Source organism: Esox lucius, chromosome 7 (genome assembly GCF_011004845.1).
Source record: "Esox lucius isolate fEsoLuc1 chromosome 7, fEsoLuc1.pri, whole genome shotgun sequence".
Lineage (NCBI taxonomy): Eukaryota > Metazoa > Chordata > Actinopteri > Esociformes > Esocidae > Esox > Esox lucius.
The window spans coordinates 3,917,803-4,049,983 of NC_047575.1; the positions used below are offsets into that span (position 1 = coordinate 3,917,803).

Here is a 132,181-nt window from a genome sequence, read left to right on the forward strand (position 1 = left end):
TCATCATCTCAATGAGTGGAACTCAAAACCAATCATTTATGTTCAACAGTGACAGTTTAGTCAGCACTTACTTGAATTGTAATGATGGGAATCATTTACAGGGTGTCCTGGTTTCTTATCAGTAAGAAGCATCATCAGGGCTCAATAAGAAACACCAGGAAGAAAACTGTTTGCATGCTGTAGGTCACACAGTTAATGAACACTGAGTTTATGTTGCAATTTGCAGACATTTGGATTAAAAAAGAACACCAATTTCTATAATGCATACCGTATGCAATTAATAGAATTGTAAAAGTATATCATTTATTTGGACTGAAATCCATACGAGTCCATCATCATGCAGGCGTGATTGAATCTGGTAATGTCGTGTTCTCTGACAGCTGAGTCTTGCGAAAGTTGTCACTTGCAGTGGTGTTGTCACAGAAAATTGCCATGACCAAATGAGCTACAATCAAATAGGTTACTCCATTCGAATATGGGATTCTCTAATGTGTTTAGTTTTGCTGCAAGACGCCCACAAGCCATAGCCTGGCACTGCTGCCTGGTCATGATGAGTTATACTTTAAACTTAGGAGGACATGAGGTCTTGGCCCACACCTCCGGAGTACCAGGCTTGAAAGACTCGTTGCTGTCCCTGTCCAAAGTCCTCCTGGTTGTGTTGCAGATCAAGACAATGCCTGACGATTCCAGCTGCCACTCTGCCCCCCCCCCCCCCCGCCCAGGTTGTGCCTGTCCATCTGGTCATGCTTCTGACCTGGACTAGGTTTAATATTTTAATAGAGTCTGGACTTAATTTATAGAGCCCACATTAATGTATTAATTATTACAACTTATACTCTTAAAATGTTCACCCGGCACAGCCAGAAGAGGACTGATCACTCCTCTAAGCCTGGTTCCTCTCTAGGTTTCTTCCAAAATGTTGGCCTTCTTAGGGAGTTTTTCCTAGCCACTGAAATTCAACGCTGTTGTTGTTTGCTCCTTGGGGTTTCAGGCTGGGTGTTTAGTAAAAGCACTTTGTGATAACTGCTGATGTAAAAAGGGCTTTATAAATACATTTGATTGATCAGTGCACCTTCATGAATTATGGGTGTGGTATAGGTGATGACGTAAAGCTCTGTGCTCCCAGCATGCAGAAATGACAACAATGGGCGTCTTTGAAGGCGTAGGCTCCCAGTCCTGTTTATCTGTTGTTAATAAAGCTACTTGGACAAACATGCTTTCCTTTTCTGCTCGTTACAAATTTGTAAAAATGTTTGTTATTTGCTGTTGTTGTTTTTTTCAATAATTTTCATGGTACTCGCTAAGGTGCCATTGGTGGCAAAAATAATCGTTTTCAGTCATGTTAATTAGCTACAATTACTGATATGCTTGATTGCTTTTTGTTAAGAATTTTGCAGCTTTGGTACCCTTTAAAATGACCAGAAGGAGCTAAACATTCTTTATTCTCTATATTCAGTAGAGTCTCTGGAAGAAGGAGGTGATTTTAATTAAGGACACCCACAGGCTGATCTACAATGGTAAGGGTTATAGTATCAAATACTTTTCTTCTCTACAAATAATAAAATATTCTCTACATGCCAGGGTAATGTTTCAGAGGAGGGCAACCACATTTCAACCTAGAGTGAAGTTTCAGAGTCGACCACATTTCAATCGAAAGTTTAATCACAAGCAGAGAGTGACAATGTTTGAATCTGCCTGTTGCCCATCGATTGCCCCAGATTGCAGCCAGCTTCCTACGTGCAGCTGAATATTGAATATGTCTATCGCGGGAGGGATGTGTGCTGAGATTACTAAAATTGCTCTGATGTCTGTCCACATCTCATAAATCCCCATCATGCCCATCATACCTTAATGCAGGGTGCTCCTTGCTGCCTGTCTGCCTCCCGCTGGGACCATATGGATCATCCTCTACCTCCTCCCTATAACCAGCTCCTCCATACGGTTAGGTTTCACAGGCATCACTGTCACAAAGCTGATGGTGGAAATTGTTTGTGTTTTATGGGTAGAGAGATCACTGAAAATAAGCTCCTTCCATCGCCTCCCACTCCCGGCTAAATAATAATTAGTATACTAAGAAGCCCTGGACTGTCACTGCACTCATTGCTGTTAGCACACAACTGCAGATTATGGAGGCACCTTGACTGTTATGCAATACTGTTGGTGTATATTAGCATGCATGTGTGGGGTGGTTGTCCAGAAGGGAGCCAAGCTCTCTTTTCTCCTGCGGCATGCATCAATCTATTTTCTCTCCCTCTTACCCCCCTAAGAGTCTATATACTGCATTATACAGTATACAGCTCCGGAAAAATTAAGAGGCCACTGCACCTTTTTCTTTCCTTTCCAAAAAAGTGAAAAGGGAAGATTTTGGGTGAGGAACAGAAGGGTTAAAATGAAGACATTGCAAATTGAACACTTGTTCCTCACTCAAAATTTTCCTTTTCGGCTGTATATTGTTTATACAATGCCTTGCAAAAAGTAGTCAAACCAAAGTATGCAAAAAGTGATCAATTCTCAAATTTTACTAATTCAGAAATTTACATTTCGGTGATTGATTCGGTAAGTTTTATGTTGGGGAATGTTTGTAAGAAAATATATAAATAAAAAAATGTTTTGCCAACATAACGACCTTGTGCTATTTTGGCAGTTTTTGAGTACTTTTGATTTTGCCTTTATATGCTAATTTTTTTTTTTAATAATACCAATATTTGGTATCTTTTTGTTCGGCACAACATCGCCTATATGACCTGACAGTTAGTTTTTAACTTGGACATACTGTATCAACATACTGGACCCAAAAAACACAAAATCCTATTTGGAGATTATTAATTTTTCTATTTTTTTAAATAAATGCAACGACTGTCCCATCCCATCTTGCATTCTTTTACGCACGCGTAAATACGATTTTTATATCAAATTTAAATGATTCTCTCTACGTTTTTACTTGGTCTATCAACATAAAACCAAAACTAGAATGGAGTTTCAACCCAGCACTTTCGACACAAGTGGACAGCAGCGCTCAACGTGACTTCTTAAACCGGTCATGTGATAAAGCGACAGCATGATCGGCGACTCCTAAGGTTTTTAATACCCTAGACATTAAAATTAGTAAAGCCAACTTTTACTACACTAATGGCTTTGGTATGTACCAGCTTTTCAAATGTTTGAGTGATTCTAGCCCATTCTTAGCAGATTTGTGCTAGGTTGTTCAGGTTGGTTGGACAACACATTTCCAATAGTGCCACAGGTTCCCAATAGGACTGAGATCAAGACTTTCACTGGTCTACTGTAGAGCATTAAATGTTTTATGCCACACCAATGTTGCTTTGGCCTAGTGCTTGTGATTATTGTCCTTCTGAAATATTTTTTTTTCTTTCTGATTAAATCAGTTTCTCTGGCTGTATTTCCAGTATTCTTTAAATTCTAACATGACCAGTCCTTGCTGATAAATAACATCCCCACAGCATGATGCCGCCACCACCATACTTCATTGGAGAGGTGGTGTCTTAATGCAATGGCAGTGATATGTTTCCACCACAAATAGCACTTGGAGCATTGGCCAAAACACTCCTATTCTCATCTGACCACAAAGCCTTTTTCCACATTGCTGCTGGGTCTCTCATGCTGTCAGATTATCCTTACATAATTGCAAAATAGTTTTCTAATGATCAATTAGCCTTTTAAAATTATAAACTTGGATTAGCAAACACAACGTGCCATTGGAACACGAGACTGATTGTTGCTGATAGTGGGCCTCTGTACGCCTATATAGAAAGAACTATGTCATTTGCAACATTAACACACTGTCTTTCTGATCAATTTAATGTTATTTTAATGGAATTTAAAAATAATGTATATCAAAAACAAGAAAATTACTTAATAACCTCAAACTTTTGAACGGTAGTGTATATAAACAGCTCTGGAAAAAATTAAGAGACCACTCCTAATTTTTCTAAAATCAGCATCTCTATATGAATGGCAGCCAATCCATTCCAGTGTCTGTGAAATTCCAACACAGGCACACCTCATTTTACTTTATGAGGTACTGATTAGGTGATTACCTGAACCAAATCTAATTTAACAAGGAAAAGTATAAAACCACTTTTAATAAAGAAATAACTATTCAGCATGACAAAAGAGTTTGAAAGAAAAGCTTTGAGTGAGGAAAAGAAGGGTTCATTTCTGGCTTTACTGGCAGAGGGATACAGTGAGCATCAGGTTGCTTCCATCCTAAAAATGTAAAAGATGGCAGTTCATAAGAACAAGGTCATGCGACAGACATTGTGGACAACAAAGCTACAGACTGGCAGAGGGCGAAAACGACTGTCCACTGACCGAGATTACGTTGACTCATTCAAATGTCACACAACGACTGTAGGATGATATCAAGTGACCTCCAAAAAGAATGGCAAACAGCAGCTAGGGTGAAGTGCACGAGGAGGACGGTTCAAAACAGGCTCCTAGGGGCAGGGCTGAAGTTGTGCAAAGCTAGAAAAAAAAGGAAGCAAAGAGAAGCAAAGAAGAGCCAGGCTGAAGTTTTCAAAAGATCATAAGGATTGAACCGTAGAGGAATACAAATACATATCACCTGAAAATTATTCAATCCATTCAAGTGTATATGGTTTGGAGTTTTGTTTTCCTCTCTTCACATCCCCACGGCCTTTTCCCTGACTGCAACATGACAAGTTTGATGAGATGAGATGGAAAAGGAATAGAAAATCAATTAATGATTTAGAACTGCAATTAGGGAGTACAGAACGGAGCAATAACAATGGATAAATATGTACACAAGTTGAATGCTTCTGCAGGTTCTTGCTGAACTGCTACTTAACCTTCTGATCCCTCTGGTCCTGTTTTTCCCCCAGACAATGTTGGTCCTAATTGGGTTCCTGACTTGCTATGTTTAGCCCAGGCCAGACCCAGGAAAGCAGTCGGAACCCACTACCTGCCAACAACCCAATTTCAGGTGTGAACTAAAAATTTTAACTGTGGCTCACCACCTAAATATTTGCTTTGCAGAGGGCTGAATGTTGTTATCACTGGAGCGAAAGCTTTATTTTTATCTAGGAAAGCAAACAATACCTAACAGTACCAAAGATGTGCCTCAGTGTTCATTTGTGGGATTTTATCTCTTTCTGTTAGGGATTGAGAAATGTTTGTATCTCAGCTCCACACAGATGAAAAAAAAAAAAGGTTTAATTGCAGTGTCTGAGCAAGCAAAGGCAGCGCATTGAGGCAATCTCTGTTGAAATAGCCAGTTGAAGTATAATATATTGACTGATCTCTCCTCCTCACACAGGTCATTGGGAGGGATCAGTCAGTGACACTGGAATTCAACTACATTACAATGTTGAATGCCTTCAAAGGCTACTACAAGGCTAGAATTAGTTTTTCTTCCATATTATGTCCTCTAATCAAAACAACCAATGGTCTAAAATATAATTCAGTATTATTTACATAAGAAATGACAGTGGTAAGACACTTTAATTATCAGCTAAAACACACAACACCTGGACTATTGTTTTTACACCGGCTAATGCACCTTTTGGGAGTATAATGGCTTTCCATTGATAAGTAACAATTTTAATAATGTTTGCTTATGGGGTATTATGGTGTCTTTTTGACATGCTAAGCCAATCTTACACATCCTTAGGACACCTGGGCTTCGATCAAAAGGAAAAAGAGGGCATATGGTCGGATTAACATCAAACACCCGAGAGTTGCATTAGAAGACAGATGAGAGAAACAATCCCCCAGTCAGATCTATTTCTCTCGTGTTATCGTTCATCTCTCATTGATCCTCATGGCCCCACACCTGTACTTAAGAACATTCTTCTCCCTTCTGATATCTTAGAACGTTGCAAAGACATGTTCAGCTTACAGATTACCTACTGTACCAAATTTGAAATAATCAAGGTTATTTTATTAGTAGGAGTCGATCCAACGAATAAAATATAACTACAGTATGTATTATGTATCTATACTGTACATACTGTACTGTAAATAGTGTATTGTTGAAGGCTTGACGGCGAATATACAGTGAATAGTTAAATAAGAAGAAAAATACAATGAAAAAATGTCATTGTTAATCAGCTTGATTTTATAGTCAAATCATATGAATCTATCTATCTATATCAATAAATATATATTTGTTCAAAAATATGCCACAATTTTTGGCAATCATTTGAACAAAGTCAAATGAATTTATATTCCAAGAAATTTCTTTTTATAGGCAATCTGTGTCTTTTGGAAATCTTAACTGGTAATCCATAGCGTCCTGTTGAACTGGGGTGCAAATATAAGTTGACACCAGTGGCGGCTGCTGGTTTTTCAAAGAGGAAAAGCTCATTTTCGGCCTACATTACAACCCTCTGAAGGTCTTCATTTGTAGTGACACTCAGGGTCTTTGGGATCTTTTGGACCCCAGACAATAACATTTAATTTTGTAACATAATTAATTCTTTCCTTTTTTTTTTTTACACAAATATAATTATACTTTGTTTATTAATGGCTTCGCTAAAATCGTACACAGTTTCACCCGCGTACGATGCTAGCCTAGCCTACTACTGTATATGAATGAATTAACTATCTAAAAAAATATATATTCAACTTTGTAAAACTGAAACAAGGATTGTGGTGTAGCCTATAATTGTGTGAAATGTATGATGCAAATCGGCTAGCAATTTCGCCAAACAAATATAAAGAAATATTGCAACAGTTTGTCTTTCGAATACACTTGAGAAATCCGCGATGGGACTGAGCGCGAAATAGCTTCAGTGACTTCTTATAGTACAGACCGCTGTCAGTCAAAAGGAGATGCAGTTTGACAGATCGTCAGATCCTCCAATCATCACGCGGAAGCCCAGAGTCCGGGCCAGCCACTCCTCATTCACCCCAAGAGACACTGAGCGTCCGTGGGCGGAACATAATCGCAGCATCTATCCAATCACCGTCTACTTTTGGAGCACTGAAAAAAACTGTTCTAAGCAGCCCCATTGAAGTCAATGGATGCTCGGCTTCAACAAGGAAATGCACTGTGACGCTGCGGGATTGTATGAGAAGAAAATCGAGTCAGCCGACCTGTACTAATCCTTCTTCTTCCTCCAAACACGGTGAGTGGAGTTTAGACCAAAAAACTCTATTTTTGTCTCATCAGACCACATGACCTTCTCCCATTCCTCCTCTGGATCATCCAGATGGTCATTGGCAAACTTCAGACGGGCCTGGACATGCGCTGGCTTGAGCAGGGGGACCTTGCGTGCGCTGCAGGATTTTAATCCATGACGGTGCAGTGTGTTACTAATGGTTTTCTTTGAGACTGCGGTCCCAGCTCTCTTCAGGTCATTGACCAGGTCCTGCCATGTAGTTCTGGGCTGATCCCTCACCTTCCTCATGATCATTGATGCCCCATGAGGTGAGATCTTGTATGGAGCCCCAGACCGAGGGAGATTGACCATCATCTTGAACTTCTTCCATTTTCTAATAATTGCACCAACAGTTGTTGCCTTCTCACTAAGCTGCTTGCCTATTCTCCTGTAGCCCATCCCAGCCTTGTGCAGGTCTACAATTTTATCCCTGATGTCCTTACACAGCTCTCTGGTCTTGGCCATTGTGGAGAGGTTGGAGTCTGTTTGATTGAGTGTGTGGACAGGTGTCTTTCATACAGGTAACAAGTTCAAACAGGTGCAGTTAATACAGGTAATGAGTGGAGAACAGGAGGGCTTCTTAAAGAAAAACTAACAGGTCTGTGAGAGACGGAATTCTTACTGGTTGGTAGGTGATCAAATACTTATGTCATGCAATAAAATGCTAATTAATTATTTAAAAATCATACAATGTGATTTTCTTCACAGTTGAAGTGTATCTATGATAAAAATTACAGACCTCTACATGCTTTGTAAGTAGGAAAACCTGCAAAATCGGCAGTGTATCACCACAGCTTGACATCCCCACAGGTGCGGAGGTTGCTAAATTAAAGGAAGTGTGACCTTATCCAGCTACTTTAGGTGTATCTAGTAGTACTACTGATGCACAGGATTTAAAAAAATATAATTGTATGAAAATTGTATTTCTTATCATCCTACTGTATATCCTTATGAGTTTAAGGTTGTGTGGCTTTTTGAAGTAAAACTCTTATCCGCTATGGACCCCTGGGTTACAAGTGTTCAAAAACACCCTAATTCATTATGACACAGCTTGTTGTGCTGATTTTGGATCTCCATTGCCCTGGCCTCTTTTCACCTCTGTCATGTTCTGGGGAGATGGTCCCTGTGGTTCTGGTCCTATGGCTAGTGTTATTAATAATCCTTTTTGACAAGACGCTCTGACTTCTCCCCATTTCTGTTCTGCAAGACTCATGACAATCCACTGAGGATGAACTCAGTCATTGCTAGGAACAAATAGTCAAAAGTTGGCAAGGAAATGGCTGTTCTCTTGGCAGGAAGGGCTGTTGATAATGGTCAAAATCTAATTCACAAGGGGGATCAGTAATGTATTTTTGTTAACATATTGCCCCCAATTCAACCTGTGTGGAGCCTGCAGGCACCACCTGTCTTGTATCTTCTCCCTCCCTTACCTCAGATTCCAGCAGAGCACACGCAACCAAGGCGATGACAACAGACCACAGTGTTTAAAAATGGAGGCCATGGGAGGTCTTACTCAGTATTGAAACACAGGTTATTGGTCCCTCTGTCACGCAGCACTCTTAAACCCTAAACTAAGTGGGCTCTGGGCTGGTCTTTACGATGAGTTACTGAATGATTTCCATTAGTTAAATGTGTTTCACCCAGGATCAATTGTGTAAATCAATGTATTTATTTATTGATTACATTTATGGATAGAAACATTTTCAACATCAATGGGAAATTAGTTGGCTAATTGGTTGGTTGAATATTTTTTCATTGCTAGGAGCTGACAATAGATACACAACCTGACTCAACTCCCTACCTCCTGTGCTATAAAACAGCATCTCTACAGTCATATCTCCCCACCATTTTAAAAACAAACAGCCATTGCCCAGGTTTGCTGGTTTAAAGTTACACTTTTTAAAAGGTTTAAAAGTACCCATGCATTACAACACAATATGCATCTCAGCGTGAGTGGGAGAAAAGAACAGAGAGACATCCCGCAGTCACGAGGAGCCCAGTGTGATTGTGTTGCTCTTCTAAAGCGGATGACACTCAGTTCTACTACACCATCCCAGTAGGATAACATTATCCAATCAGTGTTACTGCTGCTTTACACCATGATGCTCACCTCACACTATTCCCAGAGCCTGGTCCCAGATCTGTTAACGTTGTAACCAGCCTCATTTTCAGGCAACAGTTGTGTTAGTAAAGATATCTCAGTGACAGTGGATTGTTTTTTGGAGGTGAGGGTAATCTTGTACCAGAGGGTGCTGGTACCTTCCGTATACGTTTATCATTCCACTGGGAGCAACACACATCTTATTAACATTGAATGTTTCCTGGTTCTAATAAATTCTGTCAGGTTTGATCCTCCAAATGAGGACAATTGGCTTTCTATTGTAAGGAGAAGTCTGTCTCCTGTGTGAACTGTGTAACTTGTAAAAATCTAACTCTCAAGAAACATCTCTCTTACTATTGCTGTCTGTTGTAGACCACCCTCTGCTCCTGCCTGTGTCCCGACTGCGATAACTGAACGTATTGTCCCTCTGCTCAGTTCTTCTTAATATTCATGTAATCATGGGCTCAACTGGTTATGCAAGGAGATGTTAAGAGAGTTAAGCCATCCTTGTCTTCACTGCACCCAGTTCATGTTAAAAAGGATTGCTTAGTGTCATCATATTGTAGTCAGTGCAATTTGTGGTTTTCTCGTCTTGCTGCCTTAAAGGAGAATTTCAGCTGGATGGTTCCTCAGTCACAATGTCTACCAGGCCAGGAGGTAATTTAATTTACCTTCAGCAGTTTTATTAGCTGTTTAAATATGCAGAATATAGTTACTGTAAGTCTGTAAATATCAGTGCTAGAACTACTACAATGTAAATATTACATTGATTGCTTGGGTGGTGGTGAATTGAGAGATTTGTACAGGGTAAAAGGGATCTTGAAGAAGGAAGGCTATCACTCCATTTTGCAACGCCATGCCATACCCTGTGGACTGTGCTTGATTGGAGCCAATTTCCTCCTATAACTGGACAATGAACAAGAGCACAGCTCCAAACTATGCATTAACTAATTAGGGAAGAAGCAGTCAGCTAGTATTATGTCTATAATAGTGGCCAGCACAGTCACTGGATCTCAACCCTAATGAGCTGTTGTGGGAGCAGCTTGAGTAAAAAGTGCCCGTCAAGCCAGTCCTACTTGTGGGAGGAGTAAGGAGCAAAATTGAGCTCAAATGTATTGTCCGTAAGAATTTTTTTATTTTTTTTGAAAAGGTTAACAAAAAATATTTAATGAAAAAACAAAATTCTACTGTATGAAAAAAAAAATAATTAACATGGTCAAATGTATGCTTAACACAATAAATTGATTTTCGCATCCAACCCAAAAATTTCTTCGTTTACACACGTTTTTTCATTTTCACTTCTTCTTGGGATTACAATTTCTTCCCATCATCGTTCGAGTCATCTTTTCTTAAAACCAAGTTTTGAGCCTATATCAGCGTGGAGGCAGGACTTTATGTGGGCTTTGAATTCTCGATTTTAGCCTTTCCATGAACTGTATTCCCGCTAAATGTGTACATTTAAACAGAATTGACTCTTATTCCCAGGTTGCACCGACGTCACTGTTGCCATGGTCACACACACACACACACACACACACACACACACACACACACACACACACACATATATATATATATATATATATATATATATACATACAGTGGGGAGAACAAGTATTTGATACACTGCCGATTTTGCAGGTTTTCCTACTTACAAAGCATGTAGAGGTCTGTAATTTTTATCATAGGTACACTTCAACTGTGAGAGACGGAATCTAAAACAAAAATCTAGAAAAATCACATTGTATGATTTTTAAATAATTAATTAGCATTTTATTGCATGACATAAGTATTGGATCACCTACCAACCAGTAAGAATTAGTTTTTCTTTAAGAAGCCCTCTTGTTCTCCACTCATTACCTGTATTAACTGCACCTGTTTGAACTCAGTATCTGTATGAAAGACACCTGTCCACACACTCAATCAAACAGACTCCAACCTCTCCACAATGGCCAAGACCAGAGAGCTGGGTAAGGACATCAGGGATAAAATTGTAGACCTGCACAAGGCTGGGATGGGCTACAGGACAATAGGCAAGCAGCTTGGTGAGAAGACAAAAACTGTTGGCGCAATTACACGGCAGGACCTGGTCAATGACCTGAAGAGAGCTGGGACCGCAGTCTCAAAGAAAACCATTAGTAACACACTCTACGCCGTCATGGATTAAAATCCTGCAGCGCACGCAAGGTCCCCCTGCTCAAGCCAGAGCAGGTCCAGGCCCGTCTGAAGTTTGCCAATGACCATCTGGATGATCCAGAGGAGGAATGGGAGAAGGTCATGTGGTCTGATTAAACAAAATTTAGCTTTTTGGTCTAAACTCGACTCACTGTGTTTGGAGGAAGAAGAAGGATGAGTACAACCCCAAAAACACCATCCCAACCGTGAAGCATGGAGGTGGAAACATCATTCTTTGGGGATGCTTTTCAGCAAAGGGGACAGGACGACTGTACCGTATTGAGGGGAGGATGTATGAGGCCATGTATCATGAGATCTTCCTTCCTTCAGTAAGAGCATTGAAGATGGGTTGTGGCTGGGTCTTCCAGCATGACAACGACCCAAAACACACAGCCGGGGCAACTAAGGAGTGGCTCCGTATGAAGCATCTCAAGGTCCTGGAGTGGCCTAGTCTCCAGACCTGAACCCAATAAAAAATCTTTGGAGGGAGCTGAAAATCTGTATTGCCTAGCGACAGCCCTGAAACCTGAAGGATCTGGAGAAGGTCTGTATGGAGGAGAGGACCAAAATCCCTGCTGCAGTGTGTGCAAACCTGGTCAAGAACTACAGGAAACGTATGATCTCTGTAATTGCAAACAAAGGTTTCTGTACCAAATATTAAGTTCTTTTTTCTGATCTATCAAATACTTATGTCATGCACTAAAATGCAAATTAATTACTTAAAAATCATACAATGTGATTTTTTTGATTTTTGTTTTAGATTCCGTCACTCACAGTTGAAGATCACCTATGATAAAAAATGACAGACTTCTACATACTTTGTAAGTGGGAAAACCTGCAAAATCGGCAGTGTGTCAAGTACTTGTTCTCCCCACTGTATTTACGGCATTTTAATATAGTTTTAGGCCTGATAGGCTGACGAGCCGTGAGTTTGCCATGCTTTTATCTACTCCTGTCACCTTGGTCTGTCCATAGCTAATTAATCCATCTCCACCCAGGTTGTGTTAATGGAGTATACATTGCCGCCCTAATGGAAAGGCTAATATTGATAATTCAATATCCAAGCTAATTGATGCTCAAAACTGGGTTTTAAAAAGATGACTCGAACGAAGTTAGGCAGAAATTGTAATCGCAAGAAGAAACAAACGTGAAAAAAAGCGTGTTTGAACAAAGACATTTTAAGATGGGACGCAATATCCATTTATTAAGTTCAAGGAAATGTTCGTTATTCTGGGGCCTTTTTTTGGATTATCTAGCCTAATCCTGGACTTTGGAGACATTGTTTTTGGAAAGGAAGCCTTTCCTGGCTAAAATGAAAGTGAACGGGGCAACGGATATAGATTTAGAAATTATATGATATATTAGGTTTTTTTCGAAAACGGGAAGGCCAGGGTACATTGATATAGGTCTGCGTATGTTCTCCGAAAACAATTAGTGTCAAAATGAGCATTGTATCAATGGTTATTGCTGTTTATTCTTTCTGGATGTATAAGCAGCTGCCGTGCAGATGAGTCTGTATCCATAACCGGCTTTGTTTACAGAACTATAGCTCACGTTAGCTAGTATACACTACATTTTCGTTAACCTTGCTTTCTTGGGATACAAAGAAAAACTCACAGGTAACCTCAGTGGCTGATGCCTTGTGTAAACAGGGAGGAGCGGGCACTTAGGAACAGGGGGATTACTGATGTGAATGCTCTGTTTGTGTTTGTGTGTGTATGTGTGTGGGCATGCATGCATCTGTTATCCTGACAAAGGGACACAGAGGTCTCCTTTGATGGTAATTCAATCCTGCTCCTTGTCAGGAGCAGTGCTCTTTCCACCTGCCCTTCCCCACCTCAAGTTAGTTGGCCTTTTATTTCCTCACACAATCATAACAGAAAAATGCTTTCTTGATTTGGATTTGTTCGAAATCCAAATGTACAGTAAATATACAGTACATTTGTCAGATTTACAAAGACGTTTTAATTATATTTATCACAGCATGAAAAGACAGATCTAAAAATCTAATCCTTCAATATTTGTTTCACTATGTTGCATGTGAATTTCATACAAAGTGGAAGGTGAGGAGAATGAGATGTATATGCCAGGTGTGTAAACTCTAAAATTCAGCTTAATAATAATGACTCCACAGTGTTAACAGTGTCTAACAGTTGGAAGCGGACAAGAGCTGTGTTGTCTTTCACAGAAGGGGGAAGTTAGAAGTTTCTCTGGGAGTTTGCTGCCATGGAAAGAATGAGGGTGTTTTTTTAAAGCTGTTACTGTAATAGCTACATATATTTCTATTGAGGCCCATATGACAGGTATAAAGCAGCTTCCCACTTCCAATTTGGGTCATACCAGGCTGAAACCTGCTTCACAAACACATTTCTGACAGTTCTACTCTATCCATTGCCCCACTCAAAAGCAAGCAGTTGAGTGGCGGAACTAACCCAGATGCTTAAGAATAAGAATAATGTTTCACACACAGTCCATGTGCTACACAAAAAACTGTGAGACCTTGTCAAAGTAACTTGCTGTGACAGTCAGAATCTACAGATGGGAGTCACAAGATGAATAATGAGGACATAATGAGAAATGCAGATGACAGGATAAGTACCCTTCGGAATTCTGGTATAATTTGAAATAACATTTATTTGGGCTCCATTTGTGCATAATATCTTGTGTCTGACAACTGACTGCATGCTGATAAAATGGGAAAGAGGGTCTAATTTGGACATAAACCATCACAGCTTTGTTTTGTATATCTGCTTAACCTTTGTAAATTTAACTTACAATATACATTTTTTGCATTATCTCTAATCTCTTTGCTTCATTTAAAACCTTTTTTTTAACCCACCACATGTTTTCATGTTTTTTTTAATTTTATTATTATTTTCTTCTAATATTATTTCCCTTTCCGTCCCACCCTACCTAATTGGTGGAAAAAAATGTCAGGTTCATTAACAGTATATTAAAATGTTCTATACAATAATCAAGCATTATTCCTTACTGAGTCAGGATTTTGGGGGAGGGACCTCGGGATGTGATGCCGGATAACTTCACAGCCTGCTGGTGCTTCAGTGGTCATTGAATTCAGCTTCAGTGCCTTGACATGGCCTGTGTGCATGTGCTTTTCTGAGCAGAGGGCACTTGTGTCCGTCTGTATGGTAGCACCTCGCAGTCGTGTGTCTCCGCGCGGGCGTGTTCTCAAAGCCCGAGGCATGTGTCAGTGGGAGGGCCTAGCATGGCTTTGTGAATGAGTCGTTGCTTCTGACACGACGCAGTGCAGTGTGGTGCATTGGATGTGGGGCTGAGAGAAGGCGGAAGGGCGAAGAGGAGATGTGGTGGTAATGAATGGAGCGTCTTAGTGAATGAATAGAGGCAGAGTACTCACCCGTGAACACACACCCACACACAAAGGCATGCACCACCTCACACTGTGATGGAAAAGCCTGGCTAATTATGAAGATTGTTATCCGCAGCTAAGAGGCCACGGCACATGCACACACCCAGTCCATACTAATTATCTAAATGTAGGATCATTTTTCTTATATTACACCTAGGAGCCTAAACATGGCAACAGGGGGCCAGCCAACCAATAGAATACCCTCCCTCCAGAGTGCAGCAAGAGTTCATTCAACCTCGATGTTCTAGAGTTCAAGGTCACGACATTCATTCATCCATCCATCGATGCTGCACAACAATGAACTGAAAGCAGCGTAGAACCGAAAGCAATGTTGTTAATACTGTTAATCCGCTGTGTCAGCATAAATCAGGCCCATTTGTCAAGTGTGCAAACCTCATTAAACCACAGCCCTGTCTCAAAATGGCTCCTCTGACTTGACACAGCCCATCCTCATTGTGTGCTGTGGAGGAATATCAGTGCTCCAGGCAGTGGAGGGATGGTCTTACCATAGAACCTTAGACAAATATAGGATATGACATAATGTCTGTGCCAATAGTCAAGAGGAGGTCAAGAAGGATCAGGCTCCATCCACATCAAGGCCGTAAACTTCTCTCCCTCTCACAATCGCATTATTCTCGTTCTTTTGTTGGTTCATTCTGAGGGATAAGCATCATTGTTTACATTAACAGCAGTAATTTCTTCCACATGGGTAGACGCACAGCACGTGCAGGGGAGGGACTGAAACAAGACGCATGTCAATGCCACATACTGTAAGGTGGTTGGTTAGGAGCGCTCATTCACACCAGGCTTGTGTAAAAAGGTCATGACATCAGCTACGGAATGTGTGTGTGTTTATGGCTCTGTTTACTGATGCATGGTGAATAAACTCTTACCAGCAATAGATCTCAGTTTACTCTATGTAATTTATTGGAAAAAGAGGAGTAGGAAGAATCTTACTTTCTGCTGACGATGTATGATGTAACTAGGCTGTTGTAAACCATTGTAAACGTGACTTGAATAGCCTGTAGTAGTAAAGCGGCTCATCTGCATCCAACTATCCATCTTAAATCATCATAATCTGAAGGAATCTATCTCCTCCAAAGAATAACATCTATCAAGACATGCATTATGTCAAGGCTTTGCATGGCCTTACACAGATTTTATGTGGAAAATTCAATGCTAAAACCCTGAAACACAATGAGGATTTGATTCAAACCTAAAGCAAATGTGTGGAATAATCATGTTTTTCTCTTTTCAGCTCATCTGGTTTATCAACCTTTTGGGAACTGTTATGACATTGCCTTAATGAAAAATACCTGATTTGTCTATCTTTTTGAATGGGAGCACCTGGAACCAGCCACCATAAACATCCCCTCATCCTCCACCAATCTCTTTGCCGAATGAAACTCTAGTAGTTACAATAAAGCTTTTTCTGGCATTTTTTTTAAAGACACAATTAAGAGCAACAGTCTCCCCTCCATTCTTGTTTTCCTATAAATTTAGACCTGACACTATAATTAGCGCAGCTTGTGAAGAGGGAGAGGGGACATGTCTGCATAGAGATTACTTTTCAGCTTGCTAATTCTGTATACTGTGAGTAGACAGTGGACTTTCAAGCATTTCACTGAGTTCCAGTTTCCTATTGTTGGTATTGAGCTGTTACTTGCGGACCTTATTGAATATGCCAAGTCCAAGAGCTGTCTCTCAGCAGTGTCTTTCTTAACAGAGCATGATGTTAAATCTTTAAAAGATTCAATGCACCTCTCAATAAATCAATGATGAAATCGGTGGTTAAGATAACACTACAACACTCTTCCAAATACCCAATGGAATAAAAAAAACAAAATCACACAAAGCTCCTGAGAGAAACTGCACTTGGGCAAACTCATATGTCTAGGTTCATTCAGTGAAGATGTATACAGTTGAGAAGGGGTGTATATCATTTGGAGTCATTTAGCTGACACTTCCAGAATGACTTACAATAGCAATGAGGGTAATTTCCATGCTCAAAGGCACTGCAAAAGATTTTTGACCTTTTCCAATAAGGAACTTGAGCTATCAAAACTTTCTGTTACTGGCCTTACACTCTAACCCCTTATTTGCTGTATCTATCTATAGGGTATCCCTTTGCATTTCAGCTCTCCAATGTCCTGTATAACTGGATTAATTAACTTAGAGGCTCAGCAGGCTGAGAGGAGCCAAGCAGCAGCAGGGAAGTGAGACATTCACCGTGGAGGTGAGATGGTGACAGGGCGTGGACATTACACTGCTTCACAGTGTTTGCCTGTCTGTACCCTATATGGAAGGAGTTGGTCAGCAGATACACTACTCCCCTGGGAAAGAAGACATAGCAATGCTCAGCAATACAGTTCTAGTCCTTTTCTCAGATCTTGTTTAATATCTCCTTGTAATTATTTTAATCCTTGTTGCAGTGTCAGACCCTCAGCTGTTCTTCATCGAGGTTGACAGGACGCCCTGGAACAGAGCTATTGCTAATCTTAAAGCTTGTTTTATTCGACCATGGTCACATAATAATGAGTGGGAGGGACTGCATGCTGGATTACGGGACTTGAGAGCTGTCACTTCAACTCTTCCCCAAGGTTTTGTCCAATTTATCAGGGCTATCCATCCAGTAAATGGTTGTAGCAACTTCAATTCGTTAAGGCATGGGCTTTGCGAATAGGTTTCGGAAATGTTTCAGAGGGATCTGGGTCCATGCTCACACAATGGCATCATGCAGTTGCTGCTGGTTGGATGGCAGTAAATTCACAATAGAAAAAGCCAATTCCACTCATCATAAAGATTCTGGATTGAGTGTTGGTCTGGGGACTGCACAGACTGAGCCAGTCCTGCCATTATGGTCAGAATGCTGTGACCAGGATTCTAACCTGGGTCTTTATTGTCCCTTTAGTGTGATGCTGTGACTTAGACTGCCACTGAACTACGAATGTAGTGTTTGTTCCCTTCCCTACATTTGCATAATTCCATTCCATTGATTCAGTCAAGCTTGATTTGTTTTCCTTGTAAACATTGCCACATTCTTGTGAATGTCGCAAAGGATGAAGGAATTTACTTAATGAACAAATTTGAGTACATTAAGTTTGGAGCGTTATGTAGCCACAAAAAGTGTCTTAATTCAACCACTGAGAAGTGCATAAAAAAAGTATGTAGGAAACAAATACATATCTGACTTGCCCGCTGGGTCAAACATGTGGAGCCAAATTGAGCTCAAATGTATTGACTGTAAGAAAAGAAAAACGTAACTGAAGTATTTTTTGAAAATAAAAGCAAAGTTAACAAAATATATTTAAAAGTAAATGAAAAAACTAAATTCAATCGTATGACAAAAATAGATTCAAATGTGGTAAAAGTGTTGCTTAACTTAATAAATTGATTGTGTCTTAAAATTTTAATGTTTTTTTCACATCAACTTCTTCTTGCAATAACAATTTCTTTCCACCTTCGTTCAAGTAATCTTTTCTTAAAACCCAGTTTTGAGCCTCTAGTTTTGGCGTTGATGCGGGGCTTTATCTGGGCACTGAATGATTGATATTAGCCTTTCCATGCACTGCTTCCAATGCAAGTTGTGGAGAGAAGTTTAAGAATTTTATAAGCTAGGCTAAATGTGTACATTTAAACAGAATAATAAATTGTTATTCGCAAGTTGCATCAATGTCACTGTTGCCATGGTCAAAGACACAGATATTGAGGAAAGTTTAACGTATTCTGCTTAGGGCAGCACTGTGTACCCCATTAACATAATCTTCACCCAGGTTAAGGGTGACAGAAGTAGATAAAAACAGGGCAGACTCATGGCTCGTCAGGCCTATAAGCGTGCAGTCTAAGGGGTGAACTATGGTTTATTTAACTAATTAATTACTACCGATTTTCATTTAATATACAGTTGTTCTTAATATAAAAAAGGTGCCGTTATTAGTGTGGCAAAAAAACTAAATTCAAATGCGGTAGAAGTTTACACTTTTACAGCATTTGAACTGGATTTTTTTGCTGTGATGTTTCCAAGTCCGTAGGCTCAGAGCAAATGATAATAAGCCCATGTCTAACTTCTGTCACCATATATATATGTGTGTGTGTGTGTGTGTGTGTGACCATGGCAACAGTGACGTTGGTGCAACCGAGGATTAACAGTTTATTATTCTTTTTAAAATGTACCCATTTAGCCTAATTTATACAATTCTTAAACTCAAGGGTGTAGGTTTGAGTTCAGCTTTGGTAGAGACATTTACAATTAATGCGAGTGTGCTAAAGTTAACACTCCTTATAATCTCACCTGTATCCCTGATGCATCCTCTTCCTCCTACCTCTCTGCAGCTGGCACCTTCCCCTGCCTCTCTACTGCTTCTGCTAAAATAACATGTGATATCCATTCTCACCACCTAAAGTAAACGTGAAATGATTGACAATATAAAACTACTTGCAGACATGAAACAGTTTCTGTGTATTTTATGTAATATAAACATTACGTTTGACTTATATTGTTTTTCTGTGCAGTCAGACATCAATTGGTAAGTTCGTTACATGTCTGGTTTGTTTACTATGCGTGGAAGTTAGCCTCGTCATGGTTCAAAACCTACTACCACCTAGCCACCTTTGCAATGGTTAGCTAGCTAGCAAGCAAGCTAGCTTAGACTAAAACACCAGAGCAGTTTACACTTAAAGTTAGGCATTTAACGTTAGCCGACCCTAACTATGATCATTTATAAAACGAGTACAGAAAAATAACAGTCGGTAAACATATTTTATTCCCTACAGTTCGAGAAAATTCTATCTTACTTGTCCGTCATCGCAACAGGGTGTTTGTACGTTTACAGATTTACTTTCACGCTTACGTTTCATGTTTTACGTCGGACCTTTTCACGATCATACCAATTTACGAATGTATTTTCTTACTACCCTAACGATACGTACGCCTAACCTTTTGGCAAATATCCAACTTCATATTAGCCCACACTCCCGCCCCGCCAAGAAAGTACAGGGTTTTAAATGTACATGTGGAAAATGTCGATGTACACGCAAGCGGCCTACACGTCTACATTGTCCTAATGCGCGATCGGAATTATAGATGAATAGATCAGGGGCTATTTTTTAAATTATTTTTGGTCGTTTAGAGATATGGGGTTAATCATAAAAGATTCGGTGCGATGGCTCAATTAATTTCAATAAAGAGAAGCGGGGCGACGCGGGTGTTATGCAAATCACCCGCGCCTAACGCTGGGGACTGACCAATCATGGGAATTTGTGTAGGTGGTTGTGAAATGGTCTCCAAACGATTACAATTATTTAAACAGAATTAAACAAACATGCTTTTGCGGCCCTTTATAAACAGATGAAGAACTAATGCACACTATTTGCATAGAGAGACTCAAACAAAAAATAAATAAACGTGGAGACAGGTGGCCGAGTTAGTTTGTGCTTCTTTTATCAAATTAGACATGTTAGTAGACTGGTTGCTACCTAATTCTAGCAAGCTGGTTTGCTAGCTAGTTAGCATTGCAGGTTATAAGAATTACATCAATGAGCACAAAATTCGTTTCTATTCCAATTTTAACCACTGTAGTAATCTGACGTTCCTTCATACAAATGTGCTATTCTCAAACCTTAATACACAGTTTACCTGCTGTTATGACGCTAGTTCGCCCACCGACACACCTACAAGTATGCTACAGGTGAATATGCTAGCGTTGGCTATCCAACATTTCGCGAATAGTTTGAATGCTCCGTAACGTTGGATGTCCAACTAGGGCAATTCATTTTCAATTGAGTCACATGGCCATGTGCTCAGGGCAGTGTGGGATACCGAGCGGCATGAAGCAAGCGTAGGGGGCGATGACAAATAGATCCATGGGCTATATTATTTTTACTCACTTTTTGTCTCTCCTATGACGTTATTCCTCTCCTACAGGCAGCGTCCATCACGTGCAGTTCTCTTAATCCATGACCATGATGATATCTCATCTTGTGTGTCGCTCTAAATGTTTATTTTATTTCTAGCCTTTTGATTTTGACTTAAATAGCGCCCCCTTTTTTGATTTGTTCTTAGTTTATTTGCTCAGGTGATTATTTCTTGTACATGGACAGCATTTGTAAATACGCATGTATATTATTTTCCCCAACGAGAGTTTTGTATGTAAAAAATAAAATAAATATCCATTCATGATTCTGATGGGAAATTATGCAAATTAGGCGATGACGTCATTTAGCGAGTTCTAGCGACTTTTAGGACAGCCAATAGCGACTTTCCTTACTGAGGAGTTGGAAACACTGCTAGAGCTATTTCAGGTATAATCGGGTATCCTACATTTGTGGATTGACATACTACTACTAGCTAGCTGTACAGGAGCTAGTAAATGTGAACTCCCGACATTAATACGAAACAAGTGGCTAGCGATGAGAGAATCAAGCGAAAAGCCAAAAAGCAGGTGGACATCCACCATTAGGCAAAGGCAGCGGCTCTGTCCTTGTTTTCATCTTTTTTTTTTTTTAAATAGCATCAGTAATCAACTAACTATATTAATTATTATAGTCTGCATTCAATTATCAGTTATAAACATGTCTTCATGATGTTCCTGCCTTGATCTATTTTTCTCTGCGAATGCACATAGAAGTTGATAGGAGAACTGAGCTGGAGGTATAAAGCAAGTGATCATGTTCTAGTAATCCCCTGTCAAATGTTCGAATGAACGATATAATTGAACGAGTCACTAGAAAAAATGACTTAAAAACAAACGAATCGTTCGCGAACTGCACATCACTAATAGCCTAACACTCTGTTTTGCTTACGCAAGTTATGAATTATATTTCTAAAACTAAAATTTTTGGTAGGGACAATTTGTACTTCTGTGACTTTGGTAGGGACATGTCCCTAGCGTCCCTGTATAAACTAAATCTATGCTTAAATAAACTAAATCTATGCTGGTCCTTTCTGAGGACCAGGCTTGCTGAGGACCAGGTCAACTACACTCTGTCCCTTACCAAGGCTGATGTGAGGAGAGTTAAAAAAATTATTAACCCTCGGATGTTACCAGGGCCAGTGTCCTCAGGGGGTGCGCTGACCAAACAGCTCCATATTCAATCTCTCCCTGTCTCTGTCTACAGTCCCTTATGCTTCAAACAAACCACCATCGTACCGTACCGAAGAAACCTTCCACCACCTGCCTGAACGACTACCACCCTGTAGCACTGAAGTGCTTCAAGGGGCAGGTCAGAACTCACATCTGCTCCACCCTTCCTGAAACCTTGGACCCCTTTCATTCGCATACCGCCCCAATAGATCTACAGACGATGCCATCACCCTGATGATACACACCGCCCTCTCCCACCTGGAAAAAGTCAACACATATGTGAGGATGCTGTTCGTGGACTACAGCTCAGCATTCAACACTATTGTGTCCGTCAAGATTGTTCCTAAGCTCAGGACCCTGGGACTTAACACCTCCCTCTGCTATTGGATCCTGGACTTCCTTACGGGCCGACCCCAGGTGGTGAGAATGGGCAACCTTTGTTTACATTTGTTTGTTTACATTGACCATCTGGCATGGGGGTTATCGTCTTGGAAACATTGTCTGTTCTAGGTAGACACCCCCTTCAATATATATATCAGCTAGTAACCAGCTTTACAGTAAGAACATTTTGGAGCGTTCACTGAAACAGGACAACTCTTCTGCATTATTCTAATGATTACTGAATGCATTTTCTCCCTTGATTTGTGCGGGTTCTCTATTATTTAATCACTATACGTAATCTATACTATACGTTATCACCCCCATGCACAGTGGAATCGCCAAATTCAAGTTTCTCTGTGTTCATTAAGGATGACCTCAATTGGTCCAGACAAGGGAACTCGGCACTGAAAACTCCCCAAAAACGACTATACTTCTTGAAGTGACTCAATAAATTTGGCATGTCTGCAAAAATTTTGCCAACTTCTACAGGTGCACTATTGAAAGCATCCTGTCAGCCTGTATTACTGCCTGGTATGGCACCTGCTCCACTGCAAACCGCAAGTCCCTCCCGAGGGTGGTAAAGCCTGTGGAGCACAGCATCAGCTGCCATCCTCCCTCCGTGCAAGGTATCTACCATACACGATGCATGAGGAAAGCACGGAATATCATCAAAGATTACAGCTGTGGTCTATTTACACTTCTGTCATTTGGTAGTCACTACTGGAGCATCAGAGCACACACTTCCAGACTCAAAAACAGTTCTTTCCCTCAGGCCATAAGGCTCCTGAACCAGTAAAACTGATCCATTATCATAATAATCACACACGATCATTCAAGTTGCTCTGATGTCCTTTCAGGTACTTAATAATGGGCATTAGAATATTCCTTTGCATGTACAATTCATACGTAAGCATATTATACTCATATGTATCTATAATACTCAATGCTTTTATCATACTGTTTATATTCCCCCATCCTACTCTTTCAAAATGTATGCTAATTTAAATTTTTTATGATTATTACTGCCATACTTGCCTTATCTATAATATTCAATACTACTACCAATATTGCTGCTAGTTTGCAGCACTCTTTTTAAACTGCTGCTATGTACAGTGTTTATGTACACTCACCTAAAGGATTATTAGGAACACCATACTAATACTGTGTTTGACCCCATTTCACCTTCAGAACTGCCTTAATTCTAAGTGGCATTGATTCAACAAGGTGCTGAAAGCATTCTTTAGAAATGTTGGCCCATATTGATAGGATAGCATCTTGCAGTTGATGGAGATTTGTGGGATGCACATCCAGGGCACGAAGCTCCCGTTCCACCACATCCCAAAGATGCTCTATTGGATTGAGATCTGGTGACTGTGGGGGCCATTTCAGTACAGTGAACTCATTGTCATGTTCAAGAAACCAATTTGAAATGATTCAAGCTTTGTGACATGGTGCATTATCCTGCTGGAAGCAGCCATCAGAGGATGGGTACATGGTGGTCATAAAGGGATGGACATGGTCAGAAACAAGGCTCAGGTAGGCCGTGGCATTTAAACAATGCCCAATTGGCACTAAGGGGCCTAAAGTGTGCCAAGAAAACATCCCCCACACCATTACACCACCACCACCAGCCTGCACAGTGCTAACAAGGCATGATGGATCCATGTTCTCATTCTGTTTACGCCAAATTCTGACTCTACCATCTGAATGTCTCAACAGAAATCGAGACTCATCAGACCAGGCAACATTCTTCCAGTCTTCAACTGTCCAATTTTGGTGTGCTCGTGCAAACTGTAGCCTCTTTTTCCTATTTGTAGTGGAGATTTTGCGTGTTGTGGCTTCACAAATGCTTTGCTGCATACCTCGGTTGTAACGAGTGGTTATTTCAGTCAAAGTTGCTCTTCTATCAGCTTGAATCAGTCGGCCCATTCTCCTCTGACCTCTAGCATCAACAAGGCATTTTCGCCCACAGGACTGCCGCATACTGGATGTTTTTCCCTTTTCACACCATTCTTTGTAAACCCTAGAAATGGTTGTGTGTGAAAATCCCAGTAACTGAGCAGATTGTGAAATACTCAGACCGGCCCGTCTGGCACCAACAACCATGCCACACTCAAAATTGCTTAAATCACCTTTCTTTCCCATTCTGACATTCAGTTTGGAGTTTAGGAGATTGTCTTGACCAGGACCACACCCCTAAATGCATTGAAGCAACTGCCATGTGATTGGTTGATTAGATAATTGCATTAATGAGAAATTGAACAATCTAATAATACTTTAGGTGAGTGTATATTATTGCTTTATTCTCTTGATTTATTTTTTGCTGTGTGTACATTTCTTATATTATTCTCACTATGCAGTTGTAATGTGCTATGCCACTATTTATAAGCTTATTTCACTCTTATGTATCCATAATGTTCAATAACTCTACCAATTGCTGCTAGTTCACATTGTTATGTATATTTCTGCCATGATTGATATATCTAAATGTTCAATAATACTACCCAGATGGCTGCTATATCAATAATTCTACCCAGATTGCTGCTAGTTTACAGTTCTCTTTCTTAAACTGCTGCTAGTGGATAGTGTTATGTATATTGTTGCTTTATTTTATTATTATTTTCTGTCTAGCTATATTTTTGTTTATATTCTCTTCTTCTTAACTGTCACTACGTAGTTGTCAGGTGCCATGTCACAAGAATTTCATTGTGCAGGATGATGCTGTGTTGTTCGATGCATTTGACTAATAAACCTTGAAATCCATTTATTGAGTTAAGCATACTTTTTTACCATGTTATACAATTGAATGTAGTTTTTTCATATGATTAAATATTTTTGTTAACCTTAATTAATTAATATTTTGTAAACAACAGATAAAAAGGCCATTGAGGTCGATCAAAACAACAATTGTCATTGACGGGTCCGCAAATCCTCTTACCCATCCCAATCCAGCACCATGTCTCTTGTAAATACTTTGAATGGAGGGCAAGCTGAGCCTGTTCAGAACAACAACAATTGTCGTGACAACAACTTAATTTAAATCAGATTCACATAATGTATGAATACTATTGACTAGCAACAAGAAACTCTTGTTTTGCCAGAGGTACGCTGTAAAATGCAACACTGGCCCCCACTTTTGTTAGCCCCCTTACTCAGAAAGCATATAAACTCACTAACTATGTTGTTACTTGGTAACTAACTTGTGGCTTTCTGTCAAACTGGTAATATTGCAGTTTTTTTGAGGTGACAGAGTGAGATGTTTTAGGCAGCTTACCCAACATGTTTATACATTGAGCTGGAAGGCCTGCTTCACATCTCACTGATCAGTACGCCTAAACCACAATTGGAGTGTACTTTGTTGTGTTTATGAAGCCTTTAATAGACAACCAGTCAAAGACATCTATTATCAGCTATTATCATAATTAAACTTGGAAACTGCCTTGTCCATTTGCCATGCTACAACAACACAGATGTTACTGCAAACAACATAGTTATTTCTCCCTCTAACAATGTCAGATGAGTGATAAAAAAGCAGCATATTTACTGCATATATTCTTTCCTTCAACACTCCCACAACGTGCAGTGCTCCCACAGGGTTCACCACCTCCACTGTGTCAAGAAAAATACAATAGAAATTGGCTGAGGCCGACAGGCAGACGCACCTGCAGTTCCGTTGTTAAGAAAACAGAAAAAAACGTATTTTCTTTTCCCTTCGGTTGAATATGGTTGAACATGGGGACATAGTTCCTTTTAAGATATTTCTTCAGGCATTTTTTATGTTTAATAAAGTATGGGTAGACAGAGAAGAGCTTTGGCTGAAAGTGCAGTGGGCCTGACTGGAACCCACTCTGTATTGTATGTGTATGCCGGAGGCAGTGGCTATGAGCACTGGACCAACCGAGGCTACAACATCTGGACATAATTCTAATAAGATGCTTCGGAAAATAATGCAACACTGAAAGCCTTTAGGGTTTGTTTTTTAACTTCCTCCCTCCGTTTTCCATGCAAATATTGTGTTTTCGCACTGTATGTGCTGTACGATCTCAGAGTTGTGTCGTATTGTGACGCATTGGCATGTGGGTAATGTGCCGGTTATCCGACGCCCCAGTCAATACATTTAATTCTGTTTTCTTACTAAACTCGGAATTTGTCCACTTGATTATGTAGGCCTATGCCGTTATTTAACACAATTATTTATTCTTATTTACAGTATTCACATTTATTAAAAGCAACAACATTTTCTTTGTCATTCTTGAAACATATCCTAGCGAGGATGAATGATTTAGAACACAGTAGATGTATGCTGCTATAGTAACCTTAGTACGGAAGTTCTATTTTTCAATCACAAAATGTCATATATACAAGAGGGTGAATTTGTTTTGGTCAGGGTCGTGGGTCTTGCTCAGGTCTGCACCAGCAGTGCCCCCTCCAAGTCCAGGCTAGCAGTGTCAAAAATGTGTTGACTAATGCGTTCACGTATTGATGCGTAGGTGGTATGCGTTTGCATGCGTATGGGATGCAGATCTTAAAGAGATTGTGCTGGTATGTGTATGCAAATCTGAAAATGGTCTATTCTCATGTCAGTAGAGGACACATCCCTCTATTTGGGATATCATGTCCTGCCTATAAACCACGCTGCCCAGAAACCTTAGGATTTTACCAACCCAAAGTCTGTGAGGGCTTTGCTTGAATTTACAGCAATTAGGCTGCCTTGCTCAATAATACAGCTGCAAATTGCTTAGATTTCCTACTCTGGGATTTGAACTGGCAACCTTTGGGTGCTGGCCCAACACATCTAACTACTGGTCTGTAGGCAGTTTGTTGTTATGTCGTTGGTACAACCATGGTGAGCCAGACAGAGCTTCATTGATTCAAATATTTACGTTCTCTTACCTAGCTAGGCATGATAAAAATCAAGCCTTTGTGAGTCAGTCTCCAGGGGAAAAGACCCCCCATTGCAAGAAAGATTCCCTGGGCCATTCCCTCTTCCTGGGGTCCTTTCTAAATAGGCCTATACATTACCTCTCAGATACACTAGCGTCTCACTTGCCTTTTTGTGCAGTTTTTCTAGAGGGAGCCTTTAAAGTGGACTGGCTGCTTGTTTCAAAATGTTGAACAAAGGTACAATAGTAAAAAGGCCCCATGCTATCAAATTGGATAGATGGACTTCTGGGACTGATTAATATGTAATGATTCATATTAATATGCTGATTCTTGCTTGTTAGTAATTTCCCCTTTTCTGCATAATAATTTCTGAAAGACAAAGCTTCAAATACAAAAAAAGAAAAACTAGAAAACACAGAAACTAAACACAAATGATGACGATGTGATATCCTTTGATTAAATACGTTTATTTGATCATTTACATACATATATATATATAGGTATGTGTACATTTCATATCACCCCTTGAAGAAGTGTCACAGTTAAGTTCTAGAAGAATGACGTTGATCGCTTGAATTTATTTTGTTTTACACAGTTCCTCTGAAAAATAAAAGTTTTCTGCTCAACATCAGAAATAGGTCTCTTTATACATTATTCTTGTATGACAAGAAAGAGCACATTCTCAATACATCACTCCTGTGATTATTCAAATAGAATTACTCCATTGTAAGGACGTTTTTACTTCTAAAGGATATTTTCACTAAATTATCTAAATTTGGCATTGTGTGAACCCCCATTCATATCACAGATTCAAACAGAACCACAAACCCCTCCAATGTTGTTCTAAGAAAGAATGTCAGCAGCACTTACTGTGAGCATGAAAAGTAGGCTACGGTGATGCTTTTTTTGGGGGGGGTGGGGTGTTCTATAGTGCTCTATTAGTGTGAAGACTCTAGAACATAATGCCGGTTCCGAGTAAAAAAGTTATCACTGGACATCCCCATCTTAGTCAAATCAAAATCAATGTGCAACATATTGTGATTTGTTGTTTTGGAAAAAAGAGCAACACTTTTAATTATTCAAAGTTAGAAGTATTAAGTAATAAATGTGCAGAGCAATACTTTGTATGAAACAATTTATAGTGGAGTTTCCTGGTTGAGTTTTGGTGCATGTGCATGCGCTCTCTATGTCATCCGATTCATGATCACAGTAAACACAAGGATTCCCAGTGATGTAAGAAGGGATTGTGTTGTTTCAATGCAATACAACATGATGAACCCAAACGTGGGAGTCTTTCTTAACCCAAAGTTACAATAAATTCTATACTTAGGAGAATATTCAGAACATCAACTTCCCTTTACAGATTCGTCTTCAATCTTCATTAACAAACAAATAAATACATTGCATACAAGCCATCATTTATAATATATTAAAATCGCTGCATAATATAGCTATATTTATATATCTATTATAGTTATATATAAAAGTCATTTGTATAAAAAAGTCCCTAAAAGAAAGAAAAGAAATAGTCTTTAATAAGATGACATTGCTGTGTAAACACATTAGCTTGAACAAAATCAATCACATTCAGAAATCACCTTCAGTTTTTGTATCTGATTCCCTATATGAGCCCTTAGGGATGGTCAAACGTAGGGCACTGCATGGGGAATAGGGTACCATTTGGGGAGACTAATTCATTGGCAAAGGAGACATCATCCCATGACTGCCTCCTATATATTAGTGATGCACTGGTCAGCTGTTTGTTCACTTGCCCGCAACTACTAGTAACTCATCCTCAACCGCCCGACTATTGGCAATGAAGTGAAAATCTGAGGCCCAAACCCAACAATAACTCCTAAATAATACACAGACGGACGACGCGTGCCTGTCTGCTAATAATCGATGGGCAAAAACGGCACTTGTTGATTCTCAGAGGAAAAGGGCTCAAGCCACGCCACGCCAGTATAGTAGAAGTCCAGAACATTTGGGTAAGATTTAACCGAATATTATCTTTTAAGGGGCAGTAACTTTAATTTGAATGCAGAACCATCTGTTAAAAGGTGAAAACAATAAGACTGGTAATAGGAGTTGCTTGCGGCTTTCCCTATGCTACATTTCACTTTTAAGAGGAGCATTAAGTTGCTCGCCTGGCACAAGACTAGCCTATGCCACAACATTTGCAAAAAAAGATGAACTATTTACATTTGCATGTTATTTTCTTAGGACTTGTCGCTAAACGCTTCACAGCATAACGACAGACTGGAATAAGCTAGCTGAGGAACGCTCAACAATGTTCATGTCAAGGTGGATATATTGGACAGAAGCAGCCAAGCTTGTGTCTAAGGAATTGCGAGGGGAGGGAAAGCAACTCTAATCCTATTGTGGCAGCAGGCTCAACCTATACCCCACCTACTTTTAACAGGTTTTTGCAATGTATGTGCTGGTAGTCAAACATTACACCAAACACAGATAATTTAAAATAATATCTCCCGTCAGCCATTAACATGCCCTTCATCCATAAAATATTTCATAGATGAGTCAGACCCATATACATCTACACAATAACAATTGCAAATATCTTTCCACTGAATTCAATATATAATTTCTAAAAATCCAATCGCATCAGGTTCTGCAAGGTACTTTCATTCCAATGCACAAAAGAAAAACACATTCTTATTAAATTGTGTCTTGGTGGAACGTTTTTGTTTTCGTTATACAGTACAGAATTATTTTTAAACGTGATTATTGCCTTCATCATAAACATAATGATATATGTGTGAAAGATTGCATAAACTTTAAATAATGATGCCGTAGCTGATGCATAGAATGGCCTGCTCATATATGACAGAGGCAATAGAGCATATTCTATATCTTGTAAATCTGAAATCAGTGAAAAATTGATGCAATAAAATAGGTTAATTTCATTCCTCATGGAAGGACAAAGCAAAGTCCTTGTTGACCAAATGAAACACTCGGGGTATGAATTCATGCTTTTGGTACATTATTACATACTTGGTGTTGTCAGTGAGCTTGTAATTTGTGTAGATGGCTAGTTTTTAGGCATGGGATGGATTCCTCATTGTTAATCCTTTATCATAAATATTAGCCTGCCATTCCATTTTAACCCCAAGGTTATGTGATTCTCTTTCCAAAGGTTTCTTGTCTGTGGTTAATTAACTTCTACCAACTGAGGCTAATATCCATTCAAGGAGTGATTTTTCCCCCAACTGTCAGGAATGGGATATCTTAAAAATGAAGGGGTAAAACAATCCCTGTGTCTGCACAAAGACTGCTATTGTAACTAGTTGGGGAGAGTGAATCGTATTCACTGTTAAAAGGTAACTCTGACAATGTCTCTCCTTCTCTCTGTCTCTCAATGTGGGTGGTGTGTCCCATCTGGAAACTAAAAACCAACCAGCTGAGATCCTCCAACTGGACTGAATGCCTCGCTTTCTTCAGCAGGGTAAAAACAAGTATATGGTAACCCCTTCAAAACCGCTCCTATAGATTAATATGGAGCATTTGAACATTTTGGAAATAAAAACATTTACATCAGAATAACTATAACATATGTACTAGTCCAGTGTCCTTTATGTCAATGAGCTGGGGTTCTCTTACCTTCAGCCTAGTGAAACAATCATAGGCAATCAAGAATGACCTCCAGTTTCATTTTCAAAATCACATAGTAGAATTAAAAAAACATCACAAACAGAACGATTACAGCAGCGAGAAACAGAAAAAGGGTCCTGTATGATCACTTACTGATCATATTTTGCTGACTCAATGGAGACCATGGAATGAGGGATGAAAAGAAAGCTGTCTGCGCTGTGTCCGTGATGTACAAGTTCAAGGCTGGACGGTTGGATCCCTGGGCTTGTCCATCATTGCGGATGTAGAAAGTTGGGAACTGAAGATATTCACTCTGTATTCATTTTTTGGCCTTAGAGGGACTTCCTGATTATGAGGGTTGCTATGGTGACAGTGGTCAATGCAGAACCTCTATGAAACGGAATGTAATGATATGGCACTTGGTGCAGATTGACAGACAGACAGATTGACAGACAGATAGATTGACAGACAGACAGACAGACAGGCAGGTACAAGTTCAGCATTCAGTAGTATGGCACTGGGGGAGGGTCCAGACGAGATCTTCTCCCCTCCCATTGGCTCCTGATGGTTCCGTGGCTCACTCTTATTAGACGATCCAGGGAAAAAGGTCTGAATCTGTCAGCAGCCGAGCTGATTGGCTGGCTTCAGCACACAGAGTGACAGAGGCATCTATGGGGTTAAGCAAGACGCTTCCCTCTTTCCAGTCATAAACAGTAACAGCCTCCACGTTGTATGTTGAAAACGAACTAAAGATGAGGGCCGTGATGAAGAGGATAGAGACAAAATTTAAGGTGGATGGCTCGGTTATAAAAGATGTGGATCAGCTGGACTCATCTTTTCTCATTCAGCACAGCGTTCAGAGCCTCTGCTTCCCTCCTGAGGATGGCCCCTCCCTCAGGAGACCTGGAGAGAGATTGAGAAAGAAACAGAAAATAGAGAGAGGAGAGAAAATTGTGTGGTTAGGTTTTGGCCTCCTAACAGGATCTTCCCATGAAATTAGTGCTCTGATGCTACTCGGTTCGGCTAAGCCATCTGTCTAGTGACTTTGCCCTGGCACTGGCTGATACACCAAACCATGCTGGGAGAAGATGGAACCACACTTCCCCTACCCACAGTGTCTGGTGGGTGGCAAAGGCCTGGCCCAGCACTGATTCAACCAGCTATTATACAGACCTCTCCTTCACGCCAAAAAATTGCCACAACTGGGACCATCTTACCAGCTGTGGAGCACCTCAACATACTATGTTAAAACATGGCCAGAAATTGTGTGTTGACTCACCCAAACTGTGGTACACAGACTCCTTCAATCCTCCAACAGATGCACAGACACCTGTTTTGCTAACATATTTTTTAAGTATTTGTTACTGTACTGATTTTACACTCCCTCCCTGATGATTTAATTATGGCGGAGTGTGTGTTTGTTCCACAGTAAGATTAGAGAAGGGTAGTCGAGGGCTTGGCTGTTTACTATCCCACAGTTCATCCCTCATTGTGAAGCACGCAGACACAATGGCCATGTTGCACCCACTGAAACACCAGCCTCCCATCCACATCAGAGTAATTAGCATAAACGCAACAAGATTATGGGATTTTGGAGTGTGTGTTTGTGTGTGTATGTGTTTGTGTGTGAATGTGTTTGTCACAAAGCCCAAACGATTTGATTAGTCACAATTGCGGCTTTCTTTAGGTAATTACTACTAATGATCACCTAGCTCAATCATGCGTTGGCAATAACATTCCACCAAGTTTTGAACCTGATACTGACAGGTACAAGATGTGTTCGAAACAACCCCGGCCCTACTAAAGCGTGTGTGGAGTGTTGGAATGCTGATGGAATTCTACAGAATCACTCCAGAGCAAGCACCTCCTCCAACATAATTCCAGTCAACATTAGATGAAAGTCAGGGGCCAGGAAAACTGTGCAGCTGGGGACGCATGCTGATCATCCTGAGTGCTGCCCAAAAGATAGCAATTAAACAGATTGGAAGGGGTTGTTGATGAGGAGGCAGGCTGCAAAGGGAGATGGGCTTGGGACAAATGGACCCAAAATGCATTTACCCAGCATGGTTCAGCTAGGCTTGACTGGATGCAATACCAGGTTTGGCTAGGCTGGGCGGAATGGATAGTCTTTAGCAAAATAAAAAAATTGGTAGTCATGATATCTGTTTAACAAAATACTCCTGAAAGTTCTCTGAAGAACCCTTTGAAAGGTACTTCAATGAATGTCTTCACTTCAGGGAAAATGTTCTTCAAAGTCTTCTTTGAGGAAACATTCAAATTAATTTAATATATCTCTTCACATTTTCCCTTTTAATTATAAGGTGTTCCCTCACAGGTTCAATGAAGAACCCTAAAAGGATTCAAATATAAAAAAAATATTTTTAGTGTAACAGGGTCAAAGAATGGATCCTATTCACCCATCCACACTTTGACCCCATCATTTGCCTGAAGGAAGAGCACCTTCCCAGGCCTCAGGTCTGGACTGGTGCCCTATGTAGGGTAGACTACACTGTAGCCGGGGGGCGGGCAGTGTGGACTACTAGAACTATGGGTCTGTGTGGTCTGTGGTTAGGTACACCTCTCTCTTTACTCCCTGGACCATAAATGGAACCAGCAGAACCCTGTTGAGTGCTCAAGGCATTTGTTGAATGGACGAAAAAAGAGAGTCTGGATTCCTGGTCTACAGCTGCAAAAACAGGTCTTCTAGCAGGTCATGTAGGGGTAACGTTCTGGCTGTATTGAATAATGGAAACTTTCACCATCTGAATGAATGGTCTACCCCAAGACAACCTGGGAGGATTCTGTGGGTTAACAAGCAGTAGCTGTCTAGTGAATCCAAAGCCCTGCGCGTTTATGGCCGTCTACACTGCTTTACCCCCCACCCCCCTGGAGAGAGTTAATTGGATCCAACATTATCCTATCTCCATCGAGGAGGATTGCATCACAACAGATTAATGGCTGTTGATCCATTACAGATCCCTTCCCCCTTCCTTCTTCCCTCACTCCCTCCCTCCCTCGTCTCTCTTTACCTCTCTCTCCCCTCCATTTCTCTTTCCCGCTCACCTTCCGCCCTGCTAAACAGCCACATGAACATAACACTCTTGCCACAATTCATTCATATTTTCCCTGGATTAACACAACCCAATGTCATAACGAGACCATTTCAGCTGCCTCTGCCCCCTCGCTGCACCGTACTGGCGCTGGGATAAAAGGCCTGTCTGTACTGCAGGAGATTATGTCAGGTCATGGTTGTTGTTGGTTGTGTGTGTGACGTAGCCCCAATGGGGATCTCTGACCCCCATGGACTGTATTGATTGTGTGTGTGTGTGTATGTGTGTGTCTGGAATAAACCAGCTCCTGGAATAGCATACAAATTGCATACTCATACAGTCATGCGTCTAAAGTGCACGGTTTTGATTGGTTTACCCGCCCAAGGCCATTGTTGACCATCTATCAATGTGGAAACTCATCGATTTCTCCTAATATCATCGTCACGGTTCTCCTCTTTGGAAGGGCAATAGACAGGCCGTTAAATGCACACCGTAAATCGTGTGCCAATTGTTGTTCAGTTTATTTGCACAGCTGCCGGCAGCACTGCCTCGTGTGGGATTAATAACATCTTTTTTTAATTGAATCGATAAAACTCTACAAACCATGATCTACTCTCTTAATTTGAGTTAGTCTGAAAAGCAGGAAAATTGCTTAGCCTTTTCAGGAGAGGACAACGTTAAAGAGATGAGTAGGATTATAACCTGAGGCTAGTTACGAAGCGGTAATTGTGGACTAGAATGCTTTCACACCTCCTCTGTCTCGCGTGTCATTTTATTTGCCCACACCAAAAATTCACCCCATCCGGTGGTGGCCTTGTTGGTGCTGATATCATCCCTTAATTAAATGAAGTAAATCTACTGTAACTTCACTATTGAGTCACAACATTTAACAAACTGTTCTTTTACAGCACTGGCCTAGGAGATTGAGTTTTATACTTGTTTCGGGGAGGATGTTGATGTGATTCGGATCCAGTAATAAAAAGGCTCATCACTTGTTGTATATACTGGCCCTACAACTAAGGGAGGGTGATAAGAATTTTGAAATGTATTTTTGAAATTCTTTAATTGATAGGACAGCTAAATGCACAGATTTGAACTAATGCTGCAGCAGTACATGTGCACTGCTAGGCCACTTTATAATTATTCCAAAACAGTGAGAACTCCACCTCTTATATCACGTCTAATGGCTGATATAGTGGCCTAGGATAGTCCAGTGGTCTAAACTGCAGCATCAGTTCCAAATCTTGCTCAGCAGAAACTCTCGATCCAATACATTCCACCATCTTTAACCAATGAACCACAAAAATATATATCTTTAAAAATAAATGTCTGATATAGGCCATGAGGGATATCGAATGCATTGGAGAGAAACCAGTATGAATTAAGCCTAAATGCCATTGAGCCCAGACAATAGCATATAAGTACGGGCACAGTTAGGACCTCAATCTTCAAAATCAAGCTAAGAAAACATGAAGCATATTGTTGCCCTGCAATCAGTGGGTCATAACCATCATTTAAATCTCCCCAAGATCCCCATTGTTGGTGAGCTGGCTTGGCACCTCAGACCTTGTGTTTTCCTATTTGGGTTTGATCATTAGTGGGAGAAGCTGAAGTGTGTCTAAGTGCGATAGGGGTCGGGAGGGGTGGACGTGTGTGTGTGTCTGATAAGGGGAGGAAGGGAGGGCAGCAAGACCTTGACAAGGTGCCAGAGATACAAAGTCAAGTCGACAAAACTGCCACGCCTAAGAATGGCCCAACAACTCCTTGACGACCAGTGTAACAGAATCGGGAAGTGGATCCGAAATCGAAGCCACGCCATCATCATTACAATGTTAACGTTGTTATTGCCATTTGAAAGGAACATGGAAGCTAGGGAGAAGCACATTTTTCTTATCATTAAAGTCTTCAATATCATGTATCCCCCAGTGATTACAAATGCCATTGAATCAAAGTGCATTTTCCTACTTGAATAGGAAGAAGATTGTAGGATTAAGGCGGTTTCTTATGAGCTTAACAGCTTGCACAGAAATACGTTTTCTTTTCAGAGGAACCTTTTTTTGAAAGAATAAACCTTCATGCATCTTAAAATGGGTGTTGGAATGTTTTAAGACCTACACTGATACAAAGATGATGAACCCAATTAACATCTAACATTTCAAGTGGTAGATAATAAGAATGATACAAATGTACTTGATCATACCTTTACAGAGTTAGGCGGTCGAGTCAATGCTGCCAATCTGAAAACAGAACAGAACAGTTAGGAACAATCCACAGATTCCAGACACATTCACTTCAGTTCAACACTCAGGCACAAACGTGTGTGTGTGTGTGTGTAGATGAAACATAGAACTTGTGTTAACACCCTTGACCCACTGTCCCAACCTATACAGTACTGTCCACACTGGGAGACGGTGAACTGATAAGATATGGCAGTTCTCACAATGGAAGAGGACACAGATTAGCTGTGTATGTTCGTGTTGCACACGTGTGTACGTTGTAAGTGCGCATGTGTGTCGGGGAACCCTGTGCACTGAGCTATTATTTGTCTTTTGCCAGCCAAAAAAAGCTAACAACCTAAAAATAATAAAACTCTTCGCTGTTCAAGACTGAATGCAGACTGAACATCACTCCAGTGAATATTCTAGTCCTGCGTCTCAGCTTTTAAAAATAGCCCCAGAATATCCAGACAGGAGAAAAAAGGGGTCTGCAATTGTCAAGTCAGGAAAAGACATGTTAATCTGCGCCGTTCAAGCGTGAACACAAGGCTATGAATAGTCTACACGTTCTAGTAGATGTCGTTTTTCTGGATGCTACTGTTGTCATCTGTGCCGTGCTATTTAAAGAGCATTACATAAGAATGCTGCTGCTGATGCTTAGCAATCAGACCCTCTCAGCATGTTATTGATATATATATACTCAATATAGATACCTATATACACTCAATATAGATATATATATATATATATATATATATATACACTCAATATAGATAGATATATACACTCAATATAGATAGATATATACACTCAATAGAGATAGATATATACACTCAATAGAGATGGATATATGTACTAAATTTATAACCTGAATGATGTAGGAAGAGGCTTCTGGGATTTGTGGTAACCTGTATGAGTAGAGCTCTGATGCACGCTGGACAGTAGTCTACCCACAACGTTGCGAGCTATGTCCTGGACACAATTGGATCTAGCTCATCTGCAACAGTGTATTAATGTTTTGTTTAACAAGATCGAGGTCTGTCCAAGAAAGGAGAGAAAAACTGGAAATCATTTTTAGTGGACTTCCGAAACAAACTGAATTGGCTGTATTGATGTGTTCTTGTTTAAACTAGAATTCCTAGAAAAGCCCCTTTCCATTGTACTCTATCTTTTCCGCCCTGTTGTCAGTGTGTGGTTAGATATGGCTGTAGCGAATATGTGCCACCCACCCACATAATACTGTGGTTGAGTAGGAACCACAAAGTGCTATCTAATACTGACATTAAAACACCATGAACGTGTGACTTTTCATCATTGTTCTGCAATTTTTCCCATGCCTGGATCCGTGCCTAAAAACAGCTATGTATTTTTTTTGATATTTTTTTCCAGTTTTTTTCTGCTTATTTGGACAGAAGAGTGGGGAACATGATTGTGAGTTTTTACAGTGGGCCGGATTTGAATGACTGAACAGAAGCACAAGTGCGCTCGAGGCAATGACGTAGAACATAGGACCACCCCACGAGTTACATTCAGACATTCTGTGCATCTATGGCCAAGAGTCTGTGCTTTGTCTATGACCTTCCTGAAATTTGTCTTTTCCACTAAACTGGAAATTTTAAATTAAAATTGTGTTTAAAGGCAATGCATTATCTGCCCTAGTTTGTTAAAAGTCAAACTGTCACTGGTATGACTGGTTCTGATAATAACAGGTCCTAGAAAATCAACCTCATCCATGTTTAGAGCAAATGCCAATGTCTGTTGAGACTAAACCAATTAAACTAATAAGGGTCCTGATGATCCTGGTCTCCAACAGTCACCTCTGTAACTGAAAAGCATCGTGGGAACTATCAGTGACCTACCACACAGTTTGGAGGGAGTGGCATCAGACTGATATCCTGACTAAACTATTCCCCGTGGCATTCTCCAAAAAGGAAGGAAGTAATTTCATAGAAGCGCTGCAAAAACATCAACTGAATATAACTTTCTTACCAAAAAGAAAATTGAAAAAGAAAAAGGGCAGGAAAAAGGAAGAACAGCACTATAAAATAATGGATGACCGTGTTTATCTTGACTTTATATGGGCATTAGATACCACAATGCTTTGCTTTCGTGGTATTTGTGCGTGCTTTCTGTGTTTGGATTTATAAAGAGGGAGTAGGAATGTTCGGCTGAGTGTTAAATGCAATATGGGTGGTAGCTCATAAAAGAGAATGTAAGCAGACTTTAATAATGTGACGGCTTGTTGGAACAGCGTGGGTCAGCTCTGCCTTGGATGACCGGAGCACTTTGCTCTTTTAGCTGACTAAGTGGAGCGGAGGCCGCTATAGCGACTTTGATTGGCCCAAGGGACCCTTAAGGGGAGACCTCAGAAGAACTCTCATGCTTTGCTATTTGAATTTGTATTTCTCTGCATCAGGCCCAGCACGGCCCCATGCTCATGGTAGCATCCCCCCACTACACCTCTGACCCATGGACTGACATCCTCCTCATACTCCTATTTTGTTATCAATTGTAAAGCCTGGAATCTGTTCTCTCTCTCTCTGATTACGTTTACGCTGTAGTCATTTAGCAGAAGCTCTTATCCAAAATGACTGACAGACCGGCATTTATGATGAAGTACCTTGCTCAAGGACACAGCAGTATACTTTATCAGCTCTGGGATTTGAACCAGCAATCTGTTAGTTATTGGTCCAACTCTGTATCCACAAGGCTTTCTATTAACCTCTCTGTTTCAATAATATTCTACTCTCTGTTTACTGCTACGAAAGGACAGTTTTTTATATGTTAGAATGAGGTCAAGTATAATGTAAATTCTGTTATTGTGTTATTATCAAATGCTGTAATGATCAAATAATAAGGATGTGGATCTCACTGAGAAGCAGACAAGATCAGTTCTGTTTGAATTCAGTGTCAACTTACTAACTCACGATGACTGTAACTTATTTTGTCTCTTTTTTTTGTCTGGACAAGAGTTCCTACTAAATGACAAAAATGTAGATGTAAAATGTCGACACAAACAAAGTGGGGTAGAAACAAGACTCACTGTTTTTCTGCCTTGTCCCTGTCATCAAGGAAGAAGAGAGCGGTCGCCAGGAAGAACATGCCGCCCAGGACGATGACAAAGGGGCAGAGCATCAGTGCGTAACCTAGACTAAGGAACTGCCATAGCACTGATGTAGCATAGCTCTCCTGGAGGGCGTCTGATATCTGTACACAAATGCAGAAAATAAACATTTCAGCGTTAGACATTATTGTAAACTATTCTAGATAATACTGTGTCCTTTCTACTCACCAATGATTATTACTAATATAACTACTCTGGCCAGTTACTGGAAAAGCATCCTCAATAGAGATCTTTATACTTTTTAGAAAGCTAATCTGTGCCCAATGAATCTTTGTATAAACATACACTATATATGTATTTAGTATTATTGCATCACTTTGCTGACACAAATTCCCACTAAAATGTCCAATAAAGGTGATCCTGATCCCCAGTGTTCATACTGTAGCATGTGATTCATTCAGCAAGAGATTAATTTAGCAAATGCCTATTTTAACTCTTAAGCAAAGTTATCACAGCAGTAAATAGCTAATCTCTAGAGAGCAAGCTCAGATTCCACAGAAAGCACTAAACTTTGTATAGATTCTGAATGCTGCAGTACTGTGTTACATGAGTTCTTCTTGAATGCTGCGTGGTAGTGCTAATCCAAACACACAGTATCATCCTCCATCCATTAGCAAATCAATAATGTAAAGTGACTCACTTAATGGATTAATATTTCACAACCTGAAAGGCATGTTATAAAATGCATATAGACAGACACATGCACATGCACACATTCAACTATCCTTGCTTGGACCCGTAATTTCATTACAGCTAAAACCTAATCCTAAAACGATCCTTAACCATATCCCCAAAAACATAGCATAATTCCTCCCCTAAGCATGAATGTCCGCATGAGAAAATACAAAAAATTCCAAGCAGCACATTGACTTGTTTCATACAAGGTTAGTAAAGTAGTGTTGCCCAGAGCTTAGCATACGCCCTAGCCTGTCATGCAATGTGCTAGAGGAAACACCAGCAAGGGGACATACTAAAGGGCTGACACACATAGACACACGGCCAAACTGGCAGGTTGTGTTCCTAAAAAGACAGAACAAGTAACACTCCAGCCTTTATAGCCCAGGTAACCCATTTGCCTTTCCTAATTTCCTCTGAGGAGATCAATAGTTGGATTGAATTGAGCTGAACTGAGAGAGATATATATGTAGGCTAGATAGACAATCTTAAAAAAGATATGATTATTGCAGCTGACAGTGCTGATGTATTCCCTGTGATGATGACTGACAGCAACTTCCGGCTGCAGATCTCTTTTCACTTTCGCTCCTCTCACATTCTTGCTTGTTGAAACCCACAAACTCACTCTCTATTTGTATTTCTCCATCTCTCTTCGTGGGTTTAGGGGGACATGGGTCACCCTGAGTGAAGAGCATTGGTTATCTGTTGGCATCTGCATTGTCAGACACTCCCTGGGGATGGTGGGGTGCGGTGCTAAGAGTGTGTCCGTGTGGGGTAATAAAGAGGGAGAGAGTGTCTGGGATTGTGAAGAGATTGTGTGTGTTTGTGAGAGAGCGTATGACTGATGAATGCATAAATGTGTGGCCGTTAAAAAACAACAGCTGAATCCTCGCCAGCCACTCAGGTGTGTTCAGAATCCGACGACCGCACGGCCTCAGCGGCTGTTTCCCCCTACAACCTTGCTGATGTCAAAAACGTCCCAGCTAAAAATACGAGATGCATGTTTGATTATCCATTACAAGGCATTTCTCGCTAGATTGCAGGGAGATTGCGGGCACTAAGTCACCACCCACATCGTCTCTGCCCATTCGCAGACACACACAAAAATGTGTTGTTTCATTTCTTTTCTAAACCTCAGCCTTACATGACCACAGAGGGAAGCATTTACACACTCACGTACGTCTTTTGCAATAACGTGTGAAGACGCCCCAAGCCACTGTTTCCACTTGTCAGCCGCTCTGGCCTACATGCTGGTGCAAGGGGGGACTGGGCTTACACGGGTTATTCACTCAGAAGGGCCGGTACCGCAGAAGACAGCGGGGAACCCAGGTTTGTTTTGACACAACCTCTATTAATCTACACTGAACCGGGGCCGCTTCAGATCGCGGTCCTCTGAGCTCATGTCTCAAATGCCAGTGTGATATTTGGGGCTTGGGCAGCACAAACACTTGTTAAAAGCTACGTCTGTAACCGAGTGGGTGCCTCAAAGCTTCTCTGTTCTGCGGTTGCCAAGCGAGGCTGTGGGGTGAAATGAAAGGATATGGATTGGGGGAGGCTTTTTTTTTTGTTATGTTGAGGGGTGGGCGTTGAAGTGAGTGTGGTTGTGGGGTTGGGCCCAATGCGTCACACTGAGGCCTGTCACACCGGCTTGCTAAACCCCCAGGTTACCGATTGGGTCAGCGCATAGTGAAGCATTCAGGGCATTCTGGGTCTGGGGGTCACGAATAGTAGGGAAAGAAATGATCCACCCGCTGGGATACTGGGTGCATCATTCCTTACCCACCGCGGTCAAAACTGAATGAATCTAGTTAAAAGGACATCGTAATTATGTAGGTCATGTACTCTTATGATTTCGACCCTCCACAACCAGAAGAGGACTGGCCTGGAGCCCCGCTCCTCTCACGATTCCATCCTAAGTTCTGATCTTTCCCTAGTCACTTCCTTCAACAAGTTTTATGACATTAAGGCTGGGTGTCTGTACAAGCACTTGGTGTCAACTGCTGATGTCTAAAGAGCTTTATAAAATAAATATAATCAATTGATTGACTGTACTGAACTGCATCATCTTTCCACTGTCACATGCCATATATAATTAACTGACAGCTCCCTAAATAGTTTTTTTTGGAGCTGCTTTGGAGATTCTGAAAGCAATTATTGTTATTACCAACAGGTAAATGCCTCAAACTTCTCTTGTCAGTTGGAAATGGAATGGAACAAGTATACTGTAGATCTCATTCTCTCAATCAACTGTGAGCGCATTGTGAGACCTGCGTTAAACACACAGTTACTCAGGTCGGACAAACGCGCTGAGTCATGATGCTTAAGATTGTGGCAGTGTTGAGACAATGTCCATACGAGACTTTAACAGAAATTCCTGTCTATTATGTAACTTAGGCTAGATTGTTAGTCAAGAGGAAAATAAAAGGTCTTATTTCCTACTTTTCTTAGTAGTTTGATGTTTCATATCTATTTCTAGTTCCACAGAACCATTTGTCAGTATTCTGCCAATCCCCAGTGAATCCATGATCTTGATTCTCTTATCAAAGACCAACTTTACTGTCTAGAGCGCTTTTGGCTACAACTGTAGTCTGAGGTCCCGAGAGAGTGCAGTAAAGAAATTGTTTTACATCTAATGCTCCAGACTCAACCAAACAAGTTGTATGTGTTTTCTCTTAACCAGTAGTTAACACCTAATCATTGATTAAAATATTAACAACCATTTTGGGTTCAAAAGAATTCTATAGGAATATTAAGAACTCAGTCATACTCACTTGAAACCACCTCACTTTAACCAGTACAGCGAGTTTACAGTTAAGCACAGTTTAGGCTAATACTAATGTACAGTGTATTGAAAATTTAAAATAGATAACTCAATCTTCCACAGTAGCCACTAGGCCCTCTCTCAACATCCAATTTACTCAAGTTAAACCACATCGCCCTTTGGTCCACACAGTGAGTTTCTGTAACAAGCAGCCCCAGTTCTAGACTTACCATATCAACCAAAGAGCAGAGTGCCACTCAGAGCAAAGACCAGAGGTAACCCAAGTGGGTACACTTACAAACAAACAACCAGGGTTGGGGAGTAAACAGTATAATCTTATTTATTTTGTAATGTAACTGTGATCTGTTACTTTAAAAATAATCTGTTACTTCAAAAATAATGTAATCGGATTACAGATACTTTTGAAATAATATATGATTACTTCTTGGGTTACGTTTAGATTTAAAAAGAATAGCCTTAGTACACTAAATAGTTGTGACTCTTTGCATGTTTTTTTTTGTTATACATTTTTCATTGGAAACAAAAATAACAGTGCACAGACAAAAGAGCATATAGTGACTCATTGCATGCTTGATTATTTTCATTATATTGTCTTAAAAACATTGTTGTTGAGACCATGTTGGCTATTCACGCCCAAAAGTTGTAGTTGTTGCGCCTCAGTCATGCTTGTTCTGTATGCACACCAAGATGGCCGCGCATAACCAGATAAAAGAGATTATTGACCGAAGCACTTGTTTAATTATCTCGGGCTTTGGCTGGTAAAACCTGAGTTCTATGTCTACATTAACATTAGCCTACCAACATAAAATGTGGTTTAGTAATCGACTACCGATGGATATTTCGCGAAACAGTAATAGGCTATACCTGGTATTTTACTTTTCAATTTCAGGTAGGACTTGTTTAGGGGAGTAGGCTACTATTTGTCTACAAATGGTTGTAACATGGCGATGCCTTCAAGATTTTAGGGAATTCATCATGATATTTGAGGAGTAAAGGTGTGTTGACAAGCAATCGGCCCAGGGATAACCAGTCATGATTTCCATTTGATGCCGACATGTTAACTGTGAACAGGTAGGCCATATGTTTTTTCTGGATTTCCCGAAAAGTGAGATCATTGGTTAATATCGGACGATGATGACACGGACTATAAGTTAAGAATGCAGGTGTTAATTCCAGTTTATTTATGAATATGGCATTTAGAAAAATGAATCGCTGTTGGTCCTAATAATTGCAGGTTCTGTTTTCGTTTGTGAACGTGCAAGCGTATCCCAGGGATTTCTGCAAGCCTTTTACAATGTTGGTGGTTCGGGGTCAAAACGTCAGATGACTCAAAATGTACTCTTGAAAAGCTAAGGATATCTTGGTCTTTATGTACAAAGATGTGAATAGCTTTTTCACAAAATACCATTTATTTAGCCTTTCTAAATCGTGTCCAATCGATTGAGTTTGCCACAGTTCTAGAGAAATCTCAAGGACAATAAAAGGACTCAGGATTCATCTGAGCTCAATTTGGAGTGTCGCAACAAAGGGACTGAAAACGTATTTATGATTTTTCATTTTCATATAAACAGGCACACATTTCTTTTTCGCTTTGTCATTTTGGGGTATTGCTTGTAGATAGAGGCAATCCATATGTATGCCCAGGTATGGAAACTCTAAAGTTGATTGATTCGGCTATAGGCATTGTTCGGTTGGCTATAATCCTATTTATTTTGTAATGTCTCTTAATATGAGAAGTAATCAGTAATCCAAAAGTTACTTTACTGAACACAGTTTTAGACAGATAACTTGTAACTGTAACAAATTACATTTAAAAGTAACCAACCCAACCCTGCAAAAAAGCATGCATCCACAGATGTGCATCCACACACCCTAGAGACAGTGGAATAGTCTTACCAGGCCTATGAGGTACGGACTTCCAGCATCCCCCAGGAGATGAGACGTAAAGCCTTGGAAGGCAACCGCTGTGGCCCTCCGAGTCGGGATGACAACATACTGCAGACAAATGATTATATTAGATTCATTAGAACTGGCTGCTTGAGGAGAAATGTATTTGGCTTCACATTCTTCATCATCATCATGAGTACAAAATATGTGATGGTACATATTAAATAACAAGACAGTCCGGAATCACAGTACACAACGAAAAGCAATGACAGGGATTATCTCTTGCCTTTCCCAATATGGAAATATATGTTTTTAAAACGTTTTGATTCTGCCTTATGTTTTGAAACATAGGAAGTTTTAGTAATATTCAGTGAGACTGACCTGGAAAAATACCGGTACTTTTTATATATACCTCATCTATTGCTAATTTTGAAAAAAATAAACATCTGCACACCCACCCATTCCAAAACCCATCCATCCATTATAAAACAACTCCATTCAGGTGAACGCCAATGATGCAAGTTTAGCTTGGTCAAAGGCATAATTACGACTATGCACACTGCCAGTTCTATGCCAGCTCAGTGTCCTTGATAAAGTCAACCATTTTACAACTCAAAATAGGCAACTCAAATTACATCCGAAGAGATGACTGCCCTTTGTTACAGTTTCCAGTGGTAGCTAGGCTACAGAGGATAAATATATGTTCCTGTCAGTACATACCATTAAAATGTCTGCTGTGATGGCCCAGTTCAGAAAGAGCAGCGTTTCTCCAATGAAGATACAGACCTAAATGAAAAGGGGGAAAAATATTTATTGCCAATTTTAATGACTGAGTTTCTTCCTCACTTTGCCACAGGCTGTGAGAGTGAAAGAAATAGCAGTCAAAACGTTTCTCTTGTCTTGCTGTTGTTGCTAAGCTAGCCTGCTAAAGTCTGTGGAGAAACAGAGGAGGAAAAATGCTTCAGTTGCTGTCTGTCTGGAAACATGTTATTACCCTGTGGTCTCAGTACAAGGATGGACAGCTTCCCTGCATGTGAAATGGCACCCTATTCCCTATCTAGTGCCCTACTTTTAAACATAACAGTGCATTACTAAAGGGAACTGGGTGACATTTATAATGCACCCTAGATGTTTAACCTCTAAACAGGGAAGAGAAAGTTTTCCCGTCTCAAATGGCAATATATTCTCGGTCTAGTGCGCAACCTTTGACCAAGGTATTACAGGCCTAAAGGTACTGCCCTACATAGAGAATATGGTACCAATTTGAATGCACCCAATCTCTTTAGATGTCTGTCAGAGAGTTTGTTGTAAATGTCTCCAGTGGGCCAAATGTTCACAGTCTTCTGGCCTCACAACAAAAGATTAACTCAACAAGGTTCCCACCAAATGAACGAGCATCGAGTCCATACTCCTGGCCCCTTTGTAACGGCAAATTAACACCCAGATATTAAATAACATGGAAGAAGCTGACATTTAGAGGAATGTGTATATAGTCTCTCGACATCTCTACCCAAAACAAGACGCAAGCAGCTGGCAAGGCTGTGTGGCAACACATATGCTTTCTAGTAATGGATCCAGGGCGATTTGGTTGCGATGGAATCCAACGTATCCCGGTTGGCAGTGGAGACCTGTCTGGTCGACGGATTGGATGATAGTGAGAGAGATCTGCTGCATGTCCGCACGCACACACACACCCACATAAACAGTCTCCTACACACACCCACAGCCGCACACACCAGTGGGGTTTAGATTGACAGAGTGAGGCTGGAAGTGGTGCAGACTGCAAACTGCCTTCCAGACACTGTGACTGACACATGGCCCCCTGGGAAACAGACCCCTCCATAACTGACTCTCCGCAGCACAGTTGGACAGTCTGCCTGAGAGACAACAGCAGCTGTCTCTCAAGCCTCCACATTAGACAGGGAGACAAGATGGCCGCCACCGAGTCACTATCTTCAGCTACACATCTGTCAGTGCTCGGCAGTGTAACTAGAGTTGTCACAGTAACAATTTGTTACTGCCTGCATGAAATGAGAAGATATCTGTTATGCACATTTACCAGGGATACATCCTCTATGAATAGTGCTCTGACCTCACTACTGTTTGTCTGTCTGGCTACGCTGCTGTCAAGGTGTCCTCGTATCTCCCTGAAATAGTCTCTCTCTATGGAAATGATAGCGCCTCATCTAACATTTAAGGCGGACCTGCTTCTGAACCTGGAAAAGTTGACTCCTGTAGGGCTTGTCGACTTCATGTGAACCCCAGTGGGATAAATGTACAGGTGGTGTGTAGCCATGCAGAGACTGGTCCACAGGACTGTGAATAATGAACAGTCAAGCTGGCGTGGCGGTCCTCAGAAAGTAGCCATCACTTAGCCTGGTCCTCTATCTGATTGCGCTGTCATACTAACTTCTATTGACAACTAAGACCACAAAGGGGTACAGATGTCTGACCAGGTTAACCATCTTTGGTGTCACTCCAAAATCTTTTTGATGAATGTTTAAGCTTTTCTGATGAAAAGAATGAGGGAATAACAGAGAAAGTTTTGGATGAAATAGCAGTGGTCCAAATTTGAAGGCACACAGCGGCAGTACTCAGACCGCTGGACTCACCTAGGCTGGAAGACCACTGTTTTATCTTGAATATAAAATGAGAGTGTCAGAGAGACCCAGACGCAGCCATGCTGCCGTCGGAATGTGCAGGGTGTTTGCTCGTTTAATTGCCATGTAAAGCAGGAAAGGGTGTAGCTGTTAACAATCGCTGCCTCGGGTAGGAACAATGCACTGTGGCATTTTATTTGTGACTCACAGAGAACAAATTTGACGTATTTATCAGAAACAAAAGAGTAGGAACTGACTTTCAACAACCTGAGCAATAATAATGACTGATATCTCCATAAATATGTTTGTTCGGGAAACACCTTTTTCCAGTATATACCCTGTATATACCCTGTAACCCTATTGATCTTAGAAAGTCGGGCTGCATATTCATCGAGCAACATAGTAGAGGTGCCCTGATCTGTGGTCAGTTTAACACCTAGGGGAAAAGTGATATTAAATCAGCACTGCTAGTTTAGGATGCCCTGTAACTTTGCACAATACAGTACATTCAAGACGTCTCAAACTCCATCACTTACATAAGCCCCTACGATGCTCTTCTTAGCCACTACGAAGATGAGGCAGATGAAGATGGCCGAGCCCAGCATGCTGACAGCACACACCAGGGGGTCGGCCCGCTCCGTCCTCTGACGGCACAGGCGCGTGGTGGCTGCTCCAATCACCACACCCAGCAGCCCTGTCACACATGTGATCGCCCCGAAGATCAAACTGCACCCGATGTAGGGAAAGGTAGAACAAGTGGAAGTGGTTATTATAGATGTACAAATGCAACATCTTAATTTGAACGTCCTGCTGTTGCTCGAGTTTTCCGTCTTAGGAAAAGACGCTAACTGGTAGTGAAGTGCAAGAAATGTTTTTGAAAATATCCACTCTAACATTTCAGACTTGATTCTTTCAAGAAACATATCAACCCCTACAAAAAAGTCTTCATTTGTTAAAAGCCTCATAATAATTTCCATTTACTATTTTGCAGACATGAGAAACTTGGTCCAATTAGCATACAACACCTGTGACATGGATTGGTAAAACATTTCAGATTTATGGCGTTAGTCAAACAGTAGTGATTGAATTCTGACCTGTCCTTGCTGCTGCAAACATCTTTTGTGCAGGCCTCTGCTGTCTTCTGGACCACTTGAGCCCTAAACAGGTACTGAGGGATCCACATGCCAAACCCACCCGTGGCAAATGAGACTGCAGCAGATGCCAAGCTGGAAAACACATAGCTCCGGCTAGCAGGGAAACACAGACAAACCCACACACAACACTATATTAGATATGAATCTCTATATCTGCAGTAGCAATCTCTGTCACATGATACAGGACAAAAAGTATAAAAACATCTGTGTCTGATCTAGCGCTTATACAATCTCTGACGCTTATAAAACTCCCAGTTATCTGTGTGTGTGTGTGTGTGTGTGTGTGTCTCTCTCTCTCTCTCTTTATCTATCATGCCAAGCCACTTAGATATGTCAAGGTACATCTGAAGTAAGTAGTAATAAACTGAGGTCTTACTTCTTGGCCAGTGCTTTCATGTCACACAGCCAGGAGGTGCGGTGTTTGATGCGTCGTCCCAGCTGGTCAGCATGGCCTCTCTTGGGCTCAGGCACAAAGAACAGGATCAGGGTGCCGGCTGTCATTCCCAGCACCGGGGAAACCTATTGACACAAGACAGTAGCACATTAAGACCAGGGCCCAGTCTCAAATGGCATACTATATGGAAGGGAATGGACACTATAGCCACGTCACAAATCTGCGTAGCCCCAATTAAGCCCCCTCAAGCATTTTATTATTTTATTATTTTTAAATAAAGAAATATGTAGAAGTTAATAACCAGCCCCCACATATTGGTCAAGCTCCCTGCCACATAACCTGCCACGCCTGATTCCAGATCAGGTGGTCTACTATTTCCGGTGGATTTTCCAAGTATGCAACTGTACACGCTTTTTGGGGTAATATATACCAAAACACCTTGAGCAGTAAAAGAGTCGTTTTTTTTTGTCAAATGTTGTCACCTATATTGATATATATTACATCAATCTCATTCATGTATGAAAGATATTTTTTTTATTGTGCCATGAAATGTACCACGCTAGCTATGTTAACATTATTAGCTATTTTTGGCGCAATCCCTTTTTTACAAATCATTAATTGGAATTTTCTGTTTACCCCTTGTGAACTTACTGACTTCAATCCAAACTGAACTCGACCCTAATGTTCACAGATCAGCCCCTTTAGGTTTGGCAATAGGTAAGGCTCTGAACGAGCCTTAGTGTTCACATAGTGTTTTTTCAGTGCAACTCTTTTCTGAGGCTCTTTGACAGTGCAATTCTTTGTGGGAGTTCTCTCTTATCTCCTTCATAATCTTTTTATGAGATGCGCTGCAGTGAGCACGCACAGCAAGAAAAGAGAGGCTAGATAGATATTGTGTGTGTGGGAATTGTTTGTCATTAAGCTGGGTTGCCCACGGGAAAGCGTTGAGAACACAAACAGTCCTCATGAAAGCGCAGTCAGTTCTCTCCGTCAAATAAAAATCATGCAGCCTTTTTTATTTTCTCACAACCCCTTGTTGTATAGAGGCACATGCGTATTCGCAATCAAGAGGCTGAAGCAATGTGTTGGTTGTGCACAAGTAGGCTTTCACATTTGTGCAAGGGCATGCTTACATACAACTGTTCAGTGTTATCAGAATTTATAATATCTACTGCAGTGTTGCCTCCTAATTCCATACAATCTACAGTAAAGTATCACTACCTACTAAGGCGATAGGTATGACAAAATATGTTTTCTTCTGTTATGCCAGAATACTACCGGTCAGTCGCGGTAGCACCTAAGCAGAAAGAACAAAGCTTGACAATGTCAAGCACAAGACTATGGACAGACATAAATCTGTGCTCAAATAATAGGTTGTTTTTCACAAGTCCACTTCCCCATTCTTGTCATATTATCAAGCGATAATTCAGCAAGTACAAAGTGGCACCGTTCGACCCACCGCGACCTCCGACCGCGGTGCCATGTCTGTGGAATACCTCGAAGCAATCATGAGGTTGAGGGTTAAGTTGCAGGTCCCAGTGGGTTCTTCTTGCCCAGCATTGGTTAGAAAGCTTGCTGTTGAGGAACTCCCTCCATCGCTGTTTTCTGCCCATTGTGTAGAACCGTTTAGGAGGGTTTTGTTATCCAATGTTATTTTATAGTATTTTTCCCTCACCACTACTCCTAAATACTCTCCCTCTATCCTCCAAGCTTTCCGTTCGTCCTTCCTGAGTTGTGTAAGTGTAAGAGTTACACTTTGACTGTCAAGCAGCTACACTGCACTACTCCTTTCCCGTAGCTTAGTCGGTAGAACATGCTTTTAAGAGCAGGGTTGTGGATTGGATTCCCATGGCGAGGCCATTGTCAATGTATGCACTCACTACTGTAAGTCACTCCGGTTAATAGCATCTGTAAGATGTGCTGTTCTTAATTGCCTTCACTGTACTCCCCTTTCCTGCACAATATGTGAAGAATGGGCGTTAACTTTCAAGAGACACCGCAATCTCAAAGTCCCAAGCTCCTTCTCCACTTTCCCACCTTCCTTACCTCCTTCCATCCTTCATTCTATATTCCTAGGTAAAAAAGGAATGCAGCCAGTCCCGGGTACCTCTGGGGAGTGGAAAATCTGAGGAAAGCGACGCAAAGTGTTTTTTCCTCAAAAGCCGGATATGGCTTCCTGTAAGATGTTTTTTTCCCTCTGACTGAGTGCTGGTATGATTAATTGTTCCTCTCATTTATGGCACTTTCTCATTCTCTCTCTCCCTCTGTCTCTCTCTGCTATGACATTGTGTGATCGTTCTATTGGGGTCAACTTTTACTGGAACGAGACGTTGTTTACCAGACTATGTTCCCACTCCACAAAACAGGACAAATGGACTTCCCGTTTCCTAAAGGCAATAGAGATGTCATGTCGAACTGTGCTGGAATGGAATGGTTAACGCCCTCCTCAAAGTTTCCCAATAACATGCTGAGAGCTAATGATGACAGGGCTTTTCAGATGGCAATGTGTAAACGTTAGCGCTGTCACCAAGGGATGCTCACTGATCTTCTCCATGACTACCGCTGCAAGCTGTTAAAAGCGTTGTTAATGGTTCCTTCTGACTGAAAATGGTTTATAAAAATAGGACTTCTCATTTAAATGTTTGAAATGAGGTAGCAACAATTAACTATCAGAAGGAAATGAAAACATTTCAATGTTTAACACACTACACTAATTTCCATAAATTCTGTCTTCTGCATTTGTCTATAACATCTTGTCCATGTCACACTGAATATCATCATTATTAATGCACTTATGGAAGAATGTTTTGGCATGGCGATTCCAAATCTGACATGGTCACCAGTGATGTCATGATGTGGCATATTTACGAGCTGAAGGAGTCCGACATGCCAAATACTTTTTGCCGATACTGTGTTCATTTTTGGCCTGCTTTATCAATAAAGATGTACTTGTGATAATTAACTCAGTTTGGAGGTTGGTTTGTACCAGGGGCTGATCTGTTTGCTCCTCTGCCTTGCTGAGGCAGATCCTACTCCATGTTGAAAGACATTGCCAGTGTTCACATGGTTTATATGGTTAGAGGGTTACCAGTTGTGGTTACTACTATGGAGGGCAATAATATATTTGATCAATTAGGAAAAATGGGCATATGTATTGTATATGAGTAAAAGGTATTTTATCAAAAGGGAAGAAAATCCAATCAAAGGTTATGCATTTACTTTGTATAAAAATAATGTAATTCCATTTGAAACATCTCTTTCTAGATGACATACTGATGTCTGACCTTGTTTTTTGTATTCAGTCTATGTCAGGTGTGGTTAGATGTGCTTAGAGTTTTGAAAAAAGGGCTTTGGTTGATGATCTGTTGTTTTTTTGTACCAACAGTGTTGAAATATTACCACATACTTGTGTGAAAAAAATACATGCATGGTGAGTGAAGAAAATCCTTTACAGTCTATGGAATGTCAATGAATTCCAACAGATGTAGCGAGATGATTTAACTGATGGAAATAAATTGCACTTCTCATTTTACCACAATTGGAGATAGTATTAAAGGTGCTGTATCCTTATTTGGCCCTGTTTAACACAGCAGCTGCCTCGTACCCCTGGCTCAAACCACAGCCTCCACGGGGGACAGAGTGAGTCAGGAGAGGAAATGACAAAAACCAAGATGTTGAGGATAGTGAGGGATGACGTGATGACGACAATAAGGAATGACACCGACGCGACGCATGCAATGATGACGAAGATGAAGGATGAGGATCATGAGGAGGATCATTTAACGAGGACTACGATGATTTGAAACGATAAAGTCGTAACGGCGAAGATGGTGATGGAGACGAGATACGATGCCATGATGTGGCTCTCACCCCTGGGGTGTGCGGGCCAGCATGTGGGTTGGGGGGGGCACTTTTGATAATAAGATGATGGTCGTGGTCTTACCCTCAGTGCCCAGTGCCAGTCCCCAGCAGCCTCCTTGGCACTGGAGCCCAGGATGTAGCCCAGCCCACTGGGGGAGGAAAAATAGGAGATGGGTTAGATATGGCTACCTAGATAGAGATCAACCAAGATCCAATTAAAACCATTCTGGAAGCTAAATAACAGCATTCAAGTGTCCTTTATTTTTAGTATATTCAACTCTGACAAAAACATTTACTAGATGTTTCCTTGTTTGGGCCTAGTGAAGCACTTGTGGAAATATTGAACATTGTATGCATGTGGACAGAGGTGTAACTTGTAACACAATGTAATCCTATGGGAGAAAATGATGTGTACAGGTATGATTTCTCAGTGAAACACAACTAAAGTAACTAAAGTTACAGTCTAAGCCTGGATGAAACCCCTACCACACAACAATTATTTTTTCCTTGTTTTGGACTGCTCAGAAATGGTCTCTGTGATTGAGCGGCTCAAAATACAGATATGTGAGACGGCTTGTTGGATTCAGAAGGGCACAGTGAAGCTCTCTCAAATGAATTTTGAGAATCGGATGCACAGCCTGTGCTGTGTTACCAAATGTGAAGAAGTGAAGTGTGTGGCTCAGTGAACCGCTAAAGAACCGTGTGGCCGATCCATTGCACCCGGCTCACCGTCGACAATGCTTAGTCTCTGAATGGCCTGCAGGATGCAATATGTCCAAGCCAAATGACTACATAAAGGCTTCATTTCTGGCATCCTTCTGGAAATATTTGCACGTTCGCTGTGAATGAGCCAGGAATGCTACAGACAAGTGGACAGCTCATTAAATTTGGAGAAGACAAAGGTAGGAGTTATTTTGGAAACGGCAGGTTCCTGTGTCACCTGGTGGTCACATAAAGTCAAAAACATATTGAACTTTTATTGTGGGAACCATATTTTTTATGACTATTCCAAGTTGTACTGTTGCTAATCCCCCGGATCTGCCTGCACTTCCTATGGCTTTACAGTACAGAGTGATCTTAAAGCTGCGTATCAGGCAGACCTATTCATTATTCAATTTTATTTTCTGTGCAACTTTTATTGATGGGAGCATTATATAGAAAGGCTATTTGAGTAATTGGGAGAAGAGCATGGATGGTTAAGTAATTGGAGGGGAGTGGGGGCAGGGGCAGAGTGCAAAGCAGCTTGTTTTGATTAGTATTCCATAAGTTCTAATACTCATGAAATAAACCTTGGTAACCTAACAACATCTAGTAGCCTTCTAGGAAATACAAAATTTCCCAGCAGCTTCAGAGCCTGCAGATAAAAATAATAATGTATCATTAACACTATCATTACCACAAGTAATGAGTAAATATATATATATAGTTCTGCTGCTGCCCCCGCGACCCGGCCCCGGATAAGCGGAAGAAGATGGATGGATGGATGGATATATATAGTTCCTCATATTTACTATATAAATATAAATATATAAAACACATTAGACTGGAAAGAAAATCAGCTTTCATATATGGTTTCTTCAGTATATTATCTCAAAAAACATGTGACACATTTTATCTGTATGCCATTCTGTCTGTCTTTCTGTCTGTTTTTCACTATACATGGCTGTCTCTCATTCTGTCTCACTGTATGGCTGTCTTTCTTTCTGACGGAATGTCCTGAAGCGTGCCTCTTTCTGTGTCCGGTCTATCATCAGATAAGATGCTTAATGAGTGAGTAGTGTTGTTTTTGGGTCTGGAATACAATGACACTGATCAAAGCTACATTAGCTGCTGTAGATTGTCTATTGAGGTGTGTGTGTGTGAGGGTGTGTGTGTGTGAGGGTGTGTGAGGGTAGGGAGTGGCTACTTCCACAGTTCCTGTTCCAGAAGCTAGTGGAATTAATGTCATCAATTCTGTCTGGTGAAATTAGACAATTTCATCTGATGCCCTGTGCCTCTGAACTTCTCCTTATCAGAAGAACACACATGCAGACAAGAGTGAACTAACATGGTCTCACCTCTCACACTACAAGAGTTCTGTCTGTTGTTAGGCTTCTTTAGATGTTATCTCATAACATACAGTATGCCAATATGACGACAGCTGCCTGACTCAGTTGATCTCCTGTTAATTTGTACTTTCCTAAAATGGGGCATTTATATTTTTAATTGACAGAGAAAGAGGGAAAAGACAGATGTGGACGTTTTTGCTGGAAAAGCATTGGGCTGGACTCTACTGCAGTGGTACATGCACACTGGTGGCAGCGGACCACTCCAGGCCAATCAATGAAATTAATTTCATACAGGCCTCGTTACATCAGTAGTTGTCACAGTGCTTAAGCAGACAGCCGGTCACCACAATGTATGTGCTTTCCTGCATTCATTTAACTGATGTGAGTCATCATCACACAGACTCAACCCACTCTATCATGAGCTATGCTCTTCAACATTAGATATGTGCACATGCACAAGTACACACACACACCTTTAGCTATATAACTTTATGGGGAATTGAAATCTTAGACCTAACCTTGATCCAGAAATCCATATTCCCTATTTTCTGGCCCCAATCCTAACCCTAATCTCAACATAACCTTAATTTCATAAACCAAACTTTTATACCTAAACCTAACTTAAGATATGCCTAAACGTAACCAAACCAAAACCTTAACCTTAAACCAAATCGGTGAAGCCTAATCATAGAATTCCGTTAATTAAATTAATTCTAACATCATGACAAATTCTAAGTTTTCCCACCAATGTAACCCCTAATATGGAAATTACGTTTTCTTTATTGGGGATTGACAAAAAAATCTAGTCAGAACCATTTTTTCAGGCATTATCTTTGTGGGGACTTTGGGTCCCGATATGTACCCATAAATGTGGATCACACACACAAACACACGTCGTACACTAAGCCCTTTGTCAGCGGATAACATCTCTATTGATCAAGGACAAAGATAGAGGCAGTAGATAAGGTTGTTAATCAATAAAAGCCAGACAGGGCTGTTCTGATGAATTAATATGGGGACATTATCTTCTCAAGCAGCCAACAGGATGCTATAAGTTGCTGAAGATGATGGCCATCTCAATGTGCATACCTCTGAAATCAAAAGGCTACTAGGACTAAAAGATGTGTCTTACTGTCAATATCTCCATTTAAGTCATTCAGCAAACTATCTTATCTAGAGCCACTCACAGTATTGTAAAAATGACTGTCTGTACTAACATATGTTTGCATAATGTTTGAACAGTGGTCCTAATTTAGCTCTTTGAAGTAAGTTTATATGGGTCTGAAAACACAGGTTTTTGCCATTTTGCCACTGTATCAACCCCCCTCCTCGACCTAACATTCTGTTATAGACGCACATCCAAAGCTGCATGGGCCTGCCTGCCTGTTTGTCTGTCTGCCTGCCGGGCTGTTAGCCTGTATATCAGGACTAAGTACTGTACCACAGGACCAAGGCTGAGACAGGAGACGCTGTGTTGACTGTTAGCTCGACAGACTCAGAACAGATAAATACTTTTATGGTCTGGAGCAGCCAGCTTTACATTGGGGTCCTTATCAGCATGTTAGGCTTTGAAAAGGTTATGATGATTCAATGGGCCATACTCTCTGGAGGAAGCTCTGAGTCACGCGAACATTGAAGCGTGCACACATAAATGCACACAGAAGTCGCACGCGCATACACACACAGACGCACACATAGACACACAGACCGGATGGGGACATGGGGGGGGGGGGGGGGTGGTCAACATTGTTGTGCTAAACTGATTAGGGCTCCAGAAATAACAGTGAAACAGGGCATAGACTTCATGATAATTCCAGTGACTAACAGCTAGCTAGCTAATCTTAGCCCACCCGGAGAGGGTTTGGAAAGTTCAAAATCACCACTAAAACTAAAGGATGAGGAACTGTCAGAGATCTCGGTTTCTTCCCAAATGTCTCACTATTCCCTATACAGTGCACTTGTTTTAAAAATGGCAATAAACAAATATTTTGGTATCGCTCACACAGTAAAAAATTGTTAATTGGCCATAGTTATGCAGTCGGCTATTAGGGAAAACTTGAGGTTTTGTTTACTGACAGGGGGAACTTATTTCCTTTGAACCCTGAGGTCACTTCCTGGAAACGGTCACAACAACCCTAGGTAAAGCTAAACAATCAGGGGGAGAGTGCTTTAGGACAGTTGGCGGCTCTCTACTGAAGCCCGACTCTTTCACCTTCCATTGTTTCAGCTGCCGGTCGATATCTAACATTCCAAACTCTTTTGGCGTACCACACCAGAAGTCTTCTGAGGAAACTTTGCTCTTTCCTGTCCAGCTTTCCAACAGCATTCAATCTGCCATCAATACTATTAGTAGGCTACACTCTGATACTGGATTTTCCTTGTTGCTGATGTGCTATTTCATCGATCAAGCAGTTCAGTGGCGGAACAAGTTAGCAATTTCAGGCTTTGCCCACAAAAATTGATATTCAGAACAATCTAAGCTATTACCTAAATGTTCTCAGTTTAAAAGACACAGGGATTAACACATGTACAAATGAGGTGAAATAGGCATTGCTTTACAAATAACTCATTCAGCAGCTAATGGAGCTGAAATATTTAATACTTAAAAAAACACTAAACCTTAGTCAGAGATGGCTAAGCTCTGGCTGACCACTGTAGTGTGAGGCTGCAGAGTATTTCTTATTCATATTGCGTCTCTTTTTGTGTCTGACTCTTGCTGCTTCTATGTGAGACGGGGAACAAAACAGTGTGACGCAGACACATTCCCAGGGCCAGACAGGCTCTGAAGCAATGCACACTGTGTGCACTCTTCACAGTAAATATGCCTAAAGGCTGAACGTCGAAGCACCCGCCACATCCATACATCCACCGACCAGAACTGTAAACTTTTTTTACCACTATGCTGATGTGTTAGTTTTCTGCCCCTCTTGCCTTTTCACTGGAAGGAACTGAGTCCAGGGCTTTGTTGTTAATACACCTCCTTCCAGGGGCCTGTGGTGGTCCAGTGGTCTACGCCACTGTGTCCAGTGCACATACACTGCTGCAGTGTGGGTTCAATTCCAGTGTACTGCTTTTTCAGAACGCTTCCTCCTCTATTGCTCACATTTTTCACTTAAATGAATAAGCATAAAATGCCCCAAAAAATATAGGTATTTAAAAAAGTACACAATAGATCCTTCCCCCTTTCATCTGTCCATCCGAGAAAATGTTCTCTTCATTTAGTCGTATCTGTTTCCAGGTTCCCTGGCAGTTTTTTTCCTCTCTCTGGGTGGATGGAGACAGACATAAAGAGGCAGTCTGGGTAGTTGGGGATGCATGCTGACCTTTGGATTGCAAGGCTGGTTCCACTGATAGACTCAGCCAAATCCTATTCTCCACGCCTTACATTAATCTCTGTGCATTTCAATGTGTGTGTGTGTGTGTGTGTGTGTGTGGATATACAAACAGGTAATGATTTTTTTTAGCAGGGCACTATTGTGGCCAAAGACATGCACAGTATCTTTATGTTATGACCATATGCTCTATTCGAAGGTATCACTTACCTTCCCAGGGGGATAGCCAGGTAAAAGACAGAGAGCATCATGGTCCGGCTGTTGTTGGTGAAGAGGTCGCCAATGATGGTGGGGGAGATAGAGGAGTAGCTTGATTCACCAATCCCCACCAGACCTCTGGACAGGACAAACAGCCAATAATACTGCGGGGAGAAGATCACATGATAAAGACAAAGGCAAAATATAATATACAGAACACATGCTCTGGATTTCAATAATCCATGGTGCCTACTATATTTTAAGGTTCATCTGCACTTTTAGATTTGTTATTAAGGCATTGTTATGCTTTACTGGATCTAGACAGTGGGGAAAGACAGAAGAGTTGTTGCTGAAAGAGCAATGGGCCGGGTTGAAAGCCATGCTGAAGCGATACATTTCCGCCAGAGGCCAAGGCTTAGACCACTCGACCCCAGGCCAAAAAACATCAATCAAGGACTGTGTACAAAAATAATTCTCAGGTTCTCTCTGAGCCTCATGGCAGAGAAAAGCTTCCTCAAAGTTGTCCTCAAATAGATTTGTCCCTCTCCTCCACCCTTCCCTTCTGCTGACTCATCAGAGGAGGATGTTCATAAATCTGTCCATGTTGCTGTTACTTCTACCGTTTCTCTTGACTGCTGGAACACCTTTTCCAAACACAATTCACATTGGAAAAACAGTTCAACTGAAACACTGTTGGCCAAAATGACAAATGGCATTTGCAAAATGCACAAAAACTTGCAAAACGTTAGATGCATGTACGACTTAGTTATCTCGTTGAAAGTAACGTTATTTTAATCAATCGTTGCACAGTATAGATTCGGAACATGTTTCCAACCCCTTCACTTTTTGTGCATTTTGCTTTGGTTGACTGGCCAGACAGAAGCCACTCCTTAGTTGCTGACATGACAGCCCACTTGGAGTTTGCCAAAAGGAACCCAAAGGACTCATGTGCTGGCTGTCATGTGCCTTTTGCTGAGAAGTGGCTTCTGTTTAGCAACTCTACCATCAAGGCCTGATTGGTGGAGTGCTGCAAAGATGGTCCTTCCAGAAGGTTCTACCAACTCCACACAGGAACTCTGGAGCTCTGTCAGGGTGACCATCGATTTCTTGGTGACCTCTCTGACCTAGGACATTCTCCCCCGATCACTCAGTTTTGCCGGGCGGCCAGCTCTATGAAGAGTGTTGGTCGTCCCAAACTTCCACCATTTAAGAATGATGGAGGATACTGTTCTTGGGGACTGTCAATGCTACATACATTTTTTGGTACCCTTTTCCAGATCTGTGCCAAGACAATCCTATCTTGGAGCTCTATGGACAATTCCTGTGACCTCATGTCTTGGTTTTGGCCCAGACATGCTCTGTTAACTCTGACACCTTATTTAGACCAGTGCATGCCTTTCCAAATCAATGTCCAATCAACTGAATCTACCACAGGTGTACTCCAATCAATTTGGAGAAACATCAGTAGAAACAGGATGTACCTGAGCTAAATTTTTAGTGTCTCCATTGAGTCATTGAAACAATCACATTAATTTCTGCCTTCAGGGCAGATCTGCCTCCATATCTGTCGTTGTTTGAATAAGGCAAAACCCTGGCAACGATTCCACACTCAGTTCGGCAGAGATTAACATTGATCAAGAGGGCTGTACTGTGAGGCTATAACTGGAGAGTGAAAAGACAGTGACTGGGCCACTCAGGAAAGATGCATTGAGACCAAATTAGACAGCGGGAGAGAGAGTGAAACTGAAAATAAAAACAGGGTGAGAAAGATAAGGGTTATGGGTGACGATGGATTTCATCTAAAATTGTCTACAATTGTACACAATTGGTTCCAATTTGAGTGACGCGCTCCACTGCCTGTTACCATTCTGGCATGCAGGGCTATGCTGCGCAAGTGCGGCACCAGCTTCTGTCTCTTTCGTTATCGTTTCTTGTTTTCAGCCTGTCAAACCTGCTTGCGTTATCCTGTTGGTGACTTTGAGACAAGCACCTGTGAACTGACCGAAACTTCACAAGGACTATCACTCTTGACATAACATTGGAATAGGCCCAGCAACATTTCATATATAAATGTCAAGAAATGAAAGCTATTCTAATTACTGTTGTTTTTGTCAAAGAATGCATTAAAAGCCCAAAGGACTACATCAGTATGGATGTCAGCCACGGTAAGGGGTTAAAGGAAGGGGCTCTATATAAAACAGCGTTATAGAACCATGCCCTGAGGTGGACATCCCTATTCCTTTAGCAGTTGTTTCTCTTCAAATTCAATTTCAAGTTGATTTCAATTTTAAACGCTTTATTGGCAAGTTGAAAATAAAAAAGCTAGTATATAATAAAAACATAAACAAAATAAACAAATCTGAAATGTTAAGTATATGTTAAACACGCTTTTTCAAAGAGATAACATTGTTTAGACTGTTCTATTACAGGCTATGCACAGCAACAACTCTCTCCCTCTTTCAATACCTGACAGTTTTCATATGGACAGTCATTCCATGAAAAAACTTTTTACATGAATCCCAGTGGGCTTTTAGGCCAGCATGAGGTGAATTTAATCAGACTGCCATACAAGGGGTTATCCTACACCATGGGACTGTGCCATTTCTGTTTCCACCATAGGGCAATCTAATGTAACAGGAAGATCCTTGCCCTCTCATCTCATATCTCTACCGATGTTCAGAGGAGGTGTGTGTTAAGGAGGGCTGTGTAAAGTTTAGCGTGGCAAAACCCAGACCCACCCGTCATTCTGCTGTCACACGCTGTAACGGGTGGATGGCAATCCAAGGTGGGGGTAAAGCGCATGCCCGTCACACACCCTCTGGAGCGTATCCACACAACACACACATATAACAAACACAGAAGCACAAATGTGCACAGAAACGCATTCAAGAGAGCACACACACACTCACACACACACCCTCTGGACCGGACACGGCCCATACACCATGCCACAAGCCAAAATGAATTACGAGTGAAAATGACAGTTCCATTCCTATGCATTGGGCTGTAACAGCAGCCACACGTCGTGTTGTTTTGAATAACTTGTGGGTATGGTCATAATGCTGTTATTTTTTGGACTGCTGTTTTAAATGAATTATGGCGCAGCTGAGCTATTTCCTCTGTATTCCTCTGTAGATAATTCTGCTCATGTTGGTTTGAATGAGTGTGGTCGCTCGACCATTAGGGCTATTTGGTTGTAATGATGCAGCCATGACAGCAGCTCAACAAAAAACCATAAGAACAATAAGAACAATCAGCGGCTGATAGCCTAGCAGTTACAGTCAAAATGTATTGAACCTAAAAGAAAAAAAGAAAACATAAATCTTCTTCCTCCTAATGAAAAATATAGAATGATTTCTGTAAATACAAGTGGGCTGAAATATGTGCATGCTTTTACTGTCGTAGACAATTATGAAGTTTGGTTTGCCGTCAGCAGATGTAAAAGGATCTTGATAGATTTGAAGGAGAGACTCGCTAGGAAGACAAGATTGTTTGATAATGAATAAATGAACTAACAAGAAACATTAACATGCTGTCTAATTTGCCTCTAATCTCCCAAGTCATCTAGAAATAATCTTCTGACAATGATTGGAAAACACCTCACAGCTATGCTGTCTACGGCTGCAGACAGCACACAAGATTAATCGGGAAAAAGCCACAGTGGAGGCATCTACGTACCACAACTGTCTGAGACCTGCCTGCCAATTTCACGCAATAAACTTGACCATTTAGCCCTGTATGTTTCAGATGTTATATGGGTTACAAAGCTTCTCAGAAACCTGACTGCTAAATTAATGCTCTGAGTGGATTTACAAACAGGTAATGATTAGCATCAGTTGTGAAAGAGCTGCTGATGTTGCATGGGGAGCATCATTTAAGGAGTTTCGCAAGAGACATCCACTGTGGTTCAATTTGATTTAGCAGATTAGAGGACATCTCTTGAGATGAATTTGCTGAGGGTGGAGGGAGAAGGATGATGGCGTGTATGTGTGTGTTTATGTGTGTGTGTGTGTGTTTGTGTGTGTGTTTGTGTGTGTGTTTATGTGTGTGTGTGTTTGTGTGCTGGAGGGACCTCCTTACAGCCTCCCAGAGGATAGCCTTTGTGGCATGATGAGTCAGGGGGCCAATGGGTGAAGGCAACTGGCTTCTCTTGTCAGCTCAGACTTAGCGCTGACAGCCGAGAGCGGGGGGGGGGGGGGGGGGCAGACTGGGTTCCCCCTGGGGCATCTGGCAACTGTCACAGCCCCAAAGAGGAGGCTTCCGATTGGTTCAATCAGAGTGCGCCCCACCCCCCGGGGCCATCCATTTAAGACACCCATCCATAGGCTGTCAGTCGCCTCCACTGCTGGCAGCGCTGGGCTAAACCGCGTGGCTCTCTAATTAACACTCACATCAGTGGATATCTGGATCGGAAATCTCTGGAGACAGCATAGGCACATCAAACCATACAACTGGGCAAGGCATTTATATCCAATGAAAAGGATCCATCCCTCTCCTACCCAAATCACCTAGAGGTTAACCTCCCCCAAGTCCCCACCCCTCAGTCCAACGACACCAGACATTAAGAGAAGCCTTGGATGTTTCATGGTGCACTCTGCCCTTGTTGCTGTCTAATACCGAAGTCTCTCAAGCCAGTGCTTACATTAGCTGATTACCTGATACCAGTTTTAACTTCATTTTCTGAGAGCAAAAGAGAGAGAAAAGAGAGTCAGAAAGAGAGAGACTGAAAGAGAGAGATAACGTTAGGGACATTTACATGGGTAAGTGGTGGTAGAGAAAGAATGAGAAAGAGAAAGAGAGAAAAAAAAAGAGAGAAAGAGAGTAAATGAGGGAGACAGAGAGAGAGAGAGAGAGAGAGAGAGAGAGCGCAAGTGATAGAGCCATAATACAACGTCTCCACAGAGGCTGTGAAGTCACGCTAAACGAGCATGTCATTTCATCTGCATTAGCTAAACAGAGAGACCACTTTGTGTTGGCGGTGCAGCACACGCTTGTGCACTTCAAAAACTGTGTTGCTATGTGTGCAGTCACTAGCCTTCATGTGCCGGAGATCATAACAAAACTGTGTTGCTATGTGTGCAGTCACTAGCCTTCATGTGCCGGAGATCATAACAAAACTGTGTTGCTATGTGTGCAGTCACTAGCCTTCATGTGCCGGAGATCATAACAAAACTGTGTTGCTATGTGTGCAGTCACTAGCCTTCATGTGCCGGAGATCATAACAAAACTGTGTTGCTATGTGTGCAGTCACTAGCCTTCATGTGCCGGAGATCATAACAAAACTGTGTTGCTATGTGTGCAGTCACTAGCCTTCATGTGCCGGAGATCATAACAAAACTGTTTGCCGCCTCAGTGAAAAGGCCCCTAGGATTTCCTTCTACTTAGTTCTGATGTACTTCACATCAACATTTTAATACATTTCTAACAAGGGTCACTGCAGTTGATGAAATTCCAACCAAACCCATGGATAACACTTGTGTCTTTACTTGACTGACCTACTCTTCGATCAGTGGATCTTTGTTAGTGAAGATATTTAAAGTTAGGCTTGTGACAGAATTAAAGCAGTAAAGCAGCAGAGTAAGGCAGCTAACTTGTTGCTTTAGTGATACAGCTTCCTGTGTAATTCTTGTAAGGAGAGGAAGTTCTTACCTCTTTCGTGATGAAGGAACTGGAGAGGGTGACAGCCGACCAGAAGAAGATGCCACAGCTCAGGATGATTTTTCTGTTGAAACGGTCACCCAGGTAACCAAAAATGGGCGCCGCCACCATGAAACTGCAGATGAAAACTGTAAAAAAAAAAAAGAAGAGCAATACAAAACGTTAGATAACTGTTGCTTTAGTAGGCTACCACCACATCTTTTATTCGTGTTTTGTCAGAATGTTGCTGTGGTGTTCCTTTTTGTGTATTTAATCTTTCAGGTGTAAACTCAAGCCCAGATCACAGATCTGTTTCTCTTCTCTCGTCAACTTAAAGTGTTCCGGATGTCAGCAATGTTGTACCCTATTTAATCACCCTGAGGATATGCGTTATTAGATTAACTTGTGGATATGTGTGAAGGAAGTTAGTGTGACGCATTTGATACTAACAAGCATGATAGCTGTTCCAGGCATTGTGCTAAGTGATATCCTTTTAACTGAACCAATACTCATACAAAAGGAATCCACAAGTTCACCTCACTCTGTAGAAGATTCATAGCTTCAATCCCAAAATCATTCACTGTCCCTTTAAGGAATAAAGCATGGAAGTATTTGGGCTAGTTTTCCTGGTAGGTGCTGCTCTTTACATCTCCACTCTATGATTAATAACGCAACCCCACTAATCACTGAAGGACTGCCAGAGGTCACCCAGCCTACCTCATACCATTCAGAATGCTATCTAACTGCTGCACATTAATGTTGCAGAAACTATGAGATAAGTATATTAAAGAGTTGTTTCAGCCCTTCCAGATGGCAAAAAAGAAATGACTTAATGATGGGAATGATGCTGTTTTATTATAATGTCTTCAGCATTAGCCTATTATAGTCTATGATCTGATTTAATCTGCATCAATTTAGCAAGTTGGGGAATAAAAACAAAAGCTGTTGTCTGTTATAGTCAATGTAATCCTCTCACTGAAATTGAGCTTGAACCTTGCTTAAGCACAGTAGGCTACATTACAATTACAAGTGGGTGGCTGAAATGGTGCTTCCATAATCCTCACACTGCTGACTTCACAAAAAGGCATTCAAGGGGAGTGTGGATTGTTTATGGCAATATCTCTAAGAGAGAAGCATAGGTAAACGTTGTTGAATATTTAATGCACTTGGACAATGGTTTAATCCTCTGCAGAGGGAAGATGGGGTTACACTTGACAAACGGTAGAGTCTGACAACAGGGCTTCAAAGATTGGTTTCCTCCAAAAGCGTGTTGATGCATCATCAGCATAAAGCCATCCTCTAGGGGAGGGGGGGTGGGGGGGGGGTTATATAACAGTGAAGGGGTCTGCAGCATCAGTGAGAAACAACCCGAAGGGGGAAGGAGCATAATGCAGACCACAGAAGCCACGTCTATCTCTTTTTCATTACCAACGAAATGTATAACTCACCTCTATTGCCAAATAACTAACATTCTCTCACAACGATATATACGGTGAGGCCTAGGTGAAGGGAGGCCCAACGTTGGTCAAGCCAAAGCAGAAGCAAAAACCAAACTAGAGTTGACGAGAAGCTCCCCACAGAGAGATCCAACTGGGCTTTCCTGCTCAGTCTGTGCTGAGCGCCAGGGATTCCAGCATACAGAAAACAGAAAATTAAGTAGGAGACAGTGCAGTTGAGATAACACAGCCCAGACATTGCCCTTGCCAGATATTGATGTCCTCGTTTTGATAGTTAACAACATCCAATTTTGTGTGGAAGAGAAAAATGCTGATGCAGCCACGTCATGGGACGCTGCTGTTGGCTCGGTTTCCTAGCCGACCGTTCTGATCTGCTCCTCGTAAACTCACAACACAGGAGGAGCCTTTATTTTGCAGCCACAGCCTGTTTGAAAAGCCCTATGCTGAAGCCATGGAGGGCTGTTGCGTAACTAATGCTTGTGGTATTATGATATTAAATAATACTGCATGGGATTTAAACAACAAAAAACTGTAATAATAATAAAAATGGAAGATTCATGTTTTGTCAGATCTTCCTTGTATTTTGTGACTTTGCTTTTTTGATTATTGACAATCCATTTTAAATGTTTGCAGCTGGTCAGTGGGTAAGCCGATGGACATGGGTTTGAATCCCATTGGGGCCACTCAGAAGTGAGTCGCTTAAGATCTGCTAAATGTCTTGTAACAACATTGATACGGGAGCTGACAATGGAATATTTCACCAGACAGGTGTGAATCGTGACCTGCATTAATATAAATACCAATGGTTGTTATATTTAGAAAATGAAACTTGTGAATGCATGGGAACAAGCACACACCTTGCTAAGGAATGTTAAATAATTCCTATGTCAAACCATTGTAAGTATAACAGCATGTTAAGCTGATCTCAGCACAGTGTCCAACAGCATGTCAGGAGTAACGCATGGAGGTTCATCTATTTGTGGCGATAATGGTTTTGGCCGTCTATGCCCCTCTGATCGCTCAGATATAATTAGGTTAATTATAAGTAGAACCAACACATGGTCTGGGTGGTTAGCATCATTGACAGATTCTTGACAAACCATTACCAGAACCGTTTGCTTTGGTCTTGTCAGATATTTTATGTCAGGGCAGTCCTCCCTTTCATCCTCACAATGCCCTCTCTGTCCCTAAAATTATATTCTTTCTCTCTCTGTCTGTCTTTCAAGCTTGCTCTCGCTCCCTGCTCTCTATCTGTTGTCTCTACCTTTCTCTCTTCCCCTTCTCTCTGTCTCTGCGGTCTCTAAACAACATCAGTATTCTGAACCGGCACTGTGGGTCAATAGGGTCACTCTGAATGACTATAATGACTGTCTGCCTGCTTCACGATAATCCAGCCCTCTAAAAAGCCCTCCCCATCCAGCCTTTGGCACTGTACACCCATAGACACACGCAAGCAAAGGTGTTTTACAAACGCCCGCACACACACACACACACGGAAACAAACACACCACTAAGTTACAGCAGCATCCCATGTGAACTAAATATATATAAACCAGGCCATACTTAAACTTCTAAAACTACTTCCAAAGTAGATATAAATAATAGTGAACGAAACAATTTCAAACTCCTTTATTTGCCTACAACCACAGAAAAAACTGTAAAATACTTATTTCCCTACTGTAAGGTTGTTTATATACCGGTGTTGACCTCCAGACAAATTTGCTGTAATATCCACTGCTGGTTTAAATAGATATCTCCATATGGTTGCAAAACAGAGAACTAACTGCCACAACAGCATAACCTTGTATTAACAAGGAGCCAGCCTTCTAACTAAGCAATTAAGAAGAGGTCCACACATGGAAGACCCTGTTTCCTGTGATATTCTGATTTACTTCTGAATGAACGGTGGTATTTTGAGTGGGATCATTATCAACTCTCTTCTGTTAAATGCACCCGGGTACAGATGCTTTGTTCAATGGAGTGTGAATGTGTGTGTGTCTGCACCGGAATTCTGGGATACATTCTGTGTTGGTGAGAATGATCAAACTCCCTGGGCATTCGCACATGCTTAGGCTCCACTTCAAACAGAATGGGAAACACTCAAAATACAGTACAAGATAAGGTTGTGGAACCTCTGTCCAAGGGTTCTGTACACATTCTGTATGTAAATCCATGCCTGGGTTGAACACTACCATCTCGCACTTCATTCCACAGTATCTTAATTTCTGTCAATAATAATTCAAATGAATAATAAATCTGTTGAGACAGTGATTGTTCACTCTCCTTTAAACAAAGGTTTATTACACCACATGTGACACAACACATTAGGGTTATTCAGGCTGGTATTTAACATGAGTACATTTTAGTCAGAATGGTCAGAAATGGACAGATTAGCAAATGTTTCACTCTGCCATCCCTGGGATTCAATCCAATACCTCTCCCTTGCTGGTTTAGTGCTTTAACCACTAGACTATCGGCCCCCTATGTAGAGGAGCACAATGAAAGAGCTTAGTGTGACTAGCATCCATTCATTGCCTTTATGACTGAGCCACTGTCTAAAGTCAGTTCGCCTGAAAGATTCATATAAATGCCAATGTTATCTCTTAGGGCGGAATGACACTCCTGGGTGTCACCTAGCTTTGGCCAAACCTTGGATGGGTATGTGGGCTAATCGGACATTCTGTTACAGGTGTGGATATTACTTTCATGTTGACTACCACAAAGAAGATTCCTTAGTGGTGACACTGAAAACAAAACATCAATGAATAATGAGTATTTTTGTCAATGTTAGGCATTGTCGCTAATGCCTGAGAGACGGATACATTTTTTAGCTGAAATATCAGCACCCTTCATAACATAAAAACATGGCTGATGAGTTCCAAATACCGCTAGTTGCTGTGGGCTCTTCTTTCTTTATCTCCAGTTCTGTAATACAGTGACACTCCATCAGTGCCTGGACTCTGTTTCTTTATGTTTTATTACTAGGGCAAGCTTTTATATACACCACTGTCTTTTATATACTGCTGTTGGTTGGGATTCTTTGTTTTCCAGAAGGGCAAGACAATTTTTTTTTTATAAAGCTGTCCAACAAAAACTTACAAATGATCTTACCTCCAAAATTATATTGAAAAACATATTGGAAATGTTTATTGGATATCCTTCCAAAACACCCTTTTAACAGATGTTTCTTATCTTCCTATAAAAATTACACTAAAGAGAATTATTTGTAGGATTCTTTCTCTTTCTCACACATACACCACACCACTCGTTAATTCCTGTTCGGGTGCTCTGTGATCTTAAATGGTTGCCGAAGTTATTAAAGCTTCAGGGTATAAGAGGATGAAGGAGGTCGTCTTGTCAGTCGTTCAAGGCAGGCCATTCTATTTAAAACTGACCGACAGAGCCAATGTTCCCCTTTCACTCCCACTGAAGGACTGGACAATAAGGAACTCTCAGATTCGCTCTCAGTTTCTGACAGAGGAGCTCAAACAGAAATTGTAACAGGGACAGAATAAACCATGATGAATCTCTCCAGCAGAGCTCACATTTCACATCATAGCTTGGAGCTGTCCTCATCAGGGCAAGAAAGCACAAGAGATGGAGGGTTTCACTCATCTTATTATAAGGGCCATAAGACATGTTTTTATGACCTGACCAGATAAAACTCAAGTTATTATCGATCGTCTTTCTCTGAATTCAATTTCCTGCCTGTCATCCCTCTGTCTCATTTCTGAATTACATTTTCATCACTCACCCTGTTTGACTGTCTCATAGTCCAAAGAGTGTACTCAAACACATTGCAGTGTTTTAGAACATTAATCCATTAGCTTTCATAATTCTCATATTTGTATAACTTGGTTCAAATAATTTCTCCGAATGCAAACATCATCAGTTGAAAGGGAGGGAAATTTGGCAATGGTGCATGTTTGGGCTGCGGGTTGGGCTGCAGGTCCTGTGCGTATGGGGGTTAAAGAATGGCTTGGCTATGTGACACAACGGGAGTTGGGACAAGTGTGTCTTAAGGTCTGTAACTCTATATGTCTCCTAATGTGTAGCAACAAAAAAAAGAGTTGATAGATATCAAGAAAGCATGGCTGGGCTAACTAGCTCCCATATGGTTATCCACAGAATCTTTTCTCTACCACTCACATTTCGAAGTTGACCGCCATTGTCTCCAGATGTATCTTTGCGGTTGTCTCTTTCTCCATTTGTTTATGGGCTGGTACCGCATGGTGCTAAACACATCTCTATTTGATCTCCCCAAGCGCAGCCATAGACCCACAACACTAACAGAACACTGAAGACAAATAATCTCCAACGAATAAGGCCCAAAGCCGCTTACAGTAACTCATGTATTGCATATACAAACATATGAAAATGGCAGGAAAGCTCTATTCTCAACATTCGGGTAAGGTAGCCTGGTCTCAACCACCATGGGGTTTCACTTCGTCCTGTAGGTTTACACTTTGGATGTTTACTGTACGCTTCGGACCAAAAGGGAAAAAAACATACTTGATGAGCTGATTTGTTAGACAATAAGTTAGCTATGACCATTAGCATCCCTGTGTGACCTTTGCACTATGCAAGGTTGACCCATAGTTGAGTGCCAAGTTAGTTTGTTAGACTAACCATCTCCTTGCTTAACTAAAACTGAAGTATGAATGTTTGACAGGAGAAGTGATGACAGGCACGGCTGTGTTGTTTTGATCTGTAAAGGGGAAGCTGGTTTGAATGTCTCGATTGTAATAACACATATTTGATGGGTGTTATAAGATCAAGAACTGACAAAACAGTGGAATAATAATTTGTTTTTCTTTTTTAATAATTTTAGAAAATAGATTTGTAAATACATATTTTTCCATTTACCAGTCTTGGTCTGGTCAAATCATTAAATTGGCCAAACTATATACATAAACACTCCCCTCTCCAGAATGGAACGTTGAATGTTGTGTCTGTTTCTGATAGCTACTTGGTTGTGTATTTTATGATGGGTGTTTCTGATGATGGAGTCTAAACACAGACGTCTGAAAGTGACTCAGCCAAACACACTCTTTTCCCTGTTGCATCGGCTTCTAGTCTACACACACACCCAAAAACAAACTGTCAAACACACTGCTTCTCTCCACTCCACCACACACACCTTATTAGAGCTTTATACCCGGTCCCCTTCTTCATTATAAGCATCTATATGGTCTACTCTGACAAACACAATGATGGAGTTATCTGTAGGATTCTGTTCATACATCATAAAATAGATTAATATACAGAGTTGTGGAGTTGAGTCATTCCTTGTGTACACTATGCACATGACCATTGCAATTTAAAACCTTTTGAGACAATGGTTTCACAACTCTTTTATCCTTCCCCTTGAGAATATAATACCACTCTGAGGATGACTGAAAGATTATTGATAAGGCCATGGTTGGTGGTTGAAACATCAACCGCTATCTTTCTTAATGATCCTGTTTCACAGTGAAACACATCAGCAGTCAAGTTAAAGAAACATTCCTGAGTTCTTTGAAAATTTCCACCAGTAGTTGTGAAGGTGGAGGTCATGAACCAAAACTGGTCCACTTGTCTGTGTAGTACATCATCCAATTATGTACTATATCACCTATTTCCTATAATATAACACCTACAATAAATAAATACTCATAATTCAGAACCAACTTTCAATGCAAATTTGGTGTGCTTAAGACCCCAGAATGCATGCAGAGCTGTGGTTGAGGGGTAAAACCCCTTGCCCCATGTACATATAGTTCCCTGCCAGGGGGTCAAAGGTCTTCACCTCTATGTCTCCACTTCACCTCTCTTCTCTGATTCCTACTGTCAATAAAATGCAAAAAGGTACAGGTAAGGAGAGTGACTGTCGAGTCTCTTTAAAAAAATATCCCAGAATACACATTTAACCACCAGAGGCTTTTTAAATGAGTCACTGATGTAGACTCGGATATAGTGTCTGATATAGTCGCTGATGTAGTCACTGATGTAGACTCGGATATAGTGTCTGATATAGTCACTGATGTAGTCACTGATGTAGATTCGGATATAGTGTCTGATGTAGTCACTGATGTAGTCACTGATGTAGATTCGGATATAGTGACTGATATAGTCGCTGATGTAATCTATGATGTAGACTCGGATATAGTGTCTGATATAGTCGCTGATGTAGTCTATTATGTAGACTCGGATATAGTGTCTGATATAGTTGCTGATGTAGTCTATGATATAGACTCGGATAAAGTCTCTGATGTGATATTTGGGACTTTGAGGCCATGCTACGAAGAACAGTTTAACTTGCCTCACAAGCGGCTTCCGATCTGCAGACTGGATGAATTAATCATTACTCAACTCTCATTCGTTCTTATTCAGACAACGTTCTGTACTGGAGTGTTCTGTGCCTTAGGCATTCATAAAAAAACAGTCTCAAAGTCTCTCTTGAACTTGTTTATTCTCTGTGTAGTTTGGTGAGGATTGAAGCCAACAGATCCATTCCAAATACCTAACCTGCATAAAGGCAACCATTTCTTAAAGTCAAAAACCAGTTTGCGGTTTGCAGTCAAACCTGTAATGAAAATACCTCAAATTCCTCATTTGATTCTTGGAATGGTTGTCAGGTGAACACCAGGGTGGACTAGTTTGCCTCTCAGGGTAAGAATTATGATCAATTACCAGGATAATCTGCTCCTGGAAACATTAGGGCATTCCGTTGGATGACAGGAGGACAAAAGGCTGGGCGACAATCCAGACCAAACGACGGTCTCTGTTTTGGTTTCTGGATTTGACTCACAGTAACCTGTGATGTGAGTCTAGTTGGTTTTGCTGCAACACTCTCAAGCCCAATACCCGGTGAATCACACATGTAACACACATTCACCTCAGATTACTCAAGAAGGCTCAAGCAGTAGCCTACAAGAGAACTGCTGTCCCCTCACTGATGAGAAATCGGACAATGAGATGCAGTGGGTGGACGTGAGGGGGTGGCATCGCAGCAAAGAGGCTCCGGCTGACTGTTGGGTGTAATGGTTCGAGCCAGCTAGCCCACCAGCAGAGAGTTGGAGATGCAGTGCGCCTCCGCTCAGGGTGCTGATGGTTAACGTGGTCCCTCATGTGTCAATGCATAACACAGCCACAGACACCGAGTGGGTGAATGGAGTGTTTTTTAACACATTCAATTCTCCACTGAGGAAGTAGCAAGCGTAGCTCGGATACAGTACAACACCATTCTGAGAATAATGATAGAAGTCCACTCACACGCTTCCACAGAGCAAAGCTCCTGGGATTGTTTGCAGATATCTCCCAACCTGTGCCTCACTTGCCCACACAAGCATCCCTTGAACTCGTTCGCAGGGAATCTAGTTACAATAACTGAGGTCCCTCCCAACCCTAATGAGAATGGAAAACACTGCCTGTCATACCTTTCATAGGGAAACAATTCCATCAGTCAGTGTGTGTCGTCGGCTCACCTGGTGATGAGTCACCTATGGACAATGATTCAAATCTATTCCTATGAATAAAACATTGTTGTGGCCCAGGATGCAGGACATGTTTGCGTGTGATTTATATTCACTCGGTCTGTAGGGGCGATACATTTCTCTATGAAACGGCTGAACAGAAACAAGAACAGAGCACCTGCGATGCATTGATCATGTGCATCCTAAATGGCATCTGATTTCCCATTTAGCACACTACTTTTGACCTACAGGCCCTGATAAACAATTGTGCACTATCAACTGAATAGGGAACCAATTGGACTACAGTCATGAATCTGGCTTTGGGAAGAGGGACTTCAAAGTGCACAGCGGACACAGGGCGTTCGATATCTTTCCATTAAACTTTATCGACAGTGACATGTCCTGATCCTGTTTGTTCCAGTATATATATTGTATTGTTATTAAGATAGTAATGTTTTGTTAGTTTTCCTTATCTCTTCAAGGATAATTCCCAATTATTTGTCTCTGTCGTTTGGTCCATGTGTTATAGGGTGATACAGTTAGATGGCCCACTAATATAGATAGACAGAAATGCACAAATACGTGCATACACACACACACACGCACAAATGTACACACACACACACACACACACACACACACACACACACACACATATCACTGTTCGGCAGGCAGCTGTGAGGTTTGACAGCCAGTATGGTTTCTGCTTAAGCAAGAGGCTCACTGCAAAGATTGAAATAGCTATGGAGTGACGGAGACAGAATTAGATGAACAGAATCACCGCATCCTAACGACAGGCATCGACATGCCCTGTCACTAACTGCCATTCACAGCTCTGTACAGTATAACTTTGACCTGTTTGGTGTGTGTGTGTGTGTGTGTGTGTGTAGGAATGTATTTGTGCTAGTCTTCGTCACTTCTCAGATATTCTGCTTCCACAAATACAACCTCCCATTAACAGATTCAGTTGAATTTACTCATCAGTTGTGTCGCTCACGGTTCTGTCACCACCAAGGTTATCTAGACGTTTAAAGCGCTTCATGAAGTTGGGAGTCCTAACTAGCTATGATTCTTTCTGATAAATATTTATAGAATATTAGAGGTTTTCAACCCCATTGTGTTGCCAGCCTGGTTTTACTCAGAATAAAACTTGACCATTCCAGTCAAATAAATAGAATTTGAAATATTTTTACTGACAGTAATCTAGTTTGAGTTGTTTGTAATAACTTAACCACAGAATAATAAATGTATTTCATTTGATGATGATTTTCACCAGTGTAATAGAGATGTCTGTCAAGATGTTTTAAACTTCTATCCAACATATTTGTTTTACTTACTACCAAGCACCACAATCATCAATAACTTTTGTTATGTTCATATCAGACAGATATAAATCTATCATTATATCATATACATATATACTTTAAAAAACTCTTATCTATCGCCCCACAATGATTCGTCAATAAAAAAAAAGAATGCTGAATATATTTCTTAAAGAATTTAATAAAAGATCAGTTGTAGTGCTGAGTATAGTGTGTTTACATAGAAACTTAGACTTAAGGAATCATAGCTACCAGAGAACATTCACCTTTTATGATAGGTCAAATCTTAAGATTATAAGTGTTAACTTTGTCAAGGTTTGGACAGGTAAAGGTTTCAGAGTCATCATGGCGACTCACCTGGTTGCTAACATGGGACTTTATCATCTCTTGTGCCAGACGTTCTGTCACAAAAACCAGACAAATGAAACAACATTCTCCAGACATGTGTATTGATAGCCACACCAAAAAAAATGACCAAGAGGATACAGGTTCAATCACTATGTGACAATCCCTAAAACATAGGCCATAAGCAATGTGGTACTGAGGAAGGAAACTCAATCCGGCCACATGGCTCTCACTTACGCATCAGCTGTAGAAAACTGAGAACATGTTAGACATGCCAACCATGAATGTCAGCCTGGCTAGGCTGCCAAAACAGAAATAATACCACCTCCTCTCTTCAACAGGAGCACTTGTTTGTTCCTAATGCTTTGACATTTAATCTCCCTAAGCACAGACACTTAAAAGTGTCTTAAGTACCAAGACATTATGAAAGAAGCCAGATGCATGAATCCTCAGAGCAAACTAAATGAGGAATTGAATAACAAGTGAGGAGCTAAGCGAAGGATAATATGACCTTCAAACATGAAAATCTGTGACGCATGTTGTGACAATGCAGCATTTACAGTTATCTCTGGGCAGGATTAGGCTTTTATTATACAACGAATGAACAACAGCCAATAGACAGTGAATGGATTAGAGTTGGCATCTAGTTGGCATTGGGTCTGTCAGGAGAACGCATACAATATTTTGAGGAGAAGAAAGACAGAATAACTCATACAGCAAATCTATCAAGAACCCATGTGTTATGCTTGTACATGGAGGGCAAAGAGCACAAAGGGACCTGTCATGTGTATTTTGTATAGTACCATTCAACACACATAAAAAAATAAAACATTGAAACATTCTCAGTTCCCACTGAAGTTTTCAAAGAAAATGTCTCTCTTGTCTTGACAGACTTTCTTGCCAGGTAAATACAATTCCTTGAAATAGCAATCCATTCTATAGAGCACAATTTTCATCTCTGTCTAACTTATCCTTTTGGCTCGGGACATTAATCAACGAGAGTGAGACCTGGTGTCGCTTTTTCCCAGAGTGATCTCGGTAGTGTGTCGTTATGGTGCCAAAAACCTCAATCAAATCCATATTGTGCCAGAAATCTCATTCAAATCCTAACTGGGATAAACTAATTCTACCATTGCTACTGAAGGAACTCTCCTGAACACCTGGTTGGTTACGTGATCACAAGTCCAACCGGGAAGGGCCAGCCGATAAATTGTACCACAGTTGACGACTTGACAACATGGACAGGCCTGGATGGCGCTGCCTATGCTGGAACAAATCTTACGATGGTATGGATAAGAACCTTTCATCTCTGCGATCAGATCATACCTGGGAAGGGGAAGGAAGGCACATTGGCTTATACAACATTGGAAACTGTGTGTCATTAAGAAACGCCTTTAATAAATTTTCAATTGTTCTCTTCAGGTGAGAGTGCTGAGCTCAACAGCCAGTGAAAAGGAATAAATAAAGGGTGGAGGGTGGAGGCCCCTGTAATTAGTCGACATTACTCCAATGTTGAGCGCAAACTGCCAATAAACAAAACAGATTGGCAGAGAAAGAGAAGCACATCCTAGATGTTTTTTTTCAGACACAACGCCATAAGGGGATATCCTGTGTGTGTATGTGTGCAAAACAAATGGTTGGGCATAATTCTACCAAATCCAAGACAATAGGCTTACCAAGACATAACAACAACACTTCTGAAAAACACAACCTTTTTTGTAAATGTAGTTTTTTGTTTCTCATTTAAATGAAAATTACATTTACTTTGTAATGATTTAGCAGACACTCTTAGCCAGAGGAACTTTTTGGGACAATTAGGACATTCATCTTAAGAGAGCAAGGTGAAAAATAGTTTAGTGTCATAGCGATGATAGAAAAGACCATGTGAGGATAAATCAGAACCAAGTGACTTCTGTAATGCATGCTTCGCAATCCTAAACCAAAAGGTATTCAGAGCAGATCCTTGGTCTTCTATCACTCCACACAATGGAATGTGACACAGTAGTTTTGCTGTATGTTATGAGAGAATGTTCCCCAAGGTATTTGTAGCCATGGAAAGAATATGGGGCAGTGAAAACTGATTTACCATAGTTCCTCCAACTAAATGAGTTCACGTCAGGGACAATGGTCAATGTCAGGGATCATTTAGACATAAAGAATGCCAAAATTAAGGCTGAGAAAGAGAGAGAGCGAGAAGGGAAAAGAGTGCAAGAAAGAGAGAGCAAGAGAAGCAGAGAGCTAAGAGAAAGAGGAGACAAAAGAGCAGAGAGAGAGGGATACAGAGAACAAACATAACCCAACTTGCCTAGCATATCCTGAGGGCAGGTCAGAAGCTGATTGTGATAGCACTGGATCAAAAGGTAAGCTTGTACAGTACATCGAGTTGACAAAGATTACTGTAAGTCAATTACTCAGCTACTGTAGCCCTAGTTTAGATGTATCTATCTTGTGGCATTTCTTTACTTCAATCACCGCAAACCACACTGAGTCACTTTAGCGCTCCCTGGGTTGTTACAGAGATGGTGGAAGAGTCCCCTGGTTGCCGCAAACGGTATAGTTGTGTTGCGCTGCCTTTGGGGTGTAACCCTGTGGTGCTTTATGACAGCAGCCAGGCTAACAGACAGATTATACCCCATGTAGACAGATTGTTTTTGTTTGTTTTTCTTGATGTTGTGTCCTTTTCTTGTGAAAAATGACACTGTAGCTGCCTGAGATGGGTGGAACACTGTAGCGACTGAGAAACAACTGCCTGGAAACTGGGCTGTATCTGCCACCTCACCTACTTCCTGTAACATATACATTCTTTCAGTCTCCCTCATGAATATTTTCCTTAATCTCTTTTCTTTCTTAACTTCTTCATTTTATTCCTTCTTCCTTCTATCTACCTTCTTTTTCTCTCCCTCTGCACCCCCATGTCTCTCTCCCTCTACACCCCCATGTCTCTCTCCCTCTACACCCCCATGTCTCTCTCCCTCTACACCCCCATGTCTCTCTCCCTCTACACCCCCATGTCTCTCTCCCTCTACACCCCCATGTCTCTCTCCCTCTGCACCCCCATGTCTCTCTCCCTCTACACCCCCATGTCTCTCTCCCTCTACACCCCCATGTCTCTCTCCCTCTACACCCCCATGTCTCTCTCCCTCTACACCCCCATGTCTCTCTCCCTCTACACCCCCATGTCTCTCTCCCTCTGCACCCCCATGTCTCTCTCCCTCTACACCCCCATGTCTCTCTACCTCTACACCCCCATGTCTCTCTCCCTCTACACCCCCATGTCTCTCTCCCTCTACACCCCCATGTCTCTCTCCCTCTACACCCCCATGTCTCTCTCCCTCTACACCCCCATGTCTCTCTCCCTCTACACCCCCATGTCTCTCTCCCCCTTCCTCTCCATTTCTCTATACCTCCCTTCATATTATGCTCCATCTAAAGTCTTCAAGAAAACAAAATGGTAAATGACCAGTATGTAAATGTCTCTCTCCTCCTTCCTTATTTTCTTTCTTCCTACCACTGTAAACCAACCCTGATACTAAACTACACAGTCATCTCCTTCAGGTGGAGCTCTAAACATCCCCTACATTCCTCACATTTACGTTCACGCTCCAAGACGCTGAAGAAACCAAACAGCTCGGACCCCCTCATTCTTCAGCAGTGTCGGGTTTCCCCCTACAGCGGTGTGGCTGACGTTTGATAAATGCTTTCCCTGCTTTGTGGCCTGGAAGCATGAGCACTGCCCATTGTACGATCACAGCCTGTTTAGGTGCAGAGGAATGCGCGGTCAAACGTCTATGCAAAGAAATCCAGCATTGCGGTGCGTGCATGGAGCTGCCAAGTTCGGAGTTGAAAGCCAATGTTTTTAGTGGACCCATCTGGAGTACAGAAGGCTGCTAAAGTCCCAAATGCCACCATATGAGCTATCTGATAAGGATCTGGTTCAAATAAGTGGAATTCGCAAAGCACACTTCACCAGGAGTCACCAGGAGCCTGTAGCATCAGGTTTCCCTGCTTTTTGGCCTTTCAAAAGGCACTAGATTGTAAATGAATGACTGGGGCTCTAGGGCCTTTGCTGTAAGCCGGAGTCTGGGGGAGAGAGCACTTAAAGTAGGTAGAGCTCTGGATTGAGAATGGAAGATGAGTGTGTACTATTACAGTAGACATGGTCCATGCATGTTAACAGTGCGTATGGTTCCATTAGGATTTGTGTGGTGCTTAAAACCCCTGGGATTGACTCCCTAATGGGCCACACATAAAATAATGCTACCATTTATTATTGAACACTACAGTATTTATTATGAATGAGGTCAAGAGGTCTGCAGACTGCCAGGATAAAAAAAAGGACACTGTCATTTGTGTACAACAATCTGATCTAACAAAGTGGATATTTTTACAGTTTTGCTCAGAGGTTTGCATACCCTTGCAGAACTGGTAATATACGTACCATTTGTAAAGAAAACATGAGTGAGCAGGCAAACATGTCTTTTATTTCTTAGGGGATGCACATTCAACTGTAGAACAGAATGGCACAGTCATAAAACAAAACACGGCAAAAAAAAATTAAATGAACTGACCCCTGTTCAAAGGTCTGCATACCCTTAGTTCTTAATACTGTGTATTGCCACATTTAGCATCAATGAGAGTGTGCAGTCTTTTGTAATAGTTGTTTATGAGGCCCCAAATTATTGCAGGTGGTATAGCTGCCCATTCATCTTGGCAAAATGTCTCCAGGTCAGGAAAAGACTTTGGTCATCTTGCATGAACCGCACGTTTGAGATCTCCTCAGTGTGGCTCGATGATATTAAGGTCAGGAGTCTGTGATGGCCACTCCACAACCTACACCTTTTTCTGCTGTAACCACTGGAGGGTCAACTTGGCCTTGTGCAGTGGACATTTTCATGCTGGAAGGTCCAAGAGCGTCCCATATGCAGCTTTCATGCAGAAGAATGCAAATTGTCTGCCAGTATTTTTTGATAACATGCTGCATTCATCTTGCCATAAATTTTCACTAGATTTCCCCTGCCTTTAGATCTCACAAACCCCCACAATATCAGTGAGCCACCACCATTCCTAACAGTGAGAATGGCATTCTTTTCACTATAGGCCTTGTTGACCCCTCTCTAAAACATAACACTTATGGTTGTGACCATAAAGCTCTATTTTGTTCTATTTTGTTGTCACTCCAAATCACAGTGTGCCACAAGTTGTGGGGCTTGTCAAGGTGTTGTCGGTCATATTGTTACTAGGCTTTTTTGTGGCATTGGCACAGTAAAGGCTTCTTTCTGGCAATTCGACGATGCAGCTCATTTTTATTCAAGAATCGTCGTATTGTGCTCCTTGAAAAAACCACATCACATGTATTCCATGTACTTCTCCTGAGGTTACCTGTGGGTTTTTCTTTGCATCCCGAACAATTTTTCTGGCAGTTTTGGCTGAAATCTTTCTAGGTCTACTTGACCTTGGCTTGGTTTTAAGAGATCCCCAAATGTTCCACTTATTAATAAGTGATTGAACAGTACTGACTGGCATTTGCAAGGCTTTGGATATCTTTTTATATCTTTATAAAGTTCCATTACCTTGTTACGCAGGTATTTTTTATGCTCCCCCTGGCTCAGTATCAAGCCTGCTCAGTGCATTCATGTGAGAGCTAAGAATCTCATTGACTATTTATACACAGACACTAATTATAATTTAAATAGCCACAGGTGTGGGAAATTAACCTTTAATGGCCATTTTCACCTGTGTGTGTCACCTTGTGTGTCTGTAACAAGGCCAAACATTCAAGGGTATGTAAACTTTTGAACAGGGTCATTTGGGTGATTTCTGTTATCATTATGATTTAAAAAGGAGCCAAACAACTATGTGATAATTAATAGCTTAATTTGATCACTATCCTTAAATAAATGTAATACATGTTTTTTTGCACGATCACTCATATTTTCAAAATCAATGCCAAAATGTCACAATTTCTGCCAGGGTATGCAAACTTATGAGCACAACTGTATATTTATATATTTTGTGTATTTATATTTGTATATGTATATTTATAAAGATGCATTTATTATAACAGTCCAAAAATACAGTTTTTCATATATTTTTGAAAGAAACAGATACGGACATTGATTGATGGACACCATTAAATTGGCAAGCTAATGATCGGTTGGTGTTTGGCTAGCTATCAACCGCTAGCTTCCAGAAGATAACCATAGATAGGTATTTAGCTATTTAATCATCTCTATACTTGTATTTGTATTGAACCGTTCGGGAAAGGGTCCACGGTACACGGTTCGATACGCACTGCAAATTCAGGATTGCCGTCTGGGTGGGCCGTCAGGGCCAGCAAGCCTTCTCTGCTGGCCTAAAGACTGTCAGAATCAGAACATTTATTTTTTATTTTTATATTTTATTTAAGTTTTCATTAACGCTATATGTATTTCATGAAGTTCATTCCCATCAGTCTAGTAACGTAATTTCAATGCTACTCTCTCCCTCAGTTGTGCTGCTTCATGTACAGCTCATATAAATAAAAGCATCCAATCAGATTTTTCAACTATGCTGTCTCCGGGTAAACTGGAGGCCTTCAGAATTTTGAGTGAATCCCCACTTCCATTGAAGCAAACAGGAGCATGTTGTTGATTGTCATATTAATTAACCAATCAGATTTTGAGGTTGCCGTGTTGGGCATATTCTTTGACACACCAGAGCCTTCTCGCCAGCCTTAGGTCAGCATTTTTCATATTGTTGATGGGAGTGGCAGTTAGCTAACTGAAGAAAACTAGCTGACACCTGACCTAGCATTATCCCCGGTTGTTTAAAACTTTCGGTTTATAACTGTAGTGCTTTAGATTGGTTATTTAGATTTTTACTTTTTTGGCAGAATGGCATATGGAGGAGAAGTATCTTGATATCCCACACCTGTGAGGTGGATGGATTATCTCGGCAAAGGAGAAGTGCTCACTAACACAGATTTAGACAGATTTGTGAACAATATTTGAGAGAAATAGGGCTTTTGTGTACATAGAGAAAGTCTTAGATCTTTGTGTTCAGCTCAAGATAAATGGGGGCAAAAACAAAAGTGTTGCGTTTATTATTTTGTTCAGTATATTTTTACTAGCAGGCCCGGCACCATGAGGGGTCTTAAGAGGGCTTATTATGGTGTTTTTGTATTCAGTATTCAGTATTTAGGACTGAAACACAGCAGGAGGAGATCGATAAACAGACACATTTAATCCTGGGGCTGGGCCTATTAATAGCTATTTATTATTATTGCTTGCTTTAGATTGTTGCTTCTGGTGTGAAGCAAGTTCAATTTCAGTGGCCTGGCTGGCTGTGCCTTTGAGTGTACATGGTGGCATACATGTGCGTTTAGGTCCAGCAGCTTTGCTGCAATCTCTGGGGAAGCCTGATTCCTGATTGTGTTGTTCCTCCTGGCATGTTTGCTTGCTTCTTGGTTGTATGAGTAAATGTGACTGGTTGTTGTCAGTTTGTTCTTGTTTATTTGGTAAGGACATTGGTTTGGGATATGTGATGGCTGTGTGTGATACAGCATCCTGTCATACTGCGTCATACTGGGACATTCGTGATGGTTTCAGTCATCGTTTATTCATGTTGTGTCAATTAGGTGTTGAGCCTAGTGTTAAATCTGTTTATTCCACTCGATAAAGGTTATTGTCACTGTGGTTACGTCAAATGTCAATAGCCTATAACCCTATAGTGTCATATGATGACGTTATTAGAATTACGGGAAAATAGTGCTGAAGGCACAGGTGTAAAATGCACAGCCTGCCACTGATTTCGATATATGCTGCTGGATTACACACTCTTGATAAAGTTCTGTTTTAAATGGTTGTGTTTTTGTTTCAGGTTATAAGGCAGGCACTGATATTTCTTGTTGCCTCTTTGTTTCCCATGTTTACTATTATTACAAATGGAAAATCTAAATGCAAATGACATATTTCTCAGACATTTATTTTGTCTATGCATAAAAACCATATCGAACCGTGACACCAATGTACTTCAAAATACCAAACCGTGAGTTTTGCAAACCATTTCAACCCTACAACAGTATATATGGTTTGAGGTGCTTTCCAGCTATACTGTTGTGATGACAGAAACTTGTCAGATAGACAGCTTTAACAGGACGAGTTTAGACTCAAAATAACAGACTACTTGTGAATGTCAAACTCTTTCTAAAAGCATTCTCCTATGAAACTAAATGACCCAAGGCAAGTTGTTTGCTACATGGTGAATGGTCAGGCTACCCTCAGGAAATTACATGATGTTTGCTAATCACTGTAATCATAAAAAGCATGCAGTTACTTGCTGTAGAACTATCATGTAGAGCTAAATTTGCGCATTGGTTCCAAAGGAAACAAACAAAAAACAGTACTTCTGATGAGCTCTTCAAGAGGTGATAATATTACAAAAAAATACTTAACAATCCCTCCAAAATAGTACAAGAGTGTTTTTTAATTATAGGACTAGATTTTAAGTCACTTGACTATAAGTCAATATAAGTTCACATGCAATAAAAGCATCTGCTAAATCATTATGAATTAGGGAGATATATGCACAGCAGCTTCCATGTATTTACATGTACAGTAGAAAAGTCACACAGATCCAGCTATCCTGTCATTTTGTTCTGGGGACACTCTCCCTCAATTTGTGCCTTGTCTGTGATTGCCTTGGGATCCAACTAGGGACATAGTTTTACAGGGCGCGGAGTGTTTCTTTCCTGCCATTTTCCTCCCACAACCACAGGATCAGCAGAGTTAATGACAGGACATGGCTGAAATGATAGAGAATAGCTCAAGTGTATGTTCATTTGAGAGTATGTGTGTTTGTGTGTTCCTGTTTTACTACTGTAGTTGGTCCTCAAATTGGCTAGAAGTTTTATCAAACTGGGTTACGTTTTGGGTAAGAATTAGGGTTAGAATTAGTCTTAGAATTATGGGTTCTGTTTAGGAGCTAGGGTGAGTTTCAGTTTAGGCATAATGGTTATTGTGGTTAAGGTTAGGGTAAGGGTTAGGGTTGTTTTTTAAATTATACTGAATTGATGGTCTTCACTGTTTTGGACCACTGCACTAAAATGAACTGTTGCACATAGACAAACGTTCAAGTAAAGAACCAGCCCTCTAATGGTTCATGTTAGTCAACTATAATGCATATATGCACCACTCGTGTAATATCTCTGCCTTAGACAATCTGCACACATAGTATGTAACCTATGATCACAGAGCAAGGCTGTTTGATTGGAGGCCTCGACTGGACTTAGGCATCCAAAATTGCACTGCTTGGAGCACAACATTAGATTGCCCTAAACAGGGAGTAGGGTGCCATTTGGAATACTGACCTGTCTGCGTCGGTTATTGATCTGTTGATGTCAGGCGGAGCAGAAGAATGAAACCTAGCAAGCTCCCAGGGGCCTGACCGCGGGGGTTTGTGTGTGTGTTCCCAGGGCTTCAGCCGACTAAGATACCCGCAGGGGTATCGATCCAGTTCAGATGCAGCGCTCATATGCTGGTGCAAGCAAATATCACAACCTCTGTCAATTACCATAAACAGAAGCTTTGTCCTTCTTCTGATGATGGAAAAGATGAAGTAATCATGGATCTATTATAGTGGGCAGAGAGAAAGTCTGGCGGTTAGAATGCCTGACCAGTGGCTGAAAGGTTGCTGAATGAATCCCGAAACCAGCAATGTAAAAAAAGATATTGTTTCATCCTTCAGCAAGACATTAGGTTGCTCTGGATAAGACCTTCTAAGAATAACTTTTCAACCAGGTACTACATTTCAACCAGGCTGCCTATAAACACCACCCTGTGTTGGGCTGTTACTGCTAAGAGTGGATATCAATGGCAGGACATATAACGTATTGCTTAATGTGGTTGAAACACAAGCATAGACATATGCACTGTAGACATATGCACTGTAGGCTGTGGGTGTAGTGGGGGTCGAAGGCACAGAACCCATTAGAGCATTTACCACTAGGAAGTTCTAGATTATTCTGTGTTTACACCCAGTGGCCCCTCAGCACTTCTTCACCTCATCTCGCCCTTCATGCTTGTTTTAATTGGCCTCTGATCTCCTGATTGGATTGGCAGTTCTTCCGTGAGAAAGAGTTTTGGCTCAGGGGAAAGGAAGTGGAGAGGTGGGCGATGGGAGCTAGGGAGCATGGGAGGGGTGCCAATCACTGTCTGGCAGCTACCCTCCTCTGAAACGTGGCCTAGTCAAAGAGTAGGGGAAAGAGATACAGAGACAGCGTGCGAGACAGGTTTTGAGTCGGTCCACTAAGACATATGGGAATCGGCAACAGCTCAGCACTTTACAGTGATAGCAATGAAACAGAGTTAGAAATCAGAGGGCAAATAGAGGACTGGCTTTACACAGGTAATGCTTTAAAGCAAACATCTACGGGCAAAGAGTGTGAACCTCCACCAAGCAGTTACGATTTAGATACATTCATGTGGCCATTAACATATCATTCAGAATTGTTCTTATTTGGGGCTTGGTGCCATTGAACTCCAAAGGCATGATTGTGTCACAGTTACCTAATTAATATTGAACGTTGCTCTTGTGCATGCCAGCTGCACAGGAGGAATGTTACACAGGTGTCTCAATGTCCTCTTCATTTTGATCTCTGTCTTCCTCTCACTTTTTGCCTTTCTCTACTCCCAAAGCGGTTCGAGTATCTGATTAGCATCTGAAAGCAAGACAGTTAACCTAATTGCCAAATTGGGTTTCAAAGGTGGAAGTTGCATTTCGGTTGAACCTAAATGAATGTAACCCTAAATCCCTCTCTGCTGTTGTAGCCAACTCCTTTACTACATGGCACCCAATTGCGTGATGGTGGCGCAGCTACACCTGACAAGCTAAGAGGAGGGCATATCTCATCAAATCAAATGTCTTGGACCGACCGCTGTGTCAGCAGGGTGAGAAGGATGGAGGGGAGAAAGAGATGGTGTAGAGGGAAGAACAAGGGAAAGACAGAGAGAGGATGGAGGGGAGAGAAAAGAACAACTGAGGGAACGAGCGAAGGCTGCGGAAAACCCCAGAGAAGAGCAGCTGTGTGGCAGTGGACAGACACCACAGCTGATCAAACACTGATATAGCTTTACTTCATGCTGAAAGAAAGAGATTGCAGATTCCCGTAGCCACCTCTGTTACAGAGTAACCAGAGACTGTGACAAACACTGGAACATTAACATGTAAAGTTGGCCGCACTTGTCACAGCCCCAGTTGCGAAGGGTTTTCCAATGGGTCAAAGCCAACTCTAAGCCACAGATCGTAATACTTCATCCTCTCTTATCCATAAGAACATCGCAGGCATTATCTGCAAATCCAGAAACTGGGTATTGTGCAAATCTCTGACTCTACTGACTTGGCCTCACCCTTTACACCAGAGAGAGAGGGAAAGAAAGAGTTAGAGAGGGAGAGGGAGCAGAACAAAGACCACTAAGTGAGCTGTATGTAAGGGAGTTCAAGAGCTGGGAGATTTAATAGCTCAGTTGAAATTAAGAAGTTTCCCTGTTCCACCTGTGGCACCATTTCTCAGCGTCTGGCCAGGATGTCACTTGGTGAAAGCTAGCTACGTTGACCTAAGTGTCTGTGCAGGTGTTTCGTTCCAGATTCAGACAGGACAGGGGTTGGCAGCCATGTGGAGGTTGGGGGGGATTGGCTTGCTGGGGACATGGTCAGTCTGTCAGAGACTCTGTGGCTAAATTATATCCTACTAAATAGGGTGACATTTGGGTCAGGCCCAAAGTGTGTCAGCCAACAGCGCTTCATAGGGGATGGCCAGGAGAACCAGGACAAACACGGCAGACACTTGACCCAAGATTGTTCCAAATTAATAGAAAATATCTCCCTGGATCAGCAATAACTAGTAATTGATAGAGCTGGAGAAACTGGACAGGCTCTTTGTTTTATATTTTACATTTTAGTAATTTAACAGACACTCTTATCCAAAGCCATTTACAGTAGGAATTGTATTCACTGTCTTCACAGTCACGACCACTCTTCCGAGATTTTTTATCAAAAACTCTGGCTGCATACAGTTCATAATGAATAATAATGATATGCAGACAAACAATATTTCATATGAGAAAATCACTCAAAGCCCACATTCCTCCATCTACAGCAGGCTCAAATGGAAATAAACATAGACTCCTTCCAAACCCCTGGAAAATGTCACATAATTTTCACCATAGACATAGCAGATGACATCTAGGTTAAATTATATGAGAATTGCTCAAGGGCACGACAACAGATTGTAAACCTGGCTGGATCTGGGATTCAACTCAGCAGCCCTGCAGTCTAACCATCAAGCTATCTGCCTTCCTGCATCATCACCCCTCCCACTCAACTATCTGTCTTCAGTTGACCACACCCCTTGGGTCATTTGGAGGCCTAATGGAGGACCTGTCATTTCAAGCAGGAGTCGCCCAGTTCCCTGACAGATGCGACAGGTTCTCTGCTCTCGTTAGGAATGCCTGCTACAGTGTTATTAGCTCAGCTGTCTGCTGTTTTCATGTGCTAAGCTGAAAGACAGACGCGAGCACCTGAGGCCAGGACACATTCCATGCTACCTGAGTGCTAGCCCTCTTTCACCAGGCCTCTTCACTTTCTCTGGGTATCTCACATTTTGAATTTTTCTTGCTTTTGCAAGTTGGTTCTTTAGGTTACTCTGGCTAGGAGTTCTTTCCAAAGTGACTTACAACGTGTTGTTCTTGACAGAACAACACATTCTTCAGCTTGCTGTATCTGAGATTTGAAATGTCAACTTTTTGGTTATTGGTAAGGTGCTCTACATGTCACTCTCGCCTGTTAAATATGCAGTACAGGGCTTCTGCAACAAAAAGTTTTTGACCTTCCATTTTGGGCTGTACTTTGTTAAAACATGCCTAATCTATACGCAGAGTCAGTGTAATACCTTTGTAAGCAAAGAAATTCCAAGATTAAAAGCAAATTATTTTGATGAAATAGCACATTCACCAAAAACTAAGTAAACCCCTGGAAAGTTGTCTTTATTAGAAACATTCCAACACTATTCATTGATAAAATAATCCAATTTAACAAATCCCAAATAAAATTCACTTTGGAAACATTTCCATTAATTGGAAAACCTCAGTACACCCCTAAATATACCATCATAGAAAATCATAAAATTGCAATGCCATAAACAAGCAATTTGAAAAACCTTATTCCACTGTCCAACAGATCATCTGGAAATGGAGGAAAGTCCAGACCACTGGCAATCTACATAGGACAGGTCATACCACCAAATTCAGCCCAAGAGCTCATCCAATGATGCACACAGAAGTCTTTGTCAAAAACAAAACACTGCCTTTAAACAGAGGAACATCATACAAACTGTAAAACATGGAGGTGGTCACATAATGCTTTGTTGACTCAGGTCCTGGCCAACTTTCCATCATTGAATCAACCATGAATTTCATATAAGACCAAAGAATTATTGAGGAGAATGTGAGGCCATCTATCCAAAAGCTGAAGCTGAACCGAACATGGATATTGCAACAGGACAAAAATCCAAAACGTTCAAGAAAAGCTACAACAGAATGCCTCAAAAAGAAGAAATGGAGGGTTATAGAAAGGCTGAGTCAAAGCCAAGATTCCTATCAAAATGATGTGGAGAAACTTGAAATGGACTGCACATTCAAAAAGCCTTTGAACACCCAGTTGAAGCAGCATTCTAAAGAAGAGTGACCAAAAATTCCTTGTAGTTGATGTAAGAGAAAGATAGACATTAACAAGAAATGGGTACTTGCAGTTATTTCAACCAAAGGGGGCAACATTGACAGTGATGCTTTAACAACCGGTGGCCCAAAATTGCAGAGTGCATCTTTAAAGGGCACACACACTAACACAAATATAGTAAGAATGTCTTTTTAATTTGTTGAGTTATGTCTTTTAAGTTCTGTGGGAACTTTAATGCACATTTACATGAATAACCGTGAGTTATTCAGTGAATATGGTTTGAAGCGTCAACAGGGTTAAACAGCACCTCCTCTATGGGACAGTGAAGATGCTCTAAACACAGTAGGTCTTGGTTCCAATTTTCCAATCTTTAGCAGCCCAGAGACAGCCCAAAGCCCATCACCCACAGCCCCAAAGGAAGACCCAACCAAACCAAACCAAACCAGAATTTAAACAGAACACTTATACCAATTGAGGTTTGTTTAGAGAAGTGACCATAACTATAGGTTGTTGCTGCTCTCTGAGGTGACTGAAATGAGGGTCAGGGAGACACCAAACCAACTCTACATCCATTGCTCACTGACCACCACCTGCTGGCACATGCTCTAAGTTTACCAGGTTTGTCTAAGATTCGTCAAGGAGAAAGAGGGATTGGTAAACAAATGTCAAATGCGTGTGTTCACAGAGCTCTGGTTTGTCCTCCCTGGAGAGTGGGTGCGAGTTTGGTGGGGGATTTAGGCTGGAACAATGCACACACACACACACACACGTGTGCATGCACCAAACCACTTTGTATTGAGATCACCCGCTCAACTTTCACATCTAGGTTCTCATTCTGTTTGTGGCTGGTCCCAGAGCTCAGAGCCCCAGCCCGCTGCATTCCTCAAGCCGGTGCGAGCCTGGGGTCGTCTGGGGACCAGGGGCCATGCTGCACCGTGCAGTCTAGCCTGGGACCAGACAGGCATCAACCTGACATCAGACAGAGCCAGTGACCAGCTGTGAGTGCCGCTTTACTTCATGTGTGCTGTGAGGGTGGTTAAATTAAATAATTAGGAGTGTGTTTGTGGGTGTATGTGTGTGCACAACTTCACTATATAGCTTCATCAGTCACATTCTAGTTATATTTGTTGTTGTTTTTTTGGCCATTGTGTGTTTTCTTTTCTAAATCCATGAATATCACAATTTCAGTATACAGTACATGCTGGATGAAGGGCTATTCAACTCTGGTCCCAGAGGACTGAAACCCTTTTCATCCTCTCCTTCCAATCAGGGACATTAAGGCATTCTCAGACCTGACACACTTGGTGAGAGCTATTAACTAGCAGGTAGGAACAAACACCTGAGGTGTTTGGGCCTTCTGGCACAAGAGCTGAATAGCCCTCAACCTATCACATTCTGTACCTTCAAATGTCATGGATTTGGTATTGTTTATAAAACTCACAGCGATGACTTCACATTAAAAGGTCACCTCACTCTCCAGAAAATGCCAGCCCTCCTGCTGTTGCTAAAGTAACATTTCTCTTCCCTATTTCTTCACCCTCAGAAAGGTCCAAAATGCTTTGTTGGATTTCACACATTCCTGCTAACTAACAATGATGCGGCTTAATGTGATGAAGGTCATGTTTAGAATGAGACCTTGTCTCTCAAATGAACTGTGGGAGATTTATTGCCTGTCAGTCTGAAGAGAACAACGAAAGTGTATTGAGTTTCTCTGACTCACAAATCTTTATGTACATGCATGCCTTTAACAACTTGCTATAGGAGAGAGAGACTAACAGAAAACTTCCATAAAATGTAGAGAAGAGTGTTGTGCTGAAATTAAATATATCATGCAGGGGTGAAATCAAGTGTTTTACCTTAAGAAAACAGTTTCTAAGATAAAATAAAATGTCCTACACTTTTGAAACCACATTGTGGTTTCAAAAGTGCTTTTTTTAAAGTTTCCCTGCCACACTATGCCAGAATAGATTTTTCACCCTGTGAATGTAAAAAAAAGAATGACACATAAACCTTTTCCACTTTCTAAACTGCTCACTTCCATTCAATGGCGCTTTTGTGTTTGTGTTGTGTGTGTTTGTGCAGGAGTCAGTGACAAGGCTGAGGTCTAACCTTAACCTCCAATAAGAGCTCTTCAAAATGGCCACTCCCTCACAAAAGGTAGATTCATTTAAGTTTTGGGGTGGAGCAGGAAACCGTGCCCAGAGTCCTCAGCCTCTTCCACCACTGACGCTCACCACTGTTTTTATTTCCACTGGGGCCTTCTAGAGGAACTCTCAGAGCTCAGAAATAACCCATTCATGTTGTCTCAGCCACATTCTGCAACACTGAGATCTACAGCAACTGTGTTATGCTATTGAGCATTCAAAACATTTTTTGAAAAGCATCTCAACACCCACTATATGTGTTGTGACTTTCCTGTATTAATCCTGTATTAATTGAATGTATGTTTAAAATAACAAATGTATGCAAAAGCATTTTGCAAGGTTTTTCTATGTGCTATATATTGTATATACAGTTAGGTATGGAAATATTTGGACACAGACAGAATTGTATACATTTTGGCTCTGTACGCTACCACAATGGATTTGAAATGGAACAACTGAGATGCAATTGAAGGTCTTTGTTAGAGGCAGTAGGCAGAAGGATAAGAGATGATAAGTGTTTTTATTGTCCTCCTGCTGTCCTGACTTAAGGGGACTTACAGCAGCTCAAGGCAGGTGGGTAAAAGGCCTGCCCTTTGTGCCATGCAACGAGGAGGGAGCTTTGAGTGGTTATTTGAGCTGGGCTGGATGTTGTTGAGATCAGGTCTGACTTACCTGTTTGCAACAAGCCCGCTCCGCTGTCCGATACCTTGAAGTGTCTCTGGATGTCTAAGAGTACACCTGCATGAAAGAGAAGACAGAGAAAACCCATTGGTGCATTTAATGATAACCAGGGACAGTGCTGAAATCATTTGTAAAATCACGAATATTAAAACATTTTAAAAACAGCTGAATTCATTAGTTTTTTTGGCCTTGCCATAGATCTGTCTTGGAGGCATGGTAACAATGAAGAAATCCAGTGTTAGGTACTCTCTTCTCAGACACACAAACAACACACTAAACTGCCGGTTAGAAATTAGGACAATATTTTGTTGCCTGCAGGGGGCGAGGGCAGAAGGCGCGTAGCCAGTCTAAAGCATGTCAGGAGCACACGCTCTCATGCACCCTCAGGTTCTTTGAGAAAACATTCAGCATCAGCCTGCCTTTAAGTAAAATGTAAACAACTGCAGGGAAACCGAAGCCAACTTCTGTTTTCAGAGCTGGTTCAGTTCATTAGAAGTAATATTTCAGGTGAACAAATATTTCAGGTGAACATTTCTCTGAGCCCAAACAACGATTAAAACTTAAATCAGACAACCCGCAGGTTGACTTCTTCCTGAGAAAAGAACACCACAAAAAATACTTGAAATGTGTTTCTTTGCTTGTAACTGGAGGACAGCTATGCATCACCCGTATTAAGGGAAGGAAATTCCACAGAGAGGAACGCAAACGGAACAGAGCACTTAGTGAGAACCTATTGAGGTGCAAAGAATTCTGTCTGTTATTAGCAAGACGGCTCAAAATATGCAAACAGCTGAAACTTGTCGTCATAACTGAGATGCTGTAAAACCAGATCAATAAAGGTGTCTGCACTGAATAATTGGAGTTCAAGAATGCACAATGACAGCATCATTTTGTTGCAGGATTAATAACAAATTTCAGACTCATAAATGTAAATACTTTTAATGAAAGGTAATGAATCATTTTATGAAAATGATCCTTTCCTGAAAGAGTTAAGCCTTTGCCCATAGGTAAAACAAAGGACTGTGTGTTAAAATGCAGTCTGTGAAATCAACACGTATGGATATTTTAACTAAGGGGGAAATAAGAAATGGGCTATACACCTTTGACTTGAAGGGTGTGTTTGCCTTCAGTATTCGAGTCTGACAGTCCAGTCTAGTCTGGGGGATTACAAGACAGAACAGAAGTCATGAATATGGAACATCTGAATCCTAAACAGCTGCAGTCTGTGGACTGTAAACCTTATCTGAACTCACACGCACACGCACACACAAGCGTTTTTTGTGGTCGCTCCACCACTTCTGTTTACTGCCCTAACCCTCAGACTGGTTTTAAAATGCTGTGTGCTTTTCACTTCCAAAGGATATTCAGGTCTCTTAAGAAATCCATTTAGTCCGGAAACAAAGAGGGAGGAATTAACATTAGTGACAACTAAGCACTTTTTAAACATATGACTTAAAGCATTTGATTGAGTGGCCATGGTTAAAAGTTTGGTTCTTTGGCATTGTCATCACCCCATTCATTTGTCAACAAATGCTCTGAAGTCAGAGCTCCAGGTAGCGAGAAGTGAAATCCAGGCAGGTGCTGCCAGGGCTGGACCAACTGCTGATTGGTGAAGGGAAGGGATAAGTAAAACAAATAGGTGGGGTTGAACCAACACACATTTGAACCGGAACTGTTTGAAGCCCATGCGCTGGCCTCGTCCATAAAACCCTAACCTAGTGAGCCATCAGCATAATCAAGGCATAAAAAATATTTCCTTTTAACATTAACATTCAATGACACCCCCACAATCACATACACACACATTTGTCAAACATTACCACAGAGACTCTGCTGGGTTTGTGCTCTAGGTAATCTGACAGAGACACACAAACACACACATGCACACGATGTGCCTGCTGGGAAGGGGATCCCTGTACCAGATGGCAAAACGTCCCTCCAAACCACCTGCCTGGTACCACACCCTGCTAGTCAACACAATGCCATCCAACTGGGGTGACTCATTGAAGGGTCAAAATAAATCGACTGACTGGTCTTTGCCACCCACTCCATAATTGATAACATTTATCAATTATGGAGTGGAATGACTCAGTCCATCGTGTTTAGTATGCCCCCAGTGCACATTTACTGTATATTTCAATATTCTGAGGCCGACTCAGTCCATTGTGTTTAGTATGCCCCCATTTACTGATGCAGCTTGGGTTCAAATCTGTCCTAATGCTCTTTCAGAAAGAACACATTTCTGTACAATAAAGCATAAAAAGACTGGAAATGTGTTTAAAATAAGAATATTCCACTTGACTGTCCCCCAGTGCAAATGTTTTGTCAAGAAATGTTTAGGTTAAGAAGATGAAGTGAGGGCACAATCCTATGCAGGTTGTATAACATGAAAGGTTGGGTTAAATGCCGACATGAGGATGTAAAAGGTATGTGCTATCTTTAGCCAAGAGATTACAGAAACAGGCTGCTTTTTCCAGCAGCATATCGGCATATCATTTTCTTCACACTTACTGGGAACTTCCAAGAAGAAATATATTTTGCCTTAACATACCCTGATTGCCCATCTCCCTCCACCAGTTTTCAGCCTTGGTGGCGCCAGGGCTAGTTGTCATAGTAACGCCGTGTGGGCACACAAGGAGGAAAGGTCGAGAGACGGCGGCGGGAGGATGTCAGCTTGCGAAATCCGGAAGACTTATAAATCGCCAGTAGTTCTCGCTTTTCCTCCAGCTTTATCTGACTAGCTCTTGTATGTCTCTCTCTCTCTTGTCTCTCTGTCTGCCTCATGTGAACCAGGATCGTATCAGAGATTTGCCTGGCTTGGTTTTACATTATTTCTCACTCTCTTTCTTTCTCTCTCTTTGTTTCTTAATTTCCCCATTTTTCTTTCTGGCTCACCATCCCTTTATTTTTCTCTCTTATTGTCTACCTTTCCCCACTCCACCACGTTGCAAATACAGCGGGACAACAATGGGATTCATTTTCACAGTCAAACCACAACTCCGCTAGGTCAACTCTCCATGGGCTATCTATCCTCTCTACTTGGTCTGGTTTAATTGAATCGTCCCGATGTGGCGTCTCCGGTATCAGACCTCCAGGGGCCTGTGTATTTCATGTAGTGTGCCAGTGAAGAGACACCACTGGCCCTGGTAGGAATGCAGATTTGCCGGATAACAGCTTCCAGTTCCAGCTAAACTAGTATCAGATTCTTAAATACCTGATTCAGATTAAAGCCAGCATACGCCTATCGGGAAAACCAATAACCAAAAACAACGTTTTTTTGTCTCATGTTATCTGTATGGAATTCACAGCATGGTCATTTAAGGTGCAACCTACAGGTCCTGAACACAGCAAACTGTACGAAATAAAATATTTTATTTCATGACTACAACTACTTATCTAAACATGGGCCTTTCATTAAATGTTTTAAGCCATGTAGTAGACGTTCTTATCGAGACCCATTTAGAGTCAGTGCCCACATTCAGACAGCTAGGTGGAACAACCAGGCAACTCAGCAGTAGTACATGAGTTGTACATACCTCCTACTTAATGATCGACCCGACAGCAAGCAGGTACGGTCTGGGAGACCAAGCTCATAACAGTGTTACAGTATTATTCTTTTTTTCAAAACTCCACGAAGTGCATGTCTTCAGTGATACAACATTATGGTGGCTGAGACAAGGCCATGTATGCACCGCCCAGAGCTGACTCTTATTCAACCCTCACTTAAAAGATGTCTTTATGATTGCTGCTTGAAATGAAGCTTTGTCCTTATAAAAAATACCCTTGACAATATTTGCATTCATAACATCTTGTGTAGCGGTCTGAGTTCCCCACTCAAGACCACACAGGCCCCCCACTGGCAACGGGGGTTCGAGCCCTGGCTCAGACAACAATCTGTGCCTTTCCTCTCTGCCTTCCTTCTTCTACATACGTGTTGCCCTAGTCTTTCCTTCTTACTGTAAGAAATATATGTCATTAAAAAACCCACGTAAAAGCCAATATATGTCATTAAAAAAGCCATGTACTGTAGAAGCCAATGTATGCAATTAAAAGAGCCACGTAGAAGCAACTGGACTTTGTATTCCTGTTTGTAAAACCAAAAGGAAAATGTGATTTGAATTAAAGGGTGAATCATTTCAAAATACTTATTCCTGTGTTACTCCTAATACAGTTTTTCGATTTGGTTCAGGTCCCTTGAGTTACAGTGAGGTTGAGGTTGGTTGGGTGAGCCAGGGTCATCAACCATTCACGGTATATTCTGTGTAAATGATCTGGGGTGGAAATAACAGAAATTGACTATATATCAACTCTAGAGATCTGCCTGGGTTCATGCCAGTAGATGAAAGCACTGGGACAAGCTGATCTCTCTCTAAGGCATTTAGAATTGGAGAAGAACCGTAAAAAAAAACTCTGTTATTCTGAATACTGTGCATGTCTAGCCTCACCTTCCGGAAAGCAAAGGAACAATCCACACGTGTGACTTCTCTTTGAGAATGAACTACGTGGCATCTCACATAACTGGACTGAAAGCATAAATCATAATGAAGACGTAAAGCTTCTGCAGTAACTTGAAAGGACCGTTTCTTCATAAAGGCAATATACATTTCTGTCACGTTTATTAGAGTTGCCGCTGAGAATGTGGATTTGCCTGTTTTGCATAGAAACCTGATTGCTTTGCTCGTAAAGCTTCCCTGGAGCCAATATATACAGTTGTGAAATTTGGATTGTGTAGACATATGGATATTGTATGTAGGATTTAAAGAAGCTCTGTGCTACGAGTTGTACACTAGTCTTGCATTGTCTTCTGGAGAACCTAACACACACATCCACACTCATGCACTCATACACATTTTCTCGCTCCATACACATGCAAGCCACTCAGCTTGCAGAGAGGGGACCTACTTCGTTTTCCTGTCCCCACCAGGGAGTCCAGGACCGACGGATCTCCGGCCCCTCGTTTCTATTTCCGACACACTGAAAGTAGGCTAAATAGAGGGTGGGAAAAGAAACCCATTTAACAACGAGTGATGTGTAGTTTGTGTGAGTGTGTGCGTGCGTGTGTATGTATGTGTGTGTCTGTGTGCAGCAAAAAGTACATAAAAAACAAGAAAGTCAAAAAAGAAGGGAGTGAGGGAGGTGTCTGCTCCTCAGATTAATGCCTCGCACCCCCTTTCACCAAATCCCCGGTATTTTCTGCTCTCTGTGAGTGAGCTGCTCTGTGAGTGAGCTGCTCTGTGAGTGAGCTGCTCTGTGAGTGAGCTGCTCTGTGAGTGAGCTGCTCTGTGAGTGAGCTGCTCTGTGAGCTCCGGATTGGAAGTTATTCATGACGGGTTACACTACAAAAGTGATCCATACTGCCTCAGTGGAACGTAGGCCATTAAATAGGGGGCAGTTTTGAAAGTAGACGTGGGTGGTGGCGGTGAACCACTCTACGCTATGCTGACGAGGGTAAGCCAAGCTGAGGGTCAACAGGAATAGGCCAGGCTCTGATTCAGAAAGAAAGAAAAGGAGCTCTCACGTCATGCTTGTGTGTTTGTGTCTGTGCGTATGTGGAGGTGTGTGTGGTGGACAGTGTGTGTGATCGGGGGAAAGGCTGGCCCACAGAGAGGCTGAGAAAGCGCTGTAGGACCACAAGTATGTCAAACTGCGGCCGGCTCGGCGGGCTCCTGACCGGCGGGCGCCCTCCTCTTCCCGCTCTGGCTCTCCTTGTGGCTAGCGCCACTCGGCAGTAAAGGGCCAGACAGGGGACACTCGTTTTTTCCATCCCATTTCCTCTAACCCTCCACGACACACTGACGGAGAAAAACAAGCGAAACACACAGCAGCTGTATGGAAGCCTCAGTATTACTGCTGTGCGTTTCTGCGTACGAGGGAGCTTTTAGTGAACGCGCAGAAGGGAGGGCTCGCTCGTGCAACAACGTGTAGATGTATGTCTCTCTCAGTGTACATTTCCTGTCTGAATATGCCTTTAAGTGTGTCCGATGTGGATCTGTGTGTGTGTTTTTTTACATGTGTGTTAATACTTCCTATTTCAGGACACTGTAAATGCATCCGCTATCCTTTAGGGTCAAGCTGAATCACAGCCTTCATATAATCTCCCTTTAATAACTATGACCTCATTTGTTTCTTAACTGGCGGGTGCAGTTAGGAAGCAGCCAAGAAGAAAACTCTATTGACACTCCACTGGGAAGCTTGACAGTGGAAATGAATAAACATTAAAACAGTGGCTATGTGAGAGCAAAGGCCAGATTATTTGATTGCATAATAATCTGTCTATATGCATATTCAGCGTCATGCGGCTGGGCAAACATCTGATTTATCAAAGCTGCTGCAACCCATGGGTCCGCCACTGGGGCTGTGCCTATCTGTCCCACACAACAAACAAAATACGTGTGTGACTCACATGAGAAATGAGAAAGGTAGGACGAGGGAAGGAAAAGGGAGGACAGAGAGAACCAGAGAGCCACAGAGAGAGACCATGAAAGACACAGGTATAAGTAGAAAAAAACAGGTATCAAATTCACCTCAGATTCAAACGTTTCAATTCACTCTGCTGTGCTTTTGCTTTCCAGAGATGAGGAAAGTCTATTGGTGACACAGTTGGGTTGATGTATTGCTACCTCCCCTTCGTGTAAAATGTCAATCTGCAACCCTGTCAACCATTGAGTTACTCATTCCAACCGTTTCATAGAAACCTAGCAAGTGCGAGAGAATTAAATTGAGAAAACCTTAGCACAGTTGCTAATAGATGTAAACAAGAAAGTAAAACATTATGTTTGGCTAATGCTGAGCTTTCTCCAACCCCCCAATGAGGGCTGTTCTACATCTACAACCAGTCGACAAGTGTTCAATATTTCATGGCATTAGAGAGGATCCTTACCAAGGGCACCAGACTAAACATAAAGAAACCCATCAATAATAGAACTAGCCTCTATCTGCTGTTAGCTGCTGTGGGCTAATGCGCAATTGTAAACAAATCCAACCTGGCACCGTATTTAATACCTGTACTGCACTACTTTTGACCTTTGGAAGTAACAGCTGGAAGGAATGCAGGGAGAAGCAAGGCAAGGGAATTCTCTATGAAACGGGACAGGGGAAGTGCAATTTTAGGATGCTGATTTCTAACTGGGCTGAACATTTGGTCTCTTTTCAGCAAAGACAACAGGTGAGGTCAGGTTGACCTTCATCAGATTCTTCCGGTGGACATCTTTTAGATTATTCATCTTGTTCCGGAGGCGGATCTTGAGGCCGAAGAGATGCGATTGGTTGCCTTAATGATGAAGGTGGAGATTGCATTTCAGACAGGCGGAATGCTGAGATGACATTGGACCAGGGTTAATCCTTCACCACATCCTGAACCCTAACCATTATTTTAAACATCACTGGTACCCCTAACTGTTTTAAATGTCAAATTCAATGAGGTGCTCCCACACCTCATCATTGAGTCAATCAATCATATTGTATATACCTGTGTTTAGTGAAGCGCTGGTTTTCAACTATCAGGCTTTGTTCCCTACACACAATTCAACCAGCGCTTTCTGAATCCATCCAAGGCAGGTCCCATCCAGGGCAGGTCCCCGCTGATGCAACCAGAGGACCCCACTGGGAGACACCTCACAGCCTGTCTCTCTGTCCGGCAGTCCCATTGGTGGTAATCCCTCTTTTACATAACATGCCACGGCGAAGGGATTAGAGACGTCATTATGTAGTGCTTTTGAATGAGATTTATTTCCTCTCTCTGTCTTCCTCTGTCTCTCATCCTTTTCGTTCTTCACTTTCTCCCTCGTTCTGTCAGCTCCCTTGTGTTTTCTCCACCTCTTTCCCACCCTCTCTCCATTTCTTATATTCTCTCTCCCTCTCTCTCCCTCTCTCTCCCTCTGTCTCCCTCTCTCTCCCTCTCTCTCCCTCTCTCTCCCTCTCTATTTCCCCATCGTTCTCTCTGTTCCCCTCAGTCTCTCTCCCTCTGCCGTGTTTGGGATCCACTAAGCAGGTCAATGAAACCGAGCTAGAAGCTTAATTAGCTCACACACTAAGCGGCCAGCATTGTTTGATTAGCCCTGTTAATTAGGGTCATTTAAACGCACAGCGTTTCTTGGTAGGCTCGTCTAATTGCACAGTTTCCAAGACAGGAGCACATACATGTCTGACGGAAGCATCGTTACACGAGAACCATGACGGAGATAATGGTGTTGAGTATAGCACACTGAACACCCCTCAGACCGAACCCACTGGACCAAGCTGAACCATGACGGAGATAATGGTGTTGAGTATAACACACTGAAACCCCTCAGACCAAACCCACTGGACCAAGCTGAACCATGACGGAGATAATGGTGTTGAGTATAACACACTGAACACCCCTCAGACCGAACCCACTGGACCAAGCTGAACCATGACGGAGATAATGGTGTTGAGTATAACACACTGAACACCCCTCAGACCGAACCCACTGGACCAAGCTGAACCATGACGGAGATAATGGTGTTGAGTATAACACACTGAACACCCCTCAGACCGAACCCACTGGACCAAGCTGAACCGTAAAAACCCCTCAAACCCTAGCGCTCCATCTCTCTGATTCCAACATGGCTAGGCAGTGAGGCAAAGCAATCAATACCCTTTTCAAAGAGCATAAGGAAAGCCCTCTCCAGTCTCCCCTCTCCAGAGAGAAAGAGAATGAGTGAGTGAGCAAAGAGAGAAAGAAACAGAGTGAAACGATGAAAAAGTAGAGAAAAAGGCGAGTTTCAAGCACCCGCCAGGCAGAAGTGAGAAAGCGGCAGAGAAAATTGGTCTGGACTGGCGTTTCAAGCTCAATTTGGCATCAACAAGCTGCAGCATAGCTAGCCTGTCAGGCTGACCGCAAGGCTTGTGGACTAAATAATTGAGAGGGACAGACAGACAGACAGACCAACAGAATCATGGCTAAAGAGAGAGTATTTGAATGTTTTACATCTTTACTAAACCCTTCACCATTCTGCCCTCAGACATCATGTTCAAATGTATCATGTGAAAGAAAACCTGGTTTTAAATCCTCCAGAAGAGAAAAAGAGGCAGATGGACAGATAGACAGATGGGGGATGAACGTCAGTGGTTCAGGTCCTGTACCTCCAATCCAAACTGAAACTGAAACAAACCTCAGGCAATCCAATTTCCTGTTTCCTGTTTAGAAACTCATTTCAAGTTTAGTTCTTTTTTGTAAATCAAAATATTGAGACAGAGAAAATATCAAAAATGGAAATCAAAATGGAAACCAGAATGGGATACAGGCAGTCAACTGATGTTTGCCTTTCTCCAACCCCCTGTGATGGCTCGTCTAGATAATGCTCGCAAGCTGAGAAGTGCAGCAGTATTCGTTCACCGGAGGCAGTGGCTTAGAGTCCTGGAGAACCATGGGTCATGGGCGCCTCACGAGCTGCCATTTTGGCTCCTTCTCTCTTTTGACATTTTGCCTAAGTGGTGATAGCTGTAGACAGACAAGCAGAAAGGCAGAAAGGACAGACAGGAGACAGGAGAGAGAGACTCACAGAGCAGCAGTATAGCTGATTATGACTGATTGAGAAGAAAATACTATTTATCACTGGACATTGTCCCAAATGGCATCTTACACCCTATACAGCACTCAGGGTCCATGTAGGGCCAATAGGCTCATAGGGCACATACCTAGTCAACTAAATAGGGAACGTTGGTGCCATTTGGGACGAATGCATGCGACAGGAAGCATCTGTCCTAACTCCCCTTTCAGTGAAATAGCTTCACTCCATGCTAAGATCAATCACAATTCCCTATAGTGCATATACTCCCTATATGACAACAATAAGACATGTCTGTCATATTTGGCAGTATTTGCTGTAGATTTACATTACGGATGTCCAGATTGCCTTTACTCAGTACTGTTTGCATACTCGCTCTCCCTTCTACATCTCAGCCCCGTTTTAACCCCACAGAGGGAGTGTCACACACAAGTTTCCCATCCAGAACCCGTTTGACAAATCTCCCACGGAGCTCCGCGCTTTGAGTGATGGGTGTTCACTGTGACGGGAGAACACTACAACATGTAACGGCCATTTCCTGGATGTCCAGGCTGTCACTGACATTTGCTCTTTGCTGAAGGAGAGCTTCCTGCAAGTCGGCAACAATGGCCTGCTACACCCATCCCATTAACGCCATGTCACCCGGAAAATATGTCAAAGGCACTTTGTAACACTTGCACGGAAAGACCATTTTTTTCTCCTTTTCCTCCTCCTTGCCATCAACAAAGGCTGCTACCCCAGTGACCAAATGTGATACGCACATCCTCATTTTGGTAGACAGCAGACTGGAATACACTCTGTGTATAAAGGCTCTGAGATTCATTTCTCTGGTTCATTCCTCATGAATTAGATATGGATCTCATTTCTTTTCAGTGTGACTTAATCCGCCACTCTCTGAGACTAAGATAAAAGACACAAATGTGTCTTTTAATAATGAAAACGAGTGAAAAATTATCTCAGAGACCTTTTTTTTCACTTGATTTTGACATTATCTAGTAATGAGTTAGAACTATAATTCAAAAGTGCTTTACATCGGTTTGCTTGCGCAATACTTCCTAGGGGGCGAAGGAAGGTGATCACTTGCTGATCCCATAAATTCAGAGACAGATTTGGACTAGAAATTGACCTGGCATTTTTTAACATACACCACTTTTTAGCTGCTTAAGGCCTCTACTTGTTATTTTTCTTGAGAATCCTTTTTTTTTTTGTTAGATACCATTATAATGGCACCAGCCCATCTGGAATCTGCCAGACATGCCAGACTGCCTGTCCTCACCTGTGATTTAATAAAGAGGAGTAAATGAATGTTGTCAACCATTCTGCTACCCAGCCACACATAAAACCTGTTAATACCATCAACAGTCTCAAAATACAATTCACTCCACACAAATTAAAAGAGTTCCACTGATGAGTACTTGCAAATGAGTTTAAGCCTAACACTCAAATCATCTTTGACTTTCTAATTCATTAAGTCTAGATGAATGACATTACAGACCAATGTAAATAGGATGTGCCTACTGTATTTCATGTACAGATTCCTATCGATGACAATGCCTCTAAACATTGAAAATGACAAGTGGTGGCGTGGAGAGGAAGTTCTCAAATTACAAACGGGTTGTTCAATGACGGCGTGGGAATAATAAAACGATACAGTCCTTCCTCATTCCTCTCCTGTTAACCATGTCCACATTCCTGCTCTGCCTTGCTTCATTAAGGTACAGGGGACGCAAACGTGTTAGCTACCAATCAGACACATACCGCGATCTTTCCTGTAAAATGATGCCATGAAACAGAGCATGGGTGTAAGTATGTGTGTGTGTGTGTTTACTTCTTATTTATCTGTCTGTCTGTGAGTGTGTGTCTGTGGGTTTCGGTCTCCCTGTGTGTGTGATTTTACCTGGGAGTGTGTTGCACATGAGTTTGTGCATCCTCCATGCTGTTTTGGTGGATCATTATATGAAGCCATGTGAGCTCATAGCCTGGGGTATGTATGTGTTTTAAAAAAAAAAGCGTCAGTAAACATTTACAGAGCATGAGATTCAAAGGAATGCTCTGATAATCCAACCTGGGAGGTAGGTGAGGTGAAACCACCCACGCATGCACGCACGCACACACACACACACACACACACACACACACACACCCACGCATGCACGCACGCATACACACACACACACACACACACACACACACACACACCCACGCATGCACGCACGCATACACACACACACACACACACACACACACACACACACACACACTGCAACCAGCAACATACTGGAGAAACAACACCTTAAACCCAGCCTGTCAGTTCACACCTAGTTTTAGCCCAAACAATACCGTGCATTTATTGTGTCTGCAGACAGTTCTTCTCTGGGCTGGGCTGTCACATTAACTGCAATGCATATCAGACAAAAATAATTTATTGAATTAAGGAATGACACATTCTGACAGGAATTCCATTATTGTTAGAAGATCTCGTCTTACAGCAGAGACACATTTCTGCCAAAAACAAACATACCTTTTCTTTTTCTGACTGCGTGTATGTGATTGTGTGTGTGGTAAGTGACTCCAGCTCCAACCGGAGACATTGGCAGAGACATGCCCCGGACAGGTCAGAGGCCTCATTTCCCAACCACTCTCACATACACAGACGCAGTGATACACATGAACCACTATCCAATGTAATCTTGATTGACAATCTAAATTGAATTGTATTTTGACCTATGAATCACACACAAAGACACTGCTAGGTCCATAGAAAACACATTTACACATTTCCCTCAGTCCTTTTTTATTTAACCAGAGCTACTGTGTATAGGCCCTAAAAAGTAGTGCATTTTACAGGGAATAGGTTGTAGTTGGGGATAAGGAGAGCAGTTATAAATATGCAGAGTAAATGTTATTGTAGCCGTTAGTGGAGGGCTTCCAATAGCTGCTTGAGGGAGGGAGTTAATATAGCTGTAAGCTGTGGGTCAGTGGAAGTGGGTTCTGGTTTCTTACCGACAACTGGTCCTCTTGTGAATGTTTAGCCTAGAAAGCACAACCTGAAACCGTGATAGAGGCTACAACTACTGCTGCTGAAGTTCCACTACATCTGGAATCGGAACATGGTTCACTTTCTGAATGAACTGGAATTAAATTGGAACTGGCCCCAAAACTGGTGTAAATCACATTGACAAATGTGTCTAATCACTGAAGTCCAAGATAAATCATTGAAGTCCTTTTCTTGAAAGCGGAAAAGGACAAACAAACATCAAGTAAAGAAATCCACAATGCTCAAACTAACGTACACCCTTTTGGAGCAACTGTTCTTGCATCAGTGGCTGGAATCAAAGCTCACAAAGACATTTATATATGACGATCTTCAAAACAAGTGCTGCCATCTTCGAAACATTTCCCCTGGGACATGTCTGTTTCTGTGTTTGTTTATGTAAGACCAAGTAAATTATCAACTGGCTTTGTATGGGTTTGCATGTGTGGAATGTTGCATTTAGGCAGTGTTTTGGGTCATACTTGGCACATGCCTCAGTGAGAATGTCTTTTGCAGGACTTTTCATATGAGCACACTGCTGACAGCAGATGTTACAAGTCATGGAAGATCATCACTGATTATTAAACTATGTGAAACGAATGGGTCAGGGAGGTCAGGAACTGAAGAGCAGGACAAGAACAAGAAATTCTAAGATAAAAAAATTAGATTTACTTTTTCTGTGAAGACTGAATGCACCACTATGCAACTGGTGGGAAAAGTGATATTAAAGAGTAAATTCAGAGTTAGTAGTAAGTAGTGGGTATTTTCAGGGCAAGAGTCATCCTGAGCCTAACACAGGAGTTGCTGAGGTGTTCAGAGAACGTTCTAATACCTTGCTCCCATACTTCTGTAATCCTCATGTTTGGCTCTGTTCCTCTGTGAGGGAGTTTCAGGTCTTCCCTACAAACACACTCAAATCCCCAAATACAGAGAGATACAGCTGATAAAGGCATCATAAAAGTGGCAATGTGCCGTTCAAACAACAACAAAGCCATCACCCAGCCACTGATTTGGCAAACAGCTTAAGGGTGGAGCGGGAGTAGTATAACCACTCTAGAAAGTCATCTAGGCAGATGAAAGGACTGACCCTCCAAGGGATTACATCTTTTAGGAGGCTGTACAGCATTTCTTCACAATAACATTGTTTACAAACAATGGAGTAAAAACATTTCTAATCTGGATTGTGAGCTTGAAAAAAGCTCATCAGTCGTTTATGAGTAAGATTTTTATAGGTACACACATTGTAAATCAATAAATGAGTTTCTCTGATGCTTATTTGACACATTGGTATGCTGTAAAATGATGATGCATTGTTTGGACGTCCAGTCTTCAAACCTGCCATGACGGTGGCTGCTAAATGCTGGTCTTTCACACTAACTCTTTCACCTGAGAGCTATAATCTAAAGCCAAGCCAGTAAGTGGATGAGACCACACTAAAGTAAACACTTGTCCCATTCCTTATGTCTGCTCTTCACTGTCTTTAAAGCGCTAGTTGAACAGGCTTTGAGAGAGGCCACAAATGACACAGAACATGGACAGAGTGAGTGATTATCACACCTGGTGTACTTGTAAGGGACTCTCATGGTAATGCACTGAGATCAAAAGGAATGTGAGGATAAATCTGTCAATATGATCAAACACATTCGTACATTATTGTCATTTGTCTCCTTATTACCCATCATCTGTTTCATGTGGTGATCAAACAAACGCGTATTTTTAAACAATCTTTGTACTTATCGCAATTTCAGTATTTAACAGACGCTCTAATCCAAAAGGATTTATTGAAGCAAATTGGGATAACGCCCTTGTTCACAGGAACCTTGTTAGCTCCGGTATTTGGACCGGTCATTTACTTGCACAAGGATCTTGACCACTAGGCTAGCTGCTGCCTTCTAACGACCGGCAGAACTACCCAGCAACCCAGTCAAAGAGGCTGAGTATAAATATCCAAACATAAAATGTGGCATGTAATATTGACATCACTGTTGTGGTGAGGAGAGACGTAAAATACCAGGTCAGGCTAAAATAACCCCTGCCCAATATAGACCAAGATACCCGCACCCCCCAGAGTCTCCTCTCCGTGAGTTCAAATCCTACTTTCAGAGCAAGGGTTCGCAGGGTAACCGCGGTTGCCACGGAAATGTTGTGGCCTGTTGGGTAATGGCTGTCGTTACCACACGAAGGTCCCGATGGCTGACGGAGGGAAAGGCTGTGTGTAATTCGACCTATTACAGACGTCGGCTAAATCAGAGACGAAAAGAACACAGACGGTTTTCTCTCCGCGATTGGAATTGCACGTTAGGAAGTGGGTTTGAAACACAACTGGGGAAAAGTGGGAAAAACCAACTGGGAAATAGAGCAGGATATCAAATATATTATCAAAACAGGCCATCCAAGTCTACTGTAAATCCTTATAATATGTCTACAGTAGTTGGACGTGCCTCGGATATGCACTAAGACAGAATTTCCATTTGTGCACAAAATGCTAAATCAACCTAACTTAAAAGAACAGTGTGGATATACTGTAGTCTGTCAGGAGAAATTACTTTCCACATAATAGCAACGCATAGTGTGGCTTTTCAAAATTAGACCAGCTCTGAGAGCAGAACCACTCCCAGCACAAAACAGATGGAGGAAAAAACACAGTGACTACAAACTAAATTAGTGTAGCTTTTTCCATCTCTTTAATGCTTTTGTTGTCGTTTGGAAGCCTTCATTATGAATGCTATAAAAAGAGAGGAGGGGGGATGGGGAGCAGGCAGAAGACAGACAAAAGCCAAGTCTGATGTGGCGGGGAGGCCAAGCCCCAAAGTTCAATTTAACAAGACGTCCAATTTGCACAAGGCTTTATCTGGGTCCTCTGTGACAGTAAACCCCTCTGCTACAACTGAGATAATGGCTCATTAGTTCAAAAATTAAAAAAGTTAAATTTGTATAGCACTGACATGATGGCGTAGTCTGGGACCCTTTCTCTTAAGCTTGACAAAGACTGGCAAGGATTGGAATGCTAGCTAAAGAGACTGGTACTGAAACTAATGGTGATGTGCAAAGATGCACCTTATCTTGGCTATCAAGATTTAGTGTAACAGGCTGACAGTGCCACACCATATCTGCTTGCTTTCTAATCTTTTCAAAGAGTTTTACGGATCTGACTATGTTAGGATAGGTATTTTAAGATTGGTCTGCTCTGCTGCGTAGTTGGCAGTTATGTCTGCTTGTTAACAACTGAATAGTGAAAATGGAGAAACAACCAACTGACCAAAATTCCAGGCAAGTCAGAATATAAACAAAATACCAATTTCTAATTTGCCTCATTAAAATAAATTGAAGAAACTGTAATTGAAATGGAATTCCACCGAATTCTCCAGCGTGCACCTCCTGGGGTGGCCGTGGCGGTAGAAGACAGAGCCTGTCAGACTGGCTCAACCAGACCACTGGGGCTCTCCCCTGGATGGATCACCCAAACACGGCCTCTCAGACCAATTAAACATGGTGATGAACAGGTTATCTTAAAAGAGGATTATTGCTGTGTGGTTGTCTACAGAAGTGTGTGTGTGTGTGTGTCGACGTATGGAATCTTTTCCTCGCAAAACACGGCTCTGCTGCGGCTTTCCTGTCCAGTCGGATGACTCTGCATCAGGGTCTAGTTGAAATCTCCAAGGGGTCCTGGAGGTGCTGGATTATCCCCAGATCACCAAGTGCCTTAATTAATAGTCTGAGTTCAACTAAACAGACTAGAAACAGATGCTTCAAATGCTCTGAGATTATATATTTTTTGGACTGCTCTATGCTCCGACCTTCATCTGCCGAGGCCAGATTAAGGCGGCTCTAAGCTGTCCACAGCCTGGGTTGGTTTTGGGGTGAGGAAAGGTTATCTGAATGGGCAACTGTCAGGTGACATGTGCGCACGCATCTTTCAAACAAACTCAAGTGCTGGCACCCCCCCCCCCCATATTCCCTTAAACAGCTAATCCCTGTCTTCATCATAATCTGCTGGGGGGGCTACACAGTCTGCGACGGGATGAGAGACCACCGCTCGGGATCCTGCATCTGAGAATGTTGCGGGGGACTAATTGGCCCTACCCTCTTTGAAAGCTCTTTATATCCAAACCTCCTTAAAACCAAGAGGCGTAGAAACGTCTGGTGGTAGAATGGCTCCAGGACTGATAAAACCTGGACAAAGTGTACAGAGTGGCCCTAGACTGACTAACAGCACTCATCAGCTGCTGCTCTCCTCATGTTCCCTATTCAACTTCCCTGCTAACGGACACATCAGACTGACAAAGGGGGAGAGGTCTGCAGGCCAAGTAGAACTGAACTGCCTGTCTACAAATGTAGGCCCCTGCAGCACACTGTAAATAAAGACGCAGGGGAACAACCACATCACAAGCTACACAAATCTCAATCACATACACACATATACACAAACAAACACACAGAAATACCCTTACACACACCCACCAACATTTAAATACAGACCCACATTCCCACAGACCTATACACACACTCACGCACACACAGGCAAACACTTACACACACACACAAATCCTAAACTTCAGTGTTTTTCCCCAACAACACTCATACCATGACAAAGGCCCGGAGCTTCCAGAGTGAGGCGGGAGGAATTGTTCGTCAGTCTGGACTTCTTGTTTTGGCTGAGAGAGGGACCTAGACAACCCGGAACCCATTACAACAGCTGAGGCCTCCCAGCTCAGACAGCCTGCCTCGATCCTTAAGATCTGGGGCTAGACAGGTCAGCTGGCACCCTTCCTCTCACTATCAACTCACAGTTAGAACGGGCGCGTCTGAAAGCAGTACTAGCTGTCAAATTCTGTTAACATTTTCACTGGATGACAGCTTCTGAAGACTCTTCCTGAGACCTATGAGACCAATGCCCTTTGGGAGGAAACAAGGAAGTAGGAAATGAGGATTTGACGCCTAGTGCCTTCAGCCACAGACATCGGTCGGGCTGGGACTTAAGAGCCTTTTCCTCATCAAGAGTGGGTTTGGCTCCTTATTTTGTCTGACTGAAAACAGATCAGTGTCACCGACCAACGCGTCTGTTTACCAAACCAGACGGTTGAGCAATAGGCGGAGGTGGCAGAAATGTTAACTGTGGCTATGTCACACTGGGCTCTTGTTCATTGTAGTGTGCTAAGAAGGGTGTGCATTTAGTGCCATTTGGGATGCACTCTGTATTACAGGAACATTTATGGCATAAACACGATTTCAGAGAGGATTTTAAGAGTTGCTTGGTCTGAAAACATTTTAAGGCAAAAACAGAAATCTTCCATCTGAAAAGTCCCACCTTGCACACCAATTTTTTTAATTAAGAGTGATAAGCAATTCTAGCCTCTTGAAACAGACAGCGATGTGCATCCCCCTACAGAAACAACCTACTGAACACCTGATTGGGATTGTTGGTTATATGTCTGAGGCAGGTTGAGGTTACTTTTGAACATGATGACATCAATCACAATCAGGAATGTGATTTTGGAGGAGCTTTGCCACTTGCATGGGGTGATCATGTGACTGTGGTTTCGCTTACAAGGCTGGAAAAGATAGATCATATTTTGGTTGATTTCAGTGTGCTCAAATATACAGCTCCGAAAAAAATTAAGAGACCTCTCCACCTTTTTCATTCCTTTCCAAAAAAGTTGAAAAGGAACGTTTGGAGTGAGGAACAGAAGCGTTCAATTTGCAGTGGTCTCTTAATTTTAACCCTTCTGTTTTCTCACTCAAAACCTTACTTTTCGACTTTTTTGGAAAGGAAAGAAAAAGGTGCAGTGATCTCTTCATGTTTTCCAGAGCTGTACATATGGATATATGAGGGGTGTATTTTACATTTCTAATCTCATTAATGATTCTAAGGGAAAACTAATAATCCCATGACATAATTTGTTGTTTTGGTTCAGTGATCCTTTAAATGAGAATTTAATGGCAAACCTGGACCAGTAGTATTCAATCCTACAAGTCTCCAACATGAAACAATACCATTTGTTTAATCTGTGCTGTTCCAAAGCTTTCTCTCCTTGTTAAATGGCCACATTGGTTTGAAATGGCTTCTATAAAGAAAATTGGCAGCATATGAGATGACTAAGTTCAATGACTAAATCAAATCCAGTGGATAACATCTGGCAAAGCCACCAACAAAGGCAATTTTCTTTCTTCTGTTTTCTGGTGTTATCCATTTTGGTCTGTAAAAAAGTAAATGAATCGCAGATTTTGCGTACAGTGTTTGCTGTATAGACTACATGTAACAGTGAAACATCGGCTTGATGTGTGTGTGTGTGTGTGTGTGCGCCTGTTATTTTCAGACCATTGTTGCAGAGAAGAGAATCAGGCGATACGATGAGAGGCAGGCAGCCCTCTGTATGCGACTGGGAGACAATGCAACAGTGAGAGAGCTGAGAGCCCACCACTGTAATGCAATGGCTAGAAGAACAAGGACCTTTTGATGAAGGGGCGGTCTGCTAAATGCAGAGCGAGTTCTGCTGCGTGTCCGCTCCCCCTGACTACACCTCAGCCACACTGCAGTCAGCCCCTCCCTCCTTCACTTCATCCCTCACATTGCCCCTCTGTGTATGGGTGGGTGTGTGTGTACGGGGGTGTCTAAGAATATCCCATTTCCAGAACTGTTGTGTCTTATGTGCTGATCGATCTTACTTGGTCACACAATGAGAGATAGAGAGATCAGGGTGGAGAATCAGTGACATGGAGAGAGAAAGAAGAGAAGGAAAAGGAAAGGGAGAGGAGTAGAGGGAGACAGGGAAAAGAAAATGAGCTTATTTGTTCATAAAATGTATCTTTTTAATGTTTCACTTTCTTTGGCAATGAAAATAAATATTTCTCATGCCCTATAATCAATTTGAAATGGAATGGAAAGTGAGTGTGTGAATGTGTGGGTGTGTGTATTTTAGTTCTAACTATACTCATGGGGACCAAATGTCCCAATGAGTATAGTAAAACCAGAAAAAATTGGACTCATGGGGACTTTTTGCCGGTCCCCATGAGGCAAAAGTCAATTTTCAGATTAGGCCTTAGGTTAAGGGTCAAACTTACAATTCATTTCAGAATTGGGGTTTCTTTAATGTCCGGGCATTGTTGGTTAAGTTTAGGGTTAAGGTTAGGCATTACATCTAGATAAAGTTTAGGCATAAATGTTACTTTATTGAAGTTAAGGTTAGAGTTAGATTAGGGTTAGGTTAAGGTTAGGGTTAATATTAGGGTAAGAGAGCATGCAATTTCTATTTTCTGGTCCCCATGAGGATAGCCATACAAACGTGTGTGTGTGTGTGTGTGAGATACAGAAAGAGAGCGAAAGAGAGAGACAGGGCGAGAGAGGGAGATTTCAGGGAGGTGGGTGAGATACACAACATTATCCGCACAAGTCCGTCTCCCCTTCCTGGACACTCCAGCGCCAGAGCGCACCACCCACACCGTGTTGCTCAATATAAGTCAACAGAGAAGAACATATTTTGGAAATGAGATTTTTACATAAAGGCCCAGGGAGCATCACTTCGGCTGTGTTCAGTAAATCAGTCCAGCTGGGACACTTTCATTTCCCCCTGCCTGTCTCGCCGAGGGTCTTGCACACATGCTGCACATGCATAATACATTAACTGGTGGTCAGGCGCGGTGGCTGTGAACGGAACCCCCTCTCGCTTTGCACCGCATGCACTCACTGGAGGGGAGAACCCCTTTGCACCACCGGCAACGCTCGACGCATATTCCGTCATGGGGTGGGTTATTAGCGCGAACGAGAGCAGTATGCAGCAATCCTCTGCGGACGCTTCGCTACGTCTCTACTCATCTCCTCCCTCCATCATTCTACCCTCGTTCTGTCTCTATTTGGCTTACTCTGTCCCTCTTTTCTACTAATCGCACAGCACTGTGTGGCAGGAGCTGGATTAAAAATGCTCTGACTTCACGCAATATATCATGTTGTAAGAGAGAATAATTACGATGGAATAGCACGTAGCCTAGCAGTTAGAACACCTGACCAGTAACCGAAAGATCGAATCCCTAAACTGTGAAAGCACTTCCTGACAACTGCTGGTGTAAAAAGGGCTTTATAAAATGCAAATGTTGATTTGATTTGAAATGAAACCGTGAAAAAACGGTTGCTCTGTCTCTGAGCAAGGCAGTTAACCCTTGTTGGTCATAAGTTGCTGCTGTATAAGGATGTGTTCTCAGTCACCTTACTTAGTAAAATGAGCATTAATGAAGTGCTGGTCTCCAGTGAGACAACCAGGCGATGTCACTGTATTGTTGCTTTGTCTGATCTCTTTAGAGAATAATGATTATGATGAGTGGGCTTCAATCCACCTGCATTGTGTTTGAGCGCTGATTACAGATGCTACGATAAGATAAACAACGAAGGCAATCTAGCCTCCTACTTTGCGACCAGATCATTCAGAAGCTCAAGGCTCTGTCCCGTAGTTTGCCTCATGCCGCGGTCATATCTGTCTGAACTGTTGTAAAATTTATGCACAGTTGTGATTCACATCGCCTCCGTGTGAATCTGAATGTAATTATAGTGTAGCCTCATACACTGGCGTTCTCTCTGGACAGAAACCCTACCTACTCACGCCTACCTACTAGCAATCTTGCTTGATCTGGAACACTTTGAAAACACGTGTTCATACAGGAAGGTTTATGTAAAAAAATAAGTTTTTGCCAATTAAATACCTAGGGAAGGACTTTTGTTAAAAAAAAAAAATTGCCATCAATATGTCGCCTATGAACACTGTCACATGTATTCAAATTGATATCGACATATATTGAGTTCAGTGTTGTAAAACATCGTTGGATGTGTAGCTACTTCACCCAACAGTAGCTATACAATATCTCCAGTATTGCATGTACTCGCCGAAGAAAAAAATCTTTACTGTGTGCTGCGGCAGTATGTTTAACCCCTTCCGCGTTGTTTAGAAGAGATAGGGAAAGCTGAATTCTATTGGAATCTCACTCAACTGCATTATCGACAAGACATTCTAAAGAGTGTGCGCTATGGGACGAAAACATTTGGACATAGAACAATCTTAAGTAACAAACTGGATAATCCCAAATCAATTACTAATTCATAGTCATATCCGTGTCAAAATGAATCTAACAATCCATAACATGGTGTACTGTATCTCAATACCTGCTTTAAACGGACTGAATTTGAGGGAGACCTATTTCTGATCCTAGTGTCTATAGAGAAGGTAGGCAGCCTAGAAGCATGCTATCCATACTAAGATGGACGGGATAGTGTGGGTGCAAAAATGCTATCAGGCCACTACACTCCCACAAATAATGGATTCACCACACTTCATGATATGATGTTGAAAAATGAATCTGTCTTTTTGGTACATTAGCGCTGCGAAACGCCAGTGCGAAACGCATTAATTTTGATAATTAAATTAATTTAATTGCGCTCTATTAATCACTGGCAAAAAGGACGCAAGATATTGCAAGGCTATTTAAGCCACTGAAAATGTCACCCTGATCTTCTCCCGGAGAATAATCGCAACATGGTTTCAGCCTACCTAAGCGCGGTAGCCTAGAGACCAGTGTTTTTTATGATAACCGTGTCCTATACCGCACGGGTCCAGAAGAAAATGTTACATTTCCACAGAGTAGTACTACAGTGTGCTGAGTCAGGAAGTCGTGTCATGCATCCGTAAAATAATATTGAGCACTAAAAAACGAATTGGGTGCAGTCTGGTTTCTATGGGAACGTGGTCGGCCAGACAAGATACGTGGAGGGATGGATTTGTTTAGAAGTAGGATTTCTTAATTATTAAAACAGTGTGGTAGTATTGCTTTAATAGTCTTGTATGAAAACGCAAGCAATTAAATACATTGGGGAGTTTCCAGTAGACTGGGTGAATGGGTGTTTCGAATCCAAGGAAATTCAGATAGCCTATCTGATGTGACAGTAGAAGATAACTATGATTACATGGAAAATACCATTTGGGCACTTTACACAATAAATTAAATGATTTTTTCAGAGGTGGTGAAACCCGTCTCTAATAAAGTCCTTCCACAAATGGGACAAAGACAAACATTTGCATTTTGACGACCTCTCGCAGGGAGAGAGCAAGAGGGGAATGAGCGAGAGGGAGAGAGAGAAAAGCAGTTGAAAACAAACCGTATAGTAAATGTAATACACATTTCACACTTATTCCGATTTACATATCTTAATCATATAATTGTAACATACTATAATAGCCTAACAGCAACGCACATGGGTGCTTTGAGTAAATGCTTTGGCCTTTCCTCCCCTAATTCCAATACGATTCAAATCCTCTGATAGACCAAGCCAGTGCTGGACAGCTACAGAACCAAGGCAACCGCAGCACCTCTACAGAGTGACACAAGGCGACATTATTGATCTGCGATTTTTTTAAGACAGTGCCAATCAACATATCAATGCCACTTCTCTTCCTGGCCTGATTCCTTTACAAATACAATAACCTCGTGTATTTGATTCAATCACCTTTCACAAAATCATACCAAAATAGGCAAATATAGGCGAGAATAGCCAATATTCGAGATGGAGAGCACACTGCTGCCTCTTTGTTCAGTAAATAGCAAGATGACAATACGTTCATTGTCGGATTTCTATAAATGGAGAGAGCATGGCTGACAGAAATTAGGTTGGGTTGGAAATTAATGTAGGGTGTGTACGGAAAAACAAACAATTAACCGGTGGTTGTCGGTATGGGAAGAGTAGCCCACATGTATTCATTCTCCACTTGTGGTCCTTAATTGGGAAGTGATCACTTAACATGAAGAGAAAGGTTGAGCTCTTACCTGCCACCGTGTATCGGTCCATGTAATTGAGTACATTCCCAAAGCTGAGAATCCCGGCGGCAGCGGCAGGAGACCGGCACCTGAGCAGGGCGGCTCGGAATTTCTGACCCGGCTTGCAGGGATGGAGGTCCGGGTTGGATTTCAGTCCGGGACTCATGCTGCCGGAGAGTGTGTGCACTTCATCCGAACTGCTGCAGCCCTCGATCTCGCATCCGTCGCTCTCCACACACATCTTTTTGCACGACAGATCCAGCGCAACAGAGGATAAAGCCACTCGGCAAAGGGGAAAAAAATATTGTCGACAAACCGTCAAAAATCCTCAGCGTGATTAATCGTAACAATAGATTTGTTGACGCGTTTTATATTTTTTTTTGTAAAGTGTTTGAGAGGGATTCGCGTCTCGATATGGATCATATTTTCAAGCACACAGACCGCACTGACAGTCTCTTGCGCTCCTTAGGTTTTCCTCTCAGTAGCCTGCCATGAAGTCCTATTGCAGGGGGTGTGACCTGCCTCAGGAACTCCGCCCCCTGAGCACGGGAGTATAATATAGCCTACTGGCACCTGATGTGTGTGTGTGTGTGTGTGTGTGTGTGTGTGTGTGTGTGTGTGTGTGTGTGTGTGTGTGTGTGTGTGTGTGTGTGTGTGTGTGGAATGGCAACTTTAGTGTGTTACGCTGTCACAAAAATGTTGCCAGTGGGGCTAGCGAGTTCTCGACATCTTGATCTTTCAACTATATTTTAGGAAGAGCGTTTAGAAACTCTCTCGACGGGGAATAGTTTGGAATCGCGCGACTGGACAGTTTTACTGAGATGCGGAGAAAGACTGACAAAGAGAAAGAATGACCGGCACGAGGCATATAAGTCACTTTGCCTATAGTGGAGCTGAGATGTTTAGTTCATTTATAAGCCTAATTGTTGTAGGTACGTTTTTAAACTTGTAAAGGGTTTTCATTCAGAACTCAGCGATATGTTCGTTTTTTAAAGGTTTTGGTGGACTTTGGTCGTTTAGATAAGCTCAACCGTTTCTAATCTGGTGACCCGTTTTCAATTGCAATAATTAACAGTGTGTCAGTTAGTCATTTGGCCTCGGTAAGGAATTACAGTAGGCCAAAAAAGAAAAAGGCTACGTAAATTGGAGGCTTTTCAACGCCTATTAGTATCTTATTACCGTCGTCGATTTGCGCAAATTATGTGTTAATGGCTGTTTGGATATTCCCTTGATAAATGTTAAGTATCTTAGCCCAAGTAAACCCATTTGTTAAAACATTAAATCAATCAAAATATTCATTGTGTGTTGGTCACGTGAGGCAGGGCTCTTATGTAGTGGATATTCAGCACGCTGGACAGCGCTGGTTTGATCTAGAGTTCCAGACTTCCGTTTAAAACTTTACAGTTGATCGAATGACAAGTTGTTCCTTAACTTTCTATCCTTGTTTATCTCGTTGGGTCCACAACTAACATCGACCCATATGTTTTCGACTGATACTGTCTTTTCACGTTGAGGAGATCAATTTGTGTTAACTTTCTCCCAATCCAGCTATTAATTGCGATGAAAGTTTTAAAGGATACGAACCCTCAGATCGTAAAAAGTGATCACTTTTGATTGAGCTATTTGGTTCCCCATTGTTAGTGGCAGCCATTCAATTGTTAACTGAAATGATCAATTGAAAAACATGAAAAGATTATTGCAACAGCCCTACTGTATGAAAAACTATCATTTTTATTTGGTACCTCTGTATTATTACAAATAATTGAAAAACATTAACTGTCACTAGATAATGTCAAGGCGTTGGTGTTTCGGGCCTTATAAGACCTATAAAATACTTATATATGTTTGGCTTCCAGGATCCACAGTAGGGCTCATGAGCTACTAAATCATTGATACGTGCTTGTTGGAGCTAACTACGTCATCATGGGCCCCTGTGTAGACATTTCTCTGGGGCCACAGGCCCCCCTGCGTTTGGGTAGCAGAACCGAGAGCATAGAGTGAAGAGCCATGGGCAGAATGTGATATGTGAGTAAATGCAGACAAAGACTTGTGTGCAAGCACATGAAGGACACATCTGCTGATATCTAAGGAGTCAAGCATGCAGGACCCCGTCTGCTGATATCTAGGGGGACCTGTGCAAATGTTGACTTTGAGTCCAAGTGAGCAACCCCAGTGCACCCACACTCCCTAACAGTGTGCACATCCATAAGTGTAGTGCATGTGGTGTATGTGTGAGATTAGGGGGTACCGTCCAACGTTATTATCAAGGGAAGTCCCCTTTCATTCACATTCACAATAACACAAGTAAAGGGATCGGCAGACAGAGGGCAGCATGGAAATGGACGGCAGATTCAGCCATTAACAATTTGACAAATGACAGGTATTTTCAGGAGAAAATATATTTGGCCTTCATTTTTAATAAAAATCTCTGGGTTGTACATTTTGGGAGGGGGGTCAAGCCTCATTTATATATATATATATATATATATATATATATATATATATATATGTACTCCAAAGTGAGCCGGCAAAACACGTCTTTTATTCCTTACTGGATTCACATTCAACTGTAGGTCATAACAGAATGGAAACAAAGGAAAAATTATCTGACCCTTGTTCAAAAAATCTCAATATTGCATATTGCCCCCTTTAGCATCAATGACAGGGTGCAGTCTTTTGTAATTTGTCTATGAGGCCCCAAATTATTGCAGGAGGTATAGCTGCCCATTTGTCTTTACAAAATGCCTTCAGGTCATGCAAAGTCTTTGTTTGCCTTCCATGAACCGCTTGTTTGAGATCTCCCCAGAGAGTCTGTGATGGCCACTCCAGAACCTACACCTTTTTCTGCTGTAAACACTGGAGGGTCAACTTGGCCTTGTGCTGAATGTCATTGTCGTGCTGGAAAGTCCAAGAGCATCCCATGCGCAGATATCGTGCAAAAGAATGCAAATTGTCTGCCAGTATTTTCTAATAACATGCTGCATTCATCTTGTTATCAATCCTCACACACCCAAAACAGAGAGCCACCACCATGCTTCACAATGGAGATGGTATTCTTTTCACTATAGGCCTTGTTGACCCCTCTCCAAACATAGCGCTTATGGTTGTGACCATAAAGCTCTATTTTGGTCTCATCATTTCAAATTACAGTGTGCCAGAAGCTGTGAGGCCTGTCAAGGTGTTGTCAGGCATATTGTAACCAGGCTTTTTTGTGGCATTGGCACAGTAAAGGCTTCTTTCTGGCAACTTGACCATGCAGCTAATTTTTGTTCAAGAATCATCGTATTGTGCTCCTTGAAACAACCCCACCGTCTTTATCCAGAGCAGTCTGTATTTCTCCTGAGGTTACCAGTGGGTAAAACAATTAACCGGTGGTTGTCGGTATGAGAAGAGTAGCCCACATGTATTCATTCTCCACTTGTGGTCCTTAATTGGGAAGTGATCACTTAACATGAAGAGAAAGGTTGAGCTCTTACCTGCCACCGTGTATCAGTCCATGTAATTGAGTACATTCCCAAAGCTGAGAATCCCGGCGGCAGCGGCAGGAGACCGGCACCTGAGCAGGGCGGCTCGGAATTTCTGACCCGGCTTGCAGGGATGGAGGTCCGGGTTGGATTTCAGTCCGGGACTCATGCTGCCGGAGAGTGTGTTCATCCGAACTGCTGCAGCCCTCGATCTCGCATCCGTCGCTCTCCACACACATCTTTTTGCACGACAGATCCAGCGCAACAGAGGATAAAGCCACTCGGCACAGGGTGCCGTCAAAAATCCTCAGCGTGATTAATCATAACAATAGATTTGTTGACGCGTTGTATATTTTTTCTTGTAAAGTGTTTGAGAGGGATTCGCGTCTCGATATGGATCATTCTTTTTCTTTGTATCCCAAACAATTCTTCTGGCAGTTTTGGCTGAAATCTTAATTGGTCTACCTGACCTTGTCTTGGTATCAAAAGATCCCCAAATTTTCCACTTCTAAATAAGTAATTGAACAGTACTGAATGGCATTTGCAAGGCTTTGGATATATTTTTATATCCTTTTCCATCTTTATAAAGTTCCATTACCTTGTTACGCAGGTCTTTTGACAGTTCTTTTCTGCTCCCCATGGCTCAGTATCTAGCCTGCTCAGTGCATCCATGTGAGAGCTAACAAACTCATTGACTATTTATACACAGACATTAATTGCAATTTAAAAAGTCACAGGTTTGGGTCACCTTGTGTGTCTGTAACAAGGGCAAATATTCAAGGATATGTCAACTTTTCATCAGGGCCATTTGGGTGATTTCTGTTATCATTATGATTTATAAAGGAGCCAAACAACTATGTGATAATAAATGGCTTCATATGATCAACATCCTTAATTAAAATCCAGCAAAATCAAAATCAATGCAAAAATTTCACAATTTCTGCCAGGGTATTCAAACTTATGAGTACATCTATATATTCACAAGTTTGGGGCAATTAGAAATGTCCTTGTTTTGGAAAACAAAGTGAAAACAAATTGATCAGCAAGGCAGTGTAGACATTGTTAATGTTGTGAATTACTATTGCACCTGGAAACAGCAGATCTACATCTACAAAGGCGTCGATGCCCTTTATCAGCAACCATCAGCCCTGTGTTCCAATAGCATGTTGTGTTTGCTAATCCAAAAAGGCCTCTAAAAAGGCGAATAGATCATTACAAAACCCTTTTGCAATTATATTAGCACTGGAGATTAAAGAAGTAATAAAGACTAATTAATTATAGGCAGCATCTGTGATTGTGTGTTTGATTAGGCTTAAAATGACCAGTAAAAAGTATATTTCTTCTGAAACCCATCTGTCTTTTCTTGTTCTAAGAAATGAAGGCTTTTCCATGCAAGAAATTGCCAAGAAACTGAAGATCTCATACAACGATGGGAATTACTCCCTTCGCAGAACAGCACAAACTTATTTTAACCAGAATAGAAAGAGGGGTGGGAGGCCCCAGTGCATAACTGAGCAAGTTGGAAAATGACATTACAGTGGCTAGATTGAGAAACAGCTGCCAGTTGAAGACGTCTGTTAATGGTTTTCTAATGATCACATAGCCTTTTAAAATGATAAACTTGGATTAGCAAACACAACGTGCCATTGGAACTCAGGACTGACTGATGGTTGCTGATAATGGGCCTCTGTACGCCTGTGTAGATAATCCATAAAAAATCTGCCATTTCCAGCTACAATTGTCAATGTTAACAATGTCTACACTTTATATTATTTATGGAATATTTACATGTTGATTGTTATTTCAATGTATTCTTTCGAAAACAAGGACATATACATGTAAGTGACCTTCTATATACAGTAAATACAGCTCTGGAAAAAATGAAGAGACCACTGCACCTTTTTCTTTTCTTTCCAAAAAAGTCAAAAATAAAGGTTTTGAGTGAGAAACAGAAGGGTTCAAATGAAAAGACCACTGCAAACTGAATGCTTGTGTTCCTCACTCCAAACATTCCTTTTCAACTTTTTTGGAAAGGAAAGAAAAAGGTGCAGTGGTCTCTTAAGTTTTTCCAGAGCTGTATATTTACATATTGATAGATCACATGTTGAAATGGTACATGTGCACTGGAAGCAGTAGCTTTGACCTCTACACCACCATAAACCTCAAGGTTTTCAATCTAACCCCTACAGGGTCCAGAGTGCTGTATTTAAAAAAAAATGTGGACCCTCCCGACAAGGAATTGCAACCATCTGGTCTAAATCAGTGCATGATTTATATGAAGTGAAGTTCTGGTCTGAAGTTAGGTTAGTTTTTGCCAGACCGCGTAAGCGGAGCCGGCCAAGAAGAGCGAATGTCTGACTGAGTGACTGACTGAGCGAGTACCCCTCGTTAAATAGCGTAGTGGTTAGCGAAGCGGCCATGCAAACTATAGGTCCCGAGTTTGTATCTCCTAACAGGCGAAGCGAAGTAGGCATTAGGAATTATTCCGTATAGACCAACATCTCCAGTGGCTACATTATAGTAAGGCTGAAATAATACAGTTCACGGTTATTTTGCGACTATTTCTGGTGGATTTTCGAAGTACACATCCATGCATTCGTTTTGGGTCAGGATAGACACACATTTGCTGGCCACAACATACAGTAGTAACGTTATAGTGAGCCTAAAACTGCATACGGTTATATGGCGACTGTTTCTAGCATGGAAATGTTCATCTTCAATCTCGCTAGCAATTGCTCAATTCTTATGACTATTCCCAAGAAGTTAGTAGATACTAGTAAGCCTATTACTGGCCAATAAGCTGTTCAAACGGCCAGTGGTAAAAGCTAATAGTTCATAGACGCTATTTGTGGTGGAGGTAAACTTAATAAGAAACATTATTCAGTTTAACACAATGCTCAATAGTGTTTAGCAACTAGTGAAATGCCTAATGCTGTGACGTTGTGATTAAAGACAGTGTGAATCTACTGTGAACAACAACATTTATTTAAGTTATTTCCACGATTCTCTTGCCATTTCACTTGATGAAAAAGGTAGTTATCATCACCTTTATTTATAGTTATTGTATCAATGTCATTCACGAATGAAAGAAAAAAGTATGTTGTTATGCCATGAAAGAAAAAAAGATGTTCTTACGCCATGGAATGAAATAGCTTTGGCAGACAATTCATTAGCAATTGCCCAATTCTTATGATTAGTCCAGTATGTTAGTAGATAATGGTACAGCCTATTACTAACTAATAAGCTGTTCAAACGGCCAGTGGCGAAAGCTAACAGTTCATAGGTGCTATTTGTGGTTGAGGTAAACTTAGTAAGAAATGTTAGTCAGTTTAACTGTATCAATATCATTCACAAATGGCCAACTAGCTGTTAAAACGGCCAGTGGAAAAATAGGATTTGTTCAGGATAGACACAAGAGGCTATACTGACACCCCTCAAACGTAGAGCCCTGTGGTGTAGTAGTCAGTAACACAGCCTTTCACGTGGGAGACCCGGGTTTGAATCTCAAGAGGGCAATACTTTCTATTGCCGGCTGAACTAGGCTTGCTGGTTTCTTGTTTCAAGGTCACAGAAATGTGACTATATACATTGCTCAAAAAAGGTCTCGATGAACAGAATATATAAAACATCTAAATATTTACTGTACATTGTGTAATTTGTTGAGAACGAAATGACAACAACGATCATTGTAAACCAAAATCACCAACCGATTGAGGGCTGGATTCAAACTCACAAATCAAAGAAATGAATTGAAATCACAGGCTGTTCCAACTTGCGTGAATTTCATCACGGCAACTCATAGTGTGACTCAGTAGTGTTTATGGTCCCCCTGTGCCTGTATGCACTCCCAACAATGTCTGGGCATGCTCCTGATGAGACAGCAGATGGTGTCCTGGGGGGGATCTCCTCCCAGACCTGGATCAGGGCATCAGTGAGCTCCTGGACAGTCTGTGGTGTCGGATTCACTAATAAATAACATCCCAGAGGTTCTCAATTGGATTCAGGTCTGGGGAACGTGAGGGTCAGTCGATGGCATCAATACCTTCGTCATCCAGAAACTGCCTACACACTCTGGCCACATGAGGCCGATCATTGTCCTGCACCAGGAGGAACCTTGAGTGTAAGGTCTGATGATGGGTCTGAGGATTTCATCCCAGTACCTAACAGCAGTCAGGGTACTGTTGGCTAGCATGTGGAGGTCTGTGTGACCCTCCAAGGATAATCCTTCCCCCTCACTGACCCACTAAAGATGCTGGATGATGTTGCAGACAGCGTAATGTTCACCATGGCATCTCCAGACTCTTTCACATCTGTCACATGTGCTCAGGGTGAACCTGCTCTCATCTGTGACGAGAATAGGGCACCAATGGCGAACCTCCTGTTTCTCCTTGCACAAAGGAGCAGATACTGGTCCTGCTGCTGTATTGTTCTTCTACGGCCTTCTCCACGTGTAACAGCCAGTATCCTGGGCATCCCCTCCATGCTCTTGAGACTGCACTGGGAGACACAGCAAACCTTCTTGAGACGGCACGTATGGATGTGCCATCCTGCAGGAGCTGGAATACCTGTGCAACCTGAATGGGCTGCAGGTACCACCTCATGCTACCAGTAGTGACAAGGACACCAGCAAAATGCAAAACTAGAGAAGAATCACACTGGAAGGATAAGGAGAGAACAATTGTCTGTAGCCATCACCGGCAAGACCATTCCTTTTTGGGGGTTGTCTTGCTGTCGCCTCTCCAGTGCACCTGTTGTCACTTTCATTTGCACCAAAATAGGTGACATTGATTCACAATCGCTTATGCTTCCTTACTGGACAGATTGATATCCCTGTTTCATTTAATTGACTTGGTATTATACTGATATTATTTTGTTCTCTTCATTTTTTTGAGCAGTGTATTATCTTTATTAGTCCTCTGTCCCTCAGGGGATTGTTGCCGATAAACACATTATTTACAATTTATGTCTCAAAGAGCTTTCCAGCAGGAAATCACAGTGTCATCATCAAATAAGAGCTTAATAGCACAGAAATGACTATTCCTGAAATGAAATCCATATTGTGACAAATCAGAATGGAAAAAATGAATACATACACATACTGAGAAGAGGGAACATTTTTATTGTTGCTTTGGAGATTGCAGTTAGGGTGTCCAGTCATGGATATCTTGACTAACTCTGATGCTCTCAAAAAACAATTGCAGACTGCCAACTAGGCGGCTTCAATGCTTTCATTACTACTTCCCATGCATGGTCATTTGAACATTTTGGCACCATAATTACATTTGAAATGACACCCAACATACTAATTCCATTCATAGTGCCTTGTTGGCGGTTGCTGGTGCTGCTCCATCTCTAAACCAATAGGGAGGAGAGATGGGGAATGCGGTGAGTGTGGAATAGCAGTGTCGGGTGATGGTTGAGCTTTTCTTGTGATGTCTGTACCGTTTTTAATGTCTTTATGTCCTTAAGTCTTGTTTGTGTTAGTTGGTATTAAGAGAATATAAATTCAGATAATACAATTCCCTGTCATTCTCTGTTACCGTTTATATTTAAAATGAAAGAGCCCCCTGAGCCTACCCAGAAACAATGGTTTTTGGGACAATTTGCAGGGAGAATATCAGTAAGCAGAAGTGCACAATGATTTCAGCTCAAGAGCCATATCGAGACTTCGAAACTCAGTGGAGAACAGAACATCTTGTTTTCTACTGATTTCCTTGTCAAAAGTGAGACACAGGCCAGAAATAGGGCTGTCATTAGAAAAATACTTTCACTTGACTTTCAGACAAGTAATTATTTTTCCCAAAACATCCGTTGGACAAATCTTGACATATTTTATCCACCCTTGGCTGACACCGTTAGCGTCTGTGTCAAAGAAAAAGGAGTGAGAGACTCAAAAATATAGAGACAGAGAGAGAGAAAGTGAGAGAGGGTGAGGGGCGGGCAGACAGAGATGGAGCTGTGTAGGACTGTGGCTAGCCTTGGCATGCTGTGGCCCATGCTGTTAGGAGACAGCGGGTGGCTTAAAACAACAGGGCCCATTGATGGCTGCTGAGTCACTGAGGACTGAGGAGAGTTACGTAGCACAGTGGCCCCTCTCCCTTCAACAAACCAGAACACACAGACCAAACCACAGCTGGGCTGTTAAAGACAGAGTGTGAGAGAGAGATGGAGGGATGGCTGGGCGTGAATGGCCAGGATGGGATTGGCCATAGAGTCCTGCCAGACTACAGAGTGTACTGATGGTAGGGTCAGCTTCCAACTGTCATCCAGAGATCTGGGAAATGCCACAGGTCGGAGTTTGGATAGGCTGTGATTATAAGAAGCCACTCTGTTCATGTTTATGCAACTATTTAAAACCTTGGGTTTTGAAATTTAGAATCTAAGGTTTGAAGAGTGTTATGTGTCTCTCTGAGTGTGGGGAGGGGTAGTTGGGGGGCACCAGGTTGGAAATGTTGTATGAAAAGGTTTTGGTGTGTAGAAGAGGGCGTTCCTAAAAACACCTCACTGCAAGTGCAACGGGATGTTAACAAAACAGAGCCAAGTTATAAAACAAATAGCCCTGTCCCACTCCAAAAAACAACGAAAACACACTCTTTATTAATGATAGTGCAAAAGAAAAATCCATTACAGTCCTGTTCGATAATACCTTAGCGGCCAAATAAACGAAGGATATTTAGAAGGCTTCTGAGTTCAAGCTGTAAATAAGTCACATAAAAAATTCTCAGTGGAAATATGCTAATCAGGGTAAAGAATTAATGGGGGGGGGGTTCTGGCATTGCTGTGGGAAATTGTTGGCGAGTTTTTCAAGCTCAGTTCTGCAGGTCCTTGGCTGTGAGCCTGTAAATGTCCAGGGTTGAGAGGCCTGAATGGACTCTGACTCAGCTGATCTCGGTGTACGTAATAACAAGCGATGGAAGGAGGGAGGACAGAACTGACTAGGGGCCTAATTTGGCAGGTTAATGGGGTTCCCCAGAGTAAGATGTTGTTCTCAAAGTCCTTCTGTCAGTATTTCTGCTCTATCTTCCTATCTTCCTCTGTTATTTCTCTGTCATTACCTCTCTCATTAATTATATTTCTCTCTGTATTCTCTGTATACACCAATCAGCCATAACATTATGGCCACCTGCCTAATATTGTGTAGGTCCCCCTTTTACTGCCAAAACAGCCCTGACCCGTTGAGGCATGGACTCCACTAGACCTCTGAAGGTATGCTGTGGTATCTGGCACCAAGATGTTCCCATTGTAGGCGCTTTCGGCAGTGGTCACAGGGGTCAGCATGGGCACACTGACTAGTCTGCGGCTACGCAGCCCCATACACAACAAACTGCAATGCACTGTGTGTTCTGACACCTTTTAGGAGTACCAGCATTAAACATTTTAGCAATTTAAGCTACAGTAGCTCGTCTGTTGGATCGGCCAGCCTTCGCTCCACACATGCATCAATAAGCCTTGGCTGTGTTATTCACCTCACCTGTCAGTGGTCATAATGTTATGGCTGATGGGTGTATCAGTGTTATTCACCTCACCTGTCAGTGGTCATAATGTTATGGCTGATGGGTGTATCAGTGTTATTCACCTCACCTGTCAGTGGTCATAATGTTATGGCTGATGGGTGTATCAGTGTTTTTCACCTCACCTGTCAGTGGTCATAATGTTATGGCTGATGGGTGTATCAGTGTTATTAATTTCACCTGTCAGTGGTCATAATGTTATGGCTGATGGGTGTATCAGTGTTATTCACCTCACCTGTCAGTGGTCATAATGTTATGGCTGATGGGTGTATCAGTGTTATTCACCTCACCTGTCAGTGGTCATAATGTTATGGCTGATGGGTGTATCAGTGTTTTTCACCTCACCTGTCAGTGGTCATAATGTTATGGCTGATGGGTGTATCAGTGTTATTAATTTCACCTGTCAGTGGTCATAATGTTATGGCTGATGGGTGTATCAGTGTTATTCACCTCACCTGTCAGTGGTCATAATGTTATGGCTGATGGGTGTATCAGTGTTTTTCACCTCACCTGTCAGTGGTCATAATGTTATGGCTGATGGGTGTATCAGTGTTATTAATTTCACCTGTCAGTGGTCATAATGTTATGGCTGATGGGTGTATCAGTGTTATTCACCTCACCTGTCAGTGGTCATAATGTTATGGCTGATGGGTGTATCAGTGTTTTTCACCTCACCTGTCAGTGGTCATAATGTTATGGCTGATGGGTGTATCAGTGTTATTCACCTCACCTGTCAGTCAGGGGCGCAGATAGGATTTTTCAACTGGGGGGGACCAAGCTGTCAGCAAATGATTTCAACTCAATTCGTTATTTTGTTTAATTTGGCCTTTAACAAGTGCTCAAGTAGTTACTTTGCATAATTTGGGCTAATGATTTGCACTAAAAAGCTGTCTTTATCTACTGTGGCTGCCCTCCTGCAGATCCTCACTTGACTGACTTGGGCCTGCCTTACTGTCATCAGAAATTGCCTGCAGGCCAGAAGGACAACATTTTAAATCTTATAATTTCAGTTAACCCTCTATACCTCTATAGAATTTCAAAACAATGTGAAATACAACATATTCCTGAGAATTAATGGCTAAAACTACTATTTCAAATGGAAGTGTTAATTACAAGTTTGTTGCAATTTATAGATTAGAAATATCTTTCAAATGATGTATGACATATTAAGAAATGTTTTTCATCATATTTCATTTAATTTAAGAATCTATATCCTCCGTTTCTCCGTACAATAAAAAAAGAACATGATTTCCTGCTATAAAAGGATGTCAAAAGTTTATGTAGGCCTTTATTTGTTGTTTGCATAAACTTTGCACCACACAAATTTACTTGTTATAATTATTTCTATAGTGGCTTACACGACAGTGAACATACTTCAGTCAATTTATACAGTACAATGGGTTAAATGATAAGATTAAACATTATTTCCTGACGACAATAAATTGTTTGATTTGTCCAACCATTCTTTTTGTGTTCATTCATTATTTGCCTCTGTCCACTCACCTAAATGCATAGTTATGGTCTCCACATTTTGCTGTGTTTGCTAAGTGCAAAAGCCTCCTTGCCATTATTGTCAGACTAGCTATTCCCCTTAACAAATCTAATCTGCCACATCTGGGAAAGTCAACAGGCATAGGATACTTACATTGTTTGGTTTTTGAAAAACAAGGTGATTGTTTTTTGTCTCTTCATTGCCTTTATGTGGCATTTATACAGTCGATTCAGATCAGAAAATCACAGACTCAGCTCAGTCATAGATGGTATATGATCACTATGGTAACCGGTTACCGCTCCTACAGGCACGATTGAGGCACCTACCAGCTCCTCATAGGACCCCGGTGACGCGTCACTCAGGAGTCGTAGCACACATACACAGAGAGAGAGTGTGAACACTGGTTAGTCCTCTGTTTTACCGATTTCTTTCGCCTTTCGTAGCGATAGTGAGGGTGGGGGACTGATCAGGTCTCTATGAATCTGAGGGGGTCATGTCCCCCCCGTCCCTAGTGCCATCTGCGCGCCTGCTGTCAGTGGTCATAATGTTATGGCTGATGGGTGTATCAGTGTTATTCACCTCACCTATCAGTGGTCATAATGTTATGGCTGATCGCTTTATCTTTCTATGTCTCTCGATCTCTTTCGCTCCTTCCTTGTAAGTAGTTTGACATGCTGCCGTTCACTCTGGGATCCTGTGTGTTTTTCAGTGGCGCTGGTTGGGCTTCACTGTAGCCATGTTCATTTTCTCCCTCTGGCAGAGCTGTGGAACCAGGAGACATTGCAGCCCAAGCCACTCTTCCTGTCTCAGTCCGTGGCCGAACACCAGCACCGAGAAGCCCTGCTGCAGGATAGGAGATAACCTCCCAATAACTAAGGCCCTGCTGACTGGGGGGCCCGATAAGAGAGACTCCCTTTAAAAGCCAGAAAGACATAAGGCTGCCAATAAAAGTTTAAATCCCCCTCCCTGCCACGTGTAGCAGTCAGCTGAGATGTTATAGCGTAGTCTGAATTTGAACTAAAAGAACAATGCATACATTTTACATTCAGTTTATAGGATAATTGCCTGTTTTGATCGAGTGCCATGCTCCCTGTCTCTCAGTTCTTCAAAAACAAGGTCAAGCCGCATATTAATGAAAATGAGATGTGAACGTGAATGTCAACAGCTTTCCTTTTAGTAATGATTAATCACACTCAGCGGCAAATGGATCATGGTAGTTCCATGTTATTTGAACCAGATTGTACAGTATGAATAATCGGTTGTTTTCTTATCATTCATGTCATGTACACTGAATTCACTTCCTGTGGATCAACATTCTAAGAGAAGTTCGACCAACCCATATCCTCCCAGATGGCCCTGAACTCTGATCCCTCTCTTTCTCTTGCTTTCTTTCCTTCTTGTCCCCCTTTCAACTCTGTCTCCCTCTCTATTCTTCCTCCCTCTCTCCCTTTCTTTGTCTCTGTCCCTAAAATCTCTCTCATCTCTTTCCTCTCTATCTCTGGTTCTCTTTCTCTTGCCTCACTCTGTACATTATCAAGCCTTTAGGGAGAATGGCCGGACTTACACTTCCTGCTTACTGTAATTGCTTGAAGGGAAAAAAAACTGGTTGGACGTCAGGATTGTTACATTGTTCTCTACGGAGAACAGAGAGGGCAGGTGGGTTGAGGGACTTCTATGACAGACACAGCCAGTTCCACCACCACCCAACACATTCCTGAACATGGCCCCTGGTCGGACTTATCTGGTCAAACAGTCACTTAAAAAAAAATACAACTGCCACAAGCGGAGGCGCCTCAGTCCCGCTCTCAGGACCATGTTCCTGTTTAAAAGAACAGGTCTCTGTCTGGGTCCCAACATGTTTTTGAAACAGATAAATGATAAAGCTGTCAGTATTTGCACATGTTTTTGTTTGAATAGGCCTGAGTTTGGAAGTATTTCCCCTCTAACTTTTGGTCTAGATCTTGCTGTGCCTGTTCATGGCAATGATTTGAGGGTATTGAGAAGATATGTACAGTCCTTATAGGGGCGCACCAACATTTTCAAAATGTTCACCATTTGTTACCTTACAGCCTGAAAGGAAAACACATCTAATCTGTTTAATTCACACACTGCAAACCGTAATATCCAACTGAAAAAAATCTTTAAATGTATCGTATAAGTGAACACACCTGAGTTAATACTACTTATTCTCTTTTAACACATGTCTACTAACTATGCACTCCTAGACTGTGTAATATTTGCCCATTCATCCTTGGATAATTGTTCAAGCTCAAATTGCATTGTGAATGCTCATGGACTGTACCCTTTAAGTCATTCCATAGATTCTCTACTGGATTTAGGTGAGTGGAGGTAAAGCTGGTGTTCTTTGGGTCATTGTCATGTTAAACGTGAACAATCTTCCCATTATCAACTCTGGACTTCAGGATCTCCTCAAGAATGTCACAATTTTGCACTGTCCATTTTCCCTTCTATCCTGACAAGTGCTCCAAGTTTCAAGTTTCAAGGTTTATTTGTCAAATGCACTGAACACAGCGTCATCCTGCAAAATTTTAATCTTGTGACATGGCACCCGACAACTACAGCACCGGAAAAAATTGCACCCGACAACGGCACCTTTTCCTTTCCTTTCCAATGAAGTCGAAAAGGAATGTTTTGAGTGAGGAAAAGAAGGGTTAAAATTAAGAGACCACTGCAAATTGAACGCTTCTGTTCCTCACTCAAAACATTCCTTTTCAATGTTTTTGGAAAGGATAGAAAAAGGTGCAGTGGTCTCTTAATTTTATATAGTGAGGGTTAGGATGAAGAATATATAAACAGGTATGGTGTTCTTTGGTCGAGATGTACTGGGCCATTTTTGTGTTCAGGCGAAAAAGTTAAACATGGGTCTCATCTGTGTATAAATAAATCTGGAAAAAGTCAGATTTTATGCATTTTCATTTCAGGCTGTAAGGCAATAAAAGGTGAAAACTTTGAAAGAGGGTGGTGACTTTCTATACACAGTGTAGTTTAGTTTTTACATTCCATCATACCATCATCATCTTGTTATTATGGGAATTGTCCTGCAAAATGTGTAGACTCTTCATGGTTTAAAAAGACCTAAAAAGGTCTGATGGACTTCTCTTGAATATATTGACAAAAATGTTCCACTCATTATAATGCATGCATGAATTCTTTGTTACTATGTGAAACTGGTTCCAATATAGGCATTTAATGTAGTGTAGTTCTAAATACATTCATTGTGAATGGACCCATTTGTTTGTTATACAAAGACTTTGTCAGTTATGATACATGTTATTTCTGTGCAAGGCAGATCAATGCAGTGTTTCCTAGTTGTTTTTCTAAACCTTAGTGGAGGCACTTCTGTGAGAATTTCAACTGTGTGAATCTAGCTAGCCAAGGCCACGGTGGTAACATAATTACATGCTTTGTGCTTGTATGTATTTAGCATTCCTTTTCTGGATCTCTGTTGGCTACTGTTATGGTTGGGGTGCACTGGAACCGACACACACACGCATGCATGTGCTGGTATGTGTGTGTTACACACTAACACACACACCCACACACCCCTGGAAAAAAGAATACTGTACTCTCAGAAGAGCAATGTTTTGTTTCACTGAAAGCCAACATCAAATCAGTCGGACTCCAACCTCATATCTTTTGTAAATTATAACTCTCTCACACACACAGACGCACACACACAAACACCCCCTCAATACATATACGCTGATAACGTCTCCATGCAAGGAGGATAATATTTTGATCTGACTCAGTCTCAACTACACTGTTTAAAGAATCTGTTTCTACTTACATTTGGACACTCACATCACATCACACAAGCTTCTATGAGGCCTGGTATGCTATCAGACCTCTGGCAGGTAGGCCTCGTACTGTGAGACAGGTAATGTCTGGCATTGAGACAGGTAATGTCTGGTATTGAGACAGGTAATGTCTGGCATTGAGACAGGTAATGTCTGGCATTGAGACAGGTAATGTCTGGCACTGAGACAGGTTATGTCTGGTATTGAGACAGGTTATGTCTGGTATTGAGACAGGTAATGTCTGGCATTGAGACAGGTAATGTCTGGCATTGAGACAGGTAATGTCTGGCACTGAGACAGGTAATGTCTGGTATTGAGACAGGTTATGTCTGGTATTGAGACAGGTTATGTAACGTCTTGCAATCTCCTTCATGTTGGAGGAAGACAGAAGCAAAATTGAGGCCAAAACCTTTAAGTCTAATACTACATGTATTAGATCTAATATCTGTGATGGTTGAGAGATGGAGCACCAAAGGGTCCAAGAATACTGACTGAGTCTCAGTCAGGTTAGCACTCAAGACCTCTCAGAGCCTGATGACCCGCAACCTGGAGACCATCTCTGATAGGAGCTGCCTGATTAATTGCTACATTGAGATAAGAGCCTCTCTGATTCTTCTTCTCTTTCGCTCTCCAACTTCCCCCATCTCTCACTCCCTACCTTCCCCTCTACCTCCCCCCTTTCCCCACAAGGCGACTAAATTTAGTCCCTGTCTGCTAAGCTGCCCCCACCAGCCCAGCCTCACAGTGCACAAGAAACCCCAGAGGGAGGAGAAAATGAATCTGTCCACAACCAACCCTCAGCCACTGAAGACAACATGTTTCAGACTGAATGTGAATCTGGTGTGTGTTTCTATGTTCCCATTCATGTTTGGAGTGAGAGCGTGTGGTGGTGGAATATGTGCATGCGTGTTTCAGGAGGATGAATCAGGTAAAGTACCAGATGACAATGGTCAATAAACTAGCACTGCTACAATCAAACTCAATGACTATATATTGGTGGGAGATTCAATAAAGGAGAGACTTGTTTAAACAAGTTACACAATACCTTTTCTTTTGAGAAATGTGTCATGGCTGGTGACTACCTTTTTATGATGTCTCCATCTATAACGATCACGTTAAATCATCTTTGAGTGATAATGAGGATGAATGTAATCAATAGGAGTTATGTGGACACAGACAGGCAAACAAACAGGGTGAGAGACAGGCAGACAGACAGGGAGACAGACAGGGAGACAGACAGGCAGACAGACAGGGAGACAGACAGGGAGACACACAGGGAGACACACAGGGAGACAGACAGGCAGACAGACAGGGAGACAGATGGAAAGGCAAAATGGACAGGCAGGAAGGCAAAATGGACAGGTAGACAGGGAGACAGGTAAAACAGCGGGCAGATGATGATCTGCCATGGTTAACTACTTACTATAATATACATCTCTGGAAAAAATTAAGAGACCACTGGACCTATTTCTTTCCTTTCCAAAATAAGTTTAAAAGGAAGATTTTGAGTGAGGAACTTTTTTTTACCTGTGCTGTATATTTATACTAATGGTAATAAATATATTATGGTCCTGGTCAAGCTTTACTGACCACGGTTGAGACAGTGACCCTGTCATACTGAATACAGCAGGAGGAAGGCTCAAGAAGTCACAGAGGTTAGGGGTCAGCAGCAGTAGCAGAGGCTGCATCTCCAGTCTGGCTGAAG

The 132,181-nt window shown here is 41.7% G+C and overlaps 1 protein-coding gene across 1 annotated transcript; it reads right to left on the reverse strand.

The window, feature by feature from the left end:
• Positions 1-27,608: 27,608 nt before the first annotated feature.
• Positions 27,609-114,670, reverse strand: spns2 (spinster homolog 2 (Drosophila)). The gene is made up of 13 exons (XM_010870389.5): positions 114,201-114,670; positions 90,825-90,890; positions 63,733-63,869; positions 58,096-58,247; positions 52,588-52,654; positions 48,627-48,769; positions 48,191-48,343; positions 47,633-47,822; positions 45,217-45,282; positions 44,506-44,604; positions 39,072-39,235; positions 36,013-36,049; positions 27,609-31,665 (listed from the first exon to the last, which is right to left on the reverse strand). Exons 1-13 carry the CDS (start codon positions 114,430-114,432, stop codon positions 31,657-31,659), a joined length of 1,515 nt encoding a protein of 504 aa, XP_010868691.3. The 5' UTR covers positions 114,433-114,670; the 3' UTR covers positions 27,609-31,656.
• Between the last annotated feature and the right edge of the window lie 17,511 nt (positions 114,671-132,181).

Bases quoted from the DNA above. Each gene is read 5' to 3' on its own strand.
- spns2 (XM_010870389.5), bottom strand. From the start codon at position 114,432: ATGTGTGTGGAGAGCGACGGATGCGAGATCGAGGGCTGCAGCAGTTCG. The intron at 90,891-114,200 runs GTAAGAGCTCAA...TCTTTCATGCAG, and splicing joins GGACCGATACACGGTGGCAG to GTGTACTCTTAGACATCCAG. The intron at 39,236-44,505 runs GTAAGACTATTC...ATTTGTGTACAG, and splicing joins GTCCGTACCTCATAGGCCTG to ATATCAGACGCCCTCCAGGA.